Below are 118462 nucleotides of genomic sequence, written 5' to 3' on the forward strand. Positions count from 1 at the left end.
TGTGTCTGGTTTGTATCTAGAGGGGGAAAAGAGAGAGAGGAAAAAGCCTCTCCAAAATAAGATTCCTTACATGACAGCGTGCTGACATGCTCTGGAGTGATTTTGGCAAGAAATGGGAAAGCTAAGCAGGAGCTGGGATTTGTAGGATTGCGTAGGCACCCGGGGGGGCTGCAGGGCTGCTGTGGTCCCTGGCCCCATACCCTCCTGCCACCCCTTGCCCCGAAGCTGCTGCCCATCCTTGGTGCTGACCTCTCTGGGGCACTGTCCTGCTGAAGAGGGACCTCTCTGTAATGCAGGTTTTGGGGATTTTACTTTTTTTTTTCCCCCCTCTTTCTCTCACCACTGTTCTGCAATCCCTGGCTAAGCCAACAGTGAGGGGGTGTCGGGCAGCCTGGAGCTTTGCAGATTTGGTGCATGCTGGTGGTGCAGGTGTGCATCCCCAGTCAGCGACAGGTTGAGTGGGCACGTGGGATTGGTAATTCTGCTTCTGTCTTTGGGGAAAGGGAGCAGGGAAACATCAGGCTCCCCTGCAAAAAGCTTCCTTCTAACCCCATCACCCCCTGGGCTCCAGGGAGCCCCTTGGGTTTTGCCTTCAGACAGCAGACTGTGAGGGAGCAGGCAGTGCATCACGTCCCAGCATGCTGGGGGCAGCAAGCGTACGCGAAGCCCAAGTTCCCAGTGAGCAACTGCATCCCCATCGCTCTCCAGAGATGTCCCTCCAGAGCCACCCCTGTGGTTTAGGGCAGCGGTTCCCCGCCTGCACCCCCTCAAGCTGTTTCGCATCATGCGTCCGGTACCCGCACACCAGGGGAGCACGTTTCGGCACAGGGCTTGTTTATGAGCTGTTAGCTTTGGCCGTGGGGTCGCTCCCGTGCGTTAGCCATGGGGCCGGATCCCGGCGGGATGGGGCTGGGGGCCATGGGCGCTGCTCCCACTGACATGCAGGGGGCCAGGGGGATTTGCAGGCGCTTTTTCAAGCATCTGGCGGTTGAATATTTATGAAGTAGGAAAGCAACCCAAACACCAGGAATCAAAGGAAACCAAACCTCATACTTGCACTTGCTAAAAGAGTCAGGAACTGGTTTCTTCCCCCCCGGCTGCGGGGCAGGAGCAGCGTGTCCCCAGGGACAGCAGGGCATGGGAGGCAGCAGAGAAACCCATCAGCCAGCTCCATCCTAGCAGGGCTGAGATGGGCTGGTGTAACCTGGAGCCACGTTGATTTACACCCCTGCTGCTGCGTTCACCCCAAAATATTCATCTTCTTCAGCAGGATCCCGCTCCTATGGTCTTTTTGGAAAATTCAGTGCTGTCTCTGCATGGGTCTGGTGCAAAGAAATAGCTGTTGCTGCCCTGCCTGTAGAGGGCTGGGGCTCAGGGAGAGCTGCTGCTGCCAGGGGTGTAGGTAAATCCCTGCCACCCAGATCCAGCCGGGAAAGGAGGAAACCTCCAGGCAACTGTTCCCAAACACGTTCAGTGTTACAGAAACGCTGGGAGCTGGGACCTCCATGCCCCAGCCAGCAACTGCCTCACCAGCAGCGTCGGCACAGGCAGCACAGGAGGCCAGGGCTTGTGCAGCCAGGGTTTATTTTTTCAATCTCTCTGCATTTAGTTATTTTGGTTTATTTTAATTATTTTTAATAGTTTCTCTGAGTGCTTCCTGGGGCTTTTTTTTTTTTCTTATTTAGGGACTTGAGGAAAGCTGGAGCAGAAGGGAAATATTATCAGCCAAGCTGGGATTTCTACCACATGCAGGAGTTTTGCGGCAGGTCCTCCCCTGTGCCCATCACCACCCTCCACCCACACTCATACGCTGCCAAAGCCAAGAAAAGGGTTTTTCTCTGGCATTCATCCCTACCTCTGCGTGACCACCAGAGCTTTGCCAGTGACTTGCCCGTGTCCCTGCTTGGGAGCCACCAAGAGGACACTGGTAAGGACCTGGCCACCCACTGCAGGAGGCACTGCAATGGGTAGTGCTGACTTGATTCTTTTCTACAACAGAAAGAGGACCTCAAGCTCAAATATCCCATATTTACTGGTGTTGCAGTGTCGGCTAGGCTTCTCCGGGCTGATGATTTCGGACCCATGCTGGTAATGCCCTGCTGTCCCCAAGGCTGACAAGCCTCAGCCCCCGGTGATACAGCATCGCTGCTGCCTTCGGACACAGAGCACACATTAAACCATTGCTGTCCCCCAAGGCTACTGGTCCACCTCCTCTGCTTGCTGAGCGGGGCTTTCCAAAAGGCTTTTGGAGTCTCTTAGGGGTACACCAGAAAGTCTAACCCTTGAGGATTTTGTTACTGAAAAGTGCTGTAGGAGCAGGGAATATTTATTAATGCTCCTTGTCTCTGGCAGTGTGGAGGATGGAGGGAAGCCCAGAGCCATGCAGCAGTGGTACCCATGGCCCCAGCAGGGGCTGGGCACCGGGATCGGCTGGGATGCCACATCTCAGTAGCCAGTGCTCCCAGAGTTTCAGTGAATCCAGCACAAACCTCAGCATTATCTCTTGGTGGGCTTTCCAGCTCCAAAGCCTCAGGATTTCCAGCCCATCTGGGGAGCAGTTTGCTGGGATGAGTTTCTGACAGCACCCATGAGCCTGCCCAGCTCCCAGGGGACGTCGGGGGAAGATGGGCAAATCTTCCCCGCATCAGGCGCATGGCTTTGGGCTCCTTGAACCATCCCCAAGGGAGGCAATTCCAAGAGTTTTATGCAGCTCATCGTACCAAACATACGGGAAACATCTTCAGGCCTGGGGGGTGGGATACATCCCCGGGGGGCTGCCTGGGAGGAGCGTGTGGGCAGACGCTGCCTGCGCCAGGGGCTTCCCCGGGGCTGAGGGATGGCCAAGGTGGAGGTGCTGCTTCTGGGGTGAGCAGCCCCAAGCAGCTTTTCTCCTGTTGGTTTGCACAGGCAGGACTTACCATTCCCTTTGCCAAGCGCCTTCCCCCTGCTTTCTATCTAAACAAGCTGTCAAGTGTTCAGCAGCCACCTCTGCATGGGGCCAGTCCCACACAGGTGACGTGAGGGAAGCGAATCCCCCCCTTCCTGGAGGCCAGGTAGGGCAGGGCCACCATGACCCCCAGCCCTGCGGATGGGGATGCCTCTGGAGCCACCCAGAGAGATGAGCCCCAGATAACCAGGAGTGGTTTGCAGACACAGCACCCTGGACCGAGGCAGTGTGGGGACCTGTGCCACCCCACATGGCACCCCCCATGGTTAGGGTCCCCCCCTCCCTCCAGCACTCCCTGGGGGCCTCCGAAAGGCAACGCGCCAATATAACCCAAGGGAGATGCCATGCTGGTGTATGCTGAGGAGCCCTCCGTATCTACATGCACTACTCCATCCCCCCCAAAAGCCTGTGCCCCCCCAACCTCCAAAGCAAAGCCTGGCCGTACTGGGGTCCCCAAGCTGGCCCCCATGGGAGCTGGGGCTTGCACAGCCCCCTCCAAGGCTGCAACAGGCCAAAGCACTGCAGAGCAGGAGGCGAGGAGGGGGCTCTGCCAGCTCCCCTGGGTGGCTCACGCCCTCCAGCACATGTCAAAGCCCAGGTGATGTTAAGGGGTAAAACACTCAGGTCCGAGTGGCCACCATGCTGCCAGTGGGGCTGGGCACAGGCTAAGGCTGGGTAAACATGGGGGAAAGCCTGGGGGGACATCTCCCAGGCAGGCAGGGTCCCCCACCGCCCCTCCCAGCCACCGCCACCTGCCCAGTGCCTCCAGATGGGTCAGGACACGTTTTCCCTTCGATCACTCCAGACTCCCAGTTAGGTGGGTTTTACTGCTGGCTCCTTCTGCTGGGTTTTTTCATGAGCCCCCCCAGCAGGGTCTGTAGCGGGGGCACAGCTGCCAGGAAAACACCTGGTCTTGGCATGCCGGAGCCAACGGGAGCCAGGAAAAGCAGCGGGTTGAGCCAGTGGTATTTCACCTGTCTGCCTCATCCCATCTCTCATGCGATGGAGAGGGAAGTGTCCGACCCCACTGGGTGTCCTGGCTGGGTCCCTCCCTGTCCCCATGGCCTCCGCTCCCACCTTCTCCATTCCCTCTCCCTTCCCACGGCAGAGGGATCTGGCCAAGGAGCCCAGATCTGACATCATCCCACGAAAACAGGAGAGTTTCAACATGTACGATGGGAATGGTGCAAACGCAACCCATCTGTTGGAGCCTTTCAATGATTTCCCATCCCATTCCCAGCTCCCCATCCATCCTCCTGACGGGCACTGGGCAGCACCGGGATGCGGGTCACATCGCTGGGGCGGCACAGAGAGAGGGGTTCCGTAAATCACTTTGCTAATGGGAGACGATGCTGTGGGGGCTCACAGCGGAGCCGTGCCCTGGGGATGCTGGAGGCACTGCCAGCCCCTGCCAGCTGCCTGCCAGTGTAGGGACTGGGCTAACTGGGAGAGCCCCTGGGAGGGCTCCTGGGGACAGGGTGCCTGGGGAGCCCACGGGTGTGACACCCAGGGGGAAGGGACAGGTTTGGGTCCAGGCAGCCTGGCAGCCCTTCCTGCCCTCCTGCCAGGGGGGCCGGTGGGGCACAGAGCAGGACGGGGACAGAAGTACAAACAGCACTGCAGAGAAATACATATCAACAATTTAATAAGACCCCCCCCAAAAAATATCTCCCAGATGGGCTTCATCAGGGAGAGCTTTCCAGGAGTAATAATAAGGAAAGCAGACCCCAGCCAGCACAATAATACCTTCATGCTGGCCGGGGCGAGGTGTGCTCCTGGGAAAGCAGGTTGAGCAGCCGAGCTCCCGCAGAGCGGGGACCAGCAGTGCCTCTCCAGCGAGGCAGGAGCTGCCGGGGCAGGGAGCACCCTGAAGAAGGGCTGTCTTGAAAAGCCATTTCCAGGCAGCCGCTGCACGGGCTGTAACCCTGCGGGCAGCCGCTCCGCTCAGAGCCGCCCAAGCAGGGCTGGGGGCTGGGGAATGGGCTCCCATTCCTTCCCAGGACTGGTGGTAGTGAGTCTAAAAAGGGAATTGTTGGAGTCTTTACCAAAGAAGGAAGGCCGGCTGCGTCGCCGGCAGGCAGAGCTGGGGGGAGGGATGCCGCGGCACAGCCCACAGGTTTGGGGGCTTGCTCCCCTGCTTGTCCCGGGTTCCCCTTGAATGCACGGGGGCCAGATCCAGCCCAGAGGTGCTGCAGAGGCTGGTGCTGTGCACTGCCCTCCTTGGGGCTGCTGCAGGGCTGAGCCCCCCGGATCCCGTGCATCCCATGCAGCGGGTGTGGGGAGGCAGCGGGGGGATGAGACCTGCAGTCCCCTCTGTAAATTCACACCATTCCTTCCCTGCCTGCACCTGCACGTGTTTAAGCAAGGCTCCCACAGAGGGAGGAGAAGGAGCCATACCACAGCTTCCTGCTCCTCCCAGGGCCTTCCTCCATCCTCCCCCCTCCATCCTACATCTTCTGTCAGGTTGCCCAGAGAGGTGGGAGATGCCCCATCCCTGGAAACATTCAAGGTCAGGCTGGACGGGGCTCTGAGCAACCTGATCTGGTTGAAGATGTCCCTGCTCATTGCAGAGGGGTTGGACTAGATGGCCTTCAAAGGTCTCTTCCATCCCAAAGCATTCCATGATTCTATGATCTTCCACCCTCCATGCTCCCTCCTCCAAGCCCCTTTGCACCAGGTGGGGCAGTGGAGAAGAGCTCTGCCCTGGAGCTTGCACAGACCTTCCACTGCCCTGCACCCCAGGAGGGGTCCTGGCCCCTCTCCCCAAGCTGGCAGATTTATTTCACACCTCCCTGTCCCTCTGTCCTTGTCACCATCACCTGATCATCAACGGAAGCCAAAATAGAGACGGGCAAAGCATCCTGCAGCTGGAGAGCTATGCCATGAGGCCAAGCCTTGCTCTGAACAGCGAGTGCTGCTGCGATGCAAAGGTCCCAGCAAGGACCAGCCAAAGGCTCAGCCTGGGGAGAGGGCTCCCAAGCTATTTTATAATGAGGGACTGCAGTTCTTGATGGGCTACAGGTCAAATGCACGGTTATTAGAACTTAGTAAATGTGGTTTTAACAACCATCTGGCACTTCTTTTATATGCAATAACCATCCCATTACATCGAAATAAAATTCACATTTAAGGCACTTAATTGCACAAGTGGCCTTTAGCTTTTTCTCTCTCATCTCATAAAAAAATCCTTCCCATTTCCATCTGTCACAGCAGAAGAGCTCAGCTGCAGGTCTCCAGCCTCCTCTCAAGGCCAGGCTGGTGCACATGGGGTGTTTCAGCCCTGGGGGAAGGCACCGGAGCCAGCCGGGCTTCCCACGGTACCTTGCGGAGCTTGGACAGCTCCGGCACCTTCTCCCAGGGCAGTGGTGAGGTCAGCCACCCTGCAGCCTTTCGGAGGGCTCCCCAACATCCCTGGGGTTTGCGTGGTCATCTCCTGACATGGACTAGAGCAGAGCTAGAGCAAAGTCAGAGACTCATCTGATAGCTTGAACAGAAGAGAAATGCCATCTCACAAGGGATTTTGAGATCATTTTAGTTTGGCTTTGCTCCAGCCCTGGGTAATAAAATCTTCCCCTCACCCCAGTTTCTCTCCAGGAAGGGCAATGGGATGGGAAATGCCATCACAGCTGGCCAAAACACGTCTTTTGGTTACTGCAAGTCATAAGGTGATGCAAACCCAACTCAGCAAAACAAAAGCCCTTTCTGGGACAGAATATTGAAATCAGACGCTCTGATACAGAACATTTTTCCCTTCCCCAGGAAAGCTATGGTGACAGGATTTTGCAACGCACTTCAGAGGAGCTACATCTCCCAAGGGAAAATGGGAGAGGAATAACCCAGTGCAAGGGGGCATCCTCGGTGCGGGAGATGCTCATGGCACAGATGGGTGCCTATATCCTCATCCCATCATGCCCATCCGTGATGGATGGGTGCCTTTATCGTATGGGTGCCCACTCATGCCATGTGGATCTCCTGCGCTGAGGCGGTCAAGGCTCAATAATTGGGGGATTTAGGTGAGATTGGTGGTTCGGTGCTGTCAAAACAGAGCTGATGGGCAGCACGTCTCGGCTGGGCTTTATAAACCACCAGCGAAGCCATCCCAACCCCACCTCAGTATCACCCAAAGAGGAGCTGACATCACGTCACGGCTCCGGTGCAGGGGGAGAAGCAAGGGCTGCTAGGCACAGCAGGGAGCAAGCTTGCTTCTCGGCACTGGCTTTCCACATTAAGCAGCTCCACGGCTCCTTGCTTTCCCACAGTGAGGCCAAGAGCCTTGTCCACGCTACACCAAACACCCTAAAACCCAGGGAGAGCAGAGGCGGAGGGGCTATGGGACGGGTGTGTAAGCGGGAGCTGCACGGTCTCCAGGGGATCTTCCCTGGAAAGCGAAAAGCACAAGTTCCCAGTGCCCTCTGCAGGAGGAAGCACAGCCCTTCTCCCCAAATTTTGGGGCCTTCCAGGAGGGCAGTGAGCAGTGGGATGGGTGTCTGTCACACACAGCTTGCTGTGTCCCCCGTGGGACAGCCGAGCATGGGACAGGGACCCGGCGGCCCACCTGCCCGTCCCCAGGGGCTCGTGGGGAAGAAGCTGTTTTGCACATTGATGTGGCCGTTGCTTCACCGGACAAAGTTGGGGTCCCTGATAGCGTGGCTGTGGCCATTCACAAGAGTCACCTGAAATAATCAACACGGGGCAAATAGACGGTGCTATTTATTCCTCAGGGAAATCCAGCTTGGTTAACTGAGAGGTTTGGTTTCTGCACAGCAGAGCAGGGGTTTAACCTTACACTTGTTTTTCTGACTCTTTTAATTTGGTACTTAGGGAAAAACAAGTGGGAAAAAATGAAGAGAATGGAAAATAAGGCTCCCCTAAAGCAGGGATTGCTGAAACAATCCCTTAAACCTCACATGCCTCCGTGAGCGAGCAGCGCCACACAGATTCACTTGGTCACTTGCAAACGCCCTTCCTGAAGCCTCGCGGCTGCCCGGGGCTCTCCCTCCCTCACCACGAACCCGCGCCAGGGGCGAGGGCAGCGCTCCCGGGGTCTCGCCGATGAAGCTCACGAGAAATGCCCACTCCGGGCTGTCGGAGGTCGCCCACCCCTCAGGGGAAGCGTGCAGCGGGGCACTGCCCTTTCTGCCCCTGCTTTGCTAGGAAGAGAAAGCTTTTTGGCAAGCAGCAGCCAAGGACCCGGTGGCTTTGCCAGAGGCTGGCTGTGGCGGTCAGCTCTAATTAAGAGCTGGATGTTAATGCGGGGGGTGATGGGAGAGGCTGACACCCGCTGCGGGTTACGCAGGGGTGGCAGAGGTAACTGCATCCCGGGTGCATTAGCAGCCCCACGTTGCTCGGTGGCTGTTCTGTTGAGTCCCAGGGCGTTTGGGGGTTTGCTGATGCCCCAGGAGACCACTGCCCTTCCCTCGGGGCTGCAAGCGCCTTCCCACCACGGCTGCAGGGAAGGTGCCGAGCTACGGGCTGGCACGGCACGACGCAGCGCTGCACGGCACGCGGCCCGTGGCACGGTACGGCACAGCGGGTACGGCATGGCACAGTGTGACGTGAAACAGCATGGTAGGGCGTCGCACGGCACGCGCTGCGTCATGCAACGTGACACGGTGTGACACAGCGCGCCATGGCGCGGCGCAGCTTGGCATGGCAGTGTATGGCGTGATATAAAATGGTATGGGCATGGGCATGGGCATGGGCATGGGCGCGGGCATGGGCGCGGGCATGGGCATGGGCATGGGCATGGGCATGGGCATGGGCATGGGCGCGGGCATGGACGCAGCGGCCTTTACGCCGCTTCCCCTTTAAGACGCCATGGCGCGCTGAGCGTCGCGGGCGGCTCGGCCAATCAGCGCAGCCCACATCCTCGCCAGGGGCCGCCCCCGCGGGCCGCCGGGAGGCCCGTACCATTCTCGCCGCTCAGGGGAGCCGTCGCTGCCGCTTCTCGGGCGGCCCCGCCGCCGCCCGGTCCCCTCCCGCCCGTTCTCCGCGTTCTGCTCTTTCTACACAGTTTCGCGGTGTCGGTAGCGGGCGCCCGTGGGGCTGACGCCCCCTCGCAAAATCCGCCGTCCCTCCCGCCTCCCCCGTGGCGCGGGCGCGATGGTGCGGGGCGGAAGCGGCGCCGTGGCGCAGGCGGCGGGCGGCATCATGGCGGCGCCGGGTGAGGCGCGGGCCGCGGCGGGGAGGGGGCCGCGGGAGGGCGGCGCGGCGGGGAAGGGCCGCGGGGTAACTCGCTTGTCTCTCCGCAGGCCCGCGGCTGCGTCTGGCGGCGGCCCTCAACCTCCTCCTCCTCCTCGCCGGTGCCCGGGCCCTGGCCCCCAGCCACCGCCTCACTGCCCGCGACCTGGCCCTGCTGAGGGCGGCGCTGGAGCGGCCCTTCGCCGATGTGCAGGCCGCCTACTACTCCATCGTGGGCCTCGACAGCCTGGGGGTGCGGGTGGCGGATGAAAAGGTGAGCGGTTGAGGGCCCGTGCGGCCGCCGGTGCTGCCGCTCCCCCAGCCCGCGCTCCTCCGCCGCCGGCACCGGCTTCTGCGCGCCCGAGGCCCTGCGGCTCCGCACAAGGGTGCCTTGCCGTGCTGAGGGCCTGTAGGCGCAGCGCAGCAGCCGAAGATGAGGCAACACGAGTGTTTCTGTCGCGCTCTGCTTTCACAGTACTGTCAAGAAAACGTAAAGTGTACACACGTTGTGTTCTTAGCAGCTACCAGTGCGAGTCGTTGCTAATTGCTGACAATCTTTCAGGTGTGCTGTTTGGATAAATTGCACCTTTGTCTGGGCAGTAACGTGCCACGGGCTGTCTTACACTTACCGCCTCTAAATGGTGGTATCAGGGCTCGCTCCTCCATAGCCTGCTGTGATATTACTGGAGCTGTCAATTTGTTTTGTGAAAAAGATTTTCTGCCTGTGGCATGTTTGCTTCGCTGTGCTGTTAAATAGAGCTCTCCTTATTTAGTTTCAGTTCCAACGCAGAATTCAGCCGGGTTACTCGATCTTGCTATTTTTGTATATAAAATATATTCCCTTATGTGCAGACTAGAAACAGGCTTGTGGTATCAGCGTGATGCTTACTGCCCTTTGACGTCTTTAAGCATTTCTAGTTTAAATGTTGCAGGTTGTCTTCGTAACAACCCGCTTACATAAGTGTACCTGCTTATGCGCACGTGCATGCTTACCTGTGCACCTGAACTGTAAACATAAGTGTGCTTTTTCCTCATAAATTTAGCTAGTTCAGTGGTTCTAAACCATTTGGACTTAGTTTGTCTTTAAGCGTTGTGCATTTGCACCACAGACTCTTAACTGTGAGGCTCCTGAAGATGATGTGGTTCACCACATTGCAGCACCTTGCTGTGGTCGGTTACTGGTCATCTGCGGGCTCATCTGGGAATTGCTGCTTCCGTCTATGTCCGCGTGGCTGGGTTTTTTAATAGTTCCTAGTTTTGGCAATGATAATACAGCCTTTGCCTCTGCAGGTAAACAGTAATTAGGTATTTGTTCCTTGAGGTTTGTGATGAGACTGTTTTTCTGGACAGTGTACCTCTTCACAGGGTGAGGCTATTTAAAAGGTAGAGATAGTAAAAATAATAGCTAGGTATAACACTTGAACATATATCAGTGTTCCTAGGTAACTGTAGCATTAAAATCCTGTCTTACTTGTAAAGGCCTGTTCTCCACATACACAAATCACTGGTCTTTGAGTATAAGCAGTTAAATTCTTTGTTATTTTCTGGTTAAAATGGAATCTTAATGATCTATCTATCTAGTTGTCAGTTAATAATAAACTGGGTACAGATGAATGAGCAGTCTCATTGCTTGCCTTCATACTATAGCTGCTTACTCAACTTTTCTTTCTATGTTTTTTGACAGAATTTGAATTTTGAAATTCTATATTCTGCATCCATTAATGATCATGTGTGATATACAGCTGGGAAGGAAGCTTGCCCGCAGAATTCCTGCTCATCTGTTCTCTACCCTGGGAGACTTTCCCTACTAAATACACACAAGGGGCTTTTTTGATAGGTTTTATAGTTATACTCAATTTAAATTTGAATTCGAGTTGCAGTTGAGTTTATGTGAAAATCGCTTATCTCTTTTAGCAGGAACCACCTTTGTGCAGCCCTTAGTAGAGTAGGATCTGAGGGGTTCTAGGCTCTGCTGCATCGCAAATATTACTAGGGATTTCGTTTGCCTTTTTTAGTATAAAAATGCACAGCAGTGTGTATGAAATTATCTTAGAGTATCATTTAAATCTCTTCTCAGTGGCTTAAGTCAAGACTGTTGCTGTAAGTTAACTTCTGTTTCTTCGCAGGCTGCGTGCAATTTCATCAAATCTCACGTGGACTCCAGCAGCGTTGATTCCCTCTTCTATGCTGCGCAGTCCATCCGCGTCCTGTCTGGCTGCGAGGTGAGTTTGGAGCCCTGAGCTCTGAAGACAGATGATACCAAGGAAATATTTACTTTCATCTTTTTTGTGGTTTTATTTTATGCATAACTTCTACTTTTGCTTTCTTTCAGTGTGTTGTACTCTGTTGGGTCTTAGGTAAATAACTTAGCAAGTGTCTGGGAGTACTCTATACAAGGCAAAGTGTAAAGATATGAAGAAAGTATTTGGTCCTGAGTAGTTCTGAGGGGATGTTTCTTGATTAACATTGGTGGCTAAGAAAAAAGGACCCAGCACACTAACAGAATTCGCAGCAGCTGTGTCAATTAAAAACTCTTTGGGTGGATTAAAAACTCTTTGGGTTTAAACCTTCTGTTGAAACACTGCAAGGATACAAATGCAGGCCACCCTTGCTGAAGCGTGGGTGGGTTATCCAAGCCCCATTTTGCATCAGTACCGCCGGCTGCTGCACAATGGTGTGATGCCAGGTGAAAAGCAGTAGCAGGTTACCAGGATAAATCTGAATCATGGATTATCCTGGCTAACTGATAGTTGAGAGCAAAACTTAGGTATTTAATTAATTAAACTAAAAGATAATGAATGATAAAGGGCTTTTTCCCAAAAGCTCATAGTAGTTCACCAGTCAAGTGTGTTGCTCCAGGAAGAAATCAGCAGTGACTAGAAGGCCTTGTTTTTTCAAGTGTGAATCAGCGTGTTCTCTGTGTTCCTCCTCAGGTTACCATTTCCAATGAGACCAGGGAGCTGCTGCTTGCAGCTGTCAGTGAGGATTCCTCAGTCACCCAGATCTTCCACGCCGTTGGGGCCCTGAGTGGCTTTGGCCTTCCTTTAGCATCTCAGGAAGCACTCAGTGCTCTTACTGCTCGTCTTAGCAAAGAAGAAAATGTGCTGGCGTAAGTCTTTCAGACAGAAATGATTCATTGTTGCATGTTTATCCTCTAGGCAGTTGCATTTTGGAGTAAAGGGTATTTTAACGCTTAATTTTTGTAATACAGATGTAGTAGAGTAGGTGCTGTGTTTTCATTTTATGGGTTTGTCCAGTTTGTTATTGTCCCTCTGGGGGCATGAAAAATATGCTTTTTGGGCTATTTTCTGTGTGATTTTGCAAATGAGTGTATGTATTCAGTTTAGTTCAAGAATAATGGTCAGTAAAGAGGACACATCCCAAAGAAGCCTCCTCTTTTAGAAAGATTCACAACAAATTTTTTACTTAATACCCAGCCGTCGTTCTGTGTCATTTATGGTTGCAATAGACTTGATCCTCTTCCTCAGCCCTGTTGTTGGTAGGTTGGGATGCCTGTAGTCTGAGGTGGAAAAAACATGCCAGTAAGCAGCAGGAATCTTGGCATTTATCAGCAAAGGATTAAGTAATTTTACTGTGAAAGGAGAGAATAGAGATTTCCTTAAAATCTAGGGAAGAAGAGGAAACTTTAAAACTTGCTTTGTTGACTGAAAAAATGGATTCCTGGAAGCCTCAGTAGCAAGTCTGGGGATCTGTGCTATGCAGGGATCAAAGTTCGGTTTCTTCTCTGCCTTTGAATCTGAGTTTATTGCAGCACTGATGCAGCTAAAGTGGCGTTCCCTAATGAATTCTAAGTTTCCACTAAATCACTTCAGATTCATTGCCTTGAGTCAACTGAATGCAGTAACAGCTCTTCTACACTTCATTCAGAATAGAAACTGTAGTTGCTTTGATTTGAATGATGCTTGGCTTTTAAGGAAGGAAAATCATACAATTTGCTTGGTTTTGTTTGTTGTTGTTTAAGAACCATCCAGGCTTTGGAGACGGCATCTTACTTGTCCCAGCAGGCAGATCTAAGTGGCATTGTTGAGGAGATAGAGGTAGGAACACACTATGCTCTCTAATTATTTGGGAATTTGTTAGATGTCTGTAGTACTAAAAGATGTATTAATGTGAAACACAAAATGAAAAGCCAGCCTGGCTAGATCCTTGCCTGCATGATGTGGGTTGGCTTGGCTCTTCCTTTCAAGCAGCTATTTCTTCTGGACTTTTAACTGCTTCACAGTGGGCTAAAACACAGAAAGTTGTGACTTTTAAATATAATTAAATCCACTAAAGACTGAAGATTTCTTTTTCTTCCTGTTTCTAAATTACTATTACAAAATACCTCAGTGATCCCATACAGATACTCTTGATTACAGGCCTAACAGTAGAGTTAACTTCTGTGGATCTACTAGAATGCAATTTAAATTTTAATAACTCTTGTCAGGATCTTGTTGCTCGCCTGGATGACTTGGGTGGAGTTTATCTGCAGTTTGAAGAAGGAATTGAGACTACTGCACTGTTTGTTTCTGCTGCCTATAAGCTGTCAGACCACGTGGGTACGGAGCCAGCAATGAAGGAGGTTTGTATCTGCTTTTTCCTCCCTTGCACACTGTAGCTCACAAAAAGGATCTGCCTAGTCCCTGTTGTGCAGCGCAAGAGGCTGGTATCACTGGGTAGAATTTCTACTGGAAAAAATAATGAGCACAGTCAGTGAAAAGGGACATCTCAGAAGGAATGCAAAGTAACAGAATCTAGGAGGAAATTCCACCTTCAAGATCACAGGCTGAATTTGGTTCATTTTTTTCTTTTTCAAATGTACAGAAGGAAATTGCAAGTGAGGCCTAGTTTTTCTTTGTTTATTGAGACAAGCTGTTGAAAGAAACCCTCTTGTTTCAGAGTTTGTTCTGGTATTTGGCACTTGTCTAGCACTTTCCAACATTTCAAAGTGTTTTGCAAATGTTATTTACCTGTGAGGAAACAGAGGTGCCCTAGTTTGGGATGCCCAAAAGGGAGACAACATTAGTATCATCGGCCTACAGCAATCCAAATGCAAAAACTTGTTGCCTAAAATGAAAGACTGGAAATTCCTTTAGATCTTGATTAAGCTAGAAATCATTACTGCAAGCTATCCACTTAGTACTTTTTTTTTTTTTCCACAACAAGTTAACTGAGTTAGATGTACTTTTGATTGAGAGTGGCAGCTCCCTAAAGCACAAGCCAAAGTGGCAGGGTTGAGACAGAAGCCAGTGTAAGACATCTGAGTTCATTCCTGGCTCTCTTCCATGCTGCTGCCAAACAGACTAATGTAAAGTAATTTTGATGTCATTTTTGAGGTGGTGATTCTGCTACACACAATTCAAACTGTCAGCGTCCAAATGATGTTTAAAAAAAAGACCAATTAAGGAAAATTGTTTAGTGTTGTTTCAGAATTGTGCTGTCAGAAGTGCTATTGTTGGGGCTTAAAGCTTTATCTCTTGTGAATGGTGAGAGTGCCTCCAGAATGCCACAAAACTCTTTAAAAATTAACATGTAGTATTTGAAAAAATAGCTCCCTTTTGTTTTTTCTCCCCCCCCCAAATTTAAATTAGTGTCAGTTGCCGATTAAGGTCTGGAGCTATGCCATGACCTCCAAATAAATGAAAAACACTGCAGGATTTGCACTATGCGGGAGTTTTTTGTAGCATCTGTCTGGATGCTTTCTCTAGTTATGTCATGTACGTTGGGTAGGAGAGTGAAAATTTGAGATGCAGTGGATTTCGTTCACAAGTGTTCTTTGTAGGTTACTAAATTGTATGCCTATTGCTTTATTTGGGATTGTCTTTGATTATTCTCACTTCTGATTAGAATTTAACCCACAATCCTTTGCTTGGATCAAAGTACAGGTAACCAAACCCTCTGTTTTCCAGACTAGCAGGGAGTAATGGAAGAACCTGAATAATATGGCATACCCTGTGGAGTGTGGCGCAGAGGTGCTAACCCTACAAAGTCAGACTGGAAAAACAGCTGGGGGACTCCGTCCCACTCCTACTTTGGAGAGAACAAATTAGCTCTGGCACATCCCAGAGCCAGAGCTGGCTCTGTGCTCCTGGTGGTACTGCTTTAAAGCTAATCCTCTTAGCTTGAGGACACTGCTGAGCCGAAGGGGATAAGCCTGCATGGGCCTAGACTGGCTCCTTCCAGAGCCGTTAGGATGCTTTGCGTCACCTCTCCATGGCCCTCCCAGCTTGGCAGGCAGCCAGGACATCTAGCCTAGTCGTTCTCCACTGTATGAAGACAGTTGCATGGTTTCTGGAGCCAAATTTGTCTTTTTTCAGCTGCACGCAGTCTGGCTAGTTGAGCTGACAGCATCTTCTGTTCTGAAACATGTAGTTTGAAGAGGTAGATCCAAATTCTGGTTTTGCAAGTTTTCAGTACAATTACAGCGATTGTGGTTGGAACCTCCCAGCCAAGAATAAGAATGCTAATGTGACATTCAAAAGGTAGCTAATTTTGGGTTACCTCATAACTTGACTTATTTTTAAAGCAAATGGGAAATTAAACAGTCTTTATGAATGATATTTTTATTAATAACATTATACTGAGCCAGTTTGCAATGTTGTGGTAAGGTGCTGGTGCTTACATGTGATTTGCTTGTCCTCTTTTAGGATCAAATTATCCAGTTGATGAATGCAATTTTTAGCAAGAAAAACTTTGAGACGCTCTCAGAGGCCTTCAGCGTTGCTTGTGCCGCGGGGTCTTTATCCCGGAACCGCTACCACGTGCCTGTCATTATCGTCCCTGACGGGCCTGCAGCTGTGTCTCACCATCAGCCTGTACTCAGGGTGAGTCCTTAGCCCCGAATTTTAACTCATTTTTTGGCTCAGTCTTCAGTGCCGTAGGTCTGGGCTGAATGTGTAAGGTGATGTCTTTCATCATCAACCTTTAGCTCCAGGACTCGGTTCCAGTAGATCTGGGGTTTTAGTGCTTTTATGAAGGGATTCTTAGGAACCTCTGCTTACCCAGGGCTTACCAGACACTACCTCGAGAAGGCACTGTGCGGAAGTCAGCTCTGCTGATTACAAACTTTAGCTTTCCCAGTTACGTTGGAAAGAACTAGGTGAATCTGGGATGCGGGGCAGGGGAGAATTGTGGGTGTATAATGCAGAGGGGCAGTGAGTTACCTGTGCTCCTGCGTTCCTTCTGGGACAATGGGTTTCACAGAAATTCTTGTTTTTCTCTTGTAGCTACAAGTGACCGATGTTATGTCCCAGCCACTGACTCGAGCTATTGTAAAGCTCGACTACGCCAAGTCTGCGTCTAGCAAAGCCACTGTGCTTCAACAGACAGCATTTGATCTGTCGGGGTAAGAATATAATCTTATTTTTACAGTTTGTAAGGCAAACAGGTGTTACTTCAACGGTGTCAGACTTACTTTACTTATGCGTTCTTCCACCAGATAAATGTTTGTATGATGGAAAACTCAAAACGCTGTAGTTGCGTTTGGTAGTGATGGTGAATTTCTGTTGCTTTTTCTGTTGATTGGGAATGGGGAATTGCAACGTTCTTCTGTCTTTGGGGGCACTTTGAAGAATTCTTTTCCCACTGCACTGAGCCATGTTAGTTTTGTGCTGCGTTTGTCTGTTTCCCTGCCTAATCTAGCATATTTGGAGACTTCTTGGTAGCAAGTTGTTACCTATTTGTAGGCTGCTGTTAGTGTCCTAGAGGATAACTTGCCTTTTTTTTTTTTTAATAGAGACGTCTTTGAGCTGAACTTCATGAATGTGAAACCTGCAAGTGGATATTATGATTTCTCTGTCAGTGTTGATGGAGATAAGCGATTTATTGCTAACAAAGTTGAGGTGGGTATGCTTTTTGGTGGCATTTTAATTCTGTGCCTATTCATTGGAACAGCTTTTTATTTATACCTGTTAAGGATGTTGCCCGTTGTATGGCATTTTTATCACATGTTTTTCTGTAATGCATTGGATTTTGACACAGGATTATGACCAGTAACCAGATTAAAATATGATCAAAAGAGATTTGTTTGAATTTCAAAACTGATTTATCACTTAGATGCTGATCTGACAGCATATGAACAAAGGCTAACAGTGGAAGTGTTTATATAGCAGCCCAAAGTAGCTATGCAAAAATGATTACTAAGAACGTTAGTTCTTCAGGGCATTCAAGATTTGAGTCTGTAAATCTCAAGTCTTGGCTAGCAGTTGTCTGGTGATTGCCTGATGTATGGAAGCCGAGCATTTGTTGTCATCTGTTTATCTGAGCTCTACAGCCCTAGAAAAGAGTCAAGGGGGTCTTTTGGCATCTCCTAACTGTGTATATGGTGATGCTTTAGTGGAGGAACAGTGACCAAAGCAAATGCAAATGAAGTCATTTCATGTATACATACCCCCTTTTTGGTGGCAAAAGCTGTTATACCACACCTTTCTGCAGAGGAGTTTTATATAAACACTCAGAGTTTTACTTTCCTCAAGTTTGTTACAGTGAGAAGAATGTAACCTCTGTGACTATTCGTACAGTCGCCCCAGTGTCAGCAGCCGAGAATGCTCTTCTCCAGTGATGTCTGTTCCGGGGGTTAGGTTTTGCCCTCGATCGCCTATTTAAGGAAAAGATTAGCTTTTAAAGTCTTCTAACATGGTCATCTTGGAGTGGAGGAAGACACTTATTTACAACTGCTGACCTTTACTCTGTGTGTCAAATTGATGTTGTCATTGTAGTAGTAATGGCACTTAGGAGTGTCAAAAGGGGATTGATTGGTCCTGCTTAAGCTCGCTGCTGGCACACAGAGGTACCGGTAGGAATGCATTAATGCTGGGGCAGCTTTGTGTGAACCGCTTCTAATAAGACACATTGTTATGGGGGAGGACTGCTGGGGGAACTGCTTTTTTTCCTTACTGTTATTAGCATTAATTGTCCTTAATGCACCATCGTTTTGACAGTAATGAGCTAAACCAGTGGGTTATTACTCCAGGCAGAGACTACATTTCCTGGCATTAAAATATTTGAGAGATGTTTGTGTAGTGTTCAGTTGGAGGGGCTGTGTGCAGCAGCTCTGAGTTGCCTTCACGTAACTTTTTTAAAACGAATATTTCATTAGTCCATCTTTCTTTGCTCCCATCTTGGGACAAACTAAGGCTTTACTAAAGTTACCTTGAGTAGTCTACATGTTAATGGATCCATTTTCAGGGGTAACCTCTGTCTTAAATTACACTTTTTGCTGTAAAGGAACTGCCAAGATTGTGTTTGAAGTCTGACTTGAATGGTTTGATTTATGTTTTTACACAGTTTTCCCACAGGTTCCCTGTGAATTATTTTTCAGGGTGAGGGTGTGGGGCTGGTTCACATGAGCAAACCTGTAATAACAAATCGTAGTATATGATGAAAAATATCTTGGCAATGAAACTTTAATTTTCCAGGGGAGCATTTGTAAGCTGTGAGAACAAATGTGCTAATTAAAAAGTACAGACTGCAGTAACTGCTTATGTTTGAGGGGAGGATTGAAATCGGTCAAAGCCAGTGAGGTTCAGTGCCTAGATGGTCTGTGGTTTGGGACGGGGGAGAGGGCAGGAAGCCGTTTCTCTGCTTGGGGTTTATAGTGCACTTAGCACAAAGGAGTGTGATAAATGGCAGGGCCTTATTGGCTGCCTTGCACTAAGTGATTAATGCTGTGACTCCCGAAGGAAGGCTTGCTGAACAAAGTGCAGGTCTGCAGAAATGTTTTGGCTCTTGCCTGCTGGTAATAAAATCAGCAGAAACCTGTTAGGCTTTAGGAGCCAACAAAGGCATAACTGGTTGCTGTCCGGAGACCCCTCTCATCTCAAATTGCTACCCAGTAAGCAGAAGTACATATGCGCATGCAGTTTTAAGTTGTATCATATGTGATGTAATCTTTAATAGCTAGTTTTTGCTAGTTCAAAAGGAAAACTAGTTGGATCTGGATAGTGGGACTGTTTCATTAAAAACAGTTCTCCAAAGGGAAGCTAACTCCAGCATGACTGAGAAGCTGGTGTCTTTAGAGCTGGCTGCTTGTGCAGGGAGGAAGGGGATGGGTTAGGGTTAGTGACTGATGCAGGAGCTTTGCCAGAAGGTAAATTGCTGTAGATCCTTCTGTTCAGATTAGGTTCAGTCTTTGGCTTAGTGTAAGACCCTCTTTGGGGAAGGGCACAGAAGAGCTAAAGCTTCTGCAGTGAACTTGACGATAATTAGTATATGTAGAGTGCTTTGAGTAATTTGCTGTTGTGTTTTGTTGCAGCTGAAAGTAAAAGTTTCCACGGAAGTTGGGATTACTAATGTAGATCTTTCTACTGTGGATAAAGATCAGAGCATTGCACCAAAAACAACCAGGTAAAACGACTCAGTGTGTGCGATCCTTTAAGGGGCAACTCTGGCTCTAGACTGGAGGTCTTCTGATCTCTACCTACTTCAGCTAAACCAGAGGAATCTTGTATTGGAATAACTACAGAGTTATACCCATACTGTTTCTCTTAAACCTGTGAGTTCGTTGGGAGAATACTGATTATTTTTATAGGTGGTTTTCCTTAATACTGAAATAAGTACTAACAGAAGGCAGGCAACCTGTCTCTTCTGTTCCTTTGTTGGTACCTCTCCGTAGCGAAAGCAAGTTAAAAGAATTCTGCTCATGTTTCTGGTATTATTGGGCTTCAGTAGAGATGCTCTATATGTACACTATACATGTATGCTGTATTTGGGGGGTGGGGCTGTACCATTGCTAGGTGTACTTGAACTTAATGTAATTTTTTTTAACTGACATCAGTTAGAATGTAATGTATGGAATTTGACTTAGGTTGCACAGCCTCACTGAGGCCCCTCCGTGTGTGTTGATACAGCCTTCCTGTGCTGAAGTTTGAGTGTCTGTTTTTTCTGTTCTGCTGCCATCACACCTTTGGTTGTAGCATAGCGTTGGCTGAATGGAATGTGGGGTGTAGTATTAGCAACACCTTCTTCTGGTGCTCCTTTGAACCTTATAACAAACAACTATTTTACTTGAAAATGGGCAAGGTATGTAGCTCACAAAAATCCTACTGAAGAAATTCTGTTCACTTCTTTTAATTAAATTTATGATGGAAGAGCAAGACATGTTAGTTCACCTGATTTTTTGATAAAATAGCTCATCTATGCTGAGTAGACTGCAGTACTGCTAGACAGGCTTGCATGCCTTGGTTTTGTTGAGCGCCAGGCCTTCTCTTGGAAGATCACCTCAATTCTGTTTTTTTTCCTCTTAGGGTAGCTTACCCAGCCAAAGCCAAGGGCTCATTCACTGCTGACAGCCATCAGAATTTTGCTTTATCCTTCCAGCTGATAGACGTGAACAGTGGAGCTGAACTCATCCCTCACCAGGTTAGGGCAAATTTTTGTCACTGCTGTGTCACTGAGATGTTCCATCTTGAAGCATCTGAGGTGACAGTTGCTCTTGAAAACATTTGATGGGTTTTGAGAAGCCTTATGTTTCTGACATGGACTGTGAAAGATCACTGCTTGGTAGATGGGAAGCGGATTCAGTTCATTTGTTGGCTGTATGTTAAATGAAGCCTCTTCTGGCTCTCGTGCTGTGTCTTATTTAACTCAACAAAATGAGTGCAGGTAGCCTGCACTGTAAAAGCACAGTTCTGATTTTTTAATATAGATTGCTTGCTGAAAAAGTCCTTGAATGTAGACTTTCTTTAAAATTTTATTTTTTCTGTATAAAATAGAACAAAAGGGGGAAAAAAACCAAGAAAAACCATGTATGCCTGCATCCCTCTTGTGTACTGTTGCATATACCCTGTCGAGTAACATTCAGTATATTGCCCTGTACCCCACGTGGGCCACTGGGCGGTCTTGGTCCCGTGGTAATGTCGTTACTCAGAGACACGAACTTTGCTGATTTGCAGGAATCTAGACACCAGGGCTCCCAGTTTATACTCCAACTTTTGTTAATGTTGTGCTTTTTGATTTGGGGGTAAATCTCTTATTTCGCTGGCATTTTTAAACGCACTATGAGATATTCCAGAAATGTTACGATCTTTCCTTTCAGACTTTTGTCCGACTTCACAACCAAAAGACTGGGCAGGAGGTAGTGTTTGTTGCAGAACCAGATAGCAAGAACGTATACAAGTTTGAACTGGATACCTCTGAAAGAAAGACTGAATTTGACTCTGCCTCTGGTACCTACACTCTTTACTTGATAATTGGAGATGCCACTCTGGAAAATCCAATCCTGTGGAATGTGGTATGTAGCTGGAAGTGTGGTGATGTCATTTTGAGATTACTGGTAGTCTAACAGGAGGGCATGGTGCAGGCTTGGAAGAAAAAAGCTCAAATGTTTTGTTCTTTGTAGTGAACCAGAATCCTTTTGGCCATTTATGGGCTCTGAGGTTTGCTGTTCATTTTAAGTTTTTAGGTAGGCATCAAAGCAAGATAGAAATGAACGTTCATTTCATCATGTGGTGGAACAGAAACTTCAGAACATTTATGGGTTTGATTGTAATTTCACAGCAAGCACTTCAAGGTTTAGCCTTTCTGTGCTTGCTGCGCTGGAAATAAGTCCAGTTCTTAGTGATGGGTGAATGGCATTACTGCCTCTGTTTAGGAGAAATTGCTTCTTAAAAAATCTGGTGGCTTTTTCTTCATTTCCTTTAAAAATCATGCCAATCATAGATTGACAAATAAGGAAATAGGCCACAGTAATGGTACAGGTTTTATACAACTTTTAATACATTAAGATCAAACTTCATGAGGCTGCACGATTTCATTTCAGGCTGATGTCGTGATTAAGTTCCCAGAAGAGGACGCACCATCCACAGTCCAGTCCAAGAACCTCTTTGTTCCCAAACCTGAAATCCAGGTACAGTCAAAACCAAAAATTATGTGCAGAGATGGGGGAGCTAGTCCTACTAGTATTATTTATTCTCATCGTAATTTATTTTTGAAAAGTCATCTCTCATTAAAAAGAATAATACTGTGTAAGTAATGTAATTAAAGGAAGACCAGAGTTACTGCTTAATGGAAAGAAATTTGTTGTAGTCCTCTGGAGCATGAATAAATAAGCTGTGTGTCCTACCTGTGAGAGAGCAACTGGTGTCACTGAGAAGATTCAAACATGAAAATTTGATTAGGTAAGCACCGCAGAAAGCGCTCTGCCTCTGAAGATTTCTCTTGCTTCATTCCAGCCATCTGTGCTGATGACAAGCTAACAAGTGCTTCTGTGAGTGCAAGGAGAAGTTAACTGTGCCAGAGATCAGATGTGCAGAGACTGGAATAGACACTACTTTAAGGAGTCAGTCTTTGCCTTAAGAGGAATGCTTATCCTCCAGAGGAACATCTGGGAACAGCACCAGGGCTGCAGCTGGTCCTCTGGGGAGCTGAGGAGCTGCTCTGTTGGAATACTCCTACTTATGAGTTGGTTTTGTCTGTTTGCAGCACCTCTTCAGGGAACCTGAGAAGAGGCCTCCCACTGTGGTATCTAACACTTTCACAGCATTGATTCTTTCCCCCCTGCTTTTGCTGCTCATTCTGGTGAGTGAACTGGGCCACAGAAGAAGAAAACTTTTTCCCATCCAGTCCAAGGTCACTTAGGAGGTTGGCCAGTTAAACTTCATATTGAAATGCTTGGTTAATCATGACTAGCACAGCAGTGCTGCAGTCGTAGCTAGCAAATGTCAGTGCAGAGAGTTGGTCTGGTATTGTCTCTTTCCTAAACTGTTGGGTTTTTGGGGTTTTTTTTGAGTTTATAGTGAAAACAGAAAAAGGCTGCTGCCACGTAGAAGTAGGTGGGGTGAGTTTCTTCAGTGTGCCTCTGCTAGGGATGTTGAATAACAGCAGGCAGATTAAGTTATACCTATCGTTAGACTCCCACAGGAAAAAAAGCAGTGATTCTGCCTCACACTTAATATATCCATCATAACATCTGTGTTACTTAATCCTATCAGATTGATTCCCATTTATGGACGTAATGGGTATTTGTGTGTCTGTAGTTGAAACATCTACTGTTATTCGCTGTATCATCAGATCAGCATTTTGAACTTAGTGCAATAGAAAAACTCTCATCTGGGCAAGTTTAAATTACTCCTTATTTGGAGGATGAAACCGATCCCTTTACTTGCTTGGCAGTAATTTCCCATTAGCTAGTCTCGCTGAAAGCTGGCATTCAGGTAGTCGTGTCCACTGGTCTCTGAAGTTCACAATATACGTGTTGATGACACTTTAATGAAAAATCTCATTGCTACTGCTCTTGTTTTCCATCGTTCATGCCTTTCTCTTTTGTACTCTAAAAACTAAAATTGTTTTTATGAGCACACAGCTTGTATCTATAGCTGTTCTTTTGCTGAGTCCAAAACCAGAACCTTACCTTTTTTGTCTTTTAATTAAAAATTAATTCAGCTGGGTAGAAATAGCAATGTTTATTTTTCTGGAGAATGTAGATTTGGAGCAATACTCTCTTATCAGTTTAAGAAAGATAATTGAGGAACTGCCTTTGGTCAGTCAGAAGCAGCAGGAGAAATTTTCACTATCGGAGCTCAACAGTGCTATCTCTAGCAAAATTACTACTCTGTCCTCTTGTGATAGAAAACAAGTGCTTCTGTAGAGAGTACACCGTATTCATTGAAGAAATTAAAGCAAACAGGCTTGAAAGATACTGAAGTTTAAAATAAAAGCTTCTGTTTACAAGGCTGTTGTAACTTGGGTTTTGTTTCTTTTCCTTTTAGTGGATAAAGATAGGTGCCAACATCTCCAACTTCAGCTTTGCTCCCAGCACCATTGTTTTTCACATGGGACATGCTGGTAAGTGTCAGAGGCTTTCTGCTCTGTTTGACCTTCTCACCTGAGAGTTACAGCTGAGAGCCCTGCTGGTTAATGGGCTTGCGGTCTATTAACTATAATGACATAATAGCATAACATTTGTTCTCTTGTTTTCATCTGCCTTCCTGCTTTTCATGATTGTTAATATGGTGATAAACCTGTATAACAGCGGTCATTATCAGGGCTCCTCTCACACACCATTTATCTGTACTTAATAGAACTTCTTATTTCCAGAGGTCACACTTTCTTTATTGCATGTTTATCCTTTGTAAGCAGGGAGTTTCTGTGGGGATTGAAACCTGCAGGACTGCTGTCTATATCTTTTCTGTAAAGTTTTTCCTGTGAAAGCTGTTCTTGTTCTTTGGCGGGACCGTTTTTTTTCATGAATTTTATTGTGCCCTTGGTTGCATGGTTATTTACTGTCTTGACAGAATTTCAAGAGCGTAGCAGGTTGGGAGAACATTGGATCTACTGTTTCCCAAATGAATGTTGCTTAATCCAAGCCAGTTTCCTTGGAAGCTTTATAAAGCTGTAAGCTTCTACACATGTGTGAAGGTTAATATCCTCTACTGAAATCCAGAGTATCCTCCTTAATAGCCCTTAATGTCTATAATATGTCCATAATTCTGTCGCAAGAGGGTTGGTTGCAAGCCGTCAGTGTCACATTTTTCTCCAGTATGGAGACTCAGATGCCTTCTTCCCCTGGCAATAATGTATAGTCTTTAGATCTGCCATTTCAGAGCTTCAGAGAAAACCAATGCTTAGGCCTGGCAGTACAACGTAATAATTCTTCTGAGGATAACGAGTCATTGATCTTTGACGTGCAATTTCAGCCATGGGCTCTGTCTCTTTTTCACAGCAATGTTGGGACTCATGTATGTCTACTGGACTCAGCTCAACATGTTCCAGACTCTGAAGTACTTGGCCATTTTGGGTGGCGTCACATTCCTGGCAGGCAACAGGATGCTGGCTCAGAAAGCAGTAAAACGGTAAGCCAGGGATGGGATGCGTTGGTGGGAGCTGCTTTTAAAATCAATGTGGAGGAGATCACATTGATGCTATCGTGTGTCAGTAACCGATACAGTAACGAAGGCTGCTTTTGGCTCTTGGGTCTTGTGTGTGGGGATGGGCTGCTCGGTCCTGCTTGCTTTCCTGCTGATTAGGGCAAGGAGCTGCTCTCACCGAGATGCAGCTAACTGCTCCTTCAGAGAGAATGGTCCACGTGGCCGCTTGCTGAAGCGATCAGGCACACGGAGAAAGCAAAGGGTGGAAGTATGTGCACTTTGACACGGGGAAACCCACATTTGGCGAGACGCATTCACTGGCAAATTTGTTTTACTACATGATATATCAAGCTCTTACAGTATTGTTAGATAACAAAAGCCACTATAAATGCAGAAGAGGCACAACTCTTCTGTAGCTGTGCTTGTGAGATGAATTTCAAGAGGAGGAAGGTAAAGGTGGGGGTATCTTAGTGCTGTCTTCTCCTACCTAAGGGGTTATTACAGAGAAAAGGGAAGCAGATGCTTATTGGAGGTGCGCAGCAACAGACAAAGTGCAACACGCACAAGCAAAAACAGGGAAAATTCTGGTAAATGTTAGGGATACAACGTTCATTTCTGTACTGGCATTGGACTGATTCTTCACACTTGTGTCTTCTGCCACGCAGTGTCTTGTGAATGTGCCATGGCTTAGGCAGCCTGCAGGCAGTTTGCTGACCCAAGCTGCCAATACAGTGCGTTAATTAGAGGTCAAACCGTTCCCTTTCCTTCACTTCTGCCACATGGGGTTTTCATGTTTTAGCCCTTTTGTACTAATGTAGAGTTTGGCTTTGAAGATAATCTTATTGACCTGCTTTGCTGTCAAACCTGTGCTTTTCTTGCTTTCCCCTTTTTGAGCCACTAGGAGTTGTGTATCCTTGCATACCTATTTGCATAGATATCCCTGGGTTCTCACTTTTTTGATTACACTGTATTAAAACCAGGACAAGAGCCGTAAAAAAAACCCACAGGAATATAATTTTCAGGGGTTTTGCATTGATTTGTTGTCTTTAAAACATCTCTACTTGCATGGCTGTAGCAGGGAGGATGATTATTGTAGTCAACCCTTTCCGTTCCATCCTCCCAGCTTTCTCAGCCTTGCTGCCTTGGATGTCCAGCCCTCTCCACTGTGGCACTTTCTCTTGTTAGCATAACAGTTCCTACTGGGATTTTGTTGCCAACGGTGCTATGTTATGTCATTTAATAATATTTCCTTTTTAATTTAAAGAGTAATGATAAAATCATTATTAATTACAGATTGCCTAGGATACAGATTTGGGGAAAAAGAATACAATGAAGCTTATTTCTAAGTGTCTTCACTCAACCAGGGCTTCTGTTAGCACATAAATGCAGGTGGTTGGTTCCTACTTCAAAACACTGCAGGGGGTGTCTGTATGCTTTTTCACTGTAAATGACATGAAGCTGCAACTACAATGGCAAATTTGAAAGTAAAACTTCTACCTTAGGCTAAAGTTAAACCCTTTGTACATGACTTTAAAGTTCAAACAGACATCTTTTTGTTAACGTGCTGGTAGCCTGTCTCAGATGTTGAAGTGCAGTGATAATTAACTAGATTGCACTTTGAGGCAAAGCTGCTGTTCCACTATGGGGACTGCTGGCGGGGGTGGGAAGGGGGACTGTATAAGCCATGTTTTTGCAGAAGTTACCAGAAGGCCTGGTTTTGCTTTCTGCATTTCTGTCGCTGGCTCTGGCTCCTTAAGCAGGGCTGTTTTCCTCCTTCCTACCTTCTCTGAACCTTTCTTCCTCTCTCCTTTTGGCAGGATCGCTGCAGAGCAGAGCAGTAGGTTGGCAAAGTATAGAACGCTGCGGTAAAAGGGGGTTTTGCTAGTGACCAGCTCTTCTAGAAGTAAGGGCCTTTTTTGGAATTTGCCTTTCCTGGGCATGCTGCCTGTTTCATTTCACATCATCCCTCACTCCTTGTGCGAAAAGGTATCTGAGCTGAAGCTGCTTCCTTCCAACATCATTTATTGGGCTTTAAATCAGTCCTTGGGTGTCCTTGGCTGCAGCTGGGTTTGCATATTAGCAGTATGTGTCCTCTGAGACTAAATTGCCTTTGTGTGATTTCCTTAATCATCTGAAGTCTGTATGGTAATATGTGCACATGTGAATATGCTGTCTTGGGCACCAAGCAGCTATCAAGTGATGAAATAAACCTAGTTTAAGCAGTGTTGTTCCTGTAAATTAATTATTAGTAACGTCGGCTGGAGAACATGATGGAAATGGCTGATATCTGGGCTGTTCCCATCCTGCTGTTGGTACTGCCTATGCCCATCTGCAGTATTCTGGTTATTCAGCTGCCCGGCACTCTGACTGCTGAATTACATCCTCACTTGGGGTGATGAGAGCTCTGTGTGCAGCAGAGCCAGGTCAGCAGCACATCATTCAGCTGAGAACACGACTCAATCCAGGGTTCACCCTCCTGTTAGACTGAACTGGTGACGATGGCTCAGTCAGCGGCAGCAGCAGCAGCCAGCCCCCTCCGTTCAATACAATCACCTGATAGGTCTCCATTATCATTTACCAGTGCAAAACGCTTTGTTTCCTTTCATTCTGAGCAGGTAAGGTCCCAGTTTGTTATATCCACAGTGGCGTAGGAGGCAGGACTGCCTGCTGGTCTGCATGCTGCCCAATTCTGAATGTGTGTGTGTGTGGCTTCATGTCTCGGTCAGTGCACTGTTTTATTTTGGGGAAGGGAGAGAGCATCTGGGACAAGTCCTGTGATGGGACTGAAATCACAACATGCTGCACTGGTACCTTTCATGAGCATCTGCTTTCTCTCATGTTCATAGTCAGTGCTCCAGGCACACATGCACAGAGTGCGTTGAACGGAGCTCAGTTTTGTGGTGCAAAACAAAACCAGTGTGGGTGGCTGTGTCGCAAAAACGATGTGCACTGTGGTATAAGCTCCTGTCTGCGGATCAGATAGTATGGAGGATGGTTTCATGAAAATCACCTATGGAGAATTTGGCATTGTGTCCCATAGAAAAGCAGCCTGTTACTATCTGTTCTCTCCCTGGCGTGTTTTCAGGTATTTGAGCACAGAACAAGCTATGACAAGTAACTGGAGATGGCTGTCACTTGTTCTAGTAGATGAATGCTGGCTGCACCCTGGCTGTGTTTGCTGGGGCTGTTCTGGTCCTTGGACGCTTCTTTTTACCATAGCTGTGGGCCAGTGGTTTCAACTTTTTAGTGGCCTGTTAACAAATGCCTCACAAGTGTGTTCTCCACAGCTTGCATGTTTTCTGTTCCTCAGCCTGGTATGTTAACTCCTTAATTCCCCGTGGGCTGTGAGTAATCCTGGAAGATCTTGCAAATAAACTATCCACAAAGCGTAAGTTAGGTTTTGCTGCCTTGCGCAGTCACAAACATTTTTCCTTATTGCTGGGTTTTGTGATGCTCCAGATACATGTCAGTTAAGACTGTATTGTTACCAGCTTCTAGGGCTGGACTGTCAAGTGCTCAGCATCCATAGCTATGCCTGTGTCTGGTGTCTTGAAGAGAAAAGGGCCCCAAAAAGATGGGTCTGCTGTGCCCACATTAGATTACTTCATCTTGGGGACTTGAAGATCTTTTCTTTGTGTTTACATGGACCAGATGATTCCAAGTGGATAGATGGGCCCTATTTAAAGTAGAGGAGTGGTTAAGGTACCCGCAGGCTTTGCGTTCAGCCCTGTTTTTTTGTTCAGCTCTGTATTTTACAAGGCTCGTTCATCCCTTTTGCACCAGAAATTAACCTTCATTTTGTCTGACCATTTCCATCCTCCTTGAATTCAGTCCTCCCTTCCATTGCGGTACTGGTTTTATCACCCCAATAAGTTTCCCTTGAGAAGCTTATCTGACAAGCTTCCTTTGAGAGAGAATGAGGGGTCTGGGGACATTTTTACTGTGCAAGCAAGTGCTTTGTTGCCTGGAAGAGTTAATTTTTTGGATTTTTCTTTCCAGGACACACTAGTACCAGAAGAATGGAAGAAATGGGGAAAAACAAAGCAAATGCCTTCAGAACAGAAGTGAATAAATAACTGAAAGACCAGAAGAAGGAAGGCAGAAGCAGATTATTTTTTTTTTTATATTAAGTCAAAAGGGTGCCAGTTATACCTTTTTTTAAAAATGTGATTTTCATCGTTGTGTTCATGCTCCTTGAGTGCTTTTCATATGAATCCGGAAAATCCTTTCTTCTCTGGATCCTCCCCCCTCTTTCTCCCAGGACGTTTGAATTTCCTTTAGAAAAAGAGGAAAAAGAAAATACAATTCTACCTTTCCCCAGGTGCCCTCTCCTCATCCTAAACAATTTGTGAATAAAGAGGAAAGAATGGTCCTGAATTTTGTTTTTTGGCTCTCTCAGAGGCTGTGATTGGAAGCTGGGCTCACATGAGAATGAAAAGAGCTTTTTCTGGTGGGTAATTTTGTGTGTGAGTCATTGCTGTGTGAAGCTTCCTGTTCTTTCGTGTCCTTTCCCAGAGGGACGTGTTTATCGGGGAGACGGGGACGGGACTTCCCACTCCTGCCTGTCCCTTGTGTGACGCTGTCACCCGCATTTCTCCGCTAACGGCTGTTCTCTCTGCCTTCAGGATGGCGCCGGGCTGGGCTGTGCCGAGTTGCTGTGGGCCCTTGGGGCTCAGGCAGGAGGAGTCCTGGGGGCCTGGCCCTTGCGGGGAGCCAGCTGCGGTGCTGGCGTGCCTGGCTGTGTCTGACCCTGGCAGGTTTGGTGGGTCCCTTGAGTGCCTTCACTTTCTTTCCAGCTTCTGGAAGTAACCTTTTCACTCCAAATATGACTTTGGTTGAGGTTATTGCCTCTGTTCTTCTGTGAGACCGAATGCCAGGAATCTGCTGGTTGCCATGTGGCCATGTTTGAGTTACTTGAGCTCTTAACTTGTCGATTAATTACTACCTTCCAGACCACTAAGCAGTGTAGAGGCAGCAGACTTGGGCTTTATTGAAGGACACACTGAACGTAATAACCAAAGGCCAAAATCTCCTCCTGATTAGTAACTTCCACATGGGAAATTTAGCAGTTGCTCCCTCCCCTGCATGTATGTGTTGGCTCCTGTTTGTCCCGTGTCAGACTAGTTTCTTTAAAGGCCTTTTGGCAAAGGAACTTTATCAAATGTCTTTCGGAGATCCAAGAAAATTATATCAACCAGCAAGCATGTGGATAAAGGGTGTGGAGCCGAATCCTCCAAAGAACTTCACATGTGTGAGACATGACTCCACTTTATAAAAGCCATCTTGCCTCTTCCGTGCTGCAGTTGTTCACACTTAGCTCACTGTTTCTGCTCTTTGTAGTAGTTCCTACCCCTTTGTTCATTGTGAACACTACTGGGCGCCATAGGGGTTTAATGAACTCCTTTAACCTCCTCTGCGCTCCTTCAAAAACCTGATCTCATGCTGCATTAAAGTCCTCTGGGACTAAGGGAGTTTTAAGCAAGAAATAGTTAAGCTACTATTTGTAGTATTTTACCCTGGAATTCCTTTTCACTCTGGTGAGTTCTTTTTGAGCCTCATATTTTGTTACGGCTCACTCATCAGCTTTGGCTTATAATTTCTCTGCTGATGCTTCATGCTAGGACAGATCCCCCAGTGCTTTCCCTGTAGAGCTCTGGCACGTTATCCAAGGAGAGCACAGATGCAAAAAGAAAATCATGGAGTGCTACCGTGATGTATCTTCTCCAAGCTGTGCGTGTTGCTATTGATTTCCTTGGCTACGCGTTAGGAAAGGTTTTTATTCTTCTGGCCTATTATTCCTCAGACATTTTCTGGTTTGCTTTATTTGTTTTTATATTTATCTCCCAGAGTTGGAGCATTTGTTTCCTCATTTTGATGCAAACTGAACTTTCCCTTTTATTCCAAACAGCTGCACTCACCCAGCTGTTTAATCATACAGACTTAGGTCTTTCCAAAGTGTTTTTGATAGGTGTTTTAATTTTATTTGGATTATCCAATCTAGTGTTTGCATATAGGTTTTATGCCACTTAACAGAATTTTAATTTTTTTTGCCACCATGTTTATTTACTACTTTAGGAAGCTGATTTGTTTTGGTTTTTTTTTCCCCTTGGAGCAAGTCCTAATGGCTTCAAGTGTGTTAGTTGTTACAGAACAGGTTTACAAACACATTTTGAACGAGGCCTACGGAGGTTGTTTTTTCTTTTGTGGTTCTCTGTCCAGGTGCACTGTGAAGCAGAAGGATGGCTTGTGTCCCGCTGTGCCAGCTGCCTGCCTGCAGAAGGGGAACAGGTTACCCATTAGTGCGCTTGCTGCTGTCGCAGCTGCACTGATCTCCCTCAACATCCCCTCGTTGCTTCCCAGCCTGCTGGGCAGTTGGTAATATTTTCATAGTGCTAGAATTGTAAAACCTGAACAGGGAGAATGTAATCTTCAGGGATTTGATGCAAATATCAGCTCATTTCCATGCATCCTGGAGCCCGCTGCCCTAAAACATGGTCAGCTGTGAAAAAATGAGATGATACCTACTGGAGACTATCAAGGAGCTGTTCAGGTACAAGGAGGGATGGTTTCAGAGGCCTTAATGTATGTTTGTATGCCACTGTATTTCCAGCCTGGTTTTGAGTTACTGGCGCTGGACCTGGTGCCTTCATCAGCACAGCTCCGAGTCATCCTTGGTGCACTTGACCGCTGTCTTTGAGTGACATCTTCTATTCTGGGCCCAGAATCAAGAAACTAACGTCTCAACAGACAAAGAGCCATCTTGACCTGCTGTTGGACAGGTTTATTTAGAACAACTTTTATTTCCTGCTAATGATGGGAAAGCAGACCCCATCCTGAGGTTATTTACAGTTCTGAAGACATAATTATTACACAAACAACAGGAGAATTGGGGTGACAGGGAAGGAAGGAGCTGTGTGAGATCGCTGGGTTAATAACTTACTCTTTTGAAAACATTTACAGTTGTAACCCTAGCCACGGTGGAGTTCAGAGCCACTGGATGGCATGTTGAATTAAAACACAGTGACAGCCCAATGTGATGCACAGGGATCTCCTTTAACTCTTGCAGAGCAGAGCTGTAGCTTCAGCTTGAACACCTCAAGGCTGAGCAGTAACTGTAGCTGAGCTTTTTAGAGCTCAGTTTTGCTGCCAGGGCTCTGTATCAAGGAGCTAGACAGCAGCAGCCCACAGCGGCGTTTCCGATGGGTGGTAGACGTGTGGATTCGTGTCTTACCTTGCCCTGATGTGAGCTCTGTGTGTGGTTGTGCCATCAGCATCTATTTAGAGGAAGCTGTAATCAATTTACTAAGTTGCCTAAAGGTGCCTTTTGGTGGCCTCATGTTTATTAATCAGGCCCTCAAACAGAATGATGACTTGACAGAAATTTTGCTATGCTTTGTGATTTGAAAGCCTTAATTAGTAGACAATATGTCCCCAGGATTACAAGTGTACCGGTTGTTTTAGTCTTCGTGTGTCAAGCAGCCTGAGGTTAAACCATGGAGGTATTTTTTTTTTTCCCCCTGATTCAATACACAGACCAGTATTTAGAGAGGGGAGTTAAATTGTAAAGGCTGAAGTAAATTTAGTGCATCAGAACTGCATTCCTTTGAACAGATCTGAGGAGAATACGAATCGGTTTCCAGCTGGTCACATCCGGGAATGTCTTCATTGCTGTGAAGGGCTTTCTGTACAGTTAGATCCATGAGCTCTGAATTATTCTAGGTGGAAGCAGGAGGAAAAGAGAATTATGAGAAAAATTTGTGAGCACACAGGGAAGTTTCTTCATTCTTTGGAGGCTTTTCCTGGCTGATGTTATTTGTGGAAACGTAACCGAGTCAAGCATGGCAAGAGAGATGCTGAAATGCCATGGTCTCCCAGCTGCATCCATAGGCACAATTTTATGTAAAGTTCTGATTTCCCCCCCTCCCCGGACCCCTTTTTATTTATTATGTACACAGGTCTCTCCACGCCCCTTTATATTGTGCTGGCAAGGGTTGGACAGGCTTAATTTCTATGGGACAGAGGAATAAGATGAGGTTGCTTCAAACAGGACAACTGACATTTGTACGAGTCAAGGTATTCCCAAGGACGGACTGTGCTGGCTCTCGGTCCCCCAGGGCTGGTAAGATTCAGAGCGTAATTCAAGTTCCAGGTGACTACTTTCAGGAGTGAGGGGTACAGAAAACAGTAAGGTTTCCTCTCCTATTCAGTGCAGGGAAAACCTGAAATGTCCCAGGGATCTAGAAGCAGGTTCTGCTCCTGGGGGAAGACTTTTGTCTGCCTTTAGCCTAGCTTAGACACTGGGGCAGTCTCAGATAGCTTTACAAGGCTGCTCTTGGTTGCTGGAAGCCTGTTCCTGGACATCTACATGTGGCTTCACGACACTCGTGGTCTATCTGTTCAGACTAACAGGACTTCAGGTACTTGACAAAATTGATTGGGAGTTTTTTCCCCTTAAATTGCAGCAAGCACCCTTTTTCATGGACAGCAGTGGGAGTCGGCTTTGCTGAAGGAGAGCCTTCAGACTGCTTGAGCAGCGCGGAAGCAGCGTTATGTACAGAATTGAGCAGGGAATGGTACTCACCAGAGCATGGGGAGATGAAAAAGGGAGAAATATTTATATGAGCTTAGCCAGGGTGCTGGGAAAGCCTTCTAACTGCCTGCTGTTGATGTCCTGAGGCCTGTGAAAGAAGAGAACAGGGCAGTTATGACATAATTGGGATTGAGAGAGAAATTATTTTTTCTGCTGCTATTTTACTGAATTATGAGCGTAAGAAGACAGCACAGTGTGTGTGGTGCAGGCTGGCTCAGGACAGGCTGTTCCTTATCTGCACCCTACTTGCCCGTGCAAGGGAAGGACTGGGTTATGGGGTCAGGTAAGAGCTTTATTCTTTCTCTTTGTGTATCTGAAAGATGATCCTTAATCCAGTAGCTTCACATCTGGAAGCCAGACAGCAATAAGGACCTTGTCTTGTTCCTGCGGTGAGCAGATAATGAACTGATTCCCACCTACCTTTGATTCTGCAGAATGGCTCCCAGGAAGTCCCTCAGTACCATCTGTTGGTGGTAGCGGCTGTCCATCAGGATGCTGTCAGACTGGCGCCTTGTCAGAAATTCGTGCACCCCTTCTCCTGGGCTGCTCTCGCTGCTTCTGTTACGCAAAGATGAGAAACATCTTTGTCTCAGAGGTGCTTTTTTTTAGTCCCTCGCTCAAAGTTTGGCTCAGGCTGAGCAGCGCGGCAAGGGAACCTGCTGGGTCTGAGCCTGGGACTGTTCTGCGTCATTTCAGTAAGAAATTGGTCGGCTGTATTTGCTCCTGTGTTAGGAGAGGGATCAGAACTGGCTCGCATCTGACTAGTTGGTCTTATTTAGTGGCAGTCACTGATCTATCTAGCCACAGCTACCTGAGTGGTAGTGGAGAGGCTGCTTTCTGTGTTCAAACCAGGCCAGGGATAACTGTTTCCTACCTGTGAATGATCATTGTAACTATTATTTGCAAACATTATTGCTTGTTGATATTATGGTAGAGCTCTCAGCTGATCTGACACTTATAGCCTTGGAGGAAAGGATTAATTAGGCTGCTTAACGATAGTTGTGATTAGAGGGATCCGAGACATAGGGATGCAGGATGCCCTTCGGGATGTGGCACAGCAAGAGAGATGGCTTCTGTTGCAGTGGAAGGCCGCTATTTCTGCTGCGTGCATGAAGACTGCCCAGTGTAACAAACAAAACATTAGCCCTAGGACAGCAAAGCGCTGTGGCTTACCCAAGCCGCTTGCCAATGATGGTCTGTAAGAATTTGCGGGCGGAAATCTGCCCCAGGAATTTCCGGTAGTTGTCAGTGAATATGGCATCAGCATGGCGTTGCATCCTAGGGGTGAAAGACAAGCACAAAGTGTGCTCTTTGAGCTAGCAATGAACCTTCTGGGTGAGAAATGGGTGTTTCAGATGGCAAAATACACCAGACTCAGCACTGCTGAGTCGAGGGGCAGGTAACCATAGCAAACGCCTCTTAGTATTGGACTGTGTTAGTGTTGGAGGGTAAAAGGATTTGAGGGAGCTCAGTCCTGACAGGGAGGCAGCAGGCAAAATAAAATGTCTGTTAATCAGTATCCAGACTAAAACAAGTAAGGAGAAGTGCCTGCAAACCAAAGGTGAGGTTAGAGAACCAGTGGAAAGAAGGAGGAGAACCACAGGCTGGGAGAGGCAGAGCTGGGGCTGGGACATTCCTGTGCTCTGCAGCAGCACGGTCACCTCCTGGGAGGGCTGTGGCTGGGACAGGGTGGCAGCAGCCTCCAGAAGGTCTCTAGCCTGTGGTTAGACCCAGGTTCCCAAAAATCCATGGGTAAGGGAAGCACAAGCCACTTGGCTGGTCCCCACTGTTGTAAGGATGAGTTCTCTGCTTCAGACAGAAATAAACATCCTCCATCCTGGCAGGGGTGGAAGGGAGAGGCTCTAACAACTGTACAGATCGATTCCCAGAGCTCGGTGGAAAATTATGTTCCCTGCAGGAGTGCTGGGCCTGTGACCCTGCCCTTGTCAGTATGTCCCTGCTGCTGGGGGACAGCAGGACGTGGCTCTGGACATGGGTGATGGTGAGAGCTGGCACGGTCACAGCCTTCTGCTCTGGTTGCAGGGCTCAGCTGTGTTCTCCTCCTGGAGTCTGGACTTTGTGGTGCTGGTGGGACTAAGTGACCTGCTGGTCTGTTCCCGGGCTGGGAGAAGATCCTAACCAGCGTACTCTTGCTGCAGCGGGGCTGAGAGGTGAGGTACAAACCTTTTCTCAGTGGGGTCTGTTAACAAACCCTCCTCCTCCTGTTCCTCCGCCGAGGGGTTATGGCTCTGCAGTGGGCTGCTGTGCTGTAGCTGGAAGTTCACGGCCTTGCCAGCAACCGGCTCTGGACTGTACCTGCAAGACAAACCCAAGGCATACTGCGAGACGTGCTCAATTGCCAGTCGCGATCAGTCTTCTTGACTGCTACTCCCTGTTCTCCTGCTTTTTCTTTCTCCTTTTGCCATCCTCATCTCATCTGCAATACAAGTGCTGTCTGTCACTCTCCCCAGCTAGAAACTGCCCTGAGGCTCTTTCATCAGTGAAAAGATGGTTGATAGAGCTGCCCCAAACACACTTGCCCCCTCGCTGAGCTCCCAGCATCCTGCAGCAAAATTCCAGTGATTCTGGTATCGTTATGCCATGGCTTTGGCACAAGGCTAAAGCATTTTCTGTGGGACATTGCAAATCCACGTTATAGAACTCAATACTCAATTTTGTGTTTCCATCAATTTGTACTGGTAGGAAGTAATATTACAACTTCTAACAGTTGACAAGGAAATACTTGAAATATTAATAGGCAGCTGTTGGGTTGATGTACTAGAATATCTGCAGTTTTGATTTCAATGCAGGTGGCCTGCAGGCACAAATTTCAATCAGTGATGGAGGTGCTGGCTGCTCTGGAGATGGCCAGATTTCCCTTTATAGGACACAGCATTCCATTCCAAAACCAACTGCTTGCACTGAAATATTCCATGTCAGGTGCCTGCCTTCTTTGGAAACCGCCCCTAGGCTAGCAGTGTTCCCAAAAAATTAAGCCAGGGTAAAGAAGTAGGTTTACCAACACACATACAGTTCATTTGGCTTTCAGAAGTGCTGGCAACCTTAATTTGGCACGTGCTTATTTTGCGCAAGGTCAGAGATGAGGCAGGGAATGACAGCGTGGATAAAACACTCGGCAGCTTACCTGAGAGCTGGGTAGAGAGGAGAGGAGATGGAGCATGCGACTAAATGCAGAAACAGGAGCAGGGTGGCCTTATCCAGCATCTTCCACCTTTTGGGGTCACCTGAAATACAGAGCAGTCTGAGTCAGTGGCAGTGAGATGTTCAGGGCCAGGAGGGGAGGCCAAGTGCTGCCTTTGTGTCCTCAGTCCCCCTGCTCACTTATCGGCACGAAGGGACTGGAAACGTGCCTTCGTGTTTGTGGTTATGGTGTTTCCCAATGCAGAGATGTCTTGACATGGCAAAATCTTTGCTAGGGTGTGCAATTCCTGGGAGCAGTGGCTGTGTGTGACCCCTCTTGGGTCAGGAGGCAGGGCTGATGAGCAGGGTTTCATGCCGTGGGCCCCCCTTATTGACCTGTCCCCCCACCGTGGTTGAAGGAGAGCTCTCAGGCTGGGGCAGACCCCAGGGACCGCTGCACGGGCTGTAAATACCAGCGGAAGAGCACCTGGAAGCTGGAGGGCGGCAGTTAGCAGGGGCTGCCAAAAGCAAGGGCACCGCCTGCAGAGGACTATCTATGACCAGCCCCTGGGACCTCTCCTGCCCTCTGCTCTCCTGAGGACGTGTGTGGGCACGGGTCTGGGCTGCCTTGCTGCTGTCCAGAGACTGGGGAGAAATAGAGAAATCCAAATAAAATTCCTGGGCAGAGGGGTATTATCGGCCCAGAGGTAACCCTGGCAAACACTGGAGGCAACAGTGCTGAGCTTGATTAGCCTAAACAAAATGCAGGCTGCTCCTTTAGTCTGTGCTTGGGGAGAGGGGGCACTGGACCGAAATACGTCCCTTCGGGAGAGCTGAACTGGTGCTGTGTCGAGAGGAGCCCCCGCTGCTCGGCGAGGCGCCTACGCAGCTCCCAGCACCCGCTTCGGTGGAAGGTGAGGTGGGCTTGAGCTGTGTGTCCGTCCTCTGACAGACGGCTGCGGAGCTTTGCCATCCTGGGGCTGGCGGGCGTGCTGCGAATGACTCAGGACAGAGTCGTCTGAGGTCGCACGCCCTCCGGAGCTGAACGCGATGCTTTTGTCATTGGAAGCGAGGGACAGTAGGAAGGTATTTCAGTGAACGCTCTTCCAGAGTTTTGACTGAAAGCGATTGATCTTTTGCTCAAAAAAGATTCTTTAAGAATGTGGATAGAAATCTTTAAAATACCAAGTTTCCCTGTTCCCTGTCTTATTTTACACAAGAAAAGAGCAGAAAGATGTTTGATCCCCATAAGAGAAAAAAACACTTTAGAATTTTGTTTTTAAAAAAAACCCTTTCAAATGTATAACAATACCTGATTGCAAAAAGAGCAGTTTCCAAATGGAAGGGGTTTGGTTGGGTTTCTAATTTCCCAAGCGAACTTTCCAGGCAGTGGGTTTTACTGACGGTGCTGGCAGGAGGGGGCCCGTTCTGATGGGAAATGTCAGCAGTGAGCTGTGTGTTTCTGCTCGGACGTAGCTGTCCACTTCTTCTGAAAGGGGGGAAGGCTAATTAAGGACTGGTGCTTATGCAAGCGGGGCCAATCTTGATACCATGGAAGTTAAAAACAGAATTAGTGGCAGCATCAGAAGTGCATGGACAGACGTGGGCAAGGTGGTGCACTAAGGAATGGGGTTTCTTATCACAAACTCATTCTCAGCCTGGTCCCTGTTTCCAGCTGCTCGTGCTCCCAGCCGGGGGACCAGCAGCTTCCCTGTCTCTTCCCCTGGGAGCAGCGCCGTTGCTCCTGGCTCCAGCAGAGCCTCTTGCAAACGCGTGGGTGGCATCCCCTACCTCCGATCCTTGGTCTCTTACGGCACTGCTCTGGCCCCTCAGAGAGCCAAGCAATGCTCAGAAGAAACAAAAAAGTGACTTTGAGAGAGACTTACAGGGCTCCAGGTTTTAGGGCAAATTTCCTGCCTTTTTTTTTTTTCTTCTTTTTTCATTTGAACTTGAAAAAGCATGCCTCTTTTATGCCTCTCTCCCCTAAATATCTCCAAGACAAATCCCAAATCAGATCTCTTTTTAGACAGAAGTGATCTAAAGCATCTGCCAGGGGGTACCAGGAGACTGTGGCACCAGCATCTATAGACAGTGCCAACCAGGAGATTTAATCAGTACCAGGAAAGCTGCTATGTGAGCTGAGAAGTGAAATATCAGTGGAAATTAAAAGCAAACCTAGTCCAATGCTGTCTCCTTCCCTTTTTTCTTCCTAGGATACAGCCCTGATTGCCACTTTCTTTCTGTATCTGGTTTCTCTTCTTTGAATGCTGGGTTTTCCTCCAGAATCACTTTTTGTCCCTTTGAGATTTTTTTTTTTCTCTCCTCTGCTATTAGTTTCTTTGTGATAATTTTTTTTTTTTAGTTTCTGGTTTTGCCTTTCTTCCCATCTTGCTTTGTCTTCTCTCCCTTCACTACAGTCTGCTTCTTGGGTATTTCTGTCTCCTTTTTTCGGTCAGGAAGGAGCCTGAAATGAAAGTCCTACACCCCTTCCCCAAAGCGTCTGCTATTTCAGAGGAGAAGCCAGGGAATTTAAGTGTCACCCTGCGGACAGGCAGCCTGACAGCTCTGTAAAACCTTGTCACCTTTGATATTCTCCTGAGGTGAGGAACACCTTACTTTCCATTCTGGCAGCATGTGAAAAAATGATTAATAAATAAATTCCCCTTAAGATGAAGAGCTTTTGGCGCCATTCTAGCAGATAAAGCATAATAGCTTCGTTCTATCCTGTGCAACAGCAACAGCTAACAGCAGCATCGTGACAATGGTGTTGGAGAGATGGGGTAACTGTCTCTTACTGTTTCTGAAACCTTAACCTGATCAGTCTTAGAAATACCACCGCGTAGATGAAACCAAGCTTTTACCGTGCCTGCAGTTTTATAAAGTTCAGACTTTTATACTATGAAATACTACATTAGAAAAGCAGAAATCCTTCTAAGTGCCTTACTCTGCCTCGCTGTAGCTGGCTCCGCGTTATCCGTAACCCAGAGAAGTGCTTCTCTTCACACTTTGGTTTGGCTCAAACACGGTTTTATTGCCAGGTGAGTAAAACAGCGTTCATTTTCCAGGAAGGAACTCGCATCAGTATAGCAAAGGCGGAAAACTGTGCTACAGTTAGTAAACGTCTAACATGTTTTTACAAGGCTCACCTATAGTTTTATTCTATTGATTTGCACTTATCCTATAGTTCAATTATTGTTTCATTCTATAGCTTGGTACAAAAAATTTTGTATGGTACAAAGGATGTTGTACCTGGCAAAGCTAATTACTGATGCCAGCTTTGATTGCATTTCAGTGTACTTTAATTTTCTCCAATTTCCAAATAGACGTTATCTTGTTAAACGCACATACAGAGACTCACACTTACTGTTCCCTTGGAAAACAAGCTCTTCCTAGATGGGCTCCTGCTCAGGTGTTTCCTTCCCCTGTTGCGAATTTAACTTCTTCTTCTCTAGAGCTGCTTCTGTGAGCCCTGCTGGGTCCGTCCCCTCCGCGCGGTGCCTGGACAGGACGCGGGACGCGTGCTGAGCAGGGAGGACGCTCTCGGATCTCCCCCCAGCTGTCCTCTGGCTGCCAGGGAGGTGCATCTCCTCTTTTTATACCTGTGCTCGCCCAGGAGTCCTGTGGGCTTCTACACGTCAGAGAATCAATTATCCTCCTGAATTTCAAAGGCTGTGTTTAGCATCCTCTTTTTTGTGTGTGCAAGGACGCAGGCACGGAGGTTGTGGGGAGGGGGTTATGCCTGTAGTTGAGGGTCATTTGCATGCTTTCTCTTTATCTTTCAAAGAGTGAAGAGCAAATAATAACAACGATAATCTGGCAGGGCGAATGACAAATTTGCTTTGCAAGGTAAACTTCTCTGTCCCTTTGCAATTGCATTTTTTCCTCCTACTCCACAATGAGAGAGAGTTAACCATTAATACTTTCTCACACTGCCTGCTCAGGAGGGTTTATCTTTTTGCTATTTTCTTTTTCTTTGATTATCAGCCTTTTCCTCCTTCTCCTTTGTTACTCACACCTGCTAGCGTTAGCGGGGCAGTTCATGCTTCAGTCCCTCGCAAACATCACAGCTTCACATCAAGCACACAAGGCAGCTGGAGAGCCCTGCTCCGTTCATGTGCTCTGGAAAAAGGCAAGGGTCTTCCCTGGGGTGCTGCATGTGCTGGCAGCTGTTTTCGTTCCTGGAACAAGGTTTATGAAAGCCCCATTAAAAAGAACACATAGCCTTGGTGCCGAGAAGACCAGGACAGTTTGGAGGAGTTAAAAATGAGGTGCCAGCATGAGCTCCACCTGCCAGATTTTTCGTATTGACTTTATAATGCCCAGAATTGATGGGGACCCAGACCTTTCTGTCTCAGGGCTTGCATGACTCAATGCTGGGAAGAAGTTTCCGCAGGTGAGATGACTCATATCTGCCTGCTGCAGAATACCTTCACCTTGCACCACAGCACTCGTCGCAGCTATCGATGGCAGAGACGGATTGCAGGGAAGGACAAGTGCATCTGGTGTGCATGTGGGTGCCTGCGTGTGCAGGGGGTCGAAAGCATTCAGCACTGGTCTAATGCTCCGCCATCACCCCTTTGCTTCTTGCCAAGGTGAGAAATCAGCACTGTGATTATGGCTCACTTCTTAGCGACGCAATATCCTCCTTGCAAACCGTGGGCTCTCAGTAAGCAGTAACCCACAGTCAGAAAGGCTTGGGTGAGCTCAGCACGCCAAATGACTTTGTGGAGTTAAATAACAGTCGCTCTATACCTAGACAGATGTGCGCCGATGCCTTTGTGCTCTCCCTGCTTTGAGTGCTCCAAGGGCTCACATTTGGTATCAAATCAGGACCAGGACACTTCTCAGAGAAATCATGAAAAAGGATTGAACGGACCCTTGAGCTGACCCTGAACTGAGCAGCTGACCAGGGGCCTTCTGGTGTAATCCAGAAACTGAACAACAACGTGAAGCGGAGCAAGAAGTACTGCCTTCCTCCAGCTGTAAAAAGAAATGGCACCAGCCTGTTCATGGGGAGAGGAACTACCGTGCAAATCAGGCAGGTATATCATTTATATCATCTACTCCTGAACACCAGAAGGGGATTTCTGCATAGCGCAGAGCAGGTTTTCCAAAATCCCTGTACTGGTGCACACAGCTGCACACTGACTCTGCAAGCTGGAAAGGGATTTTTGTTTGCTTTTTTGAAACAATCTGTTCATGCTCTCTCATGTGTGAGACTGGTTGCACCAATTTTTCAGCATGACTTATTTTTCTTCCACTCTCTTGGTGTTACACTGGCTGAACAGATGAATCAGACCATGTTGTTAAACCAGTCGAGAGCCAACGCTATTTCAAGGTATTAGCCTATAGTGTGGTTTTGAGCTAATTCTCTATCCGCCTGGCCCATTGCCTTGCACAGAGCTGCTGTAAGATACCAGGCAATATCTCTCAGACCAAGGGGAATCAGTCTATAATTGACTTGTTTATAGCTGCCTGCTGCCCAGCTTGGATTAGGAGGGCTGTGAGCCACATTCATATCTCAAGTGAGCTGCTTTCAACGAAGGCTATGTAAAGCTCCATCATCCTAGGGGTTTCCTTGGTTTGGGTTCCTGTCGTGCACAGCTGAACCCAGCAAGACTCGCACAACAAGCTCTCTATGTGACTTCAGATTAATTGCGGGAAGCAGCAGAAATTTCTAAAAAACCCTCCAGGCTGTCGGGTGTACGCGGCTTAGGAGTTCTGAAACAGCATAAATAGAGCAGCTTTTCTGTCCCTGGGATTTCCTGTCCCAGCTTTAGTCAAAACCTTCGTATCTTCCCAGGACCCAGAAGGGTCATTTGTGGAGCTCCTCCAGACTCCTTAAGCACTCCCTCTGGCTAGCGAGGCTGCTTGCCCTGCAGCAGAGATGGCTCTGATCCCCACTCTTCTGGCAGTTCAGCCTCGGCTTGAGTCCCACGATGGGTTCTCTGGCTGCTAACGTCTCTGGATGAAGATGCTACAGACTGTGATAGGATCCAGTGTTGTTTGGAGCCAGTTTTGCATCCATCTGTGTTGCAGTGTCTATCTGAGCTGGCAACTATGGTCTTTGTTCTCGTGGTCATTTTTTTCAGCAGGGTAGCCACGCAGATAGGGCTGGTAGCCCCTGCACGCGCAGGAGGGTGGCTCTGGCTGCAGTTCTGCACTCCTCACAGCCTGGGAGCTGCTCTGTGCGTATCAGTGGCATTCAAAGTCTAAATGTACTAGATGTGTGACAGCATTCCTCATGGGAACTTCATTTTAGGGGTAGTATCAGTAATAATTTGGCAGAACAGATGACAAACTTGTTTTGCAAAATGAACAGCTTTTTCTCTTTAGAATATCTCTTGATTTGTCCCTAGAACCTTCCCAGTTTCTCCCCACCTCTCCTCCCTACCGCAGCTAGTGCTGTCAGCATCCACAGGCTCCCAAAACATGAGGAATGTAACGCTCAGCTGAACCCCTACAGATCATCGCTTCAGGTTAGCAATGCGCAGTGGGTAAGTGTCTGTTTGCCCTCTAAACTCAAGCCTACACCAGTGCAAGCCCGATGGAGCCTACGGCCAGCTACGAGCTGCCACAGGTACCTCCTGCAGCTGGAACTGCTGGATTTCAGAGTCACATCCATGCAGACCTACCCTCCCTAGGGTCCTTGGGCAGAGCACATGCCAGCTAGTTTTATTTCAGTGCCAATCCTTCGCTGACAAAGGACACAGTGTTAGGATCCTGCAGCAATTTCCCAGATATTGATTTCCTCTTAGCTTTACCTCCTCCAGCCTCCACACCATGCTTTAAAAAATTGCCCCTGTCTATTCCAGGTGCACAACATATAGCTTCAGGTAAGCTGAGCAGCATGTGAAATGGTCCTGCTCACCTTGTGAGGTTGAAACTAATGACAGTAAGAAGTAACTCCTCCAATAGCAAAAAAAAAAACCATCCCGTATTCTCAGCTATCAAAAGCTTTTCTGCACTTCTCCAAAATGGCACAGACGGTGGCTGCTGGTCCCCAGCTTCCCCAATCCCCACCACTCCTGAGAGAGCCCCACACAACTGTTGACTCTGGTTTTCTTTTACTTGAGAGATGTGGTGGTGACTAGCTTATCACAAATGCCCTAATGCTAAATTAAACAGAACTGCCTAAGATTAGAAGTTACATTTTTTGCCTAGGTTTGCCATCTTAGAGGTAGGATGGGACACGTTTTAGTTCGAGTGTCTTATCCCAAGCGGCAGAACTAAGGCACATTATAAAAACGTTGATCATCCATCATTTAATTACATTGTCCGTTACTGGTGCATACACAGTAACTTTCATTCCTAAGTTCTTTGCAAAAATGCAATCATTTCTGTGGAAGGCAAGCAAATGAGATGAGAAAGACAAGATTTGGCCCATGTTGCCAGTTTCTTCTAAGGAAGAAACAGAGGACCTGAAACTTAAACCCGGCAGGTGTGGTGAGGCTTGCCATTAGAAAATCATACAAGACTTGGTTTCTCCACCTTGGAAGGATAAAGTGCTGGGATTTGGATCCTCAGATCCTTCAGATTCAATCCTTTGAACATCAATAGATTTCCCGGGGAGAATTTTCCCTTGAGGAATTCAGATTGGTAGGAAGCTGAATACAAACATTTAACAAAATAATCTCAAGGAAGGAGTCCCTCTGGATGAGAGCACAGTTTGCACTGTGGGAATGAGTCTGAAGCAAGGAATCCGATTAAAAATAGACAAAATAAATCAGTCATTAAAAATGTGCAAGGAAGCGCTATCAGAAAAGACTGTCTCATAGAGTTAAAAGCCTGCTCGAAAAGCCTGCGTAATCTTCAAACATTAACGTATCACTGAGACTACAATAGAACAAATGGCACCAGCCTGCGAGATGTGTATCTGTCAGGAGGCCTGATGAGCTCTGCGGGTGAGATCCATTTATAGAGCCCATACCTGTCTGGCGCTGTTGATTTCCTAGCAGAGCTGCTGGAGCGTTTCAGCATCGCCCAAGTGAACTGCCAAGAGTTTCAGCCAGATGTCAGCATGTTACGCTCAGCTGCAGGCTTGAGAGTTACTGGTTCCTGAATTTCTGGCTCTCTAAATACCACCTCCTTCCTCTTTCCAAGCCTGGCAGACAGAGCTCAGATGCCAGCGGTGAATCTCAGTAATTAAGGAGTTCGTCTTTGGTTTTACCACTCTCATTTCAGTTTGGAAAGGAGCCTTGGCTAAAAGGTTACACAGCACGTTACAGCCAGAATCAATGAACAGGGAGAGCCGGCTTAAGTCCTAACCCTGCCACCGACTCGCAGTGACCAGGCTCACAAAGATCCTTCAGCTGCTGCCCATTCCTGGGTGCTGGTGCCCCACTTGGGGACCCTACTCCTGATTTTTGGAAGCACTGAGACCTTCATACTCTGGGATGGAGACCCAGCGTAGGAACGGGTCTGTGAACGCCCACCCTGCGCGCAGAGGGCTCTAGTGACTACCCCAGCGACATCTCTTCCCATCAGGGCAGCCTGGGCGTTGCTCTACGTATTTTCTGTGACTTGGTTTCCCATCAGAATCCAGACGCCGGTATTACTGCTCACCTTGGGGAAGTGCTTTGAAAGGTTCTGGTAAAAAACAGAATTTGAGTGAGATGTGTTACCACACATGGAGAGGGAGTGAGGAAGGCCACGTTTCCAGTAAGGGCTGAAAAATGGAAGCAGTTATTACTAATTTTTTCCTGGCCAAATAATAATATGCAACCTGAGGATGAGAAGACCTTGGTGCACAAGGGTATGGTACGTGTACAATGAATGGTAATAAATAGGTCTCACTGCAAAGACCTGCAGGAAATACTGCAATGCAAACCAAAGAAGAAATGTCGAAAGACCTAAAAAAGCTAAGGATGATTTGGATTTGGAGAAAGACTTCACGCCTGAGCTCTGTCTCTACTTAGAATTGGGTGCTGACAAAATGGCCATTTCCGCTTGTTGAACCAATTTTAGCTTTGAAACCCACTCACGTCTCATAGGCTTTGGAAAAAAATCTTCCCTTTTTTTTTTTTTAGAAGTAGCTTCCTTTTTTATCATTTCACGTACAGCTGAAACGAATGGGTCAGTGTGGTGCTGGTGAAAGGCACGCAGCCAAAGCAGGCTAATGGCACCACCTGCTTGCGGTTCAAAGGCTGGGTGTCTCCTGTGCAGAGCCCGGCTTTGCTCTAACGGTGTTTGATGGTCTTGGTGGGGGCTAGCGGTCCCTCACCAGCCTGTTTCTGCTTAGGATAAGTAGTGCCATTCCTATTGGGGGAGAGGAGGAGAAGACATACAGTGTTGGTTGCAATGTACGCGTGTGTTTTCCCCATCGCCTGCAAACTTGAAACTGCGAGGATCAGAGCCCGTGGGAGGGTGTGCGTGGACAGCAGCCCCACCAAATTCAGTGTACTGGTAGTACTGGGAAGAATTTATTCTGGTTGTTTAATACTGGTAGGATCTCTCCTGGCATTCACAAGAATTATTCCTCTGTCCTCAGTGGTTTTGTGTCCTAAATAGTCAGTGTTTGGGAGCTGAAAGGGCAGAATCTATTCCCTTTCCTGAGCTCTGTGTTTATCCCTGAGCCGGTACAGCCACTCACCAGGGGCAGTGAAAGCTCTGGTAATTATTAAAGAGTAATTTTTTTTTCTTAGGATTTTTATGCTAGGATGTCTTTGTACCAGTGTCTCTGGCCTCTGTAACGCACAGCCGTGCGCATTCTCCAGTTGTCTGCAAAGCCTTCTGCACTACACAAGATGAAGGGCTTTTAATCCAATTGCTCAAACCCTTTGAAATTGTTTTCATTAATACCCATTTAATTCAAATGCTTGGTAACAGCCTAGAAAATCCTTTTATTACAAATGCCATACCTTACTCCCTCAGTAGATAAGTAACCAATTAGGTTTTCCCCAAAGTATTTAGATGCTCTGATAATAAAGCTCTGCAGCAAAACTAACCTGGCACTACTGATATTTTAGGGTTAGGAAAAGGGCAAAACAAATCAGGTTCTTTAAATACCACAAACGAGCAGAACAGAGCCCAAGCCGTTCTTCCCTTTGCAGGTCATCTTATCGAGACATCTCCATTTCAGAGCTGGATACTGAATCGGGACATTAAAAATAATAATAATTAAAAAAAAAAAATCCCCAGCAAGAGCAAAGCCAGAAGCGCGTGTCTTAATTGCTGCTGCCAGAGCACTGCAAGGGAGCAGATGAAAACCTCGTGGATAAAGAGAAACCCGCCAGGACTGAAAGGCCACGCTATTGATGGCGGGGATTAAAATGCTCGCACTGGTTTAGGGGGCGAGTACATGAACCCCGCGGTGTAAAGGCCTGCGGTGCTTCGCTGCTGGAGAGGCCAACCCGGGCCTGGCCGTGGGGACCCACCGTGGGGGGTCGGCACCCGCAGACGCCCACAGCCGGGACGGGGCCCGCGGCAGCGTGAAGCCGAGCGGCCTCAGGGGCCTTTGGGGAGGAACCCGGCGGCGGAGCCCTCCCGCCCGGCCCCGCAGGCCCCGCAGGCCGCCGAGCCGCCCGCAGGCCGCCCTTAGCAACGCGGCACCCCGGGCGGTTGCTAGGGGCGGGGCGGGGCGCACTTCCTGCCGGGCGGGAATCACTTCCGGGGCGGCGAGGCCTGGCGCAGAGGGGCGGTGAGCGGCCGGGCGGCCCTGAGGGGAGGCCGGGGGGCCCGGGGGGCCCGGGGGCTGCAGGAGGGGTCCGGAGCGGCGCGGGGGTCTGCTGGAAAGGTCTCTGCTGGGAGGGTACTCTCCAGCATCGCCCCGGCCCCCCCGGGAAGCGGGTGGGAGAGCCCCGGTGCCGGGGAGCCTCGCTGGCTCCGTGGCGGCCCGCTCCGCCCGCCGCTGCCTGCGGGAGGAGGCGGCGCAGAGCTGTTCTCTCGAGGAGGGGGGAGGAACTGCGGGTGTCCCCGGCTCCGGGGCTGCACGGCTGCTTCTCCTTGCAGCCCCCGGGCGCGGCGGGCGCAGCCGGCTGCCTGGCATCGGGCCCCTAAGCCTGCAGGCGGGCTCCTCGGCCTCGGCGGTGGCCTTGTTTTCAGCGGTGCTAAGCACACGCAAATCCCCTGGAAGCCAGTATGAATTGGCCAGTCTCCGTCCCAACACCTACTAAGGCATTTCAGAAATCCAGCAGGAGCTTTTTTTGCCTCATCCTTTGACAGAAGCTCTCATATTCTGCACCAATTCCGTTGCTCTGTATTTCCACCCCAAGAGGAAGCTAGTGCCTATTACTTGAAGCGCTCCCGTGGCTTTGTCCTACGCTAATTATTTATATGGTGCTAGGTCTTGAAGATGCCAGCTGGGAAACACAGGACAGCAAAAAGAAAGGTTTGAGTCTGCCCTGGCTCTACTGAGATCATTCGTTTATGGCCCTGACCCTGGAAACACTTTGTTATTGATCACAGGGCCCAATCCTGCACCTGGGGGGGCAGCCACATCATCTTCCAGCAGTGTCACTGAGCAAAAGCCTGAGCCCGCAGCCCTGAGTCGCCCCTCGCCGGTTCTGTGGTACAGCTCTGGCTTTGCTACAGGACCAAGTCCTTTTGTGTGGGGGTAGCTAGCTTGCTGTAAAACCCTAATAGAGGCAAGACTGACTATTTTTAAACAGCTAGTCAAAATCCATTCCTGTGCAACTGCGTGTGACCTATTTCTGCTGTTGTGTTCCAGTGAGATGGCCAGGCTTGTGGGGAGAGATGGTAGCCGCTGTTAGACCAAAGGAGAAAGCTGGAGCTGAAGCTTCATCTCAGGGTCTGAAATAGGAGTACCGATCTTTAAATGCAAGTTAAGAGCAATTACTTTAAGTGGAGCCATGTTAATAGGTGAGGCGGTCTGAGGAAAAAGGTGGTTGATATGTGTGGAGAAGAAGAGGTGTTAGCCAAGGAAGAGGTGGTGAAACTGTTAGCTTCTCAGGAACAGGGAGGAAGATTCCATTATCATCTAGGGACCTGTTGGATCAGCTGCAAGGCAACGTGTAAGGAGGTAGTGCTCTTGGTGAGAAAACTCACTTTGCAGGTTTTGCCCTGAGTGCGGAAGGCAACGTGCCTGACACCGAGCCCTGGCTCCCCCGCATTCAACCTTGGCCTGCTCATTTGCGTCAGGTTTAGCCTCCTTGCCTGTGCAGGTTTGGACATTGTGTTAACCACAGGAGTTTTTTAAAACAGGGAAGAATTTTGCTAATATTAGTTCAGCTCCACTGATAGCGGGAAGACTAATGGTCCGAATGTGGGTTGCCTGCTGTGGCTACTGTGCAAGCAAGGACGCTCTCCTATGACTGGTTGGAGCATGATGTCAGGTCTTCTCTGAGCGTATTTCAAGAGGTAGTGCTTAAAATGGTAGCGGCAGCTGCTACCAGCCTGCGTGAGAGCTCTTGATGCTGGTCATGTCACCTGGGATTTGTTAGAAAATTACTAATACCCTCAAGGGAGGTGAAATAGAAAAGGGGAAAGGAGGGGAGACTTGCAGAAGATGAGGATGGAGATTTTTTGTTTTCATTGTATCGGTTTCCTTTTCTGGTTTATTTTTGTGTGTTCTGTTTTGGGTGTATGAATCAGGATTATCAGTAGGAGTTTGTCCTGAGAAAACTCCGGGTGGGGAACGAAGCAACGTCCCTTCCTGCTGTGTGTGAGGAAGGGGTTGGGCAAGCATAACGTTTTCAAAAGATATCCCAATAAATAAAGTCGAGATAAAATGTAACTCAGGGGTGAAGTTTCCCAAGATTCTGTTTCTTGCTTAGGAACTGCTGCCTTAGTGGATTGGGGGAGAGGGTGTTTTAAAAGTTAAAAGCAGTTAGGGATGAGCCACTTCTACGTGTGCTTTGTTGACACCGTTGTATGTCTGGTGCAGCCTTGGGGTCTGCGTTGGGACTTGCTGAGCCTGAGTGGCCCAGCGTGTATTCTGGCTTCATGTACGGGTCCCATGCAGCCCTTGCTTATTGAATTTTAATCAGAATTTGAAAAACGTTCTTCCACTGAAGTACAGACCTGGAAGGGACTGTGAGAGGTCGCCTATTCTTATCTCCTGATTTAAAGGCAGGATTATATACACTCACGCCCCAGCCCAGGCGAATGCTTATCTGATCTGCTCTTCTGAATCACCAGTCACAGGGATTCCACGGTCTCTGTATTCCAGTGGCTGGCAGTCCATGCAGCTGGGAATTTTTTCCTGTCTTTTAAAATTCAAAATGATATCATGTACTTCAGCTGAATTAAAACAAAATAATTATTTCTTGTAATTTATATACCGCTCCTTTTAGTACGTCCCCAAGTGACATTTGCCTCTTATGCAACGGCATTGAGTTGTTGATTGATTCTCAAATTTATCAACTGTAACTTTACTCAGATTATACTCTAAGTTCACCATCTTTCTGAACTGGGTCACATCTGCAGATTGTAGAAATCTCCTAGCCTGAGAAATATAGAGCCTGCTTTGGAGATAATTTCTAGGAGGCAGATTACTACCATTCAGCTGAAACGTGCATGCAGCACAATCTCACACCCAAGCTTTAGTAATACAGGGAATTGTAAATATCAGTAAGTAGTGCTGATTCAATAAGTACACACCAGGATCATACAGGTCAGGAAAACTGAGTAAGACGGTAATCACAACTGAGTTCTGATGGCGTCTCAGACTAATGGAATTTCCCCTTTGGGACTTTCTGTGGCATACTCCAGCAATTCTGGCAGGAGAGTTCTCCGTTATTGTAGAAAGCCATTAGTCATTCATAGAATGAATTGACAACTCCATTAGCAAAAGATAAAGGAAGGAAGAAAGGATGGCCTCGTGGCTGAGAAACTAGCTTGGGACCCAGGAGATCAATATTTAACTCTGCCACAAATTACCTGTATGACCATCGCAAGGTGTATAGGCCTTAGTGTAACCAGCCACTAAAGCCGTGCTTAACTTTAAACAGGTAACTCATTCCTCTGTCTTCAACAGATCTGCCTTCTGTGTGGTTCGTTTAAGTAGCAGTTGGTTTTGTACACCATCTAAAACGACAAGGCTGTGACCACATATACAATGTAAGTGAAAATTAATAATAGTCCTCTTGCATGCATGATCGACTTCAGGGAGAAGTATATTCTTGCTTATTAAGCTTTTCCCTGATTGTTTCATGAATATCGTTCATTTTTTTTTTGTCTTCCCCTCACCTGCTAATGGACTAATACTAGCATTTGAGGACTATTTTCTTAGGCAGGTGGTAAAAGACAAGCATCCAAATAAAATGCATGTTTCATTTCCCTCTTTGTTATGGGGTGGGTAGATCAAGGGTGTCTTCAAAAAACCAGCATGAGGTAGTCTGTCATTTTTTGATAATGGAAAGTGAATACCAGAAATTGTATGCATGATGCAAATAATTGCTCTTTTTTCCCCCCTTGTAGTAACCAGTCTTCTTGAGAGCATTAGAGGAGAAGAAGGGTGCACTCACGATGGCCGCTGAGTTGGATTTCTCCCCACCCGAAATCCCCGAGCCCACATTCATGGAGAATGTGCTACGCTACGGACTCTTCTTTGGAGCCATTTTCCAGCTTATCTGTGTGCTAGCCATAATCCTGCCCGTTTCAAAGTCCCATAAGACAGTAAGCAGTGCTCTTTAATATTGATATAGATGGGCAGAGTCGGAGAAAATCGGACGGGAGGGAACTTTGAGTAGCTAATGGAGACACAGTGGTCTGCCCCTGGGATTGATGACAGTTTCATTGTTCATTCCCTTTCCTTCCTTCTAGCTTTCCCACCTCCAGCTTTTGTCTTGTGATTTAGCCCCAGATTAGAAAGTCAGGAACAAATACCTGAGCCAGGGTCTCTCTGAGTATCAGTGAAAAAAGTGACCTGAAGCACTGGCAAGGTGCGCTACACGTACATGCTGTTCCTGACTGCACACGAGAAGGCTTTAGTCCCAACCCCGTATTGTCATCCTACTGCTGATTTGCTCTGTTCATTGCCAGGCAGGGTGTCACCTTTGCAGGACCTGCCTTTCAGAAAATGACTTTGGGCTCTAGTTTGTGTGCCATTTTTGGAAACAAGATACAGGTGACATTTCTAGTGTATTCTAACATGAGGAAGGCACTTTTCAGTACTGACACCCAATCTGTGCTGGCAAGTGGAGAGTCCTTTGATGCAGTTGGTACAGGAGACGGTTAAAGTGAAAGGTTGAGGTGAGCTACAGGACTGATTCCTCTAGACTGGGCCACAGTGGGATGACCTGCATCTACCTGGCTTTTCTGATAAAAGAGCTCCGCGTGCTTGGTAATGCCTGTGGACAGATATTTCAGTGTTGGTGATCAGGCTGCAAGTTTGGTGGCTTGATACAGATTTTGTCTAAATGTGTATGGTATATTTTCAGTAACAACTCAGCATGGGAAGTTTTGTTTTCAAGCTATCTTTATTGCCGTGTTTGCTCCCTCTTGTGCAGAGGAAGCGTGGAAGTTTTCAGCCTATCTGGGGAAGGGAATGCCTGAGGGTGAGGTACAGTTCATGACCCAACTCTTTCACCTTCAACTGTTGGTGTCATGTGAAGTTGTGTTGATGTACTGGATTAGTGATGCTGCCCTGGCACGGGTGCATGCTCCCTCCTGCTAGTCCTGCCGCAGGAGCTGCAGCTCCCAGCAGGGAGATGAAGCAGGCGGCTGCCGGTCACGATGCAGTGGCATTGCAAGTCTTGCACCGTTATTCTGCAGCCACCAGCGCCCATCTGTCAGAGTCCGTGGTTTCCCCTGATAAATTTTTGAGAAATACTGAGTAGCCTGATTCTTGAAAGCTGAAAAGAGTGAGAGCTTTAGTTTGAAATGGGAAACTGAACAGGCCCCCAATTAAAATTAGAAAGCTCAGGGACCTGTTACTGTTTAAGTTTGCAAGCATGCTTTGATGTTTGCGTGCTCTACTTTTTATTCTCTCCATATGTATACTGTCCTCTTGATTTACCGTCCATATGACTAATTTACAAGACCGTAAACACCAGAGGCTACCCCTCCAGATCTTGGGAATGATGCTTGAGTCTGGGTAGGATACTGAGGAGCTTCTCTGTCTTGGAGGCTTCGGGCTTTGAAGTCTACCTTGGTTTGAACATTAGAAGGCAGCAGTGTTCACTTTACGGTAACAGCACACTGCATCCCTGAGTAGTAACTGCATGTTGCTCCATTTCTCCAGAGCCTGCCAGCTCCCCGTGCGCCGATTACAGCCTTTGGAAAGCCAGCCAAGCCTCCTTCCTTGGAAAGCCACACAGATGTGAACTGTAATAGCCCAATAACTTGAGAGACGTTTGAACCAAACTCCTTGATTAAAAGGATACTGTCAGATGCTCGCCTCCCCCTCCATTATCTGGAGCGCTGTCTTGGAAGCTTGAAACTAGCACGTCTTGCTCAGCCATTTTTTGTGTGTCCTTTTCCAGTTGGCACGCTCTGACTGATAGAAACCAAGATGCTAAAGCAATATTTATACTCAAATGCATTTAATGAAAGGAGGCAATCTGCATGTGTGTGCTTTCTCAGATGAGACTGGCGCTGTTCCCTTGTGTTTTTACAAGATAACTAGACTTTATTTCCCATGGCTGAAATATTATCTGTCATCTCCCCTGAAGGAAACAAGCAGGATGTTTAAGCATTCCTTGTTAGTCCAGGTGAAGAAAGCTTTGCTTGCAGTTCCTTCCCTGGATTTTTCCCTCCCTGGATTTTGGGCTTGGTTTAGAGGCTCTGAACTTTACAAACTTTACATTCTTACTACTGTTTTGGGGAATATTTTTTGTCTTGCACATGATAATGATTAACATTTGGCAGAAATACCTGTTGAATGTTTCCATGCACATTGGTGATTATATGATATCTTCTCCTTTTCCTAATTTGAATAGTTTCCTTTTAGTGTTGATTTTCTTCTTGCCTTTAAAGTTGGTTTTGTTTTTCTTCTCCAAAGCCTGTTTTAGCCACTTAAGCTTTTAACAGCTTCTCTGGTAACAAGCTGTTTCTGTGCATAAACTCACACTCATCAACAAGCAGATGCAGAAGAAGCAGAGATGGTGCTGCTCGTGTCTCATTAAATGTGGACTCAGTTTGATATAGATGTGTTCCAACAGAGATACCCAGCATTTGCTTCCTTTGGCTTATACTCAAATTCCCAAAGTGAGCTGTCAGCAAATTGTAAAAAAAAAAAAGTTACTGACTGTTTCTTAATTGATTCTTGTAGGACTCGGACAGTTTGGAGCCTAAGAATTCAGAGACAGTGAAGAAGCCAAAGGCAACTGCTCCACAGATAAGCAAGAAACCCAAGAAGGAAACCAAAAAGAAACGATAAAGGCATGACTGATGAGCCTCAAAAGACAAAATAATCAGCTATAATCATGCTTCCTCGGAGATGACATCAAAGGCAACTAACTATATTAAATGGTTTTCTGGCATTGCCATGCTTTACCTTTTGGGGACAAGGGAGAAGGAACTTACAAGAGTGGAAGGGGCAGGGTTCCGCCATAGATTTCTTACAAGCAAAGAGGACTTCACATATCCAGGACTTCGTTTGACATGATTAATGTGTCAGTCACCACTAAAGTGACTTCTGTCATTTCTGATGGGTAGCGAGGGCTGTTGTCCCAGCTCCTCCATGCTGGCTAGGATCTGTAGTAAAGTCCCTGTGGAGGGTGGAGCATGGCTTTGCTACTTTGGATACCGGTTTGTGTTGTATTTTTTGAAGGCAGAGGGATCAAATGGATCAAGGACACCACACTACACAGCTTTGTATTCATCTCTGTTGTCATCTAGTCTGAAATACATAGCTGCATTTTATGGCTTAATAATAATGTCTTTGTCATATTCTTTAATTCTTTAGGTAATAACTCATCAGATTCCAGACTGCTGTAGATGAAAGCTTTCATTTCCCCAGCGTCGCTACCTCTTCCTTATTCCCCACCCATGCCCTTTTCCTTTCTATTCCCACCCTTGAAAGCAGGGACATTTCAAGGAATTGAGGCTGTGGTGGGGACTACAATGACTACAAGGATCGGGGAACAATTTGATTCTGGAAGGTGCAGAATTTAATGCCTGTGCTAATAGGGTGTTCTTGGAAACTTGGGAAGACCAGGTATTGCACGTTGGAGAAAAGCTGCTCTGAGGCGGGAGTCTCGGAGTGCTGCATTGGTCACGTATCAAACAGCACTGCCTAGCTGTACTGTCGATAAGCCCTCCTGTCAGCTAGCTGCGTCCTGACCATGTGCTCCCTTTCAACACAGCCGGGGTTTCTTGCATTTGCAAACTCCCTGCCAGCCTTACCTGCTGTAGTCTGCTGCATCTCTCCTCCTGCGGAATTCTTCCTGAAGTTAAATACGATCTCAGCCTGAGGAGATGTGGTATTTTAAGATCCAAGGGGTGGCAGGCTGGCTGTGTAGCATGACTGTATGGCAAGAGACATATACGCTGTGTTCCTTCAGGCTCTGGCTCTTCAGGCCCAGGGACAATCTAGTATTAGATTTAAATATGGCTAGACAGGACTGGAAAGAGATAGGTGGTGACGTAGCCACAGAGTCTCTGTAGGGCAGCTCGAGCTTCCTGATGCCAGCTCACATCTTGGTTTGTTTGATCACGAATGAGTCAATGGGAGGAGAACCTGCTCTTTTAGGCGCACCCAGGGTTCAGAGTGGCTTTGAAGGAAAGGGTTCTCTGGCAGGGCTGCGAGTCTGCGATCCTTTTTGCATACATAGGCTCCCATCCTCAATTCACAAATGCCTTGTGAGCCCAGGTACGGTAGCAGCGTTGTGCTGCGTGTTCTCGAACAGGAGTTGAACAGCACATTTACAGGAACCATTGGTGTTGAGAGCGGCCACGTTCTCTGCTCACTCTTGCTTTTGGCGGGTGAGACAGGTGAATCTCAGTACCAGTTTGATTCTAACCTCTCACTGCTTCCCTGCTCCAGGCTCTCTGCTTCTCTTAACCAGAATGCTGACACCAAGTTGCACTGCTTAAAATCCAGCTTAGAGTTCTGCTTTAAATTCAGTGTTTTCTTTTTCTTCTTTTTTTTTGAGCTACATAAAGGCAATACTAGGAGGACAGAACAAAGCATGGGAGACACAAGCACTCTAAAGTTGCTTTGAGTTCTCGGTACAAAGAAGCACTGCAAAAATTTCCCACGCAAATAACAAAGAACAATATTGTGCTATGAGTTTCCATTACGGACCTGTGTTCCTGTCTGTGATCTGCAGGGGAAAGAAAAGCGTTGCCACTGCCCTGGATAGGTACTGCAGATCACTTCTTCCATTTTAATAAATGAGGATGGTGGTTGTTTTATCTAACAGCTCTGGCTTTCTGCAGGTTACCTAAAGGGGGGGGGGGGGGGGGGGCTAGTGCTTTAACAGAGTTGCAACTATTGAAAGAGTAACACACACATTACCCGAAATATAGACGTGCTTCTACAGCTAAGAATCAGTTAGCGATGAGCACTCTGTGTTTGTTACCTGAAATAGCAGGCTACTACATCAACATCTACATCTAGCTATCTATCTGTGGGCTGGCTTACTCATTGCTAAGTAGAAATCGTGGATATTGGGGTTTATTTTTGATGGGGGGAAGAAGGATTAGGATAAATTTCCCAGTCTGTTCCTAACAGCTTGTTACCTATTTGAATGCACTTGTTAGCTGAACCTATAGTATGTTTCTAGATATTACCAATATCCCACGTATTTTAGTTTCTCTTAAAATGTGTAATAAATACAGTCGGAATCTCTTTGTTTAAAAAGAAATCTTTTTTTAAAGTTGTGCTGTCTCTTTCCATGCCTTCATTGTGAAAGCTGCCAGAACTCTCAGACTGTATGAACACAGGGACATAAATAACCTATTCATAAAAATGATCCATTAAGGGAAAGCCTTTCAGATCCTTTAATCTGTGAGAAATTGGTTGGTTAATGCTGTCAGGCATGTGTGTATCTGAGTTTGACTTGGAAGTAGCAAACCATCTCCCAGAACAGCTTCAGCTTCCTGGAAGGAAGGAGGAAACGGTGCAATGACAAAATTAATTTGCTTCTCATGAGATATTTTGGCTCCGAGAGCCCCCATGAAGGTAGCAATAATAAAGGCATCATTTGTTAATAATAGGAGCAGGGGATTAGATGGGGATGCAGCAGACTGATGACAGGGATTTTCAGTAGCCCCTCGGTGTGTGATTGTAGCTCAGGTTTATGTGGCTGGAGCATGGAGCTGTGTGGTGGCTCTTCTTCGCTGCGGTAAGACCGGTGTGGTAGCCAAGCTCTGGCAAGCATCTGTTGGTTCCCTCACCAGAAAACCAAAACGAGAGAAGGACTTGTGTGGTGACTCCTTTAATTCCCAAGCACTTTTCTCCAGGCTGTTTTGTAATTAACATCCCAAAGGGTGCTGAAGATCTCATTAAGTCACTTTTATTGAAGGGGAGGTTTTCAAAGGTCTGCTTCCAGATACCAGCCAGTAGGCAGCACCTCGGTGAGCAGCGCCTTGCTCTGCCACCCAAAGCCCGGGAGCTGGGCTGAGAGCTGGATTTCCTCTGCTAATGTATCCTTTGCTAAAGTTCCTTTCCCTCAAGAGGCCAAGCCTCAGCTCTGAAGAAACATGGCTGGGAGCTGAGAAGTCCTTGTTTCATTTTTGATCATGTCCAAGCAGCTCTGCCTCTCTGGCCACACTCATCTCGAGAGCTGTGGCCGTCGCCATCCCCTTGAGCTGTCCCACGCTCACAATGCATCCTTGTGCTCCTCCAGCACAAGCAGCACAGTCCCTTGAGATGGGCTAATAAGTTGCTCGTGACTGGAGTTCCAGTTCACATAGTTCAATTAAATCCCTGTTAATCTTGTTCAGACCTAATTTACTTTCATTCTCATACACACACTTCTCTGCTTCAGAGAGATTCTGGTGAGGTTCCCTACTGACAGGGACTGAAGAGCCCAAGGCCATCTTTGAAGAGGACTGATGTTTGCAGAGCAGCCCCCTCGTTGAGTCAATAAGCTAAGATTATTTCCCAGCCTGTCATGAAGAATGTGAAATTATTCCTTCAGTGCCTGGATTTCAGGGAGGGTCAAGGCTAGATCTGATGATGCTCAAGGAGAAAAGAAGGAAGCTGTAGGAGAGGAGGACCTGCTCAGTCTCTCTGTTTCCCAGGGCACTGCTGAACTGTTCCCCTGTGTGCCTCTGTTAATTTTTGGACAGCTGAGAGCTGGGGTGCTGGACTTCTCCCTTGGGAGCCTCTCTTAGACGCTGATGCTTCTTTCAGGCACAAGTTATGTTGTGCACAGCCTGTGGCCTGCAGGGATCGAGATGACTGTATTGATTTAGTTGTTTGTTTATTGATCTCATGAGGCATCAGAGACTGACTGCAGCGAGAAAATGGGATGATGAATGGAGAGTGCTGGAGTACAGAGCATGGCTGCTTGTTTGGTGATTAGCTTGATTGCCAGCTTTGGCACTGGGAAGGGATTTGACCCTCCTCCTCTTCCTCATCCAACCAGAAGGGATGATCAGTTGGAGAGCATTCCCTTTCTCTCTGGCAAGAGACATGGGCTGTAATCAATGTTTGCATTTCTTCTTAAATTGGTAGTTGCTGCAGGTCCAAGGTCCTGCTCTTCTCCTCTGGTAGTTTGTGGCTTTTGAGAGGTTGTTTGTGGGGGTGTTTTCTGGCTTTTGGTACCGGGGCCAGTGTGCAGTAGCTGGTCTAAATGTCTCTTGCTTGGGGCTGGCAATTGCAGGGCGATGAACTCGGCTTCCTGCCTCTCCCTTGAAATTCAGCTGATTTTCCCATTTCGTGTTGATTCTTCCCGATTTATGGCTTTTCTGTCACTGTAATTCACCCCCATGCGCCCTCCTGTTGCTTCCACCCTGTAGACTCACGTCCATTGCAATTCTTCTGTCCTTGCAGCCAAATTTTACCTGCCAGTGACAGACAGTGGGTATCACCTGCTGTTACAAGGACTGATACAAAGAAAGAAAACATGGAGAAACATCCAGGATGGAGAAAGGTGTCCCCTTGTAATCAGCCCCGTCAGCGTGTTTCTCTTCCCTGATGATTTTTTCAACCAGCAGATGAAACTGCTGGGGAAGGACAGCTCTCCGCCTCGGGAGCCCCAGGTGTGCCCGGGAAGCTGTGCCCTGCACATCAGCCTACCCCTGAGCCATGAGGAGTTAAAGTGTTTAAATATTACCCTTCCAAGCTCTTGCGGTGAGTGAGTGCTACGGTGCTGTGCGTGCTTCACACGTTGTTGAGATCCTGCTCCTCGCCAGCACACGTAGATTTGTCTTGTGCAATCCCCAACTCTCGCAGTGCTCGCTTCCCTCCTCCCAGCTTCCCTGGTTTCATTTAGCGCCTGGAGGCCCCGGTGTGGCTTTGATGCTCCTTGCACCCTGCTTGCTGGAGGCATGAGCAGCCACGCACCGGGAAACCACAGTCCCACCAGGGACCGCAGCAACGCAGAGCGGGTGGTTGGAGCAGAGAGGCTGACAGGTTCCTCCGTGGCTCGAGTCCAGCCTTTTTGGCTGGTAGGTACAAGGTAAACCTGCTTCGGATCACACCTGCTTTGCTTGTTAAAAACATCTTTGCCTGGCTGATGTCTCCCGTCGCACTTGAAGAGCTCAGCTCCCAGCTGGGGGATGCTGTGGGTGGAGGGGGTTGAAGGGCTCTCACTTCTTCCTATTTTCATTTCTAGGCAAGGAGCTGTGTCCCTAGTACTGTGCTCTACTGGCAGCCCTATTTACATGCTAAATGCAGCATTCCGTATTTGCGAAACCTGCACTCTGGACGTCCCCATGTTTCTTGCCAGAAGGCTGTCTGAGCCTCTGGGGTGCCGCCCCTCTAAGTGTCAAGTTCAGCCAGTCCCAGTTCATGGACTGGGGCCATGGAAGACATCAGCACTGGCCTGAGACGTCTCATATTTTGCCCAAGCTGAGGCTACACCAAGGTGTCCCTGGCTCCAAGGCTAGTTCCTCCTGCCTTCCCTTTGGCTGCTGCTTCTGCAAAAGCCATCCCCAGCTTGCAAATTCACCTCGCCAAAAGCTAAAGTCCAGAGTACAACGCACCGGCGAGCTCTTGCAGGGCAAAGCCGCTCCCTCGGCTCAGGGCACCGGCTCCAGACGCTTCCTGCTGTTATTTGTGCCTCTGCTCCGGCAGCGCGGGCAGGAGCCGTGCTGGAGCTGTGCTGCCGGCGTGGGGCTCGTGGGGTTGCGTCCCTCTTGCACGCTGGCGAGGGCTGGGTGGGCCCACGCTGGAGTCCAATGGTGGGACCGCAGCTGCTGGGGTCTGCGCAGGAGAAGGTCCTCAGGTCCTCGTGGCTGTGGTCCCTGCGGAGCGGCTACTTGTGATGCTGCGGCGGCTCCTTTGGGTGGCTGAAGCAGGCGTCCCCAGGCATCAGCCTCTGCAGTGAAGGGGATCACAGGGGGAGCAGTTTTTGAGAGAAGGGGAGAAGCTGCAACCATTTCTGCTCCCTACCTCCCCCCTTATTTAGCTCACTTTCAACTGAGCATGGATCCAAACATCATACGGTTTAAATTGTTCAGATTCAGGCTTTGGCTTCCTTAGCCCATCCCTCGCTCGAAGGCCCAAGTCTGGATGATTAAGGGGAAACACCCTCGTGTCTGCTCCGGCTCCGCTTGGCGCAGGCTGCAGCCGGGTGCTGGCAGGGAGGCTGCCTGGGACTCCTCTGCTGCCCGGGGAATGCCACAGCCCCCAGGGCAGGGTCGCCTGCATGTGGCTACCAGAGCTCCGCACTAGCCAGCCATCCCTCTGCTGCTCTGTTAGCAAAGCAAGCTGGAACGAGGGCTATAAATCTCATCTGGATGAGTTTCTGTGGGCTTTTCTAAACTGCTCTTTTCTATTGGTGCTGAGACTGGCCAAAAAGCAGAATTTCCACCGCTGGGAAATGCTAACATTTTGCGTGCGGCTTTTCTGCTGAGCTGAGGCAAGCCGCAGAAAGTGTCGGATTTTCGCCCAAATGAGCTATTCCAAGATACCTAATTCAGATTGTATCGAAGCATCATGTTTTATCAGTCAGAAACCTGACAGGAAATGTTGTGCCTCTATTGAACATGCAGATAATTTCCACCGACAGCTGTTGAACTCGGTGCCTCCTTATCAAACATTTGCACGTCACCGAGTCAGTGGTTTCCCCGCGGTCCTTTCCCCCAGGGAATTTTGCAGTGACACTTCCTGGCTGGGGCCGCCTGGGTGCGGGGTTAAGGGCCCCTTTCGCAGGCAGGTTGTCACCGCGCTGAGGGGCACGACGGGTCCCGAGCTGTCCTGAGCCCTCCTGGTGCCTTCTCAGCCCCCCCTTTTTATCCTACAACCTGCGGGACGCTGGCGTTTGCCGCTCGGCTCCTGCAGCCCTGATGCTCGGTGTGGGAGAGAATGGCCAGAATTAGCCTTTCTACCATGAAATATTGCCAAATGGCTCGTACTGCAGGAGTTATTCTGGTCAATCCCCTGTAGTAAATCAGCTCCTGAGCTCGTAACTGCAGCTTCCCTGACGGGGCTGGTGGTGCCCATCGTTTGCCGTCACACGCTCCCCGTTTGCAGGGCTGTAGAGCTCAATGATCGTAAAACCTCAGGGCAGGAGCCCTGGCTGCTTCTGCATCTGTCCAGCATCGCAAACACAACCATTATATTATTAATAGTAATAATTTGTGCAAATATATTTGGAATTTGCAGTGAACAAAATGCAGCTAGCCTGAGGAACAGAATCCATTAGACAAAACTTATTCACGCTTGCCAAGGGGATGCTTAAAAATAAATCTGGCTGGAGATGAAAGATGAATAGATGTTTTGTTGTAAATCTCCAGCTACATTGGAGAGGTCAGGACTCAGATCAATTACTGGACCCGAAAAGCACCCCCTTACTCGCAGGAAGGTTTCGGGAGCCCCGCGGAGCAGTTTGATCCGCACACCTGGAGGGAAGGAGCCACGGACTCAGGAGCGTGACAGCGCTTTGCCTGTAGTAACTCTCATTCTTCTTTTTCCTGAGGAAACTTGCGTAAAGGTCAGCAAGAAAGCACAGAAATACCTGAGCGCGTCTTGATTTCTTGTTAGAATATCATTTCAAGACCTGATATAATAACTGAGCCACCAGAAATATTCAGTGCTACTTTTTTTAAATTTGAAAGTACCAGGTTTTCAGTTTCTGTAACCGACTTCCTCTCCCCAGGGCGGGTTTTGTTGGTGCTATTTAAAAGTGAAGAGAAAGAATCACCTCAAGAAAATAAGTTTCAGGGTAGAGACTGAAATCCCTAGTTGGGTAAAACAAAATAATTGTGGATTAGACTGTTTAAAGATAAATAGTGGGAGTGGAGCAGGAGGGGTGTCCATGGGGCTCAGGACCTCACGGCTGAGCCAGGGCCGCACGGAGGTGCGCTGGGTTGCTTAAACGGTCTTAAATCGCATTATCGCCAGCGCTGCATGTTTAATGTCAGAGTCCTGTGAGGGCACATTCCTGAATCCGAGCCCAAAAGATAAGAGGCTGGTTTGAGAGAGTACCTATTCGCCATTTTAAATTTGCATGTTGGCATCTTTTTCGAATAAGAGATTATGGCGTGGACTTGGTCTGGCGTGTTAAAAGGCACTGTGCCTTTGCTGTTTGCCTTCCAGCAACAGGCCAGCACTGCCGGAGATGAAAACTATGATTGTAGGACAGCCTGTAGAAAAGGAGTTGATTGCAAAAGAGGAAAACAAAATTCAAATATTTATAAGTCATAATTGCATCTTAGATTTGGGTCTGGATCCAGTGGAGGCTGAGTCATCCTAACCAGCTCAGCCGGGGCTGGGGCCGGGTCCCCGCTCCCCCCGGCGCTCTCCCCTCCGGCAGTGGCACCTCACGCCTGCTCCGGGGCTCCTGGGATCAGGAGGGATTGGGGAACGTCACCCTTTCCCCGCACAGGCACAGCGGGGAGAAGGCGTGGGGGACCCCAGGCATCGATGTGCCCTGCGGTATGACCTAAGTATTAACATATGAGCGAGCAGAGCGGCACCCCGGGGCCGCCCCACGCCGCGCGGTTAAATCCTTAATCCCACGTCGGACGTTAGGTCGAGTAATCCCTCCCTACACATCCCCATGCCAGCCGGCTAGCGGAGGGGGTGGCTATGAATTAACACCCCCAAAAAGCCTCAGTACAAACCGGGCTGCGGTTTGATGCTCCGGCACGAAGCAAGCAGGGCTGCTACCCCCAACCCAGCCCTTCTCCAGCACCAGCCGCCCCACGGGTGTGCGGGGAGCCCGGCCACCCTCGCCCAGCCCTGGGAGGGAACCGAGAGGCCGGAGGGAAAGCGTCGGCCTTGCCTGGCTCAGCCCGGCTGTAGGGACCTTATCAGCGGGCGGCTCCTCCCAGGGAAGGGCCCCTCTGCCATGTGCTGGCCAGGGGTGACGGATCCGTGTGTGCGTGACTCCTTGTTCCTCCTGGTGACTCATGGATTCGCTGGCCTTCGCCAGTGTCATGGGAAATATTTCTTTAATAACTCAAAAGAACCAGGCGGGGAGGGGGGTGGGAAACAGAAAGAAAAACTCCGCCACATAGTTCTCTGAGACTTGACTTCCCAAATTGTTTCTGGAGTGTCAGGTCTTGCTCAGACTAATGGGGTTTTCAGAAATCCCCGCGGAGTGGCTGCAAGGGTTGGTCGGAGGGGTGGGCAGGGGATGACGGAGGTGGCTGTGGAAATACAGCCCACGGGTCACCGCAGCCGGCCAGACGCCGAGCGCGCCTCATAAACCAGCTAAATGGGGGTTTAAGGAGCGGACTGCTTCACCCCATTTCTTCCTGGAGGATGAGGTGACAGGGAACACCTTAGTGGATCGCTAATGGGGGAGGTGGGAGGGCTGCCAGCGCCGCTGAGCTGGTCGGGCAGCCCCGACGGGCTCGGTGCCGGCATTGGGGCGCCTGGCCGAGCCCTCAGCCCATGTCTGTGCCCCGGCACCGCTCTGCGCCGGGGGAAAGCTGGGCATTTTCCACCTCCTCCCAGCACTGGAAGGAGAAGGTGCTGAGGAGCGAGGGGAGGGACGACTGGCACCGTCCCCGTGTGCCCACCTGCCCCAGCGGGACTCAGGGGGACCCGCGCCTCACCCGGCCCTGCGCGGGGTGATGCTGCCAGCCAGGGACCGGGCACCCTGAACACCCACAGCTCCGCTCTGCCTCGCTTCGGAGGTTGCCACCGGCTGCAGGGGTGACCTGGGGGTGTATTAATGCCCCCAGGAGTTTGTCACAGCACAGGTGAGCCGAGGACACAGCAAAGATGGGGCAGATGCCCCAGTGGGGCACGGCCACTGCTGCCCACCGGTGCTGCCTCCGAAGGGGCTCCCGGGGGCTCCCCAGGGAGGCCCAGGACGTGGTTTCGTTCTCCCTGCCTTTCCTTTACACTTAAGTTTTGCCTCCTTCTGACTTCAGAGATGGGGGAACGTGCACGGCAGCCCCTGGGCCGGCGAGGTGTCCCTCCTGGGGGTGAAGACACGCAGATCCCAGCGCAGAGTCTGACAGAACAGCGTTTCTCCCTGCTGTTTGCTGCGTGTTAGAACTGTTGAATAAAGCAAACCCCAAACCAGCCAGGTTTTCACCTCCTGAAAGTCACCTCCCTTTTCTGTTACCAGCTCCGGCTTCCAGGCAAACACACCACCGCAGCCCGGCGGGGCCGGCGGCGCGGGGCTCGGCGGGGAGCCCCCCACGGCCCCCACCCGCGGGGCCGCCGCTCCCACGCGTGGCCCGGGCGCTCCCCTCCCCGCGGGCCGGGGCGCGGCGGCTGAGCCGGCGGCGGGGGCGGCCCCTCGCCCGCTGCGCGCCCCGCGGAGCCCGGCTGCCCGGAGCCTTCTCCCTTAAAAAATAAAAAACAACCCACGGAGGGGAGGGGCTGCTGCTTTTTCCCCCGTCCGCCGTTTCCGGTTTGCTGCCATATTCCTCTTTTTTTTTTTTTTTCTCCTTTTTTTTCCCCTCCCCGTGGGTTCCCCCCCCCCCCCCCCCCGCCCCGGAGAAGGGGTGAGCGGGGGCGGGCGAGGCAGCAGCGCGCCGGATCCGCGGTGCTGCGCGATGCTGATGCTGCTGCTCTGGCTGCTGCTGCCGGCGGCAGAGCCCTGAGCGCCCGGCTCGGCTCGGCCCGGCCCGGTGCGGGCACCCAGCGCGGCGGCGGCGGCGGCGGCGGCGGCGGCGGGGGGCGGCGGCGGCCGCGCCCCCGGCGCGGAGACAAAGCCGGGGCCGAGCGCTGGAGGCGAGCGGCGGGGCCGGCCCCGCTGCGCACCCAGGCGGGAGGTGAGCGAGCGGGGAGCGGCCGCGGGGCTCGGCGGGGGATGCCCCGCTGCGGTGGGCGGTGGGGGATGCCCGGGGTCCGGCGGTGGGATGCCCGGGGTCCGCCCCTGGGGTCCCAGCGGGGCGGGCGGGGGGATGCCCGCAGTCGGGTGAGCTGGTTGTGGGTCCGGCCGGGGATGCTGGCACTGTGGGAAGGTGGCTATGGGTCCAGCCGAGGATGCCCAGACTCCGGTGGGCGGCCGTGGGTCCGGCAGCGGGGAATGCCCGCAGTCCAGTGGGTCCCGGCAGGGATGCTCGTGGTCCGGCTATGGGTTTTGGTGGGGTGGCTATGGGTCCAGCGGTGGATGCCCATGGTCTGGTGGGTCGGCTGTGGGTCTGGCTGGGGACGCCGCTGTCTAGTGGGGCAGATACGGGCCCAGCCGGGGATGCTGAGGGTCCGGCGGGGCGGCCGTGGGGTCTGGCGGGGCGGCACCGCCTGCCTGCAACTCCCCTTTGTTGTGATCAGGGGCTGTGGGGGACCCCCGGGAGCGCAGGGCGGGGAGAGCCGGGCTGTATGTAGGCCAGGACATGAAATATTCATCTCCCCCCTGCTTTGATGTCTCCTGATCCGCTTCCCTTGTCGTGTTTGTTCACCGGTAATTCTGGGGCTCGTGTCCAGCCCTGGTGGGCCTGGAGAGCTGTGTCCGGCCAGGCTCTTCGCTGTGCCCCTCGCCGAGGCTGGCTGGCTCCAGGCTGCTGGGGGCTGCAGAGCCCCAGGTTGCCTGATTAAAAGCTTTATCCAGCCGGGAAGTTCCCCCATCGCAGCCTGGGCGATCCAGTCCCCATGTGTGGCTGCAAGCGGTGACACTGGTGTGTCCCCACCGTCCCTGTCATGGTCCCCGGTGCCACGGAAGAGCATCGTGGGTTTTTGCCAAGCCTCCCTGGGGTTGGGATGGGATTTTATCCCTGCTCGCTGCCCCGTGGGCTGTGCTGCAGCCTGGTGCCATTTGGGACAGGCACGGGGGGCAGCCTGCGGGGACGGGGCCCACCGCACAGGGCTGCATGCGCTGGGGACAGGGGCTGGAGCGGGGGTGGCATCTTGTGGCGCTGACCCCAGTGCGGTCCTGTCTGGTGCCAAGCATCGTCTCAGGGAGCTGTGCAGCCTCCTGTGAGACCCGCTGGAAATGAGTGGGGGTCTGCCGCATCTCCCCGCGTTTTGCTGGCCCTGCACAGCGCACTCCTCCCCTGGCCTTTCCTTGCCCCGGCGGCTGCTGTGGTGTCCCAGGGCTCAGCACCCTGGACTTGGGGCCAGGAGGTGACTGTGCTCCTGGTCCCAGTCCCGGTCCTGGTCCCGGTCCCAATGCTGTCGAGCAGCAGTAAAGGTCGTAGGTGGCAGGGAGTGGGTTGTGCTACCCTGTGTGTGCCACTGGCTCGCCCGGAGCGATGCAAAGGAAGGGACACGATGTGGCTGCTCAGTGCAGCCGGGGGTCCCCCACAGCGGGTCCCACGCCCCGTGGCATTAGGAGCTGGGGGCAGTGGTGGGTGCAGAGCCCGGGGGGTTCCTGGGGGGCTCCTGCCTGCACAGCGGGGACAGGGACAGGACAGGACAGCATGTACCCAGCAGTGCTGTATGCAAACGGAGCTGTGGGAAGGGGGCAACAAAAGACTTGATTTTTCTTCCTCCTGCCCAGCTGGTGCTGCCCAGAGGAGGAGGTGTACGGCAGGAGGGAGCTGGGGGGCTCTCAGCCAAGGAGATACCCCCTGCCAGCAGTGACCAGTGCGCGGGCAGGCGAACCCAGTCATGACAAACCTCTCCCAAGGTCCAGCCGTTAATGGTGGGAAGCTGTTCATCCCTGCCAGGCTCAGAGACCCCTCTCACACACTCAGTTCAACACGTGCCCGGGCCCCCCATGCGGCACGTGTTGGTCAAACAAGGGCGGGGGGCTGGCAGGGCTCTCCGGGGAGGCACAAGGATGGGGACGTGCAGGGGGACATCGGCAGTCTTGCGCTTTAAAGCAGTATCCTTTTTGTTATTTCCACTGTGGGGCTGCTCCCGACACCTTTGCAGCCGGAGAGGCTGATCCTGGGCTGCCTGGTGCTAAGCCAGCTGTTCTGCGCCACTTCGTGCTGGCTCAGGGTCCGACCCATAGCAAAACCTTGGCCATTCGATGTCTCTGAGATGAGACCCGTGTGCTGGCTCCCCAGGGAGCTGCGCCTCTGTAATCATTAGCCAGTTAGTGCTCGTTTGTCAGAGAAGGGCACCTTTGCTTGAAAGATCGAGGGTCGGTTCCCGGTTCCAAGCTTTGACCTGGGAGCAGCAGGGCAGAGGCTCCTCCAAACACCTCGCCTCGGTGGCTCTGCCAAAACACAGCCCGATATTTTTTTTTTTTTCTTTTTTTGGAGATGGGGTTATTTATTGGCTGGCGTAGCAGCAGCTAAGGGAAGTTCAATGTTCCCTGTTTCGATCGTTAGTGGCCTTGCAGTACGCCCTGTGTGATGGAGATGCCCTAGCGATAGCTCTGCCCTTCAATGACTTTGTGCCAGAGTGATGGAAAATCATGGAGGTACCGTGGGGAGGCAGAAAGGGCCGTCCCAGCACCCGGCCGGGGAGCTGGGGGACGAGACGAGGAAAAGAGCTACAGTTTGTGGTGACCGACCTGCACGGAGGCTCTGCTGCTGAGGCAAGAGGCTCCTTTGCTGCCTTGGTGGCATGGAGGGGACGTCAGCGGTCCTGAGGTGGGGATGGGCTTTAGCAGCGTGCGCAGCTCCCGGGAAGCAATGTCCTTTCACCGGGCTCACCGAGGCGAGGAGGGGACAGACCATGAGGCTCCCGTGCCTCCGAAATCCTGTCTGCCTCTCCCTGCCACTGGGCAGGGATCATCACGGAGCTAAAACTCCTATCCAATGAGATCTGAAGGACTTGGCCCCAAACGCCTCGTTTTAATGACCAGCAAACATCATGAAAGAGAAAAGGTAGGAGGGAGCAAACAGTCTGCGCCTCCTCCCAGCATGTCTAAGGGGGGGGAACCCCCGAGCATCACTGGGACAAAGCGCTGTGCTCTTGGCATCGCTGGGGGAAATTTGAAAGCCTATCTGAAGCGCTATTGTTTCCTGTACTGTCTGTTTTGCAGCTCGGTTTCCAACTTGTTCCTTTATCTTTCGGAACAATTTCCCATCTGAGCTCACTTCCATGGCACTCCGCATCTCGCCCCGGAGCCCGCCTGGAGACGCGTCCAGCACGCGTCCCATGGGCCGCGGGAAACGGCCAACAACATCATGTCCCTGCGCTGCTCCGTGCGGGAGGGATCCCTTTCATCTGATGCCCAGAGAGCAGCTCAGACCTCTGGATGGAAATAACCACCCCTGCATGGCTGTTCCTGGGATGGGAGTGCAAACTGTCGCTGTTTCCAGTCCAAACTCCTCTTTTCAACTGCCTGTAGCTGCGGGTGGCGCGGACAAACTCCCCCGGGGCTCACGTCTTGCTGAAGTTTCCGCCCATCAGCAAAAAATGTGCAGTGTGTCGCGGGGCTATTTTAAAGCAGGCCTCAGAAAAATAGTAATGCCTTTGGTCCTTCATCTTTAAATGTGCAGCAAGCTGTGAGATAGCCCAGTATATTTTGTGCTTAGGAGGGAAAAAAATAATATAATTAATCGACTGAGCATGGCTACATCAGCATGGGCTTCAGTTGGTGCTCGGGTGCACCCAGGCCCCCAACTTGGCCCCGTGTTGGCACAGGCGACCTCGGCGCTGGCTGCAGCAGGAACCGGTGCTGCTTTGCACATGCCTCTGCACACGCATGCTTTGAAAAGAAAGCCCTGAAACAGATTTCAGGAACAAATGTGGTTTGAACCTGGGCCAAGAACCAGGACCTGCAAATCTGCGTCTTGCACTGACTTCCCTTCAGGCTACGGATCTCCTGGCTGCCCTCGCTGCGGAGCGGGGAGGTGTTTGGGAGGGCTGGGGGCTGGCAGGGCTGCCGCGGGGCATCGAGCGCTGGGCCAGGCGGGGGCTCGTCGTTGATTTTAATTCAGACCTTAAAGAAATCTGCCAGAGCCCCTTGGCTCCAGGTGGTCTCGGTGGAGATGCAGCATCCGAAATATCCATAGGCTGGCATGCGGGATCAGTGGGCTCGTCTGGAGGAATTTGGGGAACAGAACCACCTGGGTGTTTAAGGAAAAATATAAGAAATGGGGCATGTGTGTAGCGAGCCTGCCCTCGCCTCGCAGCCGGAGAACTGGCGGAGGTTTGGGCAAGGCGTGCAGCCTGGCACGCGTGGGCCCCCACGCCAGGAGGGCACCGGGATGGCTTTGGGGTCCGCAGCGAGGGGCAAGCGGCTTTGCTGGGTCAGCGCCTCTGCCCACGCGTGACGCAGGGACACTTGTGGCTCAGGCTGTGCTGCGCTTCCTTCCCCGCGCTGCAAGGCTCGGCGGCCGGCCCCGAGTTTCCCAGCCCTGTCCCATGCTTGACCTGTTGTGGTATCGCTCCTGAGACCGTGAGGATTTGGCTGGCGCCGAGCCCGCTGTGTTAGGGCTGGATGGGTGGACGAAAACCTGACTGCATGCTGCAAAAATAGCTTCCACCCGGCGTGGCTGCTCCCATCCTTCCCCACTGTGTTTGGCGATCTTGGCCACCAAAAACCTGGTCCATGGGGGTAAAAGCTCACTGCTGCATTGCCCCCTCCACCATGGGTGAGGTTAACAAGTCCAGCCTGTCCCGAGCCACGTGCCCCCTTCCCATGCAGCGTCCCCATTCCCACGCCATGCCTGTGTTTGGGGGCAGTGTGATGGGGTCGGGTCAGTGCTAAATCGATCCTAAAGATGTCTCACCTCAGGGCACTTTAGCAGGAATTTGAGGACAGAGGTGCAGCAGTGTGTCTGGGTTTCACTGCTCCACCTTGCTTCCCCACCTGGTGAGGAGCATTGCGTGCCTCAGTTTCCCTGAGAGCGCCTGGGAAGCTGCCGTCGGAGGTTGGTGAGGCTTTACGCCGAGTGCATGCCTCAGTTTCCCCCTCTCCCGCCCCTCCTTTGCCAGCCCCCGCTGCGCTGCCCTACACCGTGCATGCACCATGGGCAAAGCTCTTCCTTAGGCAGGGCAAATATAATCTGATTTCCATGAAGCGCCATCACCTTCCTCGCCCACACAGCCGCAGCCTCTCAGTGTTTTCGAGGGCTTCCTCCCCAGACCATGGCCCGGCTGGGCACCGACTTCCCCGGCCAAAACCAGCCCTCACGGCTTGGTGGTTTTGGGGTGCTGCCGGGCTGCAGCTGGTGCCGGCGGCAGCAGGGTCGGCAGTACCATACTGGGCTCAGGATGCTCCTGGGGTGGAAGCATGCACTGGGTGACTTCTGCAAAAAAAAAACAACACAAAAAGGCTGTTAGAGTCACTCCCTGCTCAGCCGGGCCCTTTCCTTTACTGGTGGGGCTCGGCTGTGCCGGGGAAGGGATCGGGAAGCCTTGGCAGGGCCAAGGGGGAGATGCCGGTGAGCACCCTGCTGCACCGGGCAGGGAGGGTGTCGTGGTACAAGGGACAGTGCATATGTAGCTGCAAAAGTCACTGCGACCGGGATGAGTTTCATGCTCCAACATCACGGACAGTTGAGTTTGGCAGTGTGTGGGGTGGAAAGGCTCAGGGTGCTGGGACCGGTGTGTGCGGCTGGGGCCGGGCAAGGAGAGCAGCCCGCGGGGGCAGCTGCAGGGAGCTGCCTGCCCGCCCCGGCTGCCTGCACACGTGCACGGCCATGTGTGGATGTGCATGCCCGTGTGTGTACATACACTAATCTGAGCCCTTCTTGGTGCTTTGGGGGTGGGGATAGCTCTCATGCCGTGGTCTGGGTGGGCTGTGCTGAAGCCATCGTGAGCCACAGGTGATGGAAAGCAGAGAGGATGCCCTCCATCCCTTTGGCCCTTCATCCCATCCCCGCAGGCTCTGCTCGAGGTTGGGGAGCGGGGCAGCTCCAGCTCGGGGTGGTTATTTTGGGTCAGAAGAGCAGCACCAGCAAGGGCTGGAGAGATGCCATGGGAGGGTGCAAGGTCCACATGCAGCTCATCCCACACCACTGATGCTGGCAGCTCAGGGCTGGTCCCATCCACCGCGCCCATAGCCTGTCTCCGCTCCCCACCACCGCTGCAGCGAGCGGTGCAGGGCCGGGAGGTGTGCGGAGCCCAGCTCTCCCCTCCAGGAGCGGCAGGGATAAAAGACACCAGCTCAGCGTTTTTCTTTGTTTTTCATCTGCTCGGGCTGTTTATAGCAAGCACTGTCTGGGGCTTCACCTCCCGGCCGGCTCCTCTCCCGGCGGCTCTGGCAGAGCTGCTGAGCATCCCGCTCACCCCAGGAGTGGCTGGGGAATCTGACGCAGCTTTTTGGGTATGGAAATGCTCTCCGGGGCTGGCTGATCTTCTCCATTTGCCCCTCAAGACCCTCCCTGGTTGCTTCCTCTGACGCATCCTGAGCGAGTTGCTTTGTTTTGGTGGTGCAGATGGGAGTGGCTGTGGGGACCAGCATCTCTCAGGGCTCTGCCACCAGCGAAGTCCGGGCTCCCCCGGCATGCCTCGGCGTGGGGTCTGACGGTGCCGGGACCAGAGCCACGGTCCCGGACTGTGCCCACTGCTGCGGGAGCTGCTCCCGGTCCCATCTGTGCCCATGGAGGTGAAAGCAGGAGTTGAGCGTGCATTGCTGGAGGCTGATCCTGACCACCCAGCCTTGACCCACAGCCACCCACTGCCCCTGTACCATGTGTGTGTTAGGGCTGGTGGCCCCGCAGTTCCCCGGAGCATGTGGCTTGTGTCGGGCAGATGCCCCAGAGTCCCAGAGTAACCCAGGAAAATAAGCCGATAATCAGCATAAATTTGCTGCATGGGATCTTGCTTATTCGTTTGAAACTGTTCAGGGGTCTGCAAAGTGTTGGAAATCAGTGATGAAAGACCCTCGGCCTCTGCCTGGCTTCTCCTTCATACCCTCCTGTGGCAGTGAACCCTGGCACGTGTCCTGCCAAGTCCCCGTGGCTCTGCGCCGGGAGTGGGGCGATGCCCGGCCCCACAGGGTTTGTATTGAGGGTGCAAATACCCTCCCTGCATTTTCCCGTTTTTACCAGGGAGTGTTTCAGTTCGTGTTCTGTGTCAGGAGGATTGCTGGGAGGTTTGCTGCCATGGGGGTCCTGCGGGACCCCTTTGCAGGGCCGGTGGGGCTGCAGCTCCGGCGCCGGAGGGCCGGTGGAGCCCTGGGGAGCTCCTCTGCTCGCTGGACTGGATGGGCTGGTTTCTCGGAAAGTGGAAATGTTTTAGCAGTGACGCCAGCGTGGCCAAGGGTGGTTGTAACTTGCTCAGATCCGGAGCTTTTCTGCCTCCTGCGTGTTCCTTGCCCCCTTCCTCCCCCTGCCCTGGGGATTTGCCGCCTGCCTGCGCCGCCGTCCTCACCCAGGGCTGAAATTGCTGCGGCACCGTCGGGTGCTGTTGGGTGCGGCAGCCCTCGAGTCAGGGTACGCGCAGGTGGCAGCACCGTTTTGGCCGGATCTGAGCCACCCGTGAGTCACATCAGCCTCTCGCTGCTGCCTGCCCCTTCCCCAGGAGCCGGGCATGGGGTGGGCTGGGTGCTGTGCCACGGCCAGGGACCAGCCGGGGCAGATGTCCCCTTCCAGAAAGCAGAAGCAAACTCCGTTTCCTGGAGCCCGAGGCTGGCCGTGCTGGGAGAGGCACTGCAGAAATGGGGAACAGAAATCCTCCCTCCTCCTCAAGAGGCCAGCTCGGGTCACTGTCACCCCCTCCAGTGGGGCCAGTCCCTCGTCCTGGTGCTTCGCCTGGAGGAGGATGGGAACAGTGTTGATGTGATAGGGCCATGGGAAACTGGAGAATTAGGTGGTTGGTGCCGGGAGCCTGTGGATACCAGCGTGCCTGGAGGCTAATATTAAAAATGTACATTTTGGGGGCCACTGAACCCCCCGTGCTGAGTTAGAGGGCTGTTTTGGGGAAGCATCGCCCCATGGCTCCAGGCAGTCCCAGTGACCAGGAGCTCCGGCTCCCAGTGCCAGCCTGGCTCGACATCGGCGCTTCCCAGCCCCGCGGGTGCTCCTGCCCTTGGAAGCGTTTCCTTCTGTTTCCTTCTCCTGGACTTGGCAGGAGGAGAGCATTGCCCTCATCACCTGTCTGGGAGAAGCCGGCTTAAGGTTAATGCAGGCCAAAGGCTTTGTGTGCCTTTGGAAAGCATTTGCTGGAACTGGTTGGGCAATTCCTGTCTTTGGCTGGTGTCCCGGTGGGGATGCTGGAAGCGCAGGCTGAGTCGGGCTGGGAGGCACCGGTAGGCATCCCTGCTCCAACCTGGAGCAGCACCAGTGAGGTCAGGCTGCACAGCGCCCGGCCAGCTTTGAGCATCTCCTGCTGGAGATCCCACCACCTCTCCAACCCCTGTTCCTGTGCTGGACCACCCTTGTGGTGGAAAAGCTTCTTTTTCCATCTCTAACTGCCAGGATGCCCTCGCAGTGCAGAAAGGGACAGGGGACGCGTGCTGGCCGAGAAGCGAGGCGCTCCCCTCTTCCCCGTGGCTCCCCTTTCCTCTGTACGTGCAAGCAGCAGACTCGAGCTGGGTTTGCAGGAGCCATGTGCTTGTTCTCTGCCTGTCCCAAAGCTCTCCCAAAGCACTCATGCGTGGATAACGGGGGACAGCGGGGGCTCCAGGAGCCTTCAATCGACCTGTGTTTCCTCGCTGACCCCAAACACTTCCTAGCAGCGCCCTGAACCTGAAGGGTCTCCTCTGGACCAGGGCACAGGGCTGGCAGAGCTGCGGGAGCCCTGATTTTTGGGGTGGCTTTGTTGCTGCACGGGGGTGGAAAGGGGTGATGGGGCACCGCTGGCTGCGCATGCTCTGTGGGTGCAGCAGTGGCTCCCTATGCAGCCCTTTGCAAGGGGCTGCAGCTCCCAGCACCCACCACACACCACGGCTCTGCGTGTGATGCCGGGGAGCGGTGTGCCAGGAGCTCCCGCAAGCTTCGCTCGGTGGCGTGCTGGTCAGGAAAGGCAGCTGCCAGCTCCCTCCGGAGCCTTCCATGCCGCTTGGCGATGTGCATTAAAAACCCACTGCCTCGGAGGAAGCTTTGAGTGTGCTAAGCTTTCCCAGCTCCCAGCGACGTGGTGCGCGGGGCTGTGGGCAAGCGCTGCGGTGGGTGAGCCCAGGCTGCCCGCATCCGCACGCTGGGGGATCTGAAGACGTGGCCCCATCGGTACCCAGGTCTGCTGCAGCGTGGCAATGGCCACCTTCCCTTCTCCCATCCCTTGGAGGAGAAAAAGGCTTAAAACCGAGCGCTCGGTGGCTCTGCACCAGCAAGCACAACTTGCTGCACATCCCGCTTGCTCTGGGCAGCCGCTTGCTTTATTTCAGGGAGAGAAGGCCTGCAGCTTTTCCTTGCCAGCCTTATGCAAGACAGTGCTTATGGGGGGCCCGCCGGTGGGGAGAGCTCGAGCTCCCTGCACGGCTCCCTGTGTGTGTGCTTGGTGTTTCCAAGGTTCTTGACCAGATAAACATCCAGAACCTGCTTTTGTGCATCTCAGGGGTTTGGTTTGGACTTTTAAACTCCCTGTTTTGACAGGTCTTTTCAGAGGCATTTGCATTGCTCCTGACTGTGACTCTCCCCCATGCTTGGGAGGGTGAATTTGGATGGTTGATTTAATGATCCTTTCCCCTTCCATGACCCACTGGCCCCTGCTAGCTTGGGCTGTGGAGCTTTAATTAAGATGGTTTTAAATTTAATGGGAGTTGACAGGGTCGGATGGGAGGGGCTGGGACTTAAGTATGTGGGGATCGTGTAGCCGGGTCCCCACGCAGCAGCCGTGTTGCTCTCCCCTCTCCTCCGCCAGCGATCCCTTTTAACTGGGAGAGTTTTCCATCAGCTGGGGGGAGCCAGGGGAGGGCTGGGGTGCCTTAACTTGGGTGCCTTCAACATACAGTCGCTGGGTGAAGTAGGGGTCCCGGGTGGCCATCAGGGGCAGCTACCCACAGCAGTGGCTCCCCTGGTCCCCAGACTGGAGCCGAGAGATGAAGTGAGCATCTCTGCATCTCTCCTGTTGTTTTAGGAATCAGTGCAGGTGTGAATCGAGTGTCCTTGTGGAGGAGAAGGGCTGGAGGCGTGACCCAGGCGTGCCTTCGTGGCATCAGCCAGACAGAGAGAGGATCTGCAGCATCAAACCCTGGTTTATGGGGCCGGGGGAGCAGCTCCCCCTTTTTCACTGGCCCTTGGGACTCATTGCAGTGGGGCTGGTCCCAGCCTGGCAGTGACGTGCCCCTGTGTTCCCCGTCTTGTACCAAGCAAAGCCCGATGGCACGGGACAGGGGATGGGAATCGCTTTTTCCATGGGGGACGCATTGACCTGCCATATTCGGGTGGCAGGAGGGGATGGGGGGCTGAGCCAGGGCTTTCCCCAAAGCACCGGGGGCTGTGCTGCCATTCACTGGCCCCCAGCCTTGGGAAAAGGCAAAACTTCAGTAGCATCCCCTGGGACCGAGGGGAAACTGCTGTGTGTGCGTGTCTGGGACTGCGTTTCATGCCAAAATCCAGGGAGGGAGCGGGGAGCGATGCAGGGATGGGGACGGGGTGCTGGGTGCTGGCTGTTTGGGTACCACCCTCGCAGTGGTTACAGCACAGAGGCCACCGTCTCGGCACGGTGCTGCCTGTGTTGGGGGACACCGGGGATGGCAAGGTGCCCTTTGGCTTTTGCCGGCCTGCCTGCCGCCAGCCTGGGATCTCTCTTTTTAATGGCACACCTCGCAGGCGACTTCTGTTTGTCCTGCACAAATCTGCCCTGGCTGACCCTGGTCCTGCTGGGACGAGGTCAATTGTGTGCAAAGGGGGATGGAGCGGGTCAGGGTGGGTTTAGGATCGCTGCTCTCTGCTCCTTTCCGTCCCCAGTGCCTGCTGCCGTAGGCTGCAAGGCTGCTTTGTCTCGCCCGCCATCCTGCACGCTTCATTTTTCAGTCTGGCGTGAGACAGGTGCCGTTATTAATCTCTCTGGGGCTTTGCGAGCCGGGGACGTGGCTCGGCTCCCTCCGGCAGTGGTGGGTGCTGGTGCCTCCGGCCCCTTGCCCGCCTCTCCCCCAGCACCCACCCCATCCCATCTGCCGGCGGTGCCGCTCGGAACCCACCCGGCTCCTTAGCAGCCCCAAGGATGGAGCCTGTTTTGCCAGAGATGTCTCCCTCCCCAAGGCTCAGTGTCTGGTGTCGGGCCCCAGCCTGTCGCCGCATTTCCCAAGCTTTCTGCTTCTGCCTCGCAGAAGCCGTACTGCTGTGTTTTGTCTGCTCCCAATCAGTGTCTTTTGTTAGTGTCTTTGAAAAGAAGATAAGATCGTTTCCCCCTCCACCGCCAGCCCCGCTATCAGCCTGGCGTTACCCACGGCCATTGTATCCTTGAGGGATCCGGGTGCAGTGGAAAACAGCCGGAGCAGGACCTGCCGGAGAGCAGCAGTTCCCCTCGCTGTTGTCTTTCCAAGAGCATCTCTGCAGTGGGAGGTAGGGCAGAGGATCCAGCCTTTTCCTGCATCCCAACTTGCCAGTTAATTTTTGGGGGGGGAGAATCCCTGGGGATGCGGGTGTTGGAGGAGCAGGGATGCTGGGCAGGTCAGGCGGCATTTCCAGCGCCGGTGGGGGAGGACGGGGACGTCGCTGTCTCGTGTGCTGTGATCTGATCCGAGCTGAGTTGTGCAGCTGAGTGTGCTTCATTTTTAATTGCTTTTGGAGAGGGGAGGGCGGGGGTGGCCTCTTGCTGCAGCTCTCTGCTTGCTGCAGCCTCTGCCCCGGGCAGGGTGTGTGGCTGGGCTCAGCTCTGGCACCCTCCTGACGGCCTGGGAGGGGACCAGGGGGCTGGGAAGACCCCAAAAAACTCAGCAGTACACGGGGATGGTACTGCTGGAGCGTGCCTGAGCCCAGCCGTGGTGGCGATGCACCGGCTGGGATCGCAGCCCTGCTACGGAGCCGACAGCAAGGCTGTGCCGGCTGCTGCTGGAGCAGCCACTTTCAGCCACCAAATACCCAAACCTGGGAGCGTGAGGGATGCAGGTGCATCCATCCGCCTGGCAGCTGCGCGGGGACCTGTGCCTTCCCCTTCAGAGGACCGTGCACCTCGTCGCCCCAGCGGATGGCTGACCCCAGGCTGAGGCATATTTGGGTTTCCCTGGTGGCTTTTCTGGTCCTATTTTGTCTAAACACAGACATGACCTTGCAGCGTGTGCCCGGCAGCCCAAGTGGCACAGCATGCGCAGGCGGCGGGGACAGGGACGCCACGTGTGTACGCGGCGCAGCCTTATTTGTATGTGCTGCAGCCTGGAGTTGAGACTGCAGCTTCCCCCACCTTCCATCCCGCTGCGCAATTATTGCCAGCGAATATTAGTCAAGTACAAATTACAAACCATTCAAAGTCTTAAAGAGCTGTCAATCAGCTGCTGCTTATTATCCTAATCAAATGCACTAAAAATAGTGACAAAACTTATTAGCAGGGGGAAGGGGAGGCCATCAAAATAAACCTGCGGCGTGGCACATCCTCTGCGTGGCAGCCGCCACCCCAGGCGCCCACCCAGCGAGAGGGACGCGGGCGGCTGCCCGCCGTTACACCGACCCCGCCGAGGTTTGCTCGGTGGTTTCCACCATCATGCCGTGGCGTTTGCAACTGAACAAGCCCGGCGTGCGTGCCATGGGGCGGCGTGCCGTGGTCTGGGTAACGCACCGGCTGCGTGGGTCGGGGCAGCTGGGGCAGGGGAGGCTGCGATGGCAGTGCTGGGGGAGCAGCAGCTCTTTCTCCTTTGCTGCCATCTCTGTGCAAGCTCTCCCCTTGCTATGCCTTGGTGGCCGAGGGCATAAAGGCAGGAGGCTGCGGCTGGGCTCCCTTCCAAGCTTACTCCCAGCAGGGTTAGATGGCAGCACAGCAAAAACCTGCCTGCGCCCCATCCCCATCCGTCTGGGATGTTTCCCCTGGATGAGATGTGAAACCTGGGCTCCCGCCGGGACAGGAGTCCATTGGGATGATGCTCAGGGCTGTGAAGCTGGGGGTGCCGCAGGGGCTGAATCCCCCCCATGCCAGGCAAGCCGGAGCCCCTCGGGAGCAGCTGAAGGCTCTGTCCGGCTCCAGGTGAGCAGGGCTGGCTGGAGAGAGGTTTCTTTTTCAGTATGAGAGAGGGGAGAAGGGGCAGTTCCTGCAGGATTTGGGGGCTGGAAGGGGGTGGCAGGGCCAGGCAAAGTGACTGCCCCAGCTCTGCGGGGCCCTGCCCTGCTCTGCTTTCGACCCAAAGCTCTACCCTGAGCCACTGCTGCTGACAAGTGTTCCCCCATCGTGCACACTTGCAGGAGGAAACTGTCCGTTTTGAAAAATTTGGCCAAAATGTGCTTTTTTGGCTGAGTCAAGGCTTGAGCAGCATGAGGTGCTCCCAGACCATGTGTGGTTCATGCTGTAGCATCTGTCTGCGCGGTTGGGGATGGAGAAGGTGACTCTCATCCCTGGGGACAAGGTCCCCAGTCGGTGGCCAGCCCTCCCTGCCACCGGTCCCGGCTGTCTGGAGACGGAGTGGTGGGGCTGGGAACGCTGGCGTGTCCAGAGGAACTCGCTTTGCTTCTCCCCCAAAAAATCCCTCGGCAGGTTGGGGGTGCCTGCGCTCCCCTCTTGCCCCGGGGCATCGCTTGGGGCGGCTTCAGCCGCCTCCTCTCCCATCCCTGGGTGGGTTTGATGAAGTGGAGCAGAGAATCATCCCCTCTTCACACATGAGAGATCGGAGCAAGCGGGTGTGAGCTGCTGGCCCCGCACTGGAGGGATGGCGAGGAGGAGGAGGAAGGCGGCAGCAGCCCTGGGCGCTGGACCGTGGCGCGGGGGGGAGAGGGCAGCGGGGCGCGGGGACGGCGGCGGCTGCTGCGGGTGCTGACGTCCCCTCTGTCTCGCAGGCTGCGGCGGGAGCTGAGCTGACTTCGCCGGCAGTCCCTCCCCATCCCGCGGCAAGGCTGTAGCTGGAAAGCACTGGTAAGGCATCTCCGATGGCCTCGCGGAGGGGGGACCAGGCTGCTTTGCTGAATGAACCCACCTGGGAAAAGGGAAACCCTCCCAACCCCCTGGGGGGCTCAGATCTGGGGTACCGGGTGCTCTACAACAGCCGGCCCTTGAGTGGGTGGTAGGGTGGTGGGTGCAAGAGCAAAAGGCAAAACCCTTCCTTCGTCCTTCCCATCCCTTGGTGCTCCCTGTGGTGTTGCCAGCCCGTGGGGGCAGAGCTGAGGCCTCGCAACTCAGCACCGCGGTGGTTTGCGATTTGCCGCTGGTGCTGACCGGCCGGAGCGGAAACCAGGGGAGTTCCTGCAGGCTGCGACGTGCCCGGAGTGCTAATCCCCGCCGCAGGAAAGCTGCCTCCGTACGCCGCCTCGCATCAGTCAGAGGCGAGCACCAGGAATGCTGGCCACACTCCAGCCCACCACCGCCGCCGCGCAAGCCTTGGGAGGGGAAGCCCTGCCGAAAGCCGAGGCACTGGCCGGGATGGGGAGCGGTGCTGAACCCCCCCCATCCCAGCACTGTGGGCTGCAAAAACCATGGGAGCAGGGAAATATCCTGCCAGGCATCGGCTGGGCTGTCCTGGCTGGACGCTGGTGGCTCTGAGCATGCCTGCAGCCTGTTACACGTAGAAATACCATATGTTAGACATAAATACAGCGTAGCTGCTGGCGGTGGGTAGTTTTTGCAATCTGGCCGCTGTGATGCTGTCCCACAGCTCCCAGTGATGCTGCTGGGGTGTGCTGGGAGCCGCGGCCAGGCAGTGGGTTCACCCACCTCCTTCTCTGCCCCTTGGCTCCGGGGGGGTTTCGTCACCGGCTGCATGGCCCCTCTTCCCCCGGGGACCTGAGTGCAGAGCACATTCCTGCCGTCATTAATAACTCCTCTGCCAGGCTCTTGCACAACCCCCTTCATCCTCCCAGGAGAATTTGCACCCTTTCCTTGCCGGCTGCCAAGGCAGCGACGTGGGGGCTGCAGGGGATTTCTCAGACCCCCCCTCTCGTCCCCGGGGGCATCTGGGGAACGTCCCCCCTGGGGCAGCTGCAGGGCTAAAGCCGCACGGTCACGTTGGCTGAGTTACCTGGGACTTGGAGTGGGGATGGTGTAAGGCTGCCAGTGCCTCTGGGCACGTTTTGGGGTTGCCAGCCTACATTTGCAGTAGCCAAATCGAAACTAGTGCGTGCAGGTGTTCAGGTGTCCTTCCCCAGAGGACCGCAGGCTCGTGCCTCCTCCTCCGTTCCCATCTTCGGCTCCTGCAGCCAAAGCCCCACTGGCTGGATTGGGCCCCGTCAGAGCAGCACATCTCGGTGAGCAGCACAGTCCCAGTACAGCCCTTGCCAAGGAGGGTTAGCACCCAGGCACAAGCTGGGAGCTCGTGATGTGTGTTGGAGAGCTCTCGCTCCCCAAAACCACTGTGCAAGGAGGGGTGAACTTGTGGTCCCTGGCCAGGACCTGCCTGGAAGATGCATGCCCTGTCCCTGCGGGCTAGCGGGTGTGAAGGCGAGGATCCCCCCTGCTTTGGGGACATTGGGGAAGCGCCTGGGGGATCCACTCTCCCTTTTCTGTGCTCTGCTCCTGGCTAATCTCTAGGCATGTTGACTACTTTATACTCTGATTTTTCTCAGCGCGGTGATAAATCAGTTGCTGACCCAGGCCGGCAGCCCCGCGGGGTGTGCTCGGGGATGCCTGTGTCCCCAAAGTGCTGCTGAATCCGCCGCCCCGGCTGGGGTGTTTTCCTGCCTGGGGAAGTGCTGCTTCCAGGGGAAACTCTGAGCAGCTGCACCCCTTGCTCATGGTCGCGTGGGCAGTCACAAGCCGCGCGGTCACAGCCCTGCCGTGCCCCTGCTTTCCTCCCCACGCTGCCGCTGCCATCCCGGGAGCACCAGCGGGTGCCGGAGCCCCGGGCGGAGGTGAGCGAAGGGCTGGCCGGGGGGACGGGGGGTTCGCTTTCCTTAGCGGTGGGGGCTGTTTCTTGTTGTTTCTCAGGTCCTGCTTTCCCCTGCAGTTCTGCTTTAGCGTCTTCTGCCCAAGGCTTTTAAAAGTGCATTTATTTACAGGACAGACCCCCTCCCCTTCGCCACAGGCTCTGCCTCTGGATTGCTATCGGTGACAATTTGCAAGTGCAAAGCTTATATTTGACCCTCCTTTCCTCCGAGGCCCCCAAAGCCCGGCACAGATATGCGCGGGCTGAGTCCCGTGCCAGACAGAGGCGTCGGTCCCTCCCTGTCGCCTGCACACGTAGGAGGAAGGACGGCTCTGCTCCCTGCTGGAGTGGCTGCCATAGCCGTACCCAATCCGAACAGTCAGTTTATTCCGATTCCCAAACCCTGGCAGGGTCTGATCCCACCGGTAGGGTTGCCGCTGAAGCAAACCTGCGTGGAAGTGGGACAGGGGATGCTGCTGGTCATCTGTGCAATTTGGGAGCTGGAAAACAGTAGATGGAAGTTGGGTCTTTTGGGAAATAAGCCCTGATCGTCAAGCAAAGTCCTCACGGTGGGGAGGGGAGCTGGGAGAGGAGCAGAGTTTGTGCCAGGCACCCCTAAACTTCCCCGCAACAGGAGCTGGGGGGCTCTGCCCCACTGAAGCCGGGGCCATGAAGGCTGCTGGAGCTGCCCCATGGCTCTTGTCCTGCTCATGAAGGTTCGGCCCAAGCCCCAGTTGAAAGCTGGGTAAGAAAAATGGTCTGTTGGGTGAGGCTGAGCCCTCGGCAAAGCCTCGTGGGCGGCTGCATCCAGGTCCCTCTCCAGTCTGCACCCCGTGGGCAGCGGCTGCCACCTCTGCTCCTTCCCTGCTTGTTTTTCATTAGAGATGTTCTCCTCCCGCGTTGTCTCCGCCTCCCTTTTCCCTTCTGCCATGTGTGATGTAGCCTAAATCTAAAACTGCTGGATATCCTGCCATCTTTGGAGACTGCAAATAATTCCCTTCCTTCATTTATATCGTTACCTTGAAGGTATTTATAGAGCATGATCTTGAATGGAAAGGAAGACATGACTATATATAAAGCCAAGATCCCTTGGTCTTTAGCTGCTAACTACCTGGAACTGCTCCTGATTTAAACTTTTCTCCCATTTGCTGCCCGTTTTGGACTTCACAGGAGCATCCTCAGCATTTAAATCCCCATCCTGAGCAAGGAGAGCGACGCAGCTATGGTTCTCCAAACTTCTGCCATCAGAGTAATCCAAACTTGTGAATATTTGTCCGAGTCTTGTCTTCTCCTGTCTGTGCCCTGGTAGAAACCCTCGCATAGGAGGAAATGTGGCCGTATGGAGTGCTGAGCTACACCCCACAGTGGGTGCCTGGCGCTGGGGCATCCGCAGTTGCCCTCCCAAGCACCGGTCCAGGCTCCGTGCTCGGCATCCTCGCTCCGCAATCCCGCGGCTAAACGTGCTTCCCTCTGCTCCCAAAGCGTGCCCTGGCAGCTCCGCTCCCGGCATTTCTCTGGCTGCTGCGGCGAGGCGGGAGGTGGCTCGGTGTTAATGAGGGGCGATGCTATCCCAGGGCAAGGGCAGGATGGACAGACTTTCCGGCAGCTGATGCTTCAAAAGACTCTGAAGGTTGTTTTGTTTCCTAGTGGGCAGGCATCTGTCGTGCAAGCCCTGGGAAGCAGCTTAATAATAATAATAATAATAATAATAGAAGCCCTCTGCATGTTTGTCTGTCTCCTCCAGCCCGGGACCATGGGGAGCAGCAAGAGCAAACCCAAAGACCCCAGCCAGCGCCGGCGCAGCCTGGAGCCCACCGAAAACGCCCACCACGGGGGCTACCCGGCTTCGCAGACGCCCAGCAAGGCGGCCGCTCCTGATGCCCATCGCACCCCCAGCCGCTCATTCGGAACCATGGCCGCCGAGTCCAAGCTCTTCGGAGGCTTCAACACCTCCGACACGGTCACCTCGCCGCAGCGTGCCGGAGCGCTGGCTGGTCGGTGTGGGCTGGGGCTCGGCGGGGCAGGGGGGTCCTGCGGGGAGTGGGTTTATCGGTCAGGTCTTCATGGGTTTGGTTCCAGCTTCTTCTTGTGATGATGGCATCTCCTGCTTTTGAGGGACTCTGTCTTTCAGCTGGAGGGGGAGCAGATCTGTGTCTTAGCGGCCGGTGGGGGGATGATGGGAGAGGAGGGTCCCCAGTGAGGGTCGCCCAGCGCTGTGCTGTGGCAGCGCTGGTGGCTGTGCCCATCCTGAATGGTCTCTGTCACAGGTGGAGTCACCACCTTCGTGGCCCTCTATGACTACGAGTCCCGGACTGAAACGGACTTGTCCTTCAAGAAAGGAGAACGCCTGCAAATCGTCAACAACACGTGAGTGTCCCTGTCCCTGCAGCCAAGCCCACGTGGGTGAGCTGCCACCTTCATCCCTCCTGCGGAGCCCCCGAGCCCAGCTCTCCCTGGGGATGGGTGCTCGAGGAGGGATGCTCCGGGTGATCACTGCCGCCCTTGGAGCTGCTCTGCCAAGGCGCACAGGGACACAGTGACGTGTCCAAGGACACCAGCACTGGAGGCGATTATTTGCCTGCCTCCACATCCTCCCGGCCCTGTTGCTGGTCACCGTTGCCTTGCAGCTTTGTCACCAAGCCACCTCCTCTGCTTGCTGGCCAGTCCATGCCCTCCAACGCAGGACTGCATCCCCGCTGGTCCCCCGTCCCCATCAGCGCTCAGCTCCCTCTCGTTTGCCTGGACACATCTCCTTAACTTCATGGGTGCTTTCCCTTGTGCTTGCACCGTGTCTCTGATCTCAGCTTCTCTCGTGACTCTTTTTTCTCTCCTCTGTGCCATGCTGTCATTTAGGAGAAAAGTGGACGTCAGGTGTGTATTGCAGATTATTACTATTGTTATTGTTAATGATCTTAAATGATAAAAGCCCATCTGCTGCCTGTGTTAGGGTGAGGTTGGATGGAGTGGGGCTGGGGGGAGAGTGTTGCCCAATGGTTTTACAGTTGGTTGGGTTTGTCCTCGCTGAGCGACCAGGGCAGAGCAGGGAGCCCCTTCCATGCCGAGGAACTGCTCCATCCAGAGCTGTGTCTGCACCCAGGAGCTCTGAACCTGGCCCACTTTCCTTGTCTGTGCCTGGCACCCCTCTGCAGTCCCTTTGCAGTTGGCTCTCTTGCTCCCTCCTGGCCTTTTTTGCATTTATTTTTGCATTATTTAAATTTTATTTATATTTTTTGTGAGTGGCTCAGGAGACTCAAGGATTTCCTTAGGGGTCTGGCTCTTGCTTGTTTGCTCTCCATCCTGGTCGTAGCAGCACACTCATCGCTTGCCACGTGGAGCAGGACAGCATGATGAGCTGGAAGATGCTCCTAAACACGATCCTGTGTTAAACCCACGTGTGGTCTGTCCTGACACACAGCACGCATGGTCTGCAGCATCCTTCGGCTGCGCGCTGGAGGCCCTGCTGGCAGAGCCACTGCCCTAGCGCTGCCGTGGGCTCCCTGGGCTCCGCAGCTCCCGCTGGCCCCTCCGCTGCTGCCTTCCAACCTGGGCACCCAAAACAGCTCTGCGAAGGCAAAGGGTGGAAAGACGAGGGAACGTCCCAGGGCCGATATTTCTCCTGCAATGGTCAGGCAGTGTTGCACAAACACATTTTCAATCTGATCCTTGTTCTCCTTCTTCCAACACTGTTTATTAATGGTGATTCGTTTAATCCATGAAGTACAGGATGTGCAGGGCTTCAACACTGCAGGAAAAGCCTGAATTTGTGGGGTTTGGTGCTTCTTGCTTTCACAGCCTCAGCAGCGTACTAGCCCCAGGCTTGGGTTCTGGTTTGGGCTGTTATGAAATGAGCTCTGCCCATTGGGGGTCCAGATTGGGCCCATATGTGAGGGTTTTTTCTTTATGCCTTATATCACTTCTGGGGTTCCCATACTTTTTTTCCTCTGCTGCTGTTTGTCAAAGGCTTGGTCAGAGGGAAGGGTCCGCGTGTGATGGGCTCTGCAGCATCCTGGGGGGCAAAAGGGCTTTTTTCAGCAATGCAGCCCATCGGTGGAGGGTGCAGGATCGAGCTGCCAGCCTTCCCAGTGTCTGCTGCGGCTGCGTGGTGGGATGTCCAGAGGGAGAGAGGCGGTGGAGAAAGCTGTGCAGTGCTCTGGTGGGGTAAATCTCTCTTCTCACTGAGTGCCCAGAGTGCTCGGAGGGTCTGGGAGCAGCTCGGGCTGCTGCGCTTTGGGGACAGCAAAAGGCAGGCGTGCGATGTCCCCCCTCCCTGGGAGGGCACAGTCGGTGCCCTGGGGCTGTGGGGAGGGTGCTTGGGTCAGCCCGGGAAGGGCTGGCAGGTCCTGGGTGCAGCAGGAGCCCACGGCCATGGGGCCAACTGGCCACCAGCGGCTTTGCAGGGTGGCTGCAGGTTTTGGCTGCTCTAACGGGGCTGAGGTTGCGCAGGGCGAGAGGAGAAGCCTCCACATCGCTCACCTCCCTGCTCCTGCGTCCCAGCAAAGCCCTGGCTGTCTGCAGTGACCCTCAGTCTCCCAGATGGGTCAAATCCATCCACCCCAGTGTGGAAGGGCTCTTGTGGTACCATTTCTGGCACAGGCTGCCCAGGGAAGTGGTTGAGTCTCCATCCCTGGAGGTATTTAAAAGCTGGGTAGACGTGGTGCTTGAGGACATGGTTTAGTGGTGGACTTGGCAGTGCTGGGTTAACGGTTGGACTCGACGATCTTAAGGGTCTTTTCCAACCTTAATGATTCTGTGATTCCATGATTTCCAGTGGGAGAAGGTCTCTTCCTGCCAGCTGGCAGCCAGCAGGGATGTGGTATTTTGGGTAAGATTGTGCAGGGAATTGTTGAAATGCTTTGTTTTGATGATGATTATTATTATTATTTTTTTCCCCGCGGAGGCATTTTTGGAATAGTTTGTTTTTGCCGAATTCCCAGCTTGCAGCCTTGCAGCCTAAGCTGGAATAAAGCCACAAGTCAAAAGCTGGGCATTTCTCAAGCAGATGTTTTCTCCGGTCCCGTGGGAAAGGAGCCCAGCCAGCCTCCTGTCCCCTTCAGAGCCACCCCAGTAAAGGTGACTGGGGCAGCAGCTCCAGCTGGGGAGCCCAAGTTAACCTGCCACAAGATGTGCTGGGACCGAGAGAAGTTAAAATACCGGCTGGGGCTGCTGTGAGGCTGGGGAGGGGCTCTGGGTGGGCAGCAGAGCCTGGCTGCGTGGTTGGGAGGAGATGCCCTGAGGGTCCCCGCTTTCCCCCGCCCTGCTGGCACCAGCACAGGGAGCCAGGGGCCACGTCCAGCTTCTCCCGGCTGCTTCAAAGCATCACTGGTTTGGCTGGGACAAGCAAAAGTCACAAGCTGCTGGTGTGTCTGGAGTGAGGATGGAGGTTTACACGTCTGCAGGGGTCAGGGATGGGTCTGGATGTGGTCTGATGTGATCTTTAGGGGTGATTGAGGTTATTAAGGTTTTTTTGTAAAGTGTTTGTGGAGGTCATCCTGCCAAGTTCTTGCATCCTTGCGATGCTGTTCCCACGAATCTGCAGTTTTCCCATAGCCTCGTCTCCCTCATGGTCAGGATAAATTAGGGGACTCCATCTTTGATGGGCGAGAAGATGCAGGTGGTGGGAGGAAGCCCTGCTGTCTGCAGGGAAGGGGAAGCCACCTCCCGCCGTCCTGTTGTTCTTCTCTATTTACTGTCCTTTCTTGCCCTGTCCCGTGCAGGAGCCTGCGGGGAGGAGGGCAGAGCCGTGAGAAGGTTCCTGCGCCCTGCCAGCTCCTGGGGACGTGCTTGAGGCTGCCATGCCCAGGGCAGGAGGGATGGTGGGTCAGCCCTGGGGTTTTGGGGATGGCACAGGGGCTCCCGCAGGGCAGAGCCATGCTCGGGTCGTGGGGCCAGCACAGTGGGTGCGTGTTGCTCCGTGCGAGCCTCGCTCGTGGTCGTGCAGGCGCAGCGGGAAGCTTGCAGTCAGGGGCTGCAGCCGTGCAACCTGCCCATCCTGGGGCTGCAACCGGGGCACCCGAGCTGGACGGAGCCCACTGCGTCCAGGCTGGGCATCACCGTGGGGCAGGTCTCACCCCGCCCTGCCCAAACCTCAGCCCCGTCCTGTTGCTTTTCTGCAGCCTGTGTTTAACAAACTCTCTTGGGTTTTCCTGGTGCTTTTTTTAATCACTGCCATCATTCTGTTGCTTGTCCCCATTTCCCCTCCTTCCCCCTTGCCTGTCCCTCCCCGCTGCCTTGAATCCCCAATGCCCCTCAACCTCCAGCCAGACCCTGTTCACATTCAGGTGGCTCCGAAGGTACTTTGGCTCGCTGGCTGCCCTGCCCGATTTAAGTTTAAAGCCTCCCCTATGCAGATGGGTAGCCCCAATACCGAGAGCTTGCCCAAACAGAGCCACAGGCAGGGGCTGGCAGCAGGAGCCCTCCTGGCTGGGGTCCGGCTGCGGGGCTGGGGGCTGCGGGGGCTGCACCCCTTCCCAGCGGGGCTCTGCGCTGGCTCCCCCCCGCGGGCCGTGGCACCTGCAGGCGGGAGAGGGGCCGGCCGGGGGGCTCCTGGCTTCACACTGAGTGTGTTTTGGTTCTCTTGCAGGGAAGGTGACTGGTGGCTGGCTCATTCCCTCACTACAGGACAGACGGGCTACATCCCCAGTAACTATGTTGCGCCCTCAGACTCCATCCAGGCTGAAGAGTAATTGCCATCTTTTAGACAGTTTAAAGACAAGCGATAGCAGACCCCGAGCGCTCCTCCCTCCCCCTGCCCCTCTCCTGGGCAAAGCCTGCAAAAGGCCTCCGGGTTTTTCCTTTTTGTTATTTTCCCCTTTTGAATTTGCAAACCCCTTAAATGTTTTCCAGCCTTTCTTTAAGGCCCACAAAGTGCAGAGGTGCGGCATGCTTGCGCGGTGGAGGGATGAGCAGTGGCGTAGCAGGGGCCGTGGTGGACCTGATGCTTTTGGTCTGGTTTTTAACTCTTCCGCATGGACACGCATCCCTGTGTGAGGATGCTGCCGGCACTGCCTGTGCGGGTCAGGCTCAGCGCAGAGGCGACCAGCACACGGGGAGAGCAGGCAAGGGCAAAGCCGGCTGTAAGTCTCAGAGCAGGAGGTGCCAGCTACGTCCCTGCCGCCCGACCCCACCCAGCGGCACGGCATCCCCCCCCAGCAAGAGCTTGGGGGGCTTCAGGGGTCCCTGGAGCCCCTCATTTAGGGAGGCTCTTGGAGTGAAGGCGTTTTGTGGTCCGTGGTGCTCCTGGGGTGATGCCCAGCCTGGGCTGTATGGGAGCACGGTGCACCCCAGGGTGCCCGAGCCTGGAGACACAGCCCGTGGTCTCCGAAACCTGCAGCGGGGGGGCCGGGGCTGAGCCTGCTGCTTGGACAGGCAATGGAGGGGTGGGTGAGTGCCAGGCGCTGAGCCGCTGCCTTGCTCTTGCAGGTGGTATTTTGGGAAGATCACTCGTCGGGAGTCAGAGCGGCTGCTGCTCAACCCTGAAAACCCCCGAGGGACCTTCCTGGTCCGGGAGAGCGAGACCACGAAAGGTGAGCGGGGCCGGGGGGGGGGGCGGGGGGGGGGCCAGCCTCGGGAAGCCCCTCTCTGGGGGGTGGGTGGGCACCGCGCGGGGACTTTGGTCCCCTCGGTCACTCTGCACGGTCCCAGTTCCCCCAGCTTAGGCACACGGGGAGGGAGAAGGAGAAAAGAGTCGTACCTTGTAGACCGGAGCTGGTGTTCGGGGTCACTGAGCAATGCCCCTCAGCACAGGCAGCCTCCTGGGGTCTCCCCTGCCGGTGCTGGTCCCCAAGGAGCAGGTGCTGACGCACCCGTTAAATCACCGGTGACGTCTCTGTGCCAAATGCACCACTACACCAACAAGCCTCCCGCCCCATGGAGAGACGCGGCCACTTCTCTCCGGTGCTGCCTGCCCAGTGGTCGCCCTTCAAAGAGGTGGTTCAGCTCATGGCAGGGTGGGAGCCAGGTGCCCCGCCGGCTCTGGCAGGACCACCAGGCAGGATGCTCTTTCTGCCTGGTTTGGTTTTTTTTTTTTTACACCCCCACATTAGGAGTGTTTTATTTTTTTCTCGTCCCTATATAGCGGCAAAATCTTGAACATGTGCTTCTTGGGCAACCAGGTAGAGCTAGTGACGAATCTTTAGGTCCTTCTTTCAAGTCTAACAACTCCTTATGCTTGTTTTGTGCCTCCCAAAAGTGCAAGCTGTGATATTCATGGCTTGGCTGCCTGAGGATGCTGTTTCTTACCTGGAAATGTGGTTTAGTTTGGCTCCAAATGCACCTTTGGGAAAAGCTCCTTCATTTTCCTTTCTGTTTTGATGCCTTGAACTTGTGACTATTTATTTTATTCTGGTGGAAACAGCTCATTCAAGCAGTGGCATTTCCTTTCTGTTATTTGTGGCCCCAGCAGCACAGTGTTGCTCTCGTGCGGGCAGAGCAGAACAAGCTCCCAAAATGATGCCCACGGTGGGATTTGTGGAGGAGGGGACTGGGCTCAACAGCCCCTTGGCTCCCCTCTGAGATGCCAAGATGTTGGGGTTGTGGGTTGTGGGTCAGCAGCTCCCCGCAGCCTGCCTCCCATCTGGTCCTCTCCTCTGCTTCAGTGTCCCCTCTTTGCCATCGGAGCCGTGCTCATCCCTGTGCCCCGGGGGCTGCTCGCCCTCCCGCCCGCTGGTCCCCCCCAAACCCAGTGGGGTCTCTTCCTCAGTGCCAGCCTGGGGGGCACGGTCCATCCCTGCGGTGCTGGCTCCTCTGAGCCACGGTGGCTCCTGTGTGTCCCGGCCAAGAGCAGCGTTCGTTGTGGAGGAGGCAGCAGCAGTGCTGTGCGCCACGTGTTGCCGGAGAGAAGGACCCGGCAGGGCTGTATGGGGCTGGAGGGGGTGATGCCCCTTCTTAGCACATCCCGCAGGGATGCTGAGCCAGTTCTCGGCTGCTGGGGCTGGAGGAGCAGCAGGGATCACCTCTGCCCAGATGACTGACCCGACAGCCGCCTCCACGCCAGCCTGGCTGGTGGCAAGCCTTGGCAGAGCTGCCATGCAAGTGGGGACAGCTGGAGGCTGTGATTATGTGGCGTGGCTGTAGCTGGGGAGTACATGCCACCCCTCCCTGGCACGAGGTGCCAGCTCATGCAGCCAGGAGCTGCTCCCCATCCTCTGCTTTTGGGTGAAAGCAGCAGCCTGCATGCCCAGTCCCGCTCCCCCACGTCCACCCCCCCCAGCGGGACCCCATGGGGAGCACCCGTCTGCGGCACATCTCCCCCTCAGCCCCTCGGTCCTGCCCACAGGTGCCTACTGCCTCTCCGTCTCCGACTTCGACAACGCCAAGGGGCTCAACGTGAAGCACTACAAGATCCGCAAGCTGGACAGTGGCGGCTTCTACATCACCTCCCGCACTCAGTTCAGCAGCCTGCAGCAGCTGGTGGCCTATTACTCCAGTGGGTAGCCAGTTGGGGTCCCCTTGGGGTCTGGGTGACACCCCGGGTGCTGTGCCTGCCCTCGCTGCAGGACGGGTGCTGCTGGGAAGCCAGTGCAGGGCTGGGGGACCCCAAACCAGCTAGGGGGGAACCCTGGTGAAAAGCTGCTTGGGTTTTGGGGAAGAGGGTGAGGGTTTGGCTGCGGGTCCTCGAGGTGTTTTGTGGGAAAGATGTGGGGTAAAGACATCACAAGCCTCGATGCCCAAGTGTCACCCTGGTGTTGTCCCCTCCTCTGCTAGAACATGCCGACGGCTTGTGCCACCGTCTCACCAACGTCTGCCCCACTTCCAAGCCCCAGACCCAAGGCCTCGCCAAAGATGCCTGGGAAATCCCCCGGGAATCGCTGCGGCTGGAGGTCAAGCTGGGGCAGGGCTGCTTCGGAGAGGTGTGGATGGGTAAGGACCGCTCCCACCCCACTGTCCCCCCTGTGTCACCAGCTGCATCCATTCCCCAGCCATCTGCGGGTGCCCAGAGCCTGCAGTGGGCTGCGGGAGCAGGCAAGGGACACAGCCCCCTGCCCTGTAAATGTGTCCTGAGCGGCGTGTCCTGTGCCGCAGGGACCTGGAACGGCACCACCCGGGTGGCAATCAAGACGCTGAAGCCCGGCACCATGTCCCCGGAGGCCTTCCTGCAGGAAGCCCAGGTCATGAAGAAGCTCCGGCACGAGAAGCTGGTTCAGCTTTACGCTGTGGTTTCGGAGGAGCCCATTTACATCGTCACTGAGTACATGAGCAAGGGTGAGCGCAGGAGGGATGCTGGGGGGACGGCCGAGGGGCTCTGCTCCCCCAGATCGCCGTGACTGTGGTCTTCCTCGCAGGAAGCCTCCTGGACTTCCTGAAGGGCGAGATGGGCAAGTACCTGCGGCTGCCGCAGCTCGTGGATATGGCGGCTCAGGTGGGTTTGCTCATCCCCAGGCCTCCCGCATCCCTCTCCAAGGGCACTGGCTGCCCATGGACCTTTCTGGGCTGTCGTGGCTGTCGCTGTTGGGTGGTGGGGTGCTCCGCAGCCTCGCTCAGCTCGGGTTGGGTGCCGCCATCCCTGCTGGGTGCTCAGCCCAGAGCTGGGTTGCAGACAGGGACCATCATTTTGCCTGTTCCCGTTGCTGCCGGCTCTCCCTGGCCAGCAAACCTGTGTCTGTGTGGGTTTTCTTGAGGAACCAACTGCTACTGCACCCCAGGTTGGGTCCCTCTGCGGAGCTGTTCCCCTCGGCAGTGCCAGGCACTCCCTGGGGACCCTTGTGTCACCCTGCCAGCCCTGGTGCTCCATGTCCTGATCCCCACAGATCGCGTCTGGCATGGCCTATGTGGAGAGGATGAACTACGTCCACCGGGACCTCCGGGCAGCCAACATCCTCGTGGGGGAGAACCTGGTGTGCAAAGTGGCTGACTTTGGCTTGGCACGGCTCATCGAGGACAATGAGTACACCGCTCGGCAAGGTGCGTGCCCGGGGCTGCCGGCACCGTGCCCAGGCAGGTGGCACTGGAGCAATGGCCACTCTGTGGTCGCCAGTCCCCAGGGGTGTGTGTTGCATCTCAAGCCAGCACGTGGCCCTGCCTGCGCGGGGGTCCTGGAAGCACTCGCAGCCCGTGTGTCCTTGGGCACCATGGGGCTGGGAGCAGCCCCTCATCCTGCCTCTCCATCCAGGCGCAAAGTTCCCCATCAAGTGGACAGCCCCCGAAGCTGCTCTGTATGGCAGGTTTACCATCAAGTCAGACGTCTGGTCCTTCGGCATCCTCTTGACCGAGCTGACCACCAAGGGCAGAGTGCCATACCCAGGTGAGGGCTGGCACCCGCCGGCAGAAATCCCGTCCCCGTTGTGGTGCCCCGAGGCCAGCTGCCCTCACCCAGCGCTCGCCCCTGGTGCTCCATGGCCCCCCAGAGCCATCTTTGCAGAGGAGCAAACTGATGAAAAGTTTCTCCTGCGATTTGGGCAGGGAGGGCGGGCTCGGGGGTGAGCTGCCCCTGCCCAGGTTGGATCCTGCCCTGCTGGGGCAGGGCCAGCAGAGCCCGGCCAGGATGCAGGGTCACAGCTGCCCCGTCCCGCTCTGGTCTCCGAGCAAGGTGACAGGCTGGTGGGGACAAGCACTGTTGGCTGGGGGTCCCTCTTTCACTGGGTCAAGTCACCGGGTTGCCTGTAAGGCTTGTCCCAGTGCAATGCCCTCGGTGTCCCCTCTGGGAAAGGTGTGATGCAGGATCTGGCCCGTCTCTCACTCAGCACAATGTCTCTGGCCGCACGCAGGGATGGTGAACCGGGAGGTGCTGGACCAGGTGGAGCGGGGGTACCGCATGCCCTGCCCCCCCGAGTGCCCTGAGTCCCTGCACGACCTCATGTGCCAGTGCTGGCGGAAGGACCCGGAGGAGCGACCCACCTTCGAGTACCTGCAGGCTTTCCTGGAGGACTACTTCACCTCAACAGAGCCCCAGTACCAGCCTGGCGAGAACCTATAGACCCGGAGCTCCTCCTGGCACCAGGGACGCTGCTGTCCTCGCTGCGGGGCGCTGAGGGCTGGCCTCCCCGACGAGGGGCCGGTTTTTTGTGGAGCAACCCTGGAGCGGGACGGGGCATTATCTCCAGATGCAGCCAGGGGAAGCGCTGGGTTCCCCCATCGCTCATTAAGACTTCTGGCCCATGTTTAACAAAGCAGCACCGTCCTGCTGGCGAGAGGAGCCTGTGGGTGCCGGTGGAGCCAGCTCGGGAGGGTGAGCAGAGCATCTTCCACCGAGAGACTTGGCTTTCGGGAGACCTTTCCCCCCCAGCAGCTCTGGGGTGAGCCCAGAGGAACTGGGGGACAGCATCACCTCACCTCGGACACATGGCCCCGGTCTCCTGCACCCCCTTTCTAAATCAGCACAAATTTCCCTGCCCCTTAGCCCTCCCCGCCATCCCCCCCTTGGCTCCAGTTCTCCCAAGGCCGCTGGCAGAGACGTTTCGCCGCGGGGAAGGCACGATCCCTGACTGGTTCGGATGGAGCGATGTGCCGGGGCGGTGGTGCTGGCATGGGGTGGCAGTGGAACGCTGGTGGTCCCCCTTCCTCTGGCGTCCCTCCAGCCTCGCCAGCTACCAGATGCTGGGAGTGTGAAATGTGGCTGCTCATGGCTCCAGTGACCGACACCATCCCATGGGAGCACCCGGGCACACGTTCGAGTCTTCCAGCTGCGTCTGTCCCCCCAAGGGACCCATCCTGTCTCTCCTGGGAGCAGCACCAGGGCTGTGCCGGCAGAGCCCTCGCCCTGCCTGCGGCCAGCCCCGCTGCCCCACCTGCGCTTCCTCCCACCGAGCACTCCTGGTCCTCCAGCCAGCCCCCCGGGAAGCGCACCACAGCCCCCCGGCCGCCCTCCCCGGCTCTGCCACCAGCTCTCCCACCGGCAGAGTCCCCCCCCGGATGGCCCTGCCACCAAATCCAGTGCCACCGCAGGGGCTGGGTGCATGGCACGTGTGGCTGTTCAGGCTGTGGGAGTGTTTTGGGGAAATATTCATCTTTCAAGATGTTTTTGTCCACCCAGTACGTTTTTAGCTGCCTTCCCCCACCCGTCATGTCTCAGCTGCCGGGCTGCAGTCCCCATGCAGTGGGAGCATCCCTAGCCATGGGCCACCATCCTGGAGGAGAGTCCTGAGAAGCACTGTGCTGCATGGGGGACAGTGGTATCTTCATCTCCCCCCTGCTTGCACCCGAAGGCCTCAGCCGTGTTTTGGCAGTGGGTGGCTATCCGCGGGGCCGAACCCTGGGGCTCGCGGGGCAGCACCCGGCCCCTGTGCTCTCCCACCCAGCTTGTACATAGCCCTCGAGCGGTCCCCACGCCCTCCCAAATGTTGGCTTTGTTGCATGTGTTGTTTTTTTCTCCCTCCTGTGGCTGTACCCAGCTGGAAACCCTTCTCCATGGTGGCTCGTGAAGCTTCACTCCCTCACCTCTCGGGTCCCGGGCACCCTCGCTCAGAAAGACCTGGGGGCTCTTCGGGTGCTCTCCTGGACCGGGGCTGGGATGGGAGCTCCAGGGGGTGCTGCGGGGCAGGGGTGCTGCGGGGCAGGGGTGCTGGCACATACTGGTGGGAAGGACCCGGAGAGGGGAGCCAGCGGCTTTGCCTGCCTCTCGGTCCTCGGGCAATAGGCTTTCTTTGCCTCCCCATCACTGGTGGGATGGGGTTTCCCTCCGGCGCAGCCTCCTTGCAGGCAGCAGACCCAAACAGCCTCTTGCCAGCCCCTGCCGCGGTGCTGGTGTCCCGTGAAAGCAGGGTGGGAGGCGAGCGTGGGCAGGGGGGTGGCCAAAACCCCCTCCCCAAACCTCTGCCGGAGCAGGGCCGAGGCACACCACTGCCTCTCACTTGGTCCCACAGCTCCAGGCTGATTATTTGTGAACCAAGTGGTCGCTTGGTTCGTTGGTGGCTCCTTTTTAATGAGTAAAATCTTCAAAGTCAGCTTGAATGGGCTCTTCAGCAGCGTGGAGAGATCCTGCTGGCTTGGAGAACAGCAAACAGTTTAATGGGGTTTTTTTAAATCATTTTGGGACTCGGAGCCTTTTCTCCCCCCCTGCCTAGTGGATTTGCTGTGCCTGCATTTCTGCGTTAGGGCAGGGACTCCTCAAACCTCAATGTTTTGGGTCTTTCCATGTTTGCGTCCCTGCGACGGGTGGTTGCCACGTCCCCGTTGGCACTGTCAGAGAAGCCCCGTCCCGCGGCAGCCAGTCCAAGGGGTGGCCTGTGCCATAGCTCTGCCTAAATTATACAAAATCCCCATCCTGGGAGAAACCTCTTAAACCTGTAACGTGCGGAAGCCAGATCTGATCTGAAAGCTGGGGAGAGAGAAGGCACGAGCACATGTTCAGGTTTGGCCTTTGGTTGTCTGCAGCACGCGCAGGGTCTTGCACGAGCACAGCGGGACGGGAACGGGCTTAACCCGGCGGTTTCATTTTCTGGCTCTTTCCAGCAAGCGGCAGAGCAGGAACGCGCCCTCGGCTCAAGGAACACCCTGGGCTGGCTTAATTCCCCGTGGCTTTTGGCAAGCTCTGACAAAGAAGACAGTACAGCAATCCTGGAGGAGCCCCCCTGCACATGCGTGTCTATGTGTCCGTGTGTCTGTCAGTGTGTTCACCCAGCGGTTTCGGTGGGACCCAGCATCTCCGGACTTGCCGCTGCAGCCGGCACGACCCGGAGGCCCTGCGGATGAGCGCGAGCCTCTCCTCTATCACTATTGTCGTCTGCCAATTTATTTTTTAAGCCAATGAATTCTATAGAGGGGAACCCCCACCTACGGATGCTCTTTGGCTTCCCGGAGTCAATAACGACCTACAAGTTACGCTCCTCTGCTGTTACCATTTTTTTAAACAGTGTTTTGTAAGATCTCCAGCCGACTATGCAGAGAACATGTGGATCTGTCTCTCTCTCCCTCTCTCCCCAGCTCCCCTTTCCCCCCACCTGCCTTTTTCAGTGTCGAAGTAAAATATTTAGGGGTTTTTTTTTTTTTGGATAATAATAAAACTTTGGAAAAAAGCCTGAAAAGGTCCAGCTTTGTGGGTGGTGGGGGGTGGAGATGCTTTGAAACTCTAATGTTGATGTAAATACTTTGCAATTTGATAATTAAATACAAACAGACCTCACAAAAAAAGCGTAGCTCATGTATGAGAAGACTTCTTAGCATCCCTGTCACAGGAGTCGGTGGTTCCTGGAGCACGTGCAGCACCCATGTGTGGCTCCTGGTGCTTCAGAGGCTTGTTCTGCCCAATGCTTCTGGGATCTGGTGCCACTTCTGTGCTGCTGGGGCCATTCCCAGCGCAGCCCCAGCGCCTGCTCCTGCAAGAGGAGCCTCGTCCATCACGTCCCTCCTGCTCCGAGGGCTGGGGACAGGCGGCTGGCGGTGACGGGTGAGCTCCCCATGCCCGGAGCGCTCCGGCGGGGAAGCGCTGCCATGGTGGGCACAGAATCAGGCCAACGTGCTCCGGGCTGAGCTGGGGTGCAGCCTGCGTTGCTGCTGGGATCCCCACTGCAGCCATCCAGGCCAAGCAGAGGGCTGTGGCACACGCCGCCGGCACGCAGCGTTAGCCATGACGGACCCCATGGCCCCTCTGCTGTGTCCATCGCTGCTTCCCAGCCTCTGCATTCTGGGACACCCCAGTAGGGAGCACTGGCCCCTGCGGGGCTGTGAGTGACACGGTGACCCAGACACGTTGATCGGGCCAAAGCCAGGGCCGGCGGAGCTGCCGCAAGCCCAGCAGGCAGGAGACCTGGCTGCCAACCCCCGCCGGCTGGGCTAGGGGGGACAGGACGGCGGACAGCCCTCCCTCCAGCAGATTCTGCTTTGTCAGCAGCTATAAGAAGCAGACCTGCTTTGTTAGGATAATTAGTGGGTGCTGATTGGGATCCCTCACTCGGTGATTAAGTCATTGATATATAGCACGGTGCTGGGGGGAATAGGCCCTCTCAAAGCAGGATGGTGGCTGCCCTTCTTCCTCCTCCTCCTCCTCCTTCTTCACCACCACTGCTATGGTCTGGGGTAGCTTTAATGCCCTGAGCCCCTGGGTCTGGCTGCTCCTTCCTCCTTGGGCTGGTAAGTGACTCAGGCTTATCACCTTAAATGTTTAATGCTGGATGGTTTGCTTCTCTTTAAAGCAATTAAGTGATTGAGGGATTATCTTTTGTTGGAAGTGTCCCTTGGTCCGTGTGTGATGCATGGGCTGGGGATGGGTTGGTGCAGTCACCCCTGGGAGGGGAGCTGGGGCTGAGGCTCCCCTAGTCCTCAGCATTGCCGCTCAGGAGCGGGGTGGCCACAGGGCGGGCGTGAGGAGGAGGAGGCTGGGGTGCTGTGGGGAGGTTGCTCTGTGTCTGGTCATCAGCCTCGGTGGCAGCTGAAGCACCTTGAAAAGACAGTCAGGGCAGTTGGCAGGACCTGCGGCCCACCCTGGCCATGCTCGGTGGCCGTTTTGGCACGGAGTCCCCCCCCTTGGTGACACCCCTCTCGACTCGCAGGTCCTTTGCGGAGGCCAGCCCTGTGATTGGGGTGGGAACGGGGTGATGTTAGCCTGGAGGGGGCAGAGGTTGCTGGGCCAGGAGGTGTGAGATGTGAATCACTGCTGGGGTCCACTCTTGCCGGGCATCCCCAGCCTGAGCCAGGCAGGTGCACCTGGGGATTACACCACCTGCCTCCTTTAACGGACTTAATCTTGCTGTTTGCTTCATGCTTGTGTTCGCCCTGTAAGCCAGGGAGAGGATTTGGGTGTTAGGGTGGGGGCTGTGGCTGCTCCCACAAGTCTGGCGAGGAGGTGGGGGGGTCTTGTGCGGGGCAGTTTGTGCTGGCAGTGGGTTTCTGAAATGGCAAGGATGAGTTGTTTGGCCTGAACATGCCCTTCCCTTTCCCCAAAGCTCAGTGGTAGCACCCTCAAAGCACAGTGAGTCCTGGCTCCTGATCCAGGCTCCCAGAGAATAAAGGGGGGAAAATGCTTGTAAGCATGTGGGGGGCAGCCCTGAACTGCTCCTTGTGCTGAGGGATCCCCTGGAGCAAATCCTGGGCGGTGCTGCGGGTCCGGGGTCTCCCCCATAGCCCAGACCCAGCAGAAAGGCTCTCGGGGCAGGAGCAGGGTGGTGTTTGTTAAAGGGCTGGCTCATAGCAGGGCCAGGCACTTGGCTCTTGCTGGCCATGCTGCTCCAGCCTCTGCTGTGCCTGCTGCTCGCTGGTAGCAAGGGGTGAAGGGGAGGCTGCTGGCACATGTCGACTCGGAGGACAAAGCCTGTCTCTGTCCCTGGCGGACTGTGCCACTCAGATCTCATCCCCCCCTGGCAGCAGGTCTGGGTGGCACCCGAGCCATCCGTCCTCCCTTGCCCTGCTACCAGAGGATTTGCCTTTGCTTGGAGGAGTAGCAAAACCCTCTTGCCAAGGGTTAATCTCCAGGCTCCTAAAGGAAGGGCTGAAGTCCTTACCTGATGGTGGCTGAGGCTAGGAAACCACTCCCATGCAAGGAGCAAGAGACAGATGAGACCAAAGGGCACTGGCAGGGCAGGGCTCTCAGTGGCCCAGAGTGATGTTTGTGGCTTCCCTGGCTTGGGGGGCTTGGCTGGACCAGCCCCAGGGTAACAGCATGAGGGGATGAGGTTGGAGGCAGTGGGAGCCTGGCGCTATTGGCAGCAGGGCTGCACCTCTGGACCCAGCTGCCTCTGAGCCGGCCGGCGGGTGCTTCCAGCCCAAACAGCTCCTCAGTGGGATCAACCTCTCTCCTCGGTCTTCTGCTAAGTCAGCAAGGCCACGCTGTGGGCTTGTCTCGGGGTAAGCAGGGAGAGCATCCAGGCAGGAGGATGCTCTCACTACCCCAGCAAAATCCGGGATGGATGGGCAGATGCTGGGAGAGCGGGCTGGTGGCCCGAGACAGCTGGTTCCCTATCCACGCCCTGAGCTGTGCCGGGGAGCTCGACTGCCCAGCATCAGCCCCTGAGATGAGATGCACCAGCATGGATGGCTGGCAGATCTAGAGTTCAAAAAGCCACACCAGCCTGGCAGCCATGGCCAAACCTCCTCCACAGGAGGCCTTGTGGTGTCCCAGTTGCTTGTCTTGGGGACACTGCCTCTCCCTGACAAGTGGTGAGAAGCCCCCGGACCTTGAGGCTGCAGCGAGGAGACTGAAGTCTGCTGGAGCTACGCTGCATCTCTGTTTCTAGGGATCCGAACCTGGGTTTGGGGTTTTTTTTCCTTTTGTGACCCTGCTGTGTCACTGATCTGTTATGTGACCTAGAAAGGAAAATGATCTCCCCTTCAAATGGAAAGACAAAGGAACAGCTTAAGGCTCCTGCTCCCTGTACCTAGGGAGCACCAGGCAGATGGACGCTTTATAACACAGCAAGGTGATGAGACTCGCTCTGTGCCAAAGCCCTTGCGGGCAGTGTCCAGGCTCGGTGGGACCTGGCACAACACAGCGGTTGTGTGTGAAACCCCACTGCTTTCAGAGTCACCGGTGCAGCTGCCCCCTGCTGCAGTCCCCACGCAGAGACCCCTTGGTGCCCCCAGGATACCAGGGGACAGAGCCACCCCACTGCTCTTCTGGCAGAGCAGCTTGTTGAGACCGGGGCAAAACATCTCCTCTGAGCTTCCTTCCATGTAGCCAGCAAATGCCTGCACGGGCTCGGTCCAATTTGCAGTACGCAAGCAGGGAAGCTGTGATGATGCTTTTCAAAAGCCATCAGGTTCGACCTGTTCTGCAGTCGCAGGCTGGTTTTTCATGGTCTCCTCATAGAGAAGGACGAGCAGGGCATTAGCATGGGATGCGAGACCTGGTCGAGTTCCTCACTCTGCCTGAGGCTTTCTGTCTGACCATGATGAAGTTGCTTTAATTTTCTGTCTTTAAAATGAAGATGCTATCTCAGTGCGTTAAAGAGGGTAAGACTGCTGGCGAGGGCTGCGTACGTATCTGAGTGCTCTTTAACTCTGGAGTAGGAGGGCTGTAAAAAGCAGGTTCCTTACACATCAGTTTGCCGAGATCTCTCCTGTCGCTACACCAGCAGCCTCCCTCTTTTGAAGTGCTTTTTTCTCCAAGCTGGGTCCCGTAGAAGGGAAAGCCTGCAGCTGCGTCTTGTCTTGAACCCCACGTACAAAGCCAGGGCTTGCTCTTGTCCAAAGGACTGTCTGGCTTCACGGCTAGGATTTATTTAAATTGCTGTAGTGCACAACTTGGCTAGTTAGCAACAAAAATATACTCTTAAAAGATCTGACTGCATTAGCTTAAATAAATTTAAACTTAAAGGTCGCTCAGAGCGCAGACAAGTCTTGCCACAGCTTGCAAATGAGAGGCCTTACTTTCTATTTGTTTTTTATGCTGTAGCTGATACGACAGCTACTGGGATTTCCCTCAGCCTGACAGGTGACAGAGCTGTCATATCTATTCTTGGTGATGTGGCACAGGCTTTTTTTTTTTTTAAACATGTAAGCGCTGATATGCCCTGAACCCTTTCCAGCTTGGACTTGGTCTTCGGGGCCTCAGAGCAAGGGCCTCGGAAGCCAGTTTCAGCTCCAGCAGCGCAGCTCCTGTGCCCTTTAACTCCCTGCGGTGCTCCGGGGTGCCATCGGATCCGACAGCCCCGTGTCTGCCTGCAGCATGCGTCCCCCTTCTCCCCCTGGTGCTACACAGGGCCACGGCCAAAGCTGGGGAAGAGCCGACACCACCCAATCCCCCCAGATGGCTCGCGGCAGTTGGGTTGCAGCCCGGTCTCTGCCCGCAGCAGGGGGACAGGTCGGGAAGACGCGGTGTCGTGGGACAGGCTTACACTGCGTAGGCGCCTGGCAGGTAACACCTCTGCTGCCGGTGTCGGGGATTAGCGGCTTTCAGGACACGGCTCCGTGGTTTAATTTTGTAAGTGGTAAGGAAAGGGGGGAAATCTGTTGCTTAAGTGCAGGCACAGAAGCAGCCTCCTGTGTTGTGTGTAAAATGAGTCTGCGTAGGAATCGCCAGTATGGTTCTCGGTCTGCCCGCGGTCAGGTTACACAGTTAACGAGAAGAGTCAGTGCTGGGAGCTACAGGGCAAACGGGCCCTGCCTCCGGGGGGGGAGTCTCTGGGGTTACTGTGCTGGGAACAGAACAATACAGAGACACATGATTGCTGGGCTAAGGCATCCACAATGAACAGCCAGTGCATCATGCTGGGCAGGAGGCCACAGACCAAAGTTTATAAAGCTTTATTAAACACTTTGAACAGCTGTGCAATGAACAAACAATACTCTGGAAGTTTCACAACCTCATAGCTTGAACTTCCTCGGGACAGCAACAGCCGCTTCTGCTGCTCTCCACTATGAGACTGAAGTAAAGACAAACAGATGGCAAAGGGGAGGGGACCCTTGAAAGGTCAGAGACAGTATTTCATGTTAACCTCTAAGGTTTCTCGCAAACAAACCTCTGCCCCAGGCTGGGCTCCCCAAGAGCCACAGCTGCACAGGGTAACGTATGCAGTGTGGAGCTCCGCACAGCTGTGGCTGCGGGACTGGCCTGCCACCACCTGGGCTTCTTGACATCCTTCTGCCAGGGGAGATGGAGACACCAGGCGCTCCTCTAGCCTCCTCCGTTCTCCAGCCAGCGGCACCAGCACCTTCTGTCACCCCTGGCCCAAAACCACTATCACTGAAAATGGCTGGAGCACCTACTGCTTCAAGCCATGCCTCCACCTCGGGATCCGCTCCTGCCCTGCTCACGCCTGGCTTTTTGGGCTAGCATGAGTTTTATAGGGTGAGGGTCACAGTGGCTTTCAAAACCCCACATCCTGCAGCATACCGCTTCTTTATCCCGACAGTCAATACCTTGGTAAACCCTGGAAATCTAGGAGGGGGAGAGACAGTCGCTACTACCTGTGAGGCTTTATAAAAGCAGCAGCATAACTGAGGCTTTCAGGCTATGATCTCGGAGCATAAGTAGTTCAGAAAGCACTTCGGCAGTGCATGCATCTCTTTGGCAGGCTGAGCAGGAGGAGATGACTCAACTGCCTCTGGCTCCAGCAGCTTTTGGCCAAGTGCATCCATGAGCTGTTGAGCTTGCCCTTGATCAGCAAGGCGGGAAGGCTGCCTCCCCACAAAGAGAAATATGGAGAGAATCTTGTAGCTACTCGAGCAGAATCAGTGGGCCGAGAGCCCTGAGTTAGACCACCATGGCCTAATGCAGACAAGTGAGTGACACACAACTCCACCGCCGCGCATCAGCTGGGCAGAGGCCAGCAGCTCGGTCCTCAGTGAGGAGGGCTGGTGTCCATTCCCGGTGATACGGGAAGGAGGGGAAAAAAAAAAATTTCTGCTTCTAAAAAAGCAGGTGGCCCTGACAGAGTTCACACAGTAAACAAGTCAAATTTCACAGGCAGAGTGGGATGAATTTACCACTCTAGTCCACACAAAGTTACAGGAAACGGGCTGTTTTTACTCCAGTCGCATGCCTAACACCCCCTCCCTCCTCCCTAGCCCACCCCTTTTTTAAAAGCAAAACAAGAGCCCTCAGCAGACTGGAAGATTATTGTTTTCTAGGTGCCCACTATGCTGGGATCGTGAGCTGATTCCGGCAACTGGGATCCTGTGCAGTGATACAAGAAGCAGTTCCCCCAGCAGCTGTAGCAGATGAGGAAAAGAGCTGCCAGGAAGACCAAGGCACAAATCGTGCAAGGTTTCCGTTCCAGGAGGAAACTGAGCAGGTAGAAGCCCATGAACATTGAGTGACTGAACCACAACGCTGGGTTGAGGGGCTTGGGTATGAGCAGGACAGGTAGCAACCACTGCAGGCAGTACATTGTGGCTGGCTGGCTGGGCCTTGTGGCAGCAGCAATCAGATGTGCTCTGGAACAGTCTCCAGCAGCTCCTCCGGCAGGCAGATTGTCAGGCTGTTCTGTAGGGAGGGATAAAACATCAGGCTGTCAGAGAAACACAGCAAAAAGATCAGCAGGCTTTCTTCCCATACAGCTTCATTTGCTCCCAAGCATTGTATGCTGATGCTAGAACTCCTAATACTCAATTCTGGTGTGTCTTGGAGTTGGTGGAAACTTTCCTGCTTTCTGAACCGCTCAGCTGGGGACACGATTATCTACTGCTGGTGCAGGAGACATCCCTTATGTGTCTGTTTCTTAGGCTTTTACCAGGCTAACAGTTGTGAGACCCTCTTCTTTAGTGCAGTGCAGGAAGAGAAAGGGAGATGGGAAAACGGAAAGGAAAACAAGCTGCTGCAGCTTTCCCTACACATGTATTTATCCAAGACCATCCAAAGACTTGAATAATGCTATAAAGAACTGCAACTGAGGGGTAAACTATTAGGTGCTACAAAGAAGTGTTAAGGAAGTGTTAGTGCAAGAAGTGTCTAGGAAGTGTTAAGCTCACAAACTGCTTTCTCCTGAGGCACAGACCCATTATAAAGTCTTCCAGCAGGACAGAGTAAAATTCAAGCTATATATGTAGGTACCCAGGGAAGCCCTTACAGTGTCCAGGCTGCAAAACAAAGGGGAGGACAGTCCCTGCTTTAGCTGATTGGCAAGCATTATAAATCCCTTAAGTCAGATAAAACAAAGTATGTGAATAGATCAAAGAGGGGACAGTCTCAAAAAGGCCATTTTCATAAGTGCTGTAAACACAGGATTTCCTCACTTGGATTATTATAAAACCCTGTGGAAACAGTGAACTTTAAGGGCTTCTCTAACCAGGTATGGCAGCACACTACAAGTCCACAAAACAAGCTTCTACCTTTAGCGACCACATCAACTACGCTAAGTGTGTGTGGGTTTTTTCTTTCTAAGCAGTTCAAACAACTTCATCCAAGAATTTCAGATGGCCTTAAAAATAATAAATGCCTTACAGGTGTTTTTACAGAGTTAAAACTGTTGAAAGGGGACAGAAGAATGGAGTTTAGCAGTCTGGGATAGCAACAGCAGGTCAGGTTAGAAGGCATCAATACTGCTGGGAGGGAATAACTGGAAGATTTCCTTCAGTTCATGCAGTAGGGAAACTATGAGAAGCAGGTGCATCAAGACTCCCAGCTTATTACCTGAAAAAGGCAAAACCATGCTGGGAAAGGGAAGAGCTTGGGAAGCATGCTCTCCCCTGCTATCCTGTAGCACACCATGATGACATGCAGCTGCCAGCCAGGGCACAGAAGGACAGGCGAGAGGACAGCCTTGCAGAATGCCACGGCCTCACCCCCACTAACCAGAGCCTGGTCAGAACAGCTGCGTGCAGCAAGCCTTTTATCTGAAAATACTCAAGTGAGTAGTGCTCCGTCAGAAGGATGAAGGGCTGAGCTGAGCCTGTTAGGATTACAACTGGGGAGTGGGAAGGTTAGTAGGGTGAAGGAGCGAGAAGGTAAACAAACAGCACATTCCTCTGGCTCCTGTTGGCAGGAGAAGGGATTTCCTGGTGAAGGGAGGGAGAATGAGGGATTGCACAGAGAAGCCAAGAGAAAACCACACATGGTTCTCTTCCAGAAAAAAAAAAACCACTGAGGTCAGACTTGTCTTACAGCTCTGTCAGCTCGTAGGTACCAACCGGCTCTGTAGTCGGAGCAAGAAGCACACTGCCGTCCACTGTGATCTTAGCAGCAGGATCTATTTGAGTGTTAGTGAGAGAACGCGGGCCAAAATTTCCATGAGGGCAAACAGACTAAGAGTATTTGGGGAAAGTGTGTTGTGCTGGTGCTCCTGCAATAGTGTTCTCCAGCAGAGAGGGCAGCTGGAGTTCAATTAGTAAAACTAAGCTGCAGTTAGGCAGCCAAAGAATAAGGAAGTTATTTTACGTTCCAATATTGATGAAGTCGAGTGAAAGGAATAAAACTCCCAATGTTAGTCCTGTTGTATGCAGGTCACTCATTCCTATCTTTAAGGGCAAGTCTAGTCCTAAGCCTGTTTCCCCCATCTATAAACTGGAAATAAGGATTAATTCCTTCATAACAAAATGTGCTGTCTGCTAGCCTTTGTGAAACACTTAGATGTTTCTGGAGTAAAAGTACTGCAGAAGTATTAGATGACTTTTTCCCAAGGGGAAGAATGGAGAGAAAAGATTTAGCAACAAATACTTGAACAGAAAGGTAATTAAACTCCACTACCCAACTTTTTAGTTCAGATTGCATTGAATACAACAAAGTTGTACCAAATCAAGGATCTGCAGCCACCTTAATCCTCCTGAAATGTTCCTTCCTTGAAGTTTCCTATAGTCTCTCTTTCCCAAGTGCTTCCAACATTGAGCAGTACAAATCACTGCATAAACATCACGTCATACTTTTGCTAGAACCAGCCCTGACATCGCATCAGCTTGACTTCTGCAGCTGGACATGTGCTGCAGTCTTTGGGTCACCCCTTCTTGAAGCTTTAAAGTGCCTCCAGACAATTGCTTTGGGCTTTCTGTCTCTAAAGAAATGGATAAAAAACAACCCAAGACGATGTGTCTGTCAGAAGAGCACAAGGCTGGAACAAAGCTCTAGAATCTTCCAGGACTATTGTCATAAATTTTTCAGCTTTAATAAGGCCACATGTTGCCACTGAGCCTTTAGCCCCCAAACTTTACCATTGACTACAGTTTAAGAGTATAATTATAATTTGTAACGTAGCTGCATTTAACTCCACCGTCTGGCCTCCTCACCACAGCCAAGACTTCAGGGATAATGCTCTAAACAGCAAGTTCATTTTAAGTGTGTAAGCATTACCTAAACACTTCCTACAAACACAAATCCATCTCAGAACAAGTTACCCGTTTTTAAATATTGGTATTTCCTGGAAGAGTCAGATTGCCTGTAGCAATCAATGCAACTGCCCTGCAGAATAAAGAACCACTTAACAGTGGTTATTTTTACTATGAAGTCTCAATGCCAATGCCCTTCAATCTGCAGGCCTCTTGGACTTCTAACAAATGCAGATGTTTAAACAGTTAGTCTTGTATCTGTAGTCAGTTGGCTTTATTTTCATGTGTCTCTTTGCCATCTGCCAGTTAAAGGTGGAAGACCCTTTGCTGCCTCCCACAGCTGATCCTAGATAAGGTACCTACTACTAGAGACTTCTGCAGCTGTCTTCCTCAAGGGACTTTCCACTAGTAAGATACATACTCTTCCTAGCTCTTCGCTGGGCATTCCTTTATACAGCTGGCAAGGAGACCGAGTTCTCTTTTCACACTGTTGGTCAAAGAGAAACAGCGTCTCCTGCGATCAACTCTGTACTGAGCCAGGAACTGTCTCTCTCCTTGGTGCCCAGGATAGGCAGTCCCTTCTTGAAGCCATAACAATATTCAGTTTTGCCTAGATTCTCAAGCAAGGTGAAACTTGCAAATGAAAAATTCCTACCTTGTTGTCTTTGTCCCCTCCTCATGATCCAAGCTACAGATTACCACGTCCCAGAGCAAATCAGAACCTGTCACCCAACAGTATTTCTACCAGCTGCCTGTTTTGCAACCACATCCTGCTTTTCCTCAACCAGTTGCTCTTGTTCTCCCCTGCCTGACTCATCTCTCTCCTTAGCCAGCCCGGTGTCCTGCTATCCTCAAGGCTGCTCTCGTGCTCCCGCTCAAGTCATCTGACTTGGCAGCCACTCATGTTTACCAGACGGCTCCTTTTCATCGCACCACCACTGCCTCCTCTCGCTCCTCCGCAGCTCTTAGAGACACTTGAACTTGGTTCAGACCCTCAGCAGCAGAGAGCAGGCGATGCTCCCGCTGCTCTCCCCGCAGCCAGTGCTCGGCAGCTCCATCTGATCTCCATGTGCTGCCAGAGCCTCCTCCCTGACAGCTCCTGCAGGTAGGGAAGCAGCCTGGGGAGGTTCCCTGTGCACCTCGTTAGTAAGCAAACACCCATACTTATTAATCCACATGCTTATTAATCGCCTTCTATCGTGTTCACAGCCCTTCCTTCTGTCATCTTCCCTCCCAACGCCATTCAAAACCAGCAGGTCCTACTGGCACGTGTTTGTGGGGAGGATTTTCAAATTCCAGTGCAAGGGTAGTGGCACACCTTTCCCAGCCAGAAACAAAACTTCAGTTATGGTAAGTCAAAAGTGAGCAGCACAGTGCAAGCCTGTAGTGCTTTGCAATCGATCAGTCGCATTTTAGAATAAATCTATCTGAGGAGCTAGGAAGCTGTTCCTTGATATTCTACAAGCTAATTCAGGAATTAAAATGCCAAGAGGTGTTCCTGCCCCATAGGTTTTATGCATCAGTGTGCCAACACCAAGTCTGTACCTTTCTCAAGAATGTCTTAATTCCTTAACAGTCCATTTACCCTGACAGGGGAGAATAATCAGCCGGCTTTCACTAAGCACTTAAAAGGTAAGCTTGTTCAGGCCTTACTAAGGCAGCTATTAAGCCAGTCCTGTCCACAAGGAACTTCCCCAGCAGATGGTACAGAAACAGTCACCCAGACTGGCAGCTGAGAGGTCTGTGAGAAGAGACTGAGTAACCTTTCTATTGGGGGGGTGGGGGTGGGGTGGGGTGGTGTGCCAATCTCCCCCTTTCCCAGAAGCCAAAGTTTCTGCTTGGGAATGAAAAGCCACATTGTCTAGATAAAAATCTCTCACGTTAGACAGTGTACATAGAGTAAGCCTCAGGGACTGGCACTGAGTTTCTTACCTATAAGGCTTACCTGTAGTATAGTTTCCTTGAAATTGTTTAAATCAAAAACCCTGTCACAGCCACATAACTTGAACTGATGTATGTGGGCAGCGCTTCATGCTGCCAGCATGTGTTCAAAACCAACTCTCAAATATCATGTAGCACCCAAAACAGCTGCTAAAAATACACAATATCCAAAGCATTGGGGGGAAGAAAAAAAAAAAAGAGGTGAAAGAGCTATTGAGTGATGAGTTTGAGGAGTTCAGCTAAGAAAAGCAACAGCAGACCAGCTTTCTAGATGCCAACCCTCTCTCTTAAAAATACTCAAGAACCATAACTGTTCAAACTTTAAGACCTATTTGCAGTATCAGGGATTTAACTTCTTCAGAGTTTTTTTTGGCCTTGCTGCTATTTTTTCTATTTTTTTAAAGCTTTATCTGCTGGTATGACTCAACTGGAAAAAGTGACTCTTCCATTTTTGGCAAAGGCCTTACCCCAGTCTTTGATAAGTTCATGCCTTGAACACTTGATGTAGACTCAGAAATGCTGCAATATAATTGGGAACTGTTTCCAAAAGAGCAGCAAATCCTTGACTGACCAAGCCTTGGGGTTACAAAGTGTTCTGACTTCTCAAGCTAGAGACAAGCCAAAGCAACTCATTTCATAAAAAGCAGAGGCTCTCTGTTGAGCCACTCTCTTCACCACCTCCATAGCTGCTCTCCAAACTTCACTGCCCATCGGGGAACGAATTAGCCTGCATCCAGAGGTAGCGCAGTGCACTCACAGCACCAGGGCCAACAAACCTCCACCTGTGAGCAGGAAGGCAGCAGCATGATCTGTGTTTCTCTGCACAGTAAATCACAGGAGCAGAATCTTAAGTCAGCCAGCTCTGGGGTGGGAAGAGATGTCAACATCGACAGCTGTCATCTGAAGTATCGCTACTTTCATTTGTACTAATTTGTTAATTCTCAGAGGTCCTCATTCCCACCCTCTGCCTTTGTTTAACTGCCAAAGACCGTGAGTTCCAGGCCCATTCCAAGTTCCTTGAAAAACATAATTATTTTTAGTTTTAATTTGGGTCTCTTCTCTACCTTGTGAGCCTTCGGCAGGGTTCAGAAATCTGAATACAGCCTGATAAAGGCCGGTTTTCCGTGTCTCGGGTAAAGAGAGGCAAAAATGCAGTATCGGTAGGGGGTTCTGGGGAGTTATGACATATAGGTTGGAAAGGCCAAAGTTACCCCGCTGTGACAGTAATTGCGAGAGCAATGATAATGTTTTCGGTAGTGTTGTTACTTCCATCTTAGGTCGGCAACAATCGGAGCGTGCTCGCAGGAGGCCGACACCGGTTCCGTTGCTCGGCCAGGGAAGCGCGGCTCCCCCGGGGAGACCCCCCCGGTCCCCAAAGCGCGGGAACCGCCGCCTCCCGCTCCGGCGGACCCCCGCGCCGAGGCCGGGCGGGGTGTGGATCGCTTCCCCTCCCCCGGCCCGGAGGCAGGCTGGGCCCCGGCCCGCTCCCCTCCTCTCCCCACCCGACCCGCGGCCCGTACTCACGGCGCGGTGCCGCCGCCTCACGCCGCCAGCCCGGGCCCGGGCCCGTCCGCGCCGCGCCCTGAGGAGGGAAGGGAGAGGCCGCCCTCGGAGCCGGCCGCGCCGCCCGGGGGACGCGCCCCGACAGGGCGCCGCCGTCCCTCCAAGGACCCCGCCGCGGCTCACCCGCCGCCCGCCTGTCCCCGGCCCGCCTCCGCCGCGGGGCCGCGCTCCGCCGGCGGCGGCCGGGGCTGAGGTGCGGGGGGCGCCGCTCCCTCAGGCGGCTCCGCGGGCAGCCCCGCGGGGCGGGCACTGCGCCTGCGCGGCGGCGGGGGGGGGGGGCACTGCGCCTGCGCGGCGGCGGGGCGCGGGCGGTGCTTGCGTGCTTCCTTGCTTCTTACGAAATCCCATGTATTTACGTCCTTTCCTCATTTAAAGGGCTGTTTGCGCGCTTCTGTGCACCGCGTGGCGTGCTGCTTGCGGGCCGGTTTTGCATGGCGTTGCAGGGGGCTTCTGGCACGCCGCTCGCGTAGATGCTTGCACGCTTTTTGCGCGTTGCTGCCTCGCACCCTGCGGGACGCTGTTTGCCCGCTTTCCTGCATGTCACAGAGCACTGCATTTTGCGTGCAGCTTGCGTGATTCTCTGCAGGGCGGCCTGCTTTTTGCACGCTGTCTTACGTGTGGCCGTATGCTGTTTGCAGGCTTTTCTTTGCATGCAGTCGGCACGCGTCCTTGCACACCATTGCACGCTGTTCACGTGCTCCGTGCTCACGCTGTGTGGCACACCGAGTCCATGCTTTCTTGCGTTCCTTTGCATCCTATTCTTAGTCCTGCTTGCGTGCTGCTTCCTCACCACGCGCAGCAGTGCGCTTTTGTTGCTGACTTAGCCCTGTCGCGCCCGGAGGGGCCCCAGTTTTCCATGCTGCAGTAGGGTGGCCACCTGCAGCCCCGTACACCACCGATTGCCTGGTCCCTTCCCGCTGCTGCCTCTCGGACATAGAGCAGAGATGGCTCCATGGCCTCTCCCCTTAAACACTTATTTTTGGCGTCACTTGCTGGCAGCCGTCCGGCCGAGTGTCGCTGGGCTGGCAGCAAAGCCTGGGCTGCTGCGAGCATCCCAGCTTCAGCCCTTCTCTCTGCAGACACCCAGGTTAGCAAGCATAGCTCAGCCGTGCCCAGCTCCGGCTGGGCTCCCAAGGGGGCCATGCAGGGAAGAGAGAGAAATAGCCCAGGAAAAAAAACCCAAACACTGAGATTTGGGGTCTTCCCAGCTGTTTAAAACCCACCCAGCCATGGTTGCAGGGCTGCCTGCGTTTCCTGCAGGGTTTTCTGCTTGGCTGGCCCATGCATTTGATGGATGTGATAAGACCGACTCCCTCGATGGCCCGGCAGGCGTGAATCCAGCCCAGGACGGTTTCCCTCCCGCGCTGCCGATGTTCCGGGCTGACCTCTTTACAGGCTGTTTAAATGCCTGGTTTATGGCATCGCATGAGAATGGCCCTGAAGCCTTTGGCCAATGCCGGCACCGGCACCCTTTACCCGTGGCGGCTCCCAGCGGGTCCGGGCCCAGGCTGACCTCCTCATCCTCAGCACAGGCACCTTTTATTCCTGCAGAAGCGACGGCCACGTTTGCAGCAGTGCCGTGTTTCTTGCACTATTTTTGGCTGGTTTGGCTTGCAGTGCCAGCCATGTCCATGGGTGCTCACCCCGGCGCTTGGGGGGCTTTGCCAGATCCCACCTAATGCCCGTGGCACGCAGGCTTCGCCCAGGGAGCTGGGCTGGGGGCACCTTGGGCGCTCTGAGCTGCTCCGGCACACACCAGTGGTTGCAGGATTTATCCTGGACCCAACCTGAAACAACTTAAGGTCTCCAAATCCTTTTGCAAACTGCAACATGGACCCTCATGCCCAAGGCTCCTGGCCGCGTCCCCCCACCCCTGCGCTGCTGCGGGAGCTGCGCACTCGCTCGGGTGTCATTTGGTTGTAGTTCTGGTTTTCTGTAAAGAAACTCAGTTTGGCACTTGAAGCCTGGCTGGCGGAGCTGCAGCAGCAGTCCTGTGGCCGGAAGCAGCGTGAGTTCCCAGCCCTGTGGCGTCCTTCTCAGCAAGCAGGGACGGAGAGGGATTGTCCCTAACTCACATATTTCTGCAGCTTTGCAGGCTGCATGGAGCCATCCAGTGGTTCCAGCAGGGAAGGGAAAGGTAATCCCAGGCCAGCAGGAACAGACTGTTCTGTGCAGGACAGGAGGCATATGGGGTTTTTATGGTCTTTCTGTTCAAGCGGACGCTTTTAAAGGACCTCTGGCTGCACTTTGCTTTGATTCTGGGCAATATTTCTTCTCCTGATTTCTTCGTGCTTTGTTTAGCTGCTTGTAGGCAGTCTGTTCCTATCGCAGAAGCCACATCCAAGATGCAAAGGACGTACCCCCAAAAACAGCACCGTCAGAGGCCGAGCAGCACCACCAGCGTCCTCGCGCTGCTCGGTGTGAACCGCAGCAGGGCGGTACCTTGTATTTGATGAAAACAACTGAGGAGCGCAGTGGTGCCGGTGTTCCTGCATTCCCAGCCCCGGGCTCTGGGAGGGCTGAGGCTGCTGCCCACCAGCAGAGCCCGGCTGGCTGCAGCTCAGCACTTGGGGTCTGCTGAGCCCAGAGGCTCCCCGAAGCTTTGGGGACACGGTGGGTGGCAGGGGAGCCGTCGGGCAGACATGCAGAAATGATACCGAGGAGGCAGAGGAGGATCTTGTGCTGCAGCAAAAGGGCGAGCAGGTGGAGGAGTTTCAAAATGCTGCAAATAGAAGCTGGGAGCAAGAGCAGCTTTTCCCTGAGAAAGAAAATAAACCCTTGCCATGGCTGAGGGGATGGACATGCACCATGACCATTAATTTGCAAACTGGCTCTAATGTGGTGAAGTGTGGCAGGAGGGAGCTGTGAAACACGGCAGTTGTGGAAGGTGAGATGGTAGAGCAGAGGAACCCATCTCTTCGCTGCAGATCACACCCCTTGCCCTGACCATGTCTGCATCTCCCCCCAGGCTGGCTTGGGTAGCGTGCTAGAGACTGAGCACCTCAGAGAGTCTTACAGGGTCAGCTGCCTGTGGGGCTGAGAAAGTAAAACCAACCAGAAGCAGCACAAATGTACAAAACAGCTCAAGTTTACTTCCAGCATCATTCCCAGCACATAAGTTACCCCTCTCCCAAACAGAACTCTTACACCTTTCCCAATCCCATAGCAGTCCAGTTCAGTAGTCAATGGGCTTACAGCCGTTTCCCATCCTAACAACGGAAGCAATCTCAGCTTGTTGGACCTCAAAGAGAGACCCAGGCAGCAAGATGGAGCCAGTTGCTTCCAGCTAAGACAAGAAGCAGCAGCGCTCTGCTCCCTGGGTCTCCCCACGGAGCCCCACGGCCAGCGCCGGCTGCCCTGGCTTCTCTCAGAGGGGGGGAACCCCCCTGAATTTGCGGATGATGTTGGCCAGCCGCTTGGCTAGCCCGCCCCGGCTCGGCTCTTCCACATGAAATGTTCTGGTCAGCAGGTTGTAGAAGGAGCCGTAGCACACTGCCACCACGGTGCAGGTCAGGCAGATGACGTTATAGGGCATGCTGAAGTCTGGCGTCGGCAAGTTCACCAGTAGCGGCTCCGTGTACAGGCGCACAAAATAGCTGGAGCCATCAGAGGAAGGAAACCTGGAGAGTGGAAGCAGGAAAGGGAACGTCAGCCCACACAGGACCGCTGCTTCGTGCTCACCAGATGGGATGACAGCGGCCGGCAGCCCGCAGGCGCTGCGGTACGGCCCCACTCCCCAGCACAGGTGCACTCACAGTGAGGTGAAGAGAGGGCTCTGCTCCACATCCACGTCCTTCATCGCAATGACACTGGGCACCAGGGCACTAAGCACGGATGAACTAAGGAGACAAAGGACGTGCTAGTGTCAGTCCTGCCAGCAAAGAGACGGCAAGAGTTTTTCCCATCCCCAAAGACCTGGCAGCAAGTCCTACACGAGGACCAGAAGGGGACGAGGAGCTGAGGTATGTCGTTACCTGACGTAAAAGCCGTGATTGGGGTCAGGTGGGTACTCTGTCCACTTCAATAGGGCCCTCTCAAACTGGATTGTGATCTTGGTGACAGAGTTGGCTGGCAGCTGGATCAGCATTTCCAAAAGGTGAGGCCGTCTCCGGTCCTGGGCTGGCTGGTAGTGGATATAACCTAACGCCAAAGAGACGTGTTAGTGGCACTGGGGGGACCTTGTCCAATCTCACATTGCCTGGACATCCCTCATGGGGTGGGTGCTTCTGCTTCCTACCGTCCTGGGAGAGGTTTTCTGGGCAAGCGAAGATGCACAGGTAGCAAAAAGCATGTGTTAAAGCTAAATCTGGCTGGTCTTTAGAGCTGATGACCCATGAAAGGCAGAAAAGGTACAAATGCACAATAAGACCCAGTCATCAGTTTTAAATAGAGCCTCCTTTACCACAAAAATCAATTAACTTTGGTTTAGACCCTTGTTGGATTATGAAACACCGTCCATGTGCCTCTTATAGAACAGACTTAAAGTCTCATCTGCTGTGAGTGCTGAACTGAAGGCTAGGAAAACATCCTAAGATGTTTTGTTTCCCAGTCCAGTTTCCCAGTGATCACTGGGGCCCGAGGGAGGGACTAAACCATCTCTGGAATGAGCTGCTTGTGCCAAGGGAACCAGGTGGCACGTACTCCTGGGGAGCGTTTACTTACTTGGCTTGTTTTCCTTCCCCTTCGTGATGATAGTCAGAGTGTGCACATAGAGTCGCAGATACCACGGCACGGTCTCCAGCAGGATCACGGGGAAGGCCCGATACGGGTGAGTGTTGTAGATGAGAGTGCTGATCTCTCCAGTCTGCAGCCCGTATCCACTCACGTAGCGCTGAGCATGGAGTACGGGTGTCGGCAGTTCTGCTGTGAAAGGGAAAAGGACACAGGAATGGGAGGCGACGCCAGGCGATTTTTAGGCCTGGAGCCCTGACCAGCGGTGCAGGTGGAATGAAGTTCTGGTCACTCACAGCTGTCTTGGGGCCGCTTCCACTTCAGCTGCACGTTGAGGCTGCGAGATGTATTGAAGAGCGAGGGGCTCAGCAGGTCATAGACAGCATAGGTTCTCTTGTCTCCCTGGACAATAGCTTCGTGTACAGATGCCGGAGGGGGTGTCACCTCCAGTAACTCCTTTTCCTGAGAAAGGAAACGGACCATGAAAGGAGAAGTGCTCCCTGAAGTAACTGGCAGCACTGGGGAAAGCCCCTCTGGCTGCTCCTGAGCTTTCCCACCCAACGACCAGCTTGGTCCTCTTACTAACACCACCACACTCATCCCTGCAGCCCTGCTGAGGGGAAGGAAACCACCTTCTTTCATTAGCCCCGGAGGGCTCCTGGGGGGTTTGGCCATGCAGGGGACGGAGGCAAGACTGTTTCAGAGCCACACAAAGTGACTGAACTGAGGGAGCAGGGGGTTCTCTGGTCCGTGAGCATTACCTTGTTCTTAGGGGAGATGTCAACGTAGACTTTGCTCTGCGATGCCAGAGGACACGCGTCAGTGAGCGTGCGAGAGAACATCTTAAAGAGGGACCAGTCTGCGGGAAACAAAGTCAGTGGCAGGCGGAGTGAAGTGCTGCAGGCTGGGGGCAGTCGAGGACCACAGCGTACTGCCACTGAGCTTACCTTTCTTTCCTTGGCCGCTGGAAAAGGTGTCAAAGACCACAGTGAGGGTCTGCCTGAGCTCCCAGGACACAGCCAGGCAGGAGGCATCCTGGACAAGAGGGAGACAAGTGGCTCTGATCACACCTTCTGGAGGGGCGGGACACCAGGATGGAGCTGGAACTCCACCAGGACTGCAAGAATCCCATCAGGACGCAGGTGAGACCAGAGAAGCAGGACAACAGCAGGACAAACCCACTGCAGGGGAGCTGGGCAAACCAGTGTGTCACCTTGCAGTGTCACTAGAAGGCTTCCGATTTTCTCTTGGGGGTGTTAAAGGAGCGAGCCCTGAGCCTCACACTCACCCTGCAGATGGGGCGGATGTGCACTGCCTGTGAGTGGTAGCTGCTGTGGAACAAGCGCTCGGCCTTCAGCAGCACAGCAAGCCCAGCCTGCAAGGGAGAAAGGGAGAAACTCAGCCCCAGGTCTGTTCTCTGCTCCCACTGAGAGAAAGGCCGTGATGAGACTTCCCAGGGCACGGTCCCAGATTGCTGTTGGGAACCCAGCTCCATCGGGAATCGCCCAACGAGGCAGCAGGACTTGCTGTTACCTTTGAGCCACATGGGAGCAGCTTCTTCCAAGGCGTGAGGTTCTCTGTGCAGACGACCTCCCGGGGCAGGACGGCATATCGCAGGAGATGGTGATCTGTCCCTGGGCAGGGAGGTGGAGGGTCAACAGGCTGGTACTGCTACAGGCGTGAGAGCAGAAGCAGACCTGTTCCACCCCGCAGTGTACCCCACAGGCCACCACCCTCTCAAATATGCCTGAAATGCCAAGAGCTCAATCAGGAATAGATCCCACTCTGTTCAGAGTGATTTGGAAAGAATAGGTAAGGCTATAGTCTAGCAGATTTTTTGCATGAGTGCCTTAAATCCTCTAGTCCTAACTGCTTCGTAAAATACTTTTCAGAGAGACAGACGAGGGCCTGGGAGCATCTGCCATGTACTGCTTGTGGGTTTCCTCTGTTCAAATCCAAGCCTCATTCATAGGGAGAGGAAATGCTCCCAGGAGGAGGTTAACAGACCCTGTTGTTCACACCCAGACCCAGAGTCGTTGCAGGACCTGCACCCGGACTCCCTGCAGTGGCACGGGGCAGAACTAAAGCTGGAGGCAAGAGTGAGAAGGCAGAGCCAGGCTCACCGTTGGCTAAACCCAGGGGTTTGAAGGACGCCGTTGGAGTGACTGTGTTGGTTGAGTCAATGAAGTTGAGAGAAGCACAGAATATTCCTGAGAGGATGTTACTCAGTTCTTTCCAGGCTTTGTCAACACTGTGTGAGAAGAGATACCAGAGATTACTCAGCAGCTCGAATCCTCAGAACAACTAGCGTTAAGTCAGTCACATTCAATAAACACACCGGGGTGGCCACACTGGCTTTCAGAAGCTGCAAGGAGCATACAGGCAGAGGCTGCTGGTCACGCACTCTCCAGCTCTCTTGGTATTTTATTCTAATGCATGAGATCTGGGGATGTTCACCGCAGGAGCAGCCCCTGGGCTGGCAGGGCTTCACACAGCCAAGGACCCGGTGGTGGGTGCAGCTGGTATCTGAGGAGGGAGGCTGGGGGAGCAGGGAGCATGCGGGACGTGACGTGTGGCGGATGGGGAAGGGGCTGTGAGACCCAAAGCAACACCTTGGTGCAGCTCTGAAGGCTGACCCGATAGGCAGACCTGGAACGGGCCACTTCTAGGGAGGAGAGAGCTCTGTGAGTCCACACAGAGCTGCCGCGGCTCAAACAAGGGCTGTGTGCTAAGGGAGATGGTGACAGGTATGGGATGGGAGTCAAAGGCAGTGAGTCACGGATGAGAGGTCAAGATATAACCCTGTCGTATTAGCGCAGCAGGAGGTTTGTCACTGCAGAGCCCATAAAGGAAATACTTTATGTAATTTTACTTTATTTACTGTTCCTTTAGTTGAACAAGGGTTTGCCCTCAGCACCACATCCTGCCCCGCGCACTGAGCGGGGCTACGTTCTGCTTTTCCTGAGAGCTGCTCCTGGGGCTGCAGGCTCTTTATTCCAGTGGACATTTTCCAACCCAAGAGGCCCCCACACACAGTGTGGCTGCCTCACGTGAGAAGGGTGACAGCTCCCGGGAGCGGTGGCCGTGGAGGGGACCTGGAGGACGGACCCGCGCCCAGGGTACCTACTCGGTGACGGTGGGCTGGAACCAGACCCAGAGCTCAGCGCCGGCGGGTGCCTGGAGGGGCGGCTGCCCCCAGGCCCGGGTGCGCCAGAAGCCCTGGGTGAGGGCGAGGTGGAGCTCCCGCACGCCCAGCGCCGCCACCAGCCGCCCCAGCGCCTTCGGGAAGAGCCTGTAGTGAGAGACTGCGGGCAGCGTTAGCCCCTGCCCTGCTCACCTCCCGGCCCCTTCCCCTGACGTCGCTCCAGGGCCTGGCCAAACACGATGTCATCCCCTGGCGCCACCCCTGCTCGCCTCGTCACACGCAGCCCCGCTTACATCACCGCCCCGAGCCCCCTCCTGCCGATGTCACCGCAGCCCCTGTCGCCTCGCTCCGCCCTGTTCCTGCTCCCGATGCCACAACCTCGCCCCCCGCCTCTGACGTCACTCGCTCCCGCTGACGTCATCCCCCAACGCGGTAACGTCACCGCCCCAATGCAATCCCGTCATGTCGCGCAATAGCCCCGCCCCCCAGCCAATCGCGGCCTGCCCTGCCCCCGGCCCCGCCCCGCCCTACCTGCGCCCCGCTGCAGGTCGGCGTCCCACCGCGTGCGGAACTGGAAGGTGGCGGCCACGTCGCCGGCGGGCAGCGGGCTCAGCAGCAGCTCCTCCCGCAGCGCGTCCCGCCCCGGCCCCGGGCCCGGCCCGGGCCCCGCCCGCCCCGGGCCCGGCCCCGCCGCCAGCAGCAGCAGCAGCAGCGCCGCCGCCAGCATCGCGCCGCCCCCGCCCCGCCGCCGCCGGCTTCCGCTTCCGGCCCGGCCGGCCAATGGCGGCCGCTTCCGGGGTCGCCATGGAGACGCGGCGGCGCCGCCGCCCCGGCCCGGCCTCGCCTGCTCCCTCCTTCCCGGTGAGGGCCCGGCCCGGGGCCCGGCCGTCCGCCTCCCCCGTGCGCCCTGCGCCCGGCCGCGGGGCTGCGAGGAGCAAGCCTGGAGCCGGCCCCGGCCCCGGGGGAAGCGCCTGCCTGCCTCTGCCGGCGCCCGGCCGAGGGAGAGCGCCCGGCAGCGGCTGCCCCCAGCCCAGGGGCGAGGGCGTCCATTTTGTGGGGTGCTCCCCGAGGGTTCCCTCCCCCGGCTTGTAAAACTGGGGAAGCTCTTGTGCGGCCGGAGCTTGGGTGGTTCGCCGCCAGGCTTTGCCGTGCGCGAGGACTCTGCGAGGCCTGTGCCCGTCCCCGGGGTGACGTCCCCTTCTCAGCTCTCCCCGCTGTGGTCTGCTCTCCCTCGCTCCTTGACGTCTCCTTTCTGGAGGCCAGCGTCTATCTCCGGCCGCAGAGCCACCTGGAAGCACCCTGCTTCCACCGGCTGCCAGCCCGGGGCCATCCCAGGAGGAAGCAAACTGCCACCCCGGAAAGGCAGCGCCGGGGGTGGGCGTCCGACGGAGCTCAGTGCCTCCCGCTCTGGCCGGTCACTCCCAGATAACTGGGGTGCTCCAGCCGGTCTTGCCAAGGGCTGGCTGACGCAGGAGGGAGTGCAGCAAGGTCTGAACACCCCCTGGGAAGCAGCTGGGATGCAGAGCGTTCCCTGGCTCCTGTTGCTTATCCTGGGCTCCTTTCCTCGTGGGGGTGACCGTGGTTGTGCTGACGCAGCCCGAGCAGGGACAGCGCTTTCCTGGCCCGCAGCCACTAACAGGCAGCAGAGCTCTGGCCGGCTCTGTGCCTGACTCCTCTTGACCTGTCCTGCAGGCAGCAAGCATAGCGGGCTGGAAAGCGGCTTCATTTTGATGGCTCTTCCTTCGTGCTTCTAGAGCAGCCTCCAGCCAGGGCTGCTGCCGTCATGCTGTGCTGCTGGTGCTGCGTGTGCTGACGTTCTCCACT

The 118462-nt window shown here is 53.0% G+C and overlaps 6 protein-coding genes across 14 annotated transcripts; 3 read left to right on the top strand and 3 right to left on the bottom strand.

Moving 5' to 3' along the window:
- Positions 1 to 8840: 8840 nt before the first annotated feature.
- On the top strand, positions 8841 to 29307 carry RPN2 (ribophorin II). 2 transcript variants are annotated; one of them, XM_087749735.1, is made up of 18 exons: positions 8841 to 9110; positions 9199 to 9401; positions 11254 to 11349; positions 12061 to 12236; positions 13110 to 13185; positions 13575 to 13709; positions 15775 to 15951; positions 16354 to 16472; positions 16863 to 16968; positions 19380 to 19471; positions 20371 to 20485; positions 21162 to 21356; positions 21885 to 21971; positions 22547 to 22642; positions 23833 to 23908; positions 24786 to 24915; positions 26748 to 26833; positions 28930 to 29307. In XM_087749735.1, the coding sequence occupies exons 1-17, from the start codon at positions 9050 to 9052 to the stop codon at positions 26797 to 26799; spliced, it is 1992 nt and encodes a 663-aa protein (XP_087605861.1). In that variant the 5' UTR covers positions 8841 to 9049; the 3' UTR covers positions 26800 to 26833; positions 28930 to 29307. The 2 variants fall into 2 exon arrangements, with proteins under 2 accessions (XP_087605861.1, XP_087605862.1); XM_087749736.1 differs by lacking the exon at positions 26748 to 26833 and having other exon boundaries at positions 8842 to 9110.
- Positions 29308 to 31724: 2417 nt separating this feature from the next.
- On the bottom strand, positions 31725 to 41693 carry GHRH (growth hormone releasing hormone). The gene is made up of 6 exons (XM_087749742.1): positions 36666 to 41693; positions 35705 to 35836; positions 34694 to 34798; positions 33941 to 34078; positions 33512 to 33608; positions 31725 to 32645 (listed from the first exon to the last, which is right to left on the bottom strand). The coding sequence occupies exons 1-5, from the start codon at positions 36743 to 36745 to the stop codon at positions 33545 to 33547; spliced, it is 519 nt and encodes a 172-aa protein (XP_087605868.1). The 5' UTR covers positions 36746 to 41693; the 3' UTR covers positions 31725 to 32645; positions 33512 to 33544.
- A 5547-nt stretch (positions 41694 to 47240) lies between these two features.
- Positions 47241 to 55944, top strand: MANBAL (mannosidase beta like). 4 transcript variants are annotated; one of them, XM_087749737.1, is made up of 4 exons: positions 47241 to 47300; positions 50598 to 50680; positions 51041 to 51238; positions 53835 to 55944. In XM_087749737.1, exons 3-4 carry the CDS (start codon positions 51089 to 51091, stop codon positions 53940 to 53942), a joined length of 258 nt encoding a protein of 85 aa, XP_087605863.1. In that variant the 5' UTR covers positions 47241 to 47300; positions 50598 to 50680; positions 51041 to 51088; the 3' UTR covers positions 53943 to 55944. The 4 variants fall into 4 exon arrangements, with proteins under 4 accessions (XP_087605863.1, XP_087605867.1, XP_087605866.1 ...); XM_087749740.1 differs by lacking the exon at positions 47241 to 47300 and adding an exon at positions 47373 to 47396; XM_087749739.1 differs by lacking the exon at positions 47241 to 47300 and adding an exon at positions 47425 to 47990.
- An 8657-nt stretch (positions 55945 to 64601) lies between these two features.
- Positions 64602 to 94228, top strand: SRC (SRC proto-oncogene, non-receptor tyrosine kinase). 5 transcript variants are annotated; one of them, XM_087749746.1, is made up of 14 exons: positions 64602 to 64858; positions 78740 to 78815; positions 82502 to 82751; positions 83025 to 83124; positions 83611 to 83628; positions 87338 to 87436; positions 88177 to 88280; positions 90032 to 90181; positions 90460 to 90615; positions 90778 to 90957; positions 91038 to 91114; positions 91503 to 91656; positions 91865 to 91996; positions 92460 to 94228. In XM_087749746.1, exons 3-14 carry the CDS (start codon positions 82511 to 82513, stop codon positions 92666 to 92668), a joined length of 1620 nt encoding a protein of 539 aa, XP_087605872.1. In that variant the 5' UTR covers positions 64602 to 64858; positions 78740 to 78815; positions 82502 to 82510; the 3' UTR covers positions 92669 to 94228. The 5 variants fall into 5 exon arrangements, with proteins under 5 accessions (XP_087605872.1, XP_087605873.1, XP_087605870.1 ...); XM_087749747.1 differs by lacking the exons at positions 64602 to 64858; positions 78740 to 78815 and adding an exon at positions 80490 to 80743; XM_087749744.1 differs by lacking the exons at positions 64602 to 64858; positions 78740 to 78815 and adding an exon at positions 81549 to 82387.
- A 6623-nt stretch (positions 94229 to 100851) lies between these two features.
- On the bottom strand, positions 100852 to 108917 carry BLCAP (BLCAP apoptosis inducing factor). Its single transcript, XM_087750270.1, has 2 exons — positions 108784 to 108917; positions 100852 to 102547 (listed from the first exon to the last, which is right to left on the bottom strand). Exon 2 carries the CDS (start codon positions 102450 to 102452, stop codon positions 102189 to 102191), a length of 264 nt encoding a protein of 87 aa, XP_087606396.1. The 5' UTR covers positions 102453 to 102547; positions 108784 to 108917; the 3' UTR covers positions 100852 to 102188.
- A 2975-nt stretch (positions 108918 to 111892) lies between these two features.
- Positions 111893 to 117388, bottom strand: PIGT (phosphatidylinositol glycan anchor biosynthesis class T). Its single transcript, XM_087750226.1, has 12 exons — positions 117170 to 117388; positions 116621 to 116798; positions 115617 to 115744; positions 115027 to 115127; positions 114782 to 114868; positions 114441 to 114528; positions 114255 to 114352; positions 113790 to 113955; positions 113485 to 113685; positions 112797 to 112962; positions 112578 to 112661; positions 111893 to 112442 (listed from the first exon to the last, which is right to left on the bottom strand). Exons 1-12 carry the CDS (start codon positions 117363 to 117365, stop codon positions 112190 to 112192), a joined length of 1746 nt encoding a protein of 581 aa, XP_087606352.1. The 5' UTR covers positions 117366 to 117388; the 3' UTR covers positions 111893 to 112189.
- Positions 117389 to 118462: the final 1074 nt, after the last annotated feature.

Source organism: Nipponia nippon, unplaced genomic scaffold (genome assembly GCF_047370975.1).
Source record: "Nipponia nippon isolate SJK-2023a ecotype South Korea unplaced genomic scaffold, ASM4737097v1 scaffold_13, whole genome shotgun sequence".
Lineage (NCBI taxonomy): Eukaryota > Metazoa > Chordata > Aves > Pelecaniformes > Threskiornithidae > Nipponia > Nipponia nippon.

Excerpts from the sequence above, each read along its gene's own strand:
- RPN2 (XM_087749735.1), top strand. The coding sequence starts at position 9,050 with ATGGTGCGGGGCGGAAGCGGCGCCGTGGCGCAGGCGGCGGGCGGCATC. Across the intron at positions 9,111-9,198 it reads CGGCATCATGGCGGCGCCGG|GCCCGCGGCTGCGTCTGGCG; the intron begins GTGAGGCGCGGG and ends GTCTCTCCGCAG. Across the intron at positions 15,952-16,353 it reads ACCATCAGCCTGTACTCAGG|CTACAAGTGACCGATGTTAT; the intron begins GTGAGTCCTTAG and ends TTTCTCTTGTAG.
- GHRH (XM_087749742.1), bottom strand. The coding sequence starts at position 36,745 with ATGCTGGATAAGGCCACCCTGCTCCTGTTTCTGCATTTAGTCGCATGC. Across the intron at positions 35,837-36,665 it reads CCTCTCTACCCAGCTCTCAG|GTACAGTCCAGAGCCGGTTG; the intron begins GTAAGCTGCCGA and ends TTTGTCTTGCAG. Across the intron at positions 33,609-33,940 it reads GCCATTCTGCAGAATCAAAG|GCCTCAGGACATCAACAGCA; the intron begins GTAGGTGGGAAT and ends CTTCTTTCACAG.
- MANBAL (XM_087749737.1), top strand. The coding sequence starts at position 51,089 with ATGGCCGCTGAGTTGGATTTCTCCCCACCCGAAATCCCCGAGCCCACA. Across the intron at positions 51,239-53,834 it reads TTTCAAAGTCCCATAAGACA|GACTCGGACAGTTTGGAGCC; the intron begins GTAAGCAGTGCT and ends TGATTCTTGTAG.
- SRC (XM_087749744.1), top strand. The coding sequence starts at position 82,310 with ATGAGGGGCGATGCTATCCCAGGGCAAGGGCAGGATGGACAGACTTTC. Across the intron at positions 90,616-90,777 it reads CTTCGGAGAGGTGTGGATGG|GGACCTGGAACGGCACCACC; the intron begins GTAAGGACCGCT and ends CCTGTGCCGCAG. Across the intron at positions 91,997-92,459 it reads GGGCAGAGTGCCATACCCAG|GGATGGTGAACCGGGAGGTG; the intron begins GTGAGGGCTGGC and ends GGCCGCACGCAG.
- BLCAP (XM_087750270.1), bottom strand. The coding sequence starts at position 102,452 with ATGTACTGCCTGCAGTGGTTGCTACCTGTCCTGCTCATACCCAAGCCC.
- PIGT (XM_087750226.1), bottom strand. The coding sequence starts at position 117,365 with ATGCTGGCGGCGGCGCTGCTGCTGCTGCTGCTGGCGGCGGGGCCGGGC. Across the intron at positions 113,686-113,789 it reads GAAGCGGCCCCAAGACAGCT|CAGAACTGCCGACACCCGTA; the intron begins GTGAGTGACCAG and ends TCCCTTTCACAG. Across the intron at positions 112,662-112,796 it reads AATCACGGCTTTTACGTCAG|TTCATCCGTGCTTAGTGCCC; the intron begins GTAACGACATAC and ends TTGTCTCCTTAG.